The 144,179-nt window shown below is 41.3% G+C and overlaps 2 protein-coding genes and 1 pseudogene across 2 annotated transcripts; all 3 read right to left on the bottom strand.

Annotated features, from left to right (window-relative positions):
* Window positions 1–30,162: 30,162 nt before the first annotated feature.
* On the bottom strand, window positions 30,163–32,165 carry LOC139399618 (ADP-ribosylation factor-like protein 4C). Its single transcript, XM_071144972.1, has one exon. It carries the CDS (start codon window positions 31,510–31,512, stop codon window positions 30,934–30,936), a length of 579 nt encoding a protein of 192 aa, XP_071001073.1. The 5' UTR covers window positions 31,513–32,165; the 3' UTR covers window positions 30,163–30,933.
* A 16,967-nt stretch (window positions 32,166–49,132) lies between these two features.
* Window positions 49,133–111,353, bottom strand: LOC139399603 (SH3 domain-binding protein 4-like). The gene is made up of 5 exons (XM_071144967.1): window positions 111,216–111,353; window positions 71,644–71,867; window positions 69,161–71,547; window positions 51,946–52,134; window positions 49,133–50,475 (listed from the first exon to the last, which is right to left on the bottom strand). Exons 2-5 carry the CDS (start codon window positions 71,762–71,764, stop codon window positions 50,251–50,253), a joined length of 2,922 nt encoding a protein of 973 aa, XP_071001068.1. The 5' UTR covers window positions 71,765–71,867; window positions 111,216–111,353; the 3' UTR covers window positions 49,133–50,250.
* Window positions 111,354–132,935: 21,582 nt separating this feature from the next.
* LOC139385747 (leucine-rich repeat-containing protein 26-like) lies at window positions 132,936–133,663 on the bottom strand (annotated as a pseudogene).
* Window positions 133,664–144,179: the final 10,516 nt, after the last annotated feature.

Genomic DNA, 144,179 nt, shown 5'->3' with positions numbered 1-144,179 from the left:
TTACAGTGAATGATTATGATGTAATGGATTGCATCATGTCCACTCACTGTATATCATTCTTTCTCAAAATGAAGGCAGAGAAGCAGAGTAAAATAAAGGTCTTATTGAAGACAGGTTTGTGTCATCAATGACGTGAGGTCCGTTGTTTAGCTTAGCAAAGACCTGGAAGGGTAAAGAAACCTTCAGAACTTTGGATAACCAATTCACTTACATGTGTTTTGCTTGGAATTAACATGCTATATTTTGGGGATTAAATCATATTTCATGCCATCTTAACTGCCTGTATAATAGATCCTTTACTACAGCACTGATAATATCCAACTTAGACTTGAAGAATATCTTGTACAATAAATATTTGTCTAGCTAGCTGCCTGTTGCTAGCTGGTTGGATGGGCAGCTAGGCAGGATGGAACTGTATAGCTAGCTAGCTAGCTAGCTAGCATTACAGATTGACAAACAAAGCAAAAAGTATTATGCACGCAAGATAAAGCTAGCTTGCAAACTTAACTAGATGGGCTATGAAACGAATGCCTAATTCAGAAATAGTTCGCTAGCTAGATAGTTCGCTGTCTTTGGGTTGCTTGAAAGCTGTAATGTTCAAAATGCTCAACAGCTAGCAGTAGCTTGATCACTCACTTTCGGCCGTGCAGGCCTTCCCAACCATAAAACACATTTAGGTTATTTAAACCTGATCTGTCATCGACGACAACTAGCTGGCCCGGGTCATTGAAATGGACAAAGTGGTGATGCCGTTTTCTCATAAATATTTGGGGATTTATGCTGATGAAGAATGGTACTGCTTCTGCCTTGCCTAATTAGGTATACATAGCATGCATTAATCATGACACTTGACAAATATTCCTCTTTTTGGTTTTGTCTCGTCAATATTGACTAGCTACTAGTAGTAACTTTACTTAGCAGCCATTTTCATGACTGGCTGGCTATCCAACCAGTTAATGTGCACAATATATTTCCAGTTCTAGCCTCCATAAATATACTGCAGTGGAGAAGAAGCAAAGCAAAAACGTTCCCAGCCACACTAGATATGGACCCAGCAAATTTGGCTGTTTTTACAGTTTTTACACAGTTTATGATCCTCCACCAATGCTCTATTGTCAGGAAGAGGGCAAGAGTTGCTTTAGAGGTTACATGCTGAATATCCTGGTGGACACCACTGTAATTTTCTAGATGAAAGGCACACAGCCTTTCCAAATTATGTCCAATCAATTGAATTTACCACAGGTGGACTCCAATATAGCCGAAGAAACATCTCAAGGATAATAGATGGAAACAGGATGCACCTGAGGACAATTTCGAGCCTCATAGCAAAGGGTCTGAATACTTATGTAAATAAGGTATTTCTGTTTTTTATTTTTACTTCATTTGCAAACATTTCTAAAAACCTGTTTTTCCATGATCTTTTATACAGTATTTACTTTATATTTGTATTAATCATTTAAGTTTACACTCAAAGTGTTTTTCCATGATCTTTTATACAGTATTTACTTTATATTTGTATTAATCATTTAAGTTTACACTCAAAGTGTTTTTCCATGATCTTTTATACAGTATTTACTTTATATTTGTATTAATCATTGAAGTTTACACTCAAAGTGTTTTTCCATGATCTTTTATACAGCATTTACTTTATATTTGTATTAATCATTTAAGTTTACACTCAAAGTGTTTTTCCATGATCTTTTATACAGCATTTACTTTATATTTGTATTAATCATTTAAGTTTACACTCAAAGTGTTTTTCCATGATCTTTTATACAGTATTTACTTTATATTTGTATTAATCATTTAAGTTTACACTCAAAGTGTTTTTCCATGATCTTTTATACAGCATTTACTTTATATTTGTATTAATCATTTAAGTTTACACTCAAAGTGTTTTTCCATGATCTTTTATACAGCATTTACTTTATATTTGTATTAATCATTTAAGTTTACACTCAAAGTGTTTTTCCATGATCTTTTATACAGCATTTACTTTATATTTGTATTAATCATTTAAGTTTACACTCAAAGTGTTTTTCCATGATCTTTTATACAGCATTTACTTTATATTTGTATTAATCATTTAAGTTTACACTCAAAGTGTTTTTCCATTCCCAAAATGTTATTTATAAAAAGTTTTTAAATAGTTTTCTATGCACAAAAAATGCCATCCGGCGACCCATCTGGACCCCGACCCACAGTTTATAAACCACTGCTCTATAGGATCACAACAGTGCTCTTTGAACTGGCTGGATGATTAACCAACATGTAGTAAGTCAGCCTGGCTGGGAAGGGGCTTCTATAAACATTATTTAACAGGGTGAGGCTGGACGATGGATCACCAATGCCTCAGGAGAAACCTGACACCACTGTTGCATCACCTCCCCCTTTCCCTCTAGCACAGAGACCTTGTGAGCATTTAGGGATGTTTGCCTGTCTGTAACCCTGACCTCTGTCTATCTGGGATTCTGGGATGGAGATAAGGCAGAACTATAGGCAGTGGTGTAAAGTACTTAAGTCGTTTTTTGGGGGGTATCTTGTTACATTTTGAATGCTTAGCGGGACTAGACAATGGTCCAATGCACACACTTATCAAGAGAACATCCCTGGTCATCCCTACTGCCTCTGATCTGGCGAACTCAATTAGCACAAATGCCTCGTTTGTAAATGATGTCTGAGTGTTGGAGTGTGCCCTTGGCTGTCCGTAAATTAAAAAACAAGAAAATGGTGCCATCTTTTTTGCTTAATACAAGAGATTTGAAATTATTTATACTTGTACTTTTGATACTTAAGTATGTTTTAGCAATTACATTTACTTTTGGTACTTACGTAAGTATATTTATAACCAAATACTTTTTTACTTTTACTCAAGTAGTATTCTACTGCGTGACTTTCACTTGACTTGAGTCATTTTACATTAAGGTATCTTTACTTTTACTCAAGTATGACAATTGGGTACGTTTTACATGAGTAAAATATGTCTCGTGAGTTCTATCTCTCTTCTACATCAGATTTGCTACCTTTCTGTTTACACTATCCTTGGATGTGGTGTGACTAAAGCCACATTCCTGCTTCATGTGTGAGTGCAGCTATTAGCATACCGTAAATACCATAGTATACAGACAAACAAAATAAGGATAGCAATTCAAACTATACAAGAGCTTCTCATCTAAATATTGCACATACTGCAATGATTCACAGATGTGTGGATATTTTAAAAGCCTGTCATTTTCAATTTGGCTAATAGAGCAAAGATGCAGTCTTCTGGTATTACGGTAATGAAGGTAATTCTGGCAGGGACATGTGGTGTGGGAGAGCCTTTGTCCATACACGGCACCACTCAGCGGGGGGTATTTGGTGCAGACATCTACCACACTACCTCCGGAGGTAGTGTTGGAGACATCTCTTAAAGAGAGATTTGAATCTAGATCCGTATATTTACACTACACAAGTATCTCCCCTGGACCTAGTTTGTGTCGTCAAAGTAGTGTAGTGTAAAGAGACCCTAATCCTTTAAAAGCAGACTGAATCAGAGAGCTGCAGTATATGATGTAAGGGATTTTCCTTACACAATCTATCCCTGCAAAAAATCACTTCAGTTTCAGAATGGGTGTGAAGTAATAAACATCTCAAAAACTAAAAGTGTTGTGTTTGGGACAAATCATTTGCTAAACCCTAAACCTCATCTAAATATTGTAACGCATAATGTGGCAATTGAGCAAGTTGAGGGGACAAAATTGCTTGGTGTAATCCTAGATTGTAAACTGACCTGGTCAAAAACATATTGATGCAACGGTAGCTAAAATGAGGAGAGGTCTGTCCTTGATAAAGCACTGCTCTGGTTTCTTGACATCCCAATCAACCAAACAAGTCCTGAAGACCCTTGTTTTATCATACTTGGACTAGTGCCCAGTTATATGTTCAAGTACCACAAAAAAGAACATAGGCAATTTACAGTCGGCCCAGAACAGAGCAGCACGGCTGGCCCTTACGTGTACAGGAAGGGCCAATATCAATAACATGAATGTCAACATCTCCTGGCTCAAAGTACAGGAGAGATTGACCGCATCGCAACGTGTCTTTGTAAGAGGTATTGACATGTTGAAAGCACTGAACTGTCTATCACACAGCTTAGACACCCAGACATATCCCATAAGACATGCCACCAGATGGCTCAACACAGTCCCCCAAGTCCAGAACAGACTCTGGGAAATGTCCAGTGCTACATAGAGCCATGACCACATGGAACAATGCGGACTGTGAAAAGACATTGTAAAAAAGTGTTATGTTTACATTTTGAATAATAATGTCTATTTATTGTTTGATATACTCTGTTTTTGTGTTTTGTTGTGATGTAATTGTTTTAACCCTGTGTGGACCTCAGGAAGAGCAACTTTGTTTTTAACTAGGCAAGTCAGTTAAGAACAAATTCTTATTTTCAATGACAGCCTAGGAACAGTGGGTTAACTGCCTTGTTCAGGGGCAGAACAACAGATTTTTACCTTGTCAGCTCGGGGATTCAATCTTGCAACCTTTCAGTTACTAGTCCAACGCTCTAGCCATTAGGCTACCTGCCGCCCCAAGCTTCTAATGGGGATCGTAATAAATACTATCCCCATTTGAAATATAGCGAAAAGGATAGTTAATCATTAAAGAGTTAAGATTAGGTAGATGTTAAACCTACTATACAAGGCTCACTTTCTAATCCTTCATTGCTCTTTCTCTTTCAAATCTCTTTTCATTAATTAGCTTGGTACGGCTTAGTGAGAGAGATATCCAGACCCAACCACGGCTCCAGGAGAGATCAGCTCTGCCACCGTAATTAAATTCATAATGAGAGTCCAGAAATCAGTCAAGGACACAAGCACTAATGATGTCCCCTCCACCCCTCCACTTTTAGAAATGCTCCACCACAGAGGAATAGGGATATATATCCCTGTCGAATAAGATCTGTTGTGTCAGATGTGCCATTTCATTCAACCTCAACTGAACTATATGCTTACAGCTAGTAAGGGAATGTCCTTTTAAAAGCCTATAGGCCAAGCTTTGCCTTGGTTGGTCATTTGGTATGTCTTATTTACAAAATTTCCTTTTGGCGATTGGACGAATGACAAGTCAAAATGTTGTCTATCACGCCCTTCTTAGAAGGAAAGCAAGTGCAAACTTTCCGGATCCTATGTGGGGGCAGTCCACTCCAAACAGTTTGTACACAGTTGTACTTCTTGGTGTTGGCTTTGCCTGATGACTGAGTGCAGTGGGGCTGATTGGCTCACTAAACTGGAGATGTCACCATGGAGAGAGAGAAAGAGAGACACACCCACAGAGAGAGAAACACAGAGACAGAAGCAGAGAGAGAAACAGTGAGCGAGAGAGAGAGAGAAAGAGAGTGAGAGCGTGAGAGAGAGAGGCAGCATGGCCTTGCGATTGAGAAAGGTGGCCATAGGCTCTCAAGAGAAGACGGACTGTGTGCACGCTGCCCACAAAATGAGGTGGAAACTGAGCAGCACTTCCTAACCTCCTGCTAAGTGTATGACCATATTAGAGACACATATTTCCCTCAAATTACACAGATCCACAAATAACTCCCATATCCTCCTAAGGATCGTACCCTTTTCGAAAAAAAATTGTGTCTAAAATGGCATACCCAAATCTAACTGCCTTTAGCTCAGGATGTGAAGCAAGGATATGCATATTCTTGATTCAATTTGAAAGGAAACACTTTGAAGTTTGTGGAAATGTGAAATTAATGTAGAGAATAATATAGTATTGCAGTTTAGGCGCAATTTAGATTTTGGCCATTAGATGGCAGCAGTGTGTGTGTGTGTAAAGTTTCAGATTGATCCAGTGAAGCATTGAAATACTGCACAGTATTTTGTATCAAGTCTGCCCAAATGTGCCGGATTGGTTAATTGATACATTTTCAAGTACATAACTATAGAGAACATACAAAAATTATATAGGAATACAAAATGTAAGTTTATACAGTCCCAGGAATGTCATACATGATGGATCATTAGCTTATACACTAACTTTCACACATCTAGATGGACGGGCGGGGTGGAGACAGCAGGGGTTCAAACTGTAGAACCCAGTTCCTACATTTGAATATAAAAATTGATTTTATCAAACAAAACTCTGCCACATTTTATCTCTGGGACCCTCAGGATGACAAATCAGAGCAAGATTACTGAATGTAAGTACATTATTTACCTTCAGAGGTGAATGTATCAAACCAGTTGCCGTGATAACAGTGTTTTGTAGTTATGCACTCTCCTCAAACAATAGTGTAATAACCTTGTTTGAACTAGGTATTGAGTTTATTCTTGTTGGAACCAAGTATTGAGTTTATTGGTTATAATTAATTGGAATTATATTTAACAGGTGATTGAATTGCTACTAAATTGTAATGTTAATGCATTTCTTTCTTTTTTAGCTCCAACGTGCGCCAACGGGTTAGTAAGCAAGCTTTAACTCATTTGGACATGGGTTGTGGTTGGGGTTTATTGTTTTTATTTCTTTTGATGTTGTGCTCTGAAAACGTAATAATACACATATTGAAACGTATGTATGTTGCCTTGGTGGAGTCATGTAAAGTTTCAAATCTAATTTAATGCATGCCTATCCTGATACAATAACAGAAACCTATACTCATTTCATCTGAAGTTAATACCCTATTGTCATCACCCTAGATAGTTAACAATAGGAATTCTTATTGGAGATGTCCCTCTCACCTAACATCCAATGCTGTTGAGATACTCTACGTAAGTTAATATTGTGAGAGTCAAATTCGAGCCTGGTGAGAGGATTATAATAGCATGGTATTTTTTCACTCTAATAACTACTGTAAATTGGACAGTGCAGTTAGATTAACGAGAATTTAAGCTCTCTGCCCATATAAGATATGTATACGTCCTGGAAAGTTTGCTGTTACTTACAACGTCATTCTAGTCACAGTAGCGCACGTTAGCGCATGTTAGCATCAACCATCCCGGTATAGGGACCCCGATCCCATAGAGGATATCTATCCCATAAAGTAAATACCACAGTGTGCCATCAAAGCAGCAAAATTTGCACAGCGTTACAATTTTATTTATTTATTTATTTTACCATTATTTAACTAGGTAAGTCAGTTAAGAAAAAATCTTATTTTCAATGACGGCCTAGGAACAGTGGGTTAACTGCCTTGTTCAGGGGTAGAACAGCAGATTTGTACCTTGTCAGCTCGGGGGTTTGAACTTGCAACTTGCAACCTTCCGGTTACTAGTCCAACGCTCTAACCACTAGGCTACCCTGCCGCCCCCACAACCCTGTATATAGACATAATATGACACCACTGTTCATTTTTATTTTTTATTATCTAGTTCACTTGCTTTGGCAATGTTAACATATGTTTCCCATGCTAATAAAGCACTTAAATTGAAATGTGTGTGAGAGAGAGAGCGAGAGAGAGACAGAGAGAGAGAGAGAGAGAGAGATAGAGAGAGCCGCCAGGGCACTGAACTCTATTCACTAGTAATCCGCTGCATTCCGACGGCTGCATAGCCTCTCCTAAACACCCCTACACCCATAGACAGCTGGACTAAGACCAGCTGACTGGTTGCTATGTCAACCTCTTGCACCCTTTCATCCTGAAACAAATCGGGCTGACCACAACAATCCCCCTTTAATCCAATCCTCAGTCTGCCAGTCCAAAGTCATAGACTAAGGGCCCAGACTTTTTAGATAGCCTGTTTTTGAGCTGTGGTTCTGCTCACACCAGTCATTAATTGTATCATTAGACAATTACAATTCCAATTCCAATTCTCCACTTTCTACAACAAGGTAATGACATCTCTACAGACCCAAACAAATTGACAATAAGACAGACTCCTTGCTTTCATTTACATTCTTCCTGCTCTATCCCAAACCTCTCTGTTGGTCTGGTTGCTGGGGAAACAACTCTGCTGATCCACTCGCCAGACAGAGAAAGGAAATCGATAGAAGGCTATATCTAGCATTACTCCTCACTAGTCTTCAGAGGCTGGTTATAGAAGTACTGGAGCACTAACATCAGTCTTGCATTGCCACAATACAATACTATAATGGCTCTATGTTTCCTTGAAAAGACAGACAAATAGAAAAAATTCTCTCTGCATATTTTTTTTTCTTCCCCGCCGAGAAATGATAATGACTTCGTCTTGATCTCCTCATCTCGCACATGGGAGGTGCGACTCTGGTAATCGCACTTACGAACTATTGATATCTCCCCTTTACACGTTGGCTTCTTTTTCCACTCTCCACATCACCACGACAACCGCCTGCTGTCAGCAAAAAAACAAAGACTTAACTAAGATTAGGAAAACACACACTGTGGGAATGGAAACATAACAGCCAGCCAGCGAATTGGGAAAACAAACTAAAGTCCAACATGTACGCTGCTCAAGAAGCCCCCTGCCTGTGCAAATTGTAAAGCGTGTGGATAGGATATAAAACTCCCAGACCATCCGTTTCTCATTCTTGGAAAATCAAAGGCTTCTGTATGAATCAGTGTCTTTCTATAAGAATATAATGGCCCCTTTTAGCTCAATTTGTACCTCAGCATGAGGTCCTGAGCGGGATTTATATGAGAGATATAGAGGAAGACCAATCCTAGTGTAATCATCAATTTTGCATCTGACATACTGGGCATAAATTTCACTCCTCTGGTCCATCAGTGGTCAGACCCCAGAGGGTGAACAAAAAAGCCTTAGGACAGCAGTTCAATTTGGAAGTTTCAAATCCTTGCCAATTGTTATCACAGTACAGCTCAATCTTTCAATCTGGGGCCAATCGGAAATGGTATGCATAGTGCAAAAAGTATATTGTGCCAAAAATAGTGCACTCTGTAGGAAATAGGGCGCCATTTTGGACCGAACCTGGGTGTCCCAGATCCTAGCCGAAGGGTCATCATGACAAGCCTCAAGCTCCTGCCCGCACAGACACTCACATACACTTACTGCACTCTCACACAGTGACTAGCTCTCCAAAGACAACGCTACATTTTCTCAGACCAAACAAAACCCTGAGATGTTTTCATTTGTCTCACCAGCAAGCCAGCCAGCATGACACATCTGTTGGTCCTTCCGTAAACACACTGGCCTGTAAAAGCGTTCCACTCAACTTCTCTACTGCTCTGCCTGGTCTGGTAGTATGGTATTTCTTTGAAAATCAAGGTTTGTCAGGATGAAATTAAAACAGAACACATTTGACATCTTGATATCCATTATGATGCGCATTGTTCCTTGTTGAACCATTCCGTTACAGTACCATAAGAATGTACAATGATTGTTATTTCATTTATATGTAAATAATGTTCACTCATTTCACTACAATGTAGCTCAGGGTTACAAGTAAGAGATTGGACCAGTCAGAGGGGTCAGGGTGTGGTCTCTAGGGGTTAAAGGTTAAAAACACATTCTGGGTTCATTTCACTGCCATTGCATCCCCTTGTCTCTGTCAGAGACGGATGACTTACATGTGACAGTATGTAACATTAATATATTCATAATGGATGTTATTGTGCTGTCTAGTGTGCAATCCCGCTGCCTGCCATCACAAATGGGTTTCCACCATCCAGACAAGTGCTTCCAAAGCAGCCTACATGTGCCTCCAATTCTGTACTGTGATGGACACTCTCCTCCATGCTAGCTTTTACCTCTCCCCCACCCTAGTGTGAAAGGTCGGGGGCTCTGGGCCTGCCACTACAACAACAGATACTTTCAGCTTTTTCACAAATGCTGTTCAAAGTCTACACACACACAAAACCACACCCACGGACTCCTCTGGGACATATATAGAGGGACTCACTCTCATGTTAATCTAATTTCAACTTTGACAAACTAGTTACATTAAATCTACTGATCTGGAACCAGACCTCTCAATAGGAGAGTAAGAGGAAACAAAACATGTAGCAGAATCTACACGACACCATCTAATTTACAAGAAAGGGTAGCGTGAGAGCATCAGAACATTGTTTTCACAGCTGAACCATTTCATTCTATTCCACAGCCATTCCATGGTCTGAATATCATCATCTTTCACACCGGTTTCACTAAACTACATCTCCCACAGAAATGCTACATTCATTATTTTTCACAGTAACAGACTGACAGAGAGCAAAGTCAATTATTTGGGGTTAGTGTCCAAATCCATCCCTCCCTCCCACCCAATCACTCCCCTTCATGGTTTAACCTTGTGTTTAATGGACCTTGTTACAACTCTCCGTCTCTACTCAAGTGCCCCATTAAATGGAGTGTCCAAGTTATTTTGGCACCGACGCCTGTATCTCTGCATTTGATAACCGGAAGAGAAGGGCATGTCACAGCCAATTGTTAAACGACCCTGATTCTGTTCTGCAGCTTTCATGTCTGCTAATGAAAATAACTTGACAACAACCACATTAATCACACTGGTAATGAATCCAAGTTAACATATTTGTTATGTGACTACTTAAAGGAGGATCTTAATTGGATAGATTCAAGCTGCAGATTTGAACTGTTCCAGCTTATCCTGTTTCTTGGTCCATCGATTATTGCGTAGGATTTAAACTCCTCTCCCCATGAACACCTGGGAAGATCTACCACCGGAGAAAACCTCTCACTGAAAAAAGGAAAGCATTTGTTTGTGAATGTAAATATATCAACCTATTGCTATACATTTTAATGTAAAGTAAACAAGAACTCACAGGAAGTTGCAACACCGTGATAACATTAGAATGCTATATATCAACTCAAAGAGTACTCTAACAAACAAGTGAAACAGTTTAGGGTTATTCTTCAAGTTGCCAAGCACTAGCGACCCTCTAAATCTCTAAAGGTTGGTGAGGTTCAGCATGGCCAAATGTTGTTTGTTTACCCAGCTCAAACAGGGCCTCAATGACCTCTCACCTCTGTCCTCTAACCCCTGACCCCTACCCACCCCCGACTGAAAAGCACTTCTCCAGAAGGACTCTGGTCAGGGCTTGTGGAATCCTGCCACATTACTTTTCACCAGCCGGCGCATTCTGAAAGGTGAACCCTGACCTCTCCTCCAATAGGAATGTTCCACCATGTTCCCCACAGAATGAACTGAGTGTGGCATTTAGCACACAGCTCCCAGGGAGGGAGTTCCGGCAGAGACTGCAGCAGACCCCGGCAGAGACAAGGACAAATGAGTTACTCAGAGAAAGTGCAAGGTCACAAGATAGCGACTATAATGAACAGCACTATGTTATGCAACAAGTCAGAATGGACTGAGGGGAGACCAGAGCTCAACTTAAATGATTTGGACAAAGTCTTAAAAACAGTAAAAACATGGTTTAAAAGGTGTTTTTGTGTTTGCAACTTGGCTTTTAACAATAGAAACAAAGTGAGCGAAGATTGCATCCAAAGGGAATGCTGAGATGGTGAAAAGATACACAGTATTCAGTGGTATGTACTGGATCTTTCTTTTTGGAAATGCTGTCGAACCAAAGTGTACTGCAGCCGGAAAATGTCTGTTTCATTTCTTATATTAAAATCACACAGGCTTTGATGCAAACACATCACTTCAAACTCAGCGTACATCATGAGATTATGACAGTTTAGTCTTTGTGGAGCCATTTCAACACACTTTGGTTACACGTGGGGAAATGTTTCAATGTCTGTCGTAAGCTAAATGCTAAACATGCCATTTTTCGATACGAAATAACTGCTCAGCAGAAAATTGACATTGGGAACAAAAATAGTTTCAAATGTGTGATGAACATTTGTGTGAAAAGTGCTATAAGAAACAAAGGGGCAGGGACTGTCCTTACAGAACATTTTCTAGAAGTGGAACAATTGTTTAGCAATGGTTTGTCTATGTAAACGGATTCAACGCACTAAAGTGAGTCTGGCTTAGATTTAAGACTGGAGTGAGGTCAGTGAAGCTCGTTCAGAAATAGCTCTTTCATTCAGTCAGGAGGGAAAATACGTTAGAACAAAGGTTCCTGTTGTAAACCACACACCTGGCAAGGCAACTGATCAAAGCACTAGAGTTCAGGCCCAGGTGTGAGACAATAAGGCAATAAACCTATCAGACTGGACAGATTTACGAACAAACGTGCTGTGTGTTGATGTGTGTGTGTGTGTGTGTGTGTGTGTGTGCCTGCGTGTGTATGTATCATAGTCGGTGAGTAGGTGTACTTTCTGCAGCAGTAGACAGCTTGTCTGCTTGTGAAAGTCAGTGAACCACGCAGAACAGAGAGTGGCTACAGACATGAACCAACCCACTGTGACTGCTGCAGTTCCTGCCAATGGGCTGGACCTCACGTCACCTTGCCTCTGGGTGACCTGCTCCAAACACAATTCGCCACAATGCTCTAAGTCTGTCTGCCGCGTTTCAAACTATGTGGCAGGTTGTTCCACAGGGACATGGATGAAGTCATACTGTACACATCAAAGGGAAATCTGGACATAGGTCATGTACAGTACATAGATGGAGCTGCAGGTCAGAGGAGGAAAGGACATCACTCCATGTTGGGAAGACACAATTGTCAAAGATTGTCAAAGATAAGGCAAACAACATTAATAAGTGTGTAAACACAAGAATATTATAAACCGCTGTATCTTCTTTCAGATAGACTACCGGAGAATCCATACCAATTGAGGCCTCTCCATCTGTGCACACCTTGGCTGTTACGGATGGGAACACAGCTGCCATTCATGACCAGTTATGTTTCACCCAATCTGCTGCTTATCTTGCAGTCACATCTATGTCATTTGAGGAGAGATTAGGGAGAGAGGCGAAAGACAGGGAACGAGATAGTGGTGCAGTGCGTTCCTGAGGTGTATTTGATACACATTCACAGAAAAATTATATGGACAAATGTTTTCTTATTTGAGATGAACTACCATTGTTTCTCTGACAAGTTATACTAAAATGAGGTGCTACTGCAAATCCTTATAAACACCAAATCCCTTTTACAATTAGTGAAGCTAGTAGACTATAGTAGAGTATCAACTAAACTGGCCAAGCATAAGAAAGTTGACCAAATAGGATATGTGTCCATTTCAATGAATTAATAGGTGCTTGCTGCTTGGTGTAGACCATCATGAAAATGGGATTCCTCTATAAAGGCTTTCATTTGAACTGAGACCACTCCACAAGAAAGCTCCATGTCTTTCATTAAGATGTAAAGGACACCATCAGCCCTTAGCAAACTAGAGAAAAATAAACATTTTGTTTTCTTGTAGTAGAAGTAACAGAGGAAAACAGTGATTTTGAAACCAAAAAACACTTGAAAATTCTGTTGGTAAGAAGTGTGGATAAGTCAACAGAGATAACAATAGACAATAGACACTGACTCAACTCCAGCCACTTTAATAATGGGAAATTATGGAAATTGATGCAAAATATATCACTAGCCTCTTTAAACAATGCTACTTAATATAATGTTTACATACCCTTAATTACTCATCTCATATGTATATGTATATACTGTACTCTATATCATCTACTGCATCTTTATGTAATACATGTATCACTAGCCACTTTAAATTATGCCACTTTGTTTACATACCCTACATTACTCATCTCATATGTATATACTGTACTCGATACCACCGACTGCATCTTGCCTATGCCGTTCTGTACCATCACTCATTCATATATCTTTATGTACATATTCTTTATCCCTTTATACTTGTGTGTATAAGGTAGTAGTTTTGGAATTGTTAGGTTAGATTACTCGTTGGTTATTACTGCATTGTCGGAACTAGAAGCACAAGCATTTCGCTACACTCGCATTAACATCTGCTAACTATGTGTATGTGACAAATACATTTGATTTGATTTAGACAATACACATCTGTACTAGTCTGAGGAAGAATGAGGAAGGACTGAAATAAATCAGGAAAGTGAGAGAGCGAGACAGAGTGAGTGGGAGAAGAAGAACGGAAGAAAACAGTGGCAACAAAGAGTCTGCTTCATTTCCATGTGAAAGAAGTTTCCCTGCTTGGCCCAGCAAGACTCATGGAAGGAAATCATTTTTGCCTCAGCTGTTGCTGGGCGCTGACTCAGTGAGAAATGAGGCAGGGCACGACACTACTGGGGTGTGTATCCCCCCAACACACACACACACACACACACACAACTCCAAAATCCCCCTCCTGTTGCACCAACCCAACCATTCATACCCACCCACTCATTCCCCTCTGCCTCCACTGCAGTCATCCTTATCACTACCAACCACCTCATAAGACTGGTCAATACAATTTCAATTCCAATATAAGGCACTCTCAGGCTTTCCCAATAGGAGGTGAATGTGGTACAATAAATTGAGGAAACAGGACACTTCAGATGACAAAGTGTGGCTCGTATTTTCACCCAGCAAAAGCAAGAAGTCCGATTGAAATGTATTAAGCTGCTGAGCTTGTCTACCGGGTGCAGAAAGTGCAGCAGTATGAGCACTTTAACCTGTTCTGTACCCACACATACATATCCGAACACACCAAAACACATTGACAACACAACCATAAAGGATTATCCTCCCCTCTCCTTCTTGTACATTTCATTTGTAGGTTTTCAGTGTGCACTTTAGCTGAGTGACCAGCCTCTGCCCCAGCCGATGACTGATGTTCCCAGTCAGCCATGTTGATCGGCCGCTTCCTTATTCAACGTTTGACAGGGTCCTTTTTGTCACCAGATGAAATGTATTATTCATCCACACATTGGCCCGGAGGGAAGGACAGGAGCAGAATAGATCCTGATTTCCCAGTGTGTGTGTGTGGGATTGAGAGGAGAGTGTTGGTGCTAAGATGGATGTGCTGTAATGCTAGCTTTTGTCCATAGCGTAGTGTTAGCACAAGGTGCTAAGATGAATGGGTTGTAATGCTAGCTTTTGTCCATAGCGTAGTGTTAGCATAAGGTGCTAAGATGAATGGGCTGTAATGCTAGCTTTTGTCCATAGCGTAGTGTTAGCACAAGGTGATAAGATTAATGGGCTGTAATGCTTGCCTGTGTTAGCACATGTCCCAGAAGCCTCTTCTCTCACCATATAAAGAGGCATGATTCCCAGAGCACAGCTTTGTGCACGACTCTCTGACAGACTAAACTGTACACCAGCAGAAAACATCATTCACTCTCCTCACTGAAAACACTGCAGTGGGATCTCCAAGTAGAAGGAGAGTCAAAAACATGGATGTAGTCTAATATGAATGCACACATACGCACACATACATGCACATATAAAAAATGTACTATATTAATCATTGGTCTAAATACTGTAGTATTACTATATTTACATACTATAGCATTCACATAACCTGTAGGTACAGTGCCTTCAGAAAGTATTCAGATGTTGTTATGTTACAGCCTTATTCTAAATTTGATTAAATTCAACAATTTCCTCAGCAATCTACACACAATGCCCCATAATGATTAAGCAAAAACAGGTTTTTATAAAAAATGTAAAATCTATAAAGATAAATAAAAACAGAAATATTTTATTTACATAAGTATTCAGACTCGAAATTGAACTCAGGTGCATCCTGTTTCCATTGATCATTCTTGAGATGTTTCTGCAACTTGATTGGAGTCCACCTGTGGTAAATTCAATTGATTGGACATGATTTGGAAAGGCACACACCTGTCTATATAAGGTCCTACAGTTGTCAGTGCCTGTCAGAGAAAAAAACAAGCCATGAGGTTGAAGGAATTGTCCGTAGAGCTCAGAGACAGGATTGTGTCGAGGCACAGATCTGGGGAATGGTACCAAAAAATGTCTGCAGCATTGAAGGTCCCCAAGAACACAGTGGCCTCCATCATTCTTAAATGGAAGAAGTTTGGAACCAACAAGACTCTTCCTAGACCTGGCCGCTCGGCCAAACAATCGGGGGAGAAGGACCTTGGTCAGGGAGGTGACCAAGAACCCAATGTTCACTCTGACAGAGCTCTAGAGTTCCTCTATGGAGATAGGAGAACCTTCCAGAAGGACAACGATCTCTGCAGCACTGCACCAATCATGCCTTTATGGTAGAGTGGCCAGACGGAAGCCACTCCTCAGTAGAAGGCACATGACAGCCTGCTTGGAGTTTGCCAAAGGGCACCTAAAGACTCTCAGGCCATGAGAAACAAGTTTCTCTGGTCTGATGAACCAAGATTGAACTCGTTGGCCTGAATGCCAAGCTGAACGGCTGGATGACACCTGGCACCATCCCTGAACAGGTAATTCAATGCTTCTGCTCTTTAATATAATCTGTAAGAACACAATATGGTCTACATTTGGCATGTATGTTTCTCCCCCCCCACGCACACGTACACCACACACACAGCATTTCCCACTAATCCTGATGCCAATCGAGAGGATTAAACGGTAGAGTGGGGGTGCCGTAGAGTTTACCCAAGACTTGCAGTCAGGGCTCTGTAAACACTTCATCCTCCCCCTGTGGCTCGGCGTGATTTGTACCTCCAGCCTTGACAGACTAGACTAGATGCCCTTGGCCATGTCTGGGAGTGTGCAGGCTGTAATCCAGTGGAGGCTGCTGGTTTGATACCATTCAATTCACTCCAGCCATTATACTCCGTTCCAGACATTATTATGAGTCGTCCTCCCTTCAGCAGCCTCCACTGCAGTCAGCCATGTTAGAGAGAGAGAGAGAGAGAGAGAGAGAGAGAGAGAGAGAGAGAGAGAGAGAGAGAGAGAGAGAGAGAGAGAGAGAGAGAGAGAGAGAGAGAGAGAGAGAGAGAGAGAGAGAGAGAGAGAGAGAGAGAGAGAGAGCTCACACTTACACTTACTGGCCTGATGCCAAACCACATGACAAACAACATTGGACACTATGGAACACAAAGCATTCACTATATCATCCTGGAATATCCAAGGCCTGAGGTCATCTGCCTTTGGCCTAAAGAGCAGGAATCCGGACTTCACCAAAGAAATCGGTAATTCAGACATTGTCATCCTGCAAGAAACCTGGTATAGAGGAGACGGACCCACTGGTTGCCCTCTAGGTTACAGAGAGATGGTAGTCCCAGCCACCAAACTACCAGGTGTGAAACATGGAAGGGACTCAGGGGGTATGCTAATTTGGTATAGAGCAGACCTAACTCACTCCATTAAATTAACCAAAACAGGAACATTTGGTTAGAAATTCAAAAGGAAATTATCTTAACAGAGAAAAATGTCCTCCTGTGTGCTACCTATATCCCCCCACTAGAATCCCCATACTTTAATGAAGACAGCTTCTCCATCCTGGAGGGGGAAAATAATCATTTCCAGGCCCAGGGACATGTACTAGTCTGTGGTGACCTAAATGCCAGAACCGGACAAGAACCTGACACCCTCAGCACACAGGGGGACAAACACCTGCCTGCAGGTGACATCATTCCCTCCCCCATATGCCCCCCTAGGCACAACTATGACAACATAACCAACAAAAACGGGTCACAACTCCTGCAGCTCTGTCGCACGCTGGGTATGTACATAGTCAATGGAAGGCTTCGAGGGGACTTCTATGGTAGGTACACCTATAGCTCATCTCTTGGCAGTAGTACTGTAGACTACTTTATCACTGACCTCAACCCAGAGTCTCTCAGAGCGTTCACAGTCAGCCCACTGACAACCCTATCAGACCACAGCAAAATCACAGTCTACTTGAATAGAGCAATACTCAATCATGAGGCAACAAAGCCAAAGGAACTGAGTAACATTAACAAATGCTATAGATGAAAGGAATGCAGTTTGGAAACCTACCAAAAAACAATTAGGCAACAACAAATTCAATCCCTTATAGACAATTTCCTGGGTAAAACGTTCCACTGTAATAGTGAAGGTGTAAACCTGGCAGTAGAAAATCTTAACAGTATATTTGACCTCTCAGCTTCCCTATCAAATCTAAAAATCTCAAATAGAAAACCGAAGAAAACAACAACAATGACTAATGGTTTGATGAAGAATGCAAAAATCTATGAAAGAAATTGAGAAACCTGTCCAACCAAAAACATAGAGACCCGAAAAACCTGAGTCTACGCATTCACTATGGTGAATCACTAAAACAATACAGCAATACACTACGGAAAAAGAAAGAACAGCACGTCAGAAATCAGTTCAATATAATTGAAGAATCTATAGACTCTAACCACTTCTGGGAAAATTGGAAAACACGAAACAAACAACAACACAAAGAATTATCTATCCAAAATGGAGATGTATGGGTAAACCACTTCTCCAATCTTTTTGGCTCTATAACAAAGAATAAAGAGCAAAAACATATACATGATCAAATACAAATCTTAGAATCAACTATTAAAGACTTCCAGAACCCACTGGATTCTCCAATTACCTTGAATGAGCTATAGAACAACATACAAATCCTCCAACTCAAAAAGGCATGTGGTGTTGATGGTATCCTTAACCAGTTATGCATTAGGGGGCGCTCTTTTAATTTTTGGATAAAAAAACGTTCCCGTTTTAAACAAGATATTTTGTCACGAAAAGATGCTCGACTATGCATATAATTGACAGCTTTGGAAAGAAAACACTCTGACGTTTCCAAAACTGCAAAGATATTGTCTGTGCCACAGAACTAATGCTACAGGCAAAACCAAGATGAAATTTCATACAGGAAGTACCCCAGATTTTGAATGTGCTGTGTTCCAATGTCTCCTTATATGGCTGTGAATGCGCCAGGAATGAGCCTACACTTTCTGTCATTTCCCCAAGGTGTCTGCAGCATTGTGACGTATTTGTAGGCATATCATTGGAAGATTGACCATAAGAGACTACATTTACCAGGTGCCCGCATGGTGTCCTCCGTCAAAATTATTGCGTAATCTCCAGCTGCGTGCATTTTCCCATTTGGTTCAGAGGAGAAACCAAACTGCCAGGAATGATTTATCATCGAATAGATATGTGAAAAACACCTTGAGGATTGATTCTAAACAACGTTTGACATGTTTCTGTTGATATTATGGAGTTAATTTGGAAAAAAGTTTGGCTTTGTAATGACTGAATTTTCTGGTTTTTTTCTTAGCCAAACGTGATGAACAAAACGGAGCAATTTCTCCTACACAAATAATATTTTTGGAAAAACTGAACATTTGCTATCTAACTGAGTCTCCTCATTGAAAACATCCGAAGAACATCTGTTCTTCAAAGGTAAATTATTTTATTTGAATGCTTTTCTTGTTTTTGTGAAAATGTTGCCTGCTGAATGCTAGGCTTAATGCTATGCTAGCTATCAATACTCTTACACAAATGCTTGTGTAGCTATGGTTGAAAAGCATATTTAGAAAATCTGAGAGGACAGTGTTGTTAACAAAAGGCTAAGCTTGTGAGCCAATATATTTATTTAATTTCATTTGCGATTTTCATGAATAGTTAACGTTGCGTTATGCTAATGAGCTTGAGGCTATGATTACGCTCCCCGATACGGGATTGCTCGAAGCTAGAGGTTAATGAAATTATCAAATATACAGACAACAAATTCCAATTGGCTATACAAAAACTCTTTAACATCATCATCCTTAGCTCTGGCATCTTCCCCAATATTTGGAACCAAAGACTGATCACCCCAATCCACAAAAGTGGAGACAAATTTGACCCCAATAACTACCGTGGGATATGCGTCAACAGTAACCTTGGAAAAATCCTCTGCATTATCATTACCAGCAGACTCGTACATTTCCTCAATGAAAACAATGCACTGAGCAAATGTCAAATTGGCTTTTTACCAAATTACCGTACAACAGACCATGTACAGTGCCTTGCGAAAGTATTCGGCCCCCTTGAACTTTGCGACCTTTTGCCACATTTCAGTCTTCAAACATAAAGATATACAACTGTATTTTTTTGTGAAGAATCAACAACAAGTGAGACACAATCATGAAGTGGAACGACATTTATTGGATATTTCAAACTTTTTTAACAAATCAAAAACTGAAAAATTGGGCGTGCAAAATTATTCAGCCCCTTTACTTTCAGTGCAGCAAACTCTCTCCAGAAGTTCAGTGAGGATCTCTGAATGATCCAATGTTGACCTAAATGACTAATGATGATAAATACAATCCACCTGTGTGTAATCAAGTCTCCGTATAAATGCACCTGCACTGTGATAGTCTCAGAGGTCCGTCAAAAGCGCAGAGAGCATCATGAAGAACAAGGAACACACCAGGCAGGTCCGAGATACTGTTGTGAAGAAGTTTAAAGCCGGATTTGGATACAAAAAGATTTCCCAAGCTTTAAACATCCCAAGGAGCACTGTGCAAGCGATAATATTGAAATGGAAGGAGTATCAGACCACTGCAAATCAACCAAGACCTGGCCGTCCGTCTAAACTTTCAGCTCATACTAGGAGAAGACTGATCAGAGATGCAGCCAAGAGGCCCATGATCACTCTGGATGAACTGCAGAGATCTACAGCTGAGGTGGGAGACTCTGTCCATAGGACAACAATCAGTCGTATATTGCACAAATCTGGCCTTTATGGAAGAGTGGCAAGAAGAAAGCCATTTCTTAAAGATATCCATAAAAAGTGTTGTTTAAAGTTTGCCACAAGCCACCTGGGAGACACACCAAACATGTGGAAGAAGGTGCTCTGGTCAGATGAAACCAAAATTGAACTTTTTGGCAAAGATGCAAAACGTTATGTTTGGCGTAAAAGCAACACAGCTGAACACACCATCCCCACTGTCAAACATGGTGGTGGCAGCATCATGGTTTGGGCCTGCTTTTCTTCAGCAGGGACAGGGAAGATGGTTAAAATTGATGGGAAGATGGATGGAGCCAAATACAGGACCATTCTGGAAGAAAACCTGATGTAGTCTGCAAAAGACCTGAGACTGGGACGGAGATTTGTCTTCCAACAAGACAATGATCCAAAACATAAAGCAAAATCTACAATGGAATGGTTCAAAAATAAACATATCCAGGTGTTAGAATGGCCAAGTCAAAGTCCAGACCTGAATCCAATCGAGAATCTGTGGAAAGAACTGAAAACTGCTGTTCACAAATGCTCTCCATCCAACCTCACTGAGCTCGAGCTGTTTTGCAAGGAGGAATGGGAAAAAAATTCAGTCTCTCAATGTGCAAAACTGATAGAGACATACCCCAAGCGACTTACAGCTGTAATCGCAGCAAAAGGTGGCGCTACAAAGTATTAATTTAAGGGGGCTGAATAATTTTGCACGCCCAATTTTTCAGTTTTTGATTTGTTAAAAAAGTTTGAAATATCCAATAAATGTCGTTCCACTTCATGATTGTGTCCCACTTGTTGTTGATTCTTCACAAAAAAAATATAGTTTTATATCTTTATGTTTGAAGCCTGAAATGTGGCAAAAGGTCGCAAAGTTCAAGGGGGCCGAATACTTTCGCAAGGCACCTTATTCACCCTGCACACCCTAATTGACAACCAAACAAACCAAAACAAAAGCAAAGTCATCTCATGCTTTGTTGATTTAAAAAAAAGCCTTCGACTCAATTTGGCATGAGGGTCTGCTATACAAATTGATGGAAAGTGGTGTTGGGGGTAAAACATACGACATTATAAAATCCATGTACACAAACAACAAGTGTGCGGTTAAAATTGGCAAAAAACACACATTTCTTCCCACAGGGCCGTGGGGTGAGACAGGGATGCAGCTTAAGCCCCACCCTCTTCAACATATATATCAACGAATTGGCGCGGGCAATAGAACAGTCTGCAGCACCCGGCCTCACCCTACTAGAATCTGAAGTCAAATGTCTACTGTTTGCTGATGATCTGGTGCTTCTGTAACCAACCAAGGAGGGCCTACAGCAGCACCTAGATATTCTGCACAGATTCTGCCAGACCTGGGCCCTGACAGTAAATCTCAGTAAGACCAAACAAAAAATGGTCCAGTCGCCAGGACTACAAATACAATTTCCATCTAGACACCATTGCCCTAGAGCACACAAAAAACTATACATACCTTGGCCTAAACATCAGCGTCACAGGTAACTTCCACAAAGCTGTGAACGATCTGAGAGACAGGGCCAGAAGGGCATTCTATGCCATCAAAAGGAACATAAAATTCAAACATGCCAATTAGGATCTGGCTAAAAATACTTGAATCAGTCATAGAGCCCATTGCCCTTTATGGTTGTGAGGTCTGGGGTCTGCTCACCAACCAAGACTTCACAAAATGGGACAAACACCAAATTGAGACTCTGCATGCAGAATTCTGCAAAAATATTCTCAGTGTACAATGTAGAACACCAAATAATGCACGCAGAGCAGAATTAGGCCGATACCCACTAATGATAAAAAATCCAGAAAAGAGACGTTCAATTTTACAACCACCTAAAAGGAAGCGATTCCCAAACCTTCCATAACTAAGCCATCACCTACAGAGAGATGAACCTGGAGAAGAGTCCCCTAAGCAAGCGGGTCCTGGGGCTCTGTTCACAAACACAAACACACCCCACAGAGTCCCATCACAGCAGCACAATTAGACCCAACCAAATCATGAGAAAACAAAAAGATAATTACTTGACACATTGGAATGAATTAACAAAAAAACAGAGCAAGCTAGAATTCTATTTGGCCCTAAACAGAGAGTACACAGTGGCAGAATACCTGACCACTGTGACTGACCCAAATTTAAGGAAAGCTTTGACTATGTACAGACTCAGTGAGCAATACCTTGCTATTGAGAAAGGCCGCCGTAGGCAGACATGGCTCTCAAGAGAAGACAGGCAATGTGCACACTGCACACAAAATGAGGTGGAAACTGAGCTGCACTTCCTAACCTCCTGCCCAATGTATGACCATATTAGAGAGACATATTTCCCTCAGATTACACAGATCCACAAAGAATTTGAAAACAAATCCAATTTTGATAAACTCCCATATCTACTGGGTGAAATTCCACAGTGTGCCATCACAGCAGCAAGATTTGTGACCTGTTTCCACAAGAAAAGGGCAACCAGTGAAGAACAAACACCATTGTAAATACAACCCATATTTATGCTTATTTAATTTCCCTTGTGTACTTTAACCATTTGTACATTGTTACAACACTGTATATATACAGTATATATAATATGACATTTGTAATGTCTTTATTGTTTTGAAACTTCTGTATGTGTAATGTTTACTGTTAATTTTTATTGTTTAGTATATTATCTACCTCATTTGCTTTGGCAATGTTAACACATGTTTCCCATGCCAATAAAGACCCTTGAATTGAATTGAGAGAGAGAGAGAGATGGGGAGGGGGAAAGAGATGGAGAGAGAGAGAGAGAGAGAGAGAGAGAGATGGTGCTGCCTGCATGACCATTCATACCGTGTGACTCAGCAGCTATCTGTCAGACCCGAAAAGGTCATGGACAAATTAACTGGTGAGAAGACTAGTGGTCGCTGGGCCTTGACAGATGATGTTTGCTTAAACACCCGGCTGGCTGTATCCTGGCCACCTCACCCCTTCTCACCCCTCCCCATCCCCCTTTGCTGTGCCTGTTTGCTCCAAATGGTAATTTCACCCAAAGTGTTCTCAGCCTCTGTCAGTTTCGCTGGCTGTTCTGCCTGCACCAGCACATTAGTATTTTAATTGAGGAGGCTATGTGGTTGTGCATGGTGGTGTGTGTGTGAATTCAATCTATCCATTGTCTTTGTCTGCATTCATTACCTGTTACTTGTGTCAACTCAGCAGTTTACAGAATATTACAAACTAATGTTAGTGACTGCCACCAATCTAAACACCATTTAGTCTTCAGTTGGTCAACGGCAAGTTAAAACTACACCAGTCCAGCTCAGTAAAATAACTTAGCATTCAAACATCACACCACATCTAGTTCAACAGATCATTGTCCCTTACCAGTGTCCATACTAATAGTGTGTACTTAACCAGGGGCGGCCCTAGCTTTTTGGGGGTCCTAAGAGAGATTTGGTGGACCCCTTCTTGACGGCAGAGAGATTTGTTGTTTTTTTGTACATTTCCTGCCATTCTCTCCACACACACACACACACACACACACACACACACACACACACACACACACACACACACACACACACACACACACACACACACACACACACACACACACACACACACACACACACACACACACACACACACACACACACACACTCACTTGTGCATGCATACATCATACAGTGTTTATATAGGCTTCTGAACACACTCGCACTGACCTACATATACCATGCAGGGACAACCCAAATAATACTTGTTTTATCACCCCTGCAGGACAAAATGCAGCTGAGAAAACATGCAGTCACAAGAGTCGTTGTGTTGGCACAGTCACATAGCCACATATCTACAGTACACACACACCAGGGATAATGGTTTTCCATGTGCTATCAGACAGGGTCATGGAAAAAAAAAAATCTGAATGAAGTATTGCAATTGAGGAACAAAGGAATGAAGCAATGACGGAATGCTCCCAGCCAGCAGCATACCACCCTGTATCCCACTGCTGGCTTGGCTCTGGAGCTAATAAGCAGGGTTGGTCCTGGTCAGTCCCTGGATGGGAAACCAGATGGTGCTGGAAGTGGTGTTGTAGGGGCAGTAAGGGGCTCTCTTCCCTCTGGTCTAAGGAAAGCCCAATGCCCCAGGGCAGGGAAGGGGACGTAGCCCTGCTTAAGGTGCTGTCATTTGGATGAGATGTTACAGTTTTTTACGATTGCTTACACACTAAAATTGAACTTTTCCCACAATTAGCAAAATCTTACACTCAAGGAGCAAAACACAAGGCTAGATTTGCACAACTGTAAGCACATTGTCAGCTTCACACAATTTGCAAAAAATTACACACAGTGATTTGCAAAACACTGAACACATGATGTCACTTCCTTGCAATTCCAAAGCACTGACTGTCAAATTACCACACCTATGAGCCAATCTGTTAAACACAGCCATCAGGTGCACAAACACATGATTGCTAAATTGTAGACACACCAATCAGGTTAAAGCACTATAACAATGCAGCAGGTAGGTTCACCTGCCTTCAACCAAAATCGAAGGAGTCAGAAGTCAAAGTTTTTCTCTGCATGGCGGTGGAAGGTTTACGATCTCCAGTCCCAGGCTCAGGTACCCCTCATTCACGCCATGGAGGTTGTGACCAAGTCGACGCCGCAGCTGTGCAAGGATGGATTCGACATTCAAGACGGTTCTTCCCGCGTTGTCTTGCTAATGATGATATTGCTTGTGATGTTGATGAAGTTCTCTGGCCAGATCCAGCTAGGCGAAGAGATAATGTATAGTATGTTTACTGTAGTATTTTCTGTACAATATTGTCAGTTCTTTTCAGATTATTTTTTATGTTTGTTGTTGTTGTTATTTACTGTAATTGTAACCTGTACTGGATACAGTATTTTACGTTTGTCTGTTGTTTGCTGAGCTAACAGTGTTATGCACACTACTGTAGTAGCATGAAAACTGGGACATGTTTTGTTGTGATTCTCCATGTTGACAGATTTGGGTATATGGAGAGAAATAAATGATATTTTCCTCAGTCTGCAGCATTGGTCTTGTGTAGTGTTTGTATAGTTGCACTTTCTCTGTGCACTTCATTTACAGTACTCTAATCACTGACAATTAGACTTGCTAAAAGTGTTTTAGGTTAGCAACAGCAGTGTGTAACTGGTTCAAAAAGATTGAAGTCATATGAAATGTGTGTGTTTCGTATGGTAACAAAATATTATTTTTATGAAGTCGTGTATAGTTTTGACAAAAGTGTTCCATTTTCAAATGATCTGAAGTGTTGTGCTACTTTGGAGTAGGGTTGTGCTAATTGTGTGTAGTGGGGGCCCTGTTTTCAAAATTGTGCTTAAACAATTGAAAGAAAATGTAAATGTAAATGACTCTCTGTGGTCATTAAACATCCCATGGCACTCATCGTAAGAGTATGGGTGTTAACCCTGGTGTCCTGGCTAAATATACAACCTGGCCTCTTCCAATCATGTCTACCTAATAATTTCCCCAATTTGCACATATATCCTTTCTTAAATCTCCAGCATGATAGCTAATGGTGAGTGTTGGTGAGTGTTCTGGCATAAAATAGTTGCTGTGCATTATCCAAGTGGGTGCTACACATTAGTGATGAGTTTCACCCCTTACTATGTAAAGTGCTTTGTGCGTTTATGTAGGTGGAAAGGTGCTATATAAAATGCAATCAGTTGTTGCTTATGGTTCATAACAGACAACTGAACCCATGGGAATTATCAACAGTGAAAGATTCAGTGGTATTGATTGCAGGGTGAGTGCAAAAGATTACCCTTAGGAATCTGGAATAACTCAACCGGCATGTTAGCCTTACTTTTTCTTAGAAACGTAACCACATTTCTATGAAGAATAAGAACAACACAGCACGCAAAACAGGAAAAGAAAGACTGTCATGTTGCTGGATGGTTATGCAGTGTGTTAATCCTCCTCACTCCTGTTGAGGCGGTTTCTTTTGCCCTGACACGACGACTCCTATTGCTGTAAGTGGGTAATTAGAGAGCTAGCGGAAGACAACAAAGAAGGGAGGAGGAAGAAAAAGAAACAAAGAAGAAGGGGAGCAGAGTTAGAGGCGAAATTGTGTAGTTGTACTGTGGCTAACAAATATGAAATGTTTCTAATATGGTCACCAACTTAGTTCTTCTGACCCTATCTGAATGTTATACAATTGTACATAACGTCCTTGAAAGAATAATACCGTATCTGCGAAGGGAGTGCTATGTCCTGCACAAACATGCCTGGGTCACATAAGAGAAAATAGCTACTTTATAAGAACACAATGTCACGACAGAAAGGAGTGTACACTGTGTTTGTTTTTGTATTGAACCCTCTCGTCTCCAGCGTCCTCTCCCCTCACTAGATGTTATTGTTGGCCTAACTTTACATCTCCGTCAGCACGATCTTTGCTTCATAAGGTTTATTATACCAGGAGGTTAAGGAGTGTCTTTTACACAAACACCCTAACTATTAACATCCTGGACTTCCCCCTCAGATATCCTTTTAAACATGGGAGTTCAAATTGGGAATGTGCATGGAGTGCATGTGTCTCCAACTGTTAGACGTGTGCAACTAACTAACTGCTTATTAGCCTGATTAACCTTCCCCTTGTATATTTAGACACAAGGTAATAAAACAACCATGTCAAATGTCTCGGGATGTTCTGAACTTCTCCATTCACTATCTCTGGCTTCTTTGCATCCTGTGTAAACTAACATGTGTCCTGTATGTCAGCCACCATATAGGCTATTGAAGGAAAACAAGAACGAGGAAAAAGATAGATAATTTGAAATTGCAAAACGTTCATGATCATCGTCACAGTAGAGTGGGTTGTGAAGCATTGTCTTTGGATTGCAGCATACGGTGTTGTTGTACTGACATATCCCTCTTCCCCCACTACCTCAGCATTACCATCTTTCCTTGTCGAATTGATGAGTAACTTTTAAAATGGATTACCATTCAAATTGAATTTCCATCAAGTTTAGGCCAGGGGCCACCATCCACCTCTAACCCTCTTCTCCAGTATCAGACAAGAGGCTGAGGTGAGCCCCTCACACTCCTCAACAATTATACACAGTTCATTAAATAATAATCCCTTTATTAATAGATGTTTGTTGTTACCGTAGGTATTTTGGTAACCGTCTCCCCGGCAACAGCGAGCTATTGACACAACTGTGCCTCCCAAAATGGTAATGTGGATTTCACAGATTTTTTCTCTCTCCTTTAGTGTGTCAAATGCATGAAGAATAATTATTAGAGCAAAGAAGACTCAAGCTAAGCAAATATGAACAAACTGATACATTTAGCACTTCATTAGCGCCCAGTTGGAGAGCAGGCCCTGTGAAATAGGGAACCATCTGCTATACTGGTGGGGTGGAGTAACTGTACCCTACTGCCTTGCCATTGTCTCTCTTGACCCGTGAAAAGTCTTTGTAACAGTACAACTAAGTTCTTATCAACAGAAACTAGCTTAAAGAAGGGACAAAACAAGCACTTTTGGAGGTCACATTGTTGTCTAGGCTCAAATGTACAGCAGATCCACTTATTGAATTGCAGATTTCTGGAGATATGATATCAGCTAATTTCATTTGATTAACATTTGCATATTCTTGGTATGTTTTGGCAAAAGAATGTCGTTGATTCTCATTGTTTTTCATGAATTGACATAAAAGTGAGAGACAACATAAAACAGAAGGAAACAGCAGTAGTTCATTAGCAGGCATTAAGAGTGAGGAGACAAATGAGTATTGAGTTCGCTCCTGTCACCTCTGACCTTTCCTATCATTAGCACTCACATCTGTTCAATTGAGTGTAAAATCTATCACCTGACAAATAACCTTTGTATATACAATCCATTTATGATGATCAAACTCCGGTAAACCCTCAAAGGCCAAACATTTAGACTAGGATTTAGATGAGGAAATTGATAATAAAATGTGTATAGGGAACAATAGTTACAAAACCATTTTTTGTTATGAAGTTACAACCAAACCAAAGGGTTAACAAAATGGCCAGGTCTCTAAAACCACTGAGGTTTTGCCCATTGCTGTTGTTGCCATAGAACTTGGATGTCCTAAGAAAACCGCCTCTAGCTGTGCTTTAGTGCTTTCACAATGGCTTCCTTTGCTCAGTGTGGTCTCTCTCTTTCTGGGAATACACCAGTTACTATTGAGTCATCTGTCAGAGCCCGTTTACCCAACAGGCAAACATGTGCTGTATCTACAGTGGAGACTAAATAACATCAAAAGGACATGCACACATACTCTCTCCCTCTGCACTTCACGCAAGTTGGGTCAACTTATGGAAAAACACCACACAGCCTTTGAGTGAGGGAATATACTGTAGTAAGAACCGCTGGTTACTATCCCCATCCTCATGAGTCACTATTTTCATAGTGTTAATGGTCAGAATATGGCAGTGCCATGGTCAATACATACATATGGCAATAATGATTGTGTATAGTAGGAACATAGTTACACATAGACGGACTGATCAAACTGTCTTGCCAATATCAGGTAACCATCCCCTCCTGTGACCTGACCTATAGTGCAAATACACTACCAGGGTACAGCTGGCTGGGTCACACACACAAAGTACAGGTACTGTTACCTCTCTGACTCAGGGGGAATGTTCACCAACCTAGGGTCATGGCTTGAAGGGATACAGCATTTGTCCAAAAAACGTCAAACATTTTTGCATTTTATCTAACCCTAACCCTTTTCCTAACCTTAACCTAATTATCCTAACCTGATATGTTAATTATCCAACGCTGTTGTGTAAGTTCTCCTAACCTGCAACAAAATGTCAGATTTGATTGAAGCTGTATCACATCTAGTCAAAACCCCTCCCAAAGAATCTATTTTCTTCTTTCACACTCCAATGGATATCCTAATCACTAACAGAGAGAGGGGATGAGGAGGTGTGTGTGTGTGTGTGTGCATGTGTTTGAGAGAGAGCACATGCACGTGTATGAGTGCCAAAGAGGGAGAAAGACTGCTGTGTGTGTATGTGCGTGCCATAGCTGAGAGTGATTGAGTGAGTGAGAGTGATACAGCTTGCTAGGAAACTCAAGTTCCCAAACTCTGGTACACACAAAGATCGTTACTGCTACCCAACAGGGAATTAAATGACCTCTCCTAACAAGGCCTGTGCACAAATACATATGACAACGCATTGCAGCTCTAAAAATGACACACAAATTAACCCTTGCTTTGCTTGATGTTGGACTGTGAATACAATAGAACGTTGAGACTCATTCAACACCAATGGGTAGGCCTATCCAAAACACCTACATTCTAACACCAACGGGTAGGCCTATCCAAAACACCTACATTCTAACACCAACGGGTAGGCCTATCCAAAACACCTACATTCTAACACCAACTCACAAACCACGATGGGCATGAGCATGTGTTAAATAGAGACATTTTGAGAGATCAAGTGACAACATTGAATAGATTCCCATTAGTTCATTGATAGACTGTGACCGCCCCTCCTGTCTTCCTCTCCTCTCCCTAATACACACCTTTGAAATGTGAGGGTCTCTCAGGGGAGATATAGAGACAAACCAGTCCATGTGTTCAGGCCAACAGTTCACCAGGTTTAAAATACATCTCCTGTTGATCACCGTCATCTTGGCCAGCTGTTGACATTATCCTCTTACTGTAGATTACATTTACATTCCTCTATCACATCATGGAAATAAAAGTAATCAGTCACCATGCATTTTGTATACATTTTAATATTCAAAAAATAATTCAATTTGGGCATTTTGGTACATACACAGCCTGTTTTTTTGCTATACAGTGTAGTACTCTACTATTTTGTTAGGAAATTAAAAGTGCAAAGTGGTGGACCACGTTGCAGACAATGTTATCCTCAGTCCACCACGCATAGTAAACTTCAACGCTCCAAAGCCTTGTTGACCTCTGCATTAATAAACCCATACAGGGACTGAGGTGTGACTTTCATAATACAGATATCTTGGTTTCAGTTTTTTTCTTCTCCATGAATGAACAGGGTCCATTTCAGTGTGACCCACATCCACTTAACGTGCAAAGTAAAACTTGCTGTCCAAAGAAGCATTCCGTCAGAATGTCCATAGTCCATCACAGTATAGGCCTATACTGTATGGGATGCTTCTTCAAAATAACATGTTGAGCTACAGATTTATAGTCCGCAGTAAAAGCAGTAAATGACGGGCCAGCCCGCATTCATGTAATGCTTTTGTTCCTATGATAAAAGTAATATCAAGTTTGTTTTGGTTAACCTTAGTAAATATCTTGCACCAATAGGATCACCCTCTTGCGTGCAAAAGCATCATTCAGCTATAGGATTCACAGCGTCAGCAACTTTTACAACCCAATGAAAGGAAATACAACAATCACCGCAAAGTAAATGTCATCTTAGGGCAACATTGGCATACCCAAACAGCATTTAGATACAGTAATGTTGCGTAGGTTTAGGTTAATGTAGGCTACGACCCATAGGCGGTCGTTATCGTTTCTTCTTTTGCTTTAAAGACTTTCTCCGCTTTACAATCATCTCATATAGTTTGTCCATACCCTCATGGAGTCCCTCGCCAATTATGGCGCAGCAAGGTTGGACGTGGTATGTGGTGGATGGGGTGAGCTCGTGGAGAGCCAGCTGTTTTTCAATGTCCGCGACTGGAAGAGATTTGGGCAGGTCCTGCTTGTTGGCTATCACCAGCAGCGGTGTCCCCTGGTTCTCCGCGAATTTGGTAACTTTATGCAGTTCCGTTTTAGCCTCCTCCAACCGATCGACGTCTACCGAGTCCACCACATAGATGATGCCGTCCGTGCACCGACTGTAGGATTTCCATAGGGGTCGGAGCTTTTCCTGGCCTCCGACGTCCCAGAAGTGACAGCTGATCCCCTTTGCCGTACCATTACTGAGTTTGATTTTCTCAGTGTTGAATCCAATTGTTGGCACGGTGTTTACGAATTCGTTGAATTTCAGACGATAAAGAACAGTCGTTTTGCCAGCTGAATCCAACCCCAGCATCACAATGTGAAGGGATTGGAAAGCAGATATGTTGGAGAAACTGTTGCCCATTTTCAATAGCAGGTGAACGGAACGTCTAGCTTCTCTACAGAACCAATGTGATGACCTAAAACAGCGTTTCAATGTTCAATAGGCTCGTCGATGAATCCACAACAACGATAGCCTATCAACAAACGTAAAGTCAATGTGTTTACAGGCCCGACGTGCGCTTTGGATGGTTCATCCTCGTTTTCCCCTCAGAAGCATTGGGGAACAGTGTCCTCATCTGTAGGACGCAGCGCGGTGTTCATTAGAATTCTTCTCCACACTCCAGTTAATATTCATTTCATTTCGCAACTGTCGAACTCCCCACACTCACCAGACAGCTAAAGGACGATCCTGGTGGGTTACAACAAACACACTCCTTGCTGTCTCTCTCTACTGTTTTCTCCGTGAGCACTGCGCACTTGTCTCCCGTCCCCACGTCTCCTCTATAGGCACGTTGGCTGTCCAAAAAACGAGCCTCCGTTCCGGGATAGAAGAAAGAAAAAAAATCCACCTGCGATTCGTGGATGAGTCCAAATTATCGCGATAAATGGCTACACTGCGTCCATAAACAAAATTACAATTATTGCAGCTATGAATTTGGGTTGATGTTATGAGCTCTATGGTAGGCTACGCGACGGTACATGCGGTCCGACTCCTACCACTGCGGCCGCAGCATACACACTGATGAGAGAGCAGAAAGCAAAACAGCGCAGTAGCCTGCCTACCATAACATACGCTCCACCCATTCGGGCCATGCCAAACAAAGTGCACATGTATTATTATTGTGGCCACATGCACGTTGCTATGGCCACATGTACGTTGTTATGTCGTGCTTATCGACATGCCTATCGAAATCCATATAGCTAGAAATGTATATGCGTAATAAATAGCTTACCCCTTTGCATATTTCTAATTTGATTCGATTCACCAATAGGCCTGTGGATTAAAGGAGTGAGAATATTCCAGATAATGATAACGAAAATGTATACGTGCAAAGCATAGGCCTAGGTTTAAAGCATACGCCTATGCAGCTGTGCAAGCTATTGATCAATTAGAATGCTATTAGTTAATACATTAGTAGGTATTTTAATATTGAGAATGAGCACCTTATTGTAGGTATTGGCTACGAATGACTATTTCGATGTCACTTTATGTGCATAACATTAGTATAACGTAAAAACAACTGAACTGGTTCTAGTAATATGCCTAATATCCTAAATACATGCACAATTAAACGATTAACTATAACTGACCTATATTCAGTAGAGAGCATTTGTATAGGTTTAACCATTTCAGAATTCCCTCCTGAGATTATAGTGCAACATTTTCATAAGGGTAAAGAGGTTTTTTTGATAGAAGTCAATACACGGAGGACGACGCCACCTTCTGTCGAAGCCCAGAAACAAAAAACAGTAAATAAATAGAAGCACGCTTAAGTGCATGGGGACTGGGGACATTTCAATGACACCTCTATCATGTCATGTTTGAATAGGTTCATAAACAAATCCAGTCATGTGATAAGCCTCCCCTAACCTATATGATAGAATAGGTTTATGTTCAGAAAGGGTAAAGCATTTGCCTTGGTGTTGGTTAAACCTCGTTACCTAATCCAAGCTACTAGAGCATTCGTTTACTAACCATGATACAGGAATTTGAGGTGACATAAATTCCAGCAGGGCACTAGCAGGACTGCACCTACCTCATGTGAAAAGCATCCATCCCCTTAGCAACACTCCAAACATGCTGTTCCAGGTTTTGGTTGTCATTCTCAATTCTGCCCCTGAAAAAACACACAGATTATTGAGTGTTATGGGACTGGGTTTACTATTTCAAACCATAGAAATCCAGGTATCCAAATAGTGATTTAGAACTGTGGACAGTGTTGAAAAAGCAAGCGTGAAAGCTGTGTTGTAGAGGTAGAGGATGTCCTATATACAGTGCCTTGCGAAAGTATTCGGCCCCCTTGAACTTTGCGACCTTTTGCCACTTTTCAGGCTTCAAACATAAAGATATAAAACTGTATTTTTTTTGTGAAGAAGCAACAACAAGTGGGACACAATCATGAAGTGGAACGACATTTATTGGATATTTCAAACTCTTTTAACAAATCAAAAACTGAAAAATTGGGCGTGCAAAATTATTCGGCCCCTTTACTTTCAGTGCAGCAAACTCTCTCAAGAAGTTCAGTGAGGATCTCTGAATGATCCAATGTTGACCTAAATGACTAATGATGATAAATACAATCCACCTGTGTGTAATCAAGTCTCCGTATAAATGCACCTGCACTGTGATAGTCTCAGAGGTCCGTTAAAAGCGCAGAGAGCATCATGAAGAACAAGGAACACACCAGGCAGGTCCGAGATACTGTTGTGAAGAAGTTTAAAGCCGGATTTGGATACAAAAAGATTTCCCAAGCTTTAAACATCCCAAGGAGCACTGTGCAAGCGATAATATTGAAATGGAAGGAGTATCAGACCACTGCAAATCAACCAAGACCTGGCCGTCCCTCTAAACGTTCAGCTCATACAAGGAGAAGACTGATCAGAGATGCAGCCAAGAGGCCCATGATCAATCTGGATGAACTGCTGAGATCTACAGCTGAGGTGGGAGACTCTGTCCATAGGACAACAATCAGTCGTATATTGCACAAATCTGGCCTTTATGGAAGAGTGGCAAGAAGAAAGCCATTTCTTAAAGATATCCATAAAAAGTGTAATTTAAAGTTTGCCACAAGCCACCTGGGAGACACACCAAACATGTGGAAGAAGGTGCTCTGGTCAGATGAAACCAAAATTGAACTTTTTGGCAACAATGCAAAACGTTATGTTTGGCGTAAAAGCAACACAGCTAAACACACCATCCCCACTGTCAAACATGGTGGTGGCAGCATCATGGTTTGGGCCTGCTTTTCTTCAGCAGGGACAGGGAAGATGGTTAAAATTGATGGGAAGATGGATGGAGCCAAATACAGGACCATTCTGGAAGAAAACCTGATGGAGTCTGCAAAAGACCTGAGACTGGGACGAAGATTTGTCTTCCAACAAGACAATGATCCAAAACATAAAGCAAAATCTACAATGGAATGGTTCAAAAATAAACATATCCAGGTGTTAGAATGGCCAAGTCAAAGTCCAGACCTGAATCCAATCGAGAATCTGTGGAAAGAACTGAAAACTGCTGTTCACAAATGCTCTCCATCCAACCTCACTGAGCTCCAGCTGTTTTGCAAGGAGGAATGGGAAAAAATGTCAGTCTCTCGATGTGCAAAACTGATAGAGACATACCCCAAGCGACTTACAGCTGTAATCGCAGCAAAAGGTGGCGCTACAAAGTATTAACTTAAGGGGGCTGAATAATTTTGCACGCCCAATTTTTCAGTTTTTGATTTGTTAAAAAAGTTTGAAATATCCAATAAATGTCGTTCCACTTCATGATTGTGTCCCACTTGTTGTTGATTCTTCACAAAATACAGTTTTATATCTGTATGTTTGAAGCCTGAAATGTGGCAAAAGGTCGCAAAGTTCAAGGGGGCCGAATACTTTCGCAAAGCACTGTATATACAGGATTCTTGACATAGCTCCCGCTAATATATCTACTACTGTACATATAATTCCTAGAATTCATCCGGCGAAGATGCGTGTTGATTGCATGTGGATTGCTATTACAGTGCTATTTAATTGGATTTGTTCCGACATTTCTTGATTTCTTGTTGCTCTTTCTGTTTTTTCAATTGATTATTTGTGTACGTGTTTGACATTTTACTGCATTGTTAGGAGTTAGTAACATAACCATTTCGCTGCACATGCTATGACATCTGATAACTGGTGTACTTGACCAATAAACTTCTATTCAATTTTTCACATTTAGAACTGATAGGCTTACAATACATGAAACTGTCAAAAACAGTTGAAAAACATTGGTATCGTCATTCACTCTGACCCCAGAAAACCAACTGTAATACTGTTGTATTCTAGTAGCCTTCCTTCCACAAATACACAGAGATAAGCCCCTTACTTAACAGAACACATGCACACACTGTATCTGATGGCTGCCCCATCCCATATGTTCCTGGTTGGGTCTGAAATTCAAAACATTAGCAGAGGGCATGAAAGGGCATAGGCTATACAAATTAATGCTCCACTTGACCCTAATAAAAACATAAAATAGCCTACTCATATTTCAATTTCAGCAATTGATGTTTGATTTATTTCATTGTGAACATATGGGAATACGGAAGTGATTGTTAATTGCCATTAGCAGAGTTGCTATGAACCCAGATTTATATTAATGTTAAAGGGATCCTCGTTAGCCACTTTATAATTTCATCAGAATTTCTCTGTCCTCCACAGGCCTTGTTTTATAAAATCTAATGAAGTAGCAACAGAGGAGTGCTCACTCTGATTGATGACTGGAGGGGAGGGGGCCTCACTCTCTTTTCTCTCTCTCTCCCTATCTTTTACCTCTTCAGTCCTCACCCTCCATTTCCCTTTCGCCCAGCAGACATGTGTGCACGTGCACACACATACACACACAGTTTTGTACCGCTATCCTTGTGGGAACCAAATAATTGATTCCCATCCACAATTATATTTTTCCTAACCCTAATTCTAACCCTAACCCCTAACCCCAACCTTAATTTGAACCCTAACCCCAACTATAACCCTGAAACTAACCCCTAAGCCTAAAATAGTATTCTTCCTCGTGGGGACTGGCAAAATGTCCACTTTTTTCAGAATATTCCTTGTTTTACTATTCTTGTGAGGATTTCTAAACAAACACACACACATACACGCACACTTTCTTCTCCTCATCCACCTCGCACACACAGGCGCACACACACACACACACACACACATTCCTTTCCTCCTGAAGTCACGAGGAGCTCTTAACAACGAAATCGGACAGCCCTAGTCTCCCTCAACCTATGCAGCCTCTACTCTCACTGTGGTAATGGGCACTGGTTAATATCTCATCTCTCTGGGTCGCCCTCTGCTGACCCTGCCAAATGGAATGGTTCTCTGAGCTCCAGCCTGCACAAGCCTGGCATGATGCTTCAAGCCTGCTAATGGACACACAATCCCCCACAGAGAGGCACGGGGAGGAACAGGTTACCTAGAAGATGGCTCATTATCGTGGGAGTATTTTGGAATGTATTTTCTCTACGTTTCAAGATTTAAAGGCTTTTGTGACGGACTGTAGATGTTTTAGTTCACAACTCATTATCACTGCCTGATCAGGGTGAAATTGTAAGGGTTTTAGCACATTATGCTTCAGGTTTATGGTAGAGATCAGCAATGTGACATTAGGTTGGGTGGTAATAACTTCATACATTTATGATGGCAGTAATGTTTTAGCACTTCATCACTTCACTGAAACTTTAATGCTCAAAGAACAGAACCCAAATACATTTGAATATTTGTCCACTAGATGGCAGACTCTGACACCAAACCCCTGCATCAAATTCTCGCTATCTTCTCCAGAGGTTATTACAATAAACTAAAATCGCACTATTTACACTAGCCAGGATTTGTATTTTCACAGCCACAGCAAAATACACACGCATACACACTCTAAAGTCAACCACCGCGCCATGTAACATCAGTCAAAGTAGCAAAAACACACACTCATGCTAACACTCACACTCCCCCCAGGTACAACTGTTTATCACTATTCCTCGGTGTGCCAGTCACTGCAGAAACATTGCACCACCCCCTCTCTCTCGCACGCACGGACTTACCAACGAGCGCACACACACATACTCCCAGGTGTGTTTCATCCTGCAGCAGGAGTTAGAGGGAGGGAGGGAGGGAGGGAGAGTTTTTTTCAACCTGGAGTCTTAGAGGAGACCCAGCAGATGTGCTGTCAGTAATAATCCATCTCCTTTTAGTTACCTCCGCTCCTCCTGCTTTTGATAAGACCTCTTAAAGATTCATTAAAGTTTCATTTCAAGAACCTGCAATCATTGAGTGCTTTTGGAGTAAATCCTACAATTTCCAATGAGAGTAATAAAAACTAGCATTTTCTTACGTGATTTGTTCATTTCACCAAGCATTTCGTTTTTAGGGTTTTTCTTTGTGTGGGAGTGAGCCTTACCCCAAATATTTGGACTGTGCTTGGACATGTTTTTTGTTAGTTTCGGTCAGCCCAAGTCTTTAGAGTACACCACAAGGTGTGGTTAAATCGTTTTAGTCTACACTCCCGTTACCACATTGACTTGTGCAAATGTCATGCTAAGTTGCAGCTCATCATGTCTAGACATGGTATGGCTGTGACGCAAAGATAAGATATTAAACATTCATGAATTAAATGAACGGAACTAGGTCACATTGAACTGTGTGCCATGATACAAACCAATGGCCAGTGCTGGAAAAACTACCCAATTGTCATGAGGAAAAGCAAAGATACCTTAATAGAAAATGACTCAAGTAAAAGTGAAAGTCATACAGTAAAATACTACTTGAGTAAAAGTAAAAAAGTATTTGGTTTTATATATACTTAAGTATTGGAAGTAAATGTAGGCCTAATTGCTCAAATATACTTAACTATCAAAAGTAAAATTAAAATAATAAATCATTTCAAATTAGAGAACCAGACTGCTCCATTTTTAAAATGTAATTTACGGATATCAAGGGGCACACTCGAACACTCAGACATCCTTTACAAACGAAGCATGTGTGTTTAGTGAGTCAGCCAGATCTGAGGCAGTAGGGATGACCAGGGTGGACTCTTGATAAGTATGTGAATTTGACAATTTCTCTGTCCTGCGAAGAATTCAAATGTAACGAGTGCTTTTGGGTGTCAGGAAAATGTATGGAGTAAAACGTACATTACTTAAGGAATGTAGTGAACTAAAAGTTGTCAAAACTATAAATAGCAAAGTACAAATACTCCAAAAAACTACTTACAGTGAGTAGTACTTTATGGTACGTTTTACTTAAGTACTCCACACCACTGCTACAAGTACCATTTTTGAAGCTCTGGTAACTACTGTACTTCCTCTATAACTAATAAAACACACCAGGTTTTCCACCATCTAGAACCAGTAACAACACCAGCACACCAGGTTTACAACAAGCTATAATTTATGAATAGATGTAGGAGGAAAAGATCATGAGAACATTAATGGCTAGATTTTCGAGGACAAAAAGACGTCATGTTCAGTACTGATAATAGGGTGGCAGGTTTTAGGTCCTGGTAATCTATAGCCAGTTTACGCAGTTCTCTTGTCAGATACACAACACACACACACACACGCACACAACCCCCTGTACAGTGCACCATTTATCTCTAGAAATGTCTACTGATATTCAATAAGGAATACCTGAGACTTCTTTCAACCAATGCTCTTTGAAGACGTTCTCAAGCTGCCATGTTAGCCTATGCACCTTTTAATGTCCATCTTTTTCACCATTCACTACTATTGCTGAGGTTGAAATTAATACAAGTGAGATCCTATCTATAATACACTGAAATGACTTCTGATTGAAATATAATACACTGAAATGACTTCTGAAACTACAGACGTTTAACGTGTAGCCCTCCAGATTCCTTGTAGGCCCCATTTTCACAAGCTTCCTCATTCATAGACAACTACCACCCATGTTTACCCCACCCATTAAACAACACATCATACATTCTTACACATTGAACAAGAGGAACAACAATTCTGCATCTGAATGGATATCCATAAACTTCTGGACATGCTTAGGCTGCTACCTTATCACAGGCACACAGGACCACCCACCCATGCTGACCTTAAAAGAGGTCCATGTTGACATTATTCTGACGCTGAAAATTGCAGATAAAAGCCTGGGTTATGTCATGGTAGATACACCTCGCCATAAGCTGTAATGGGGGATAATGGTAGCAGACATCCCCAGCTTGCATCACTGAAGAGAGCATCCTGACTTCTATTCTCAGGTGGAGCACGAGAGTGCTTTCTGGGGGTTGGGAGAGAGGATGTATGGAGGATAGGAAGATTTAATGAAATCGCACTTTCATGCTTCATGTATCAACAAAAGCATTGAAATGCTTTGATGTAAAGGTGGAGGATGTAGAGTGTGCGCGTGTGTGTACTCACACATTGTGCTCATAGTTTGTGTACTCGCACATTGTACGTTCAACAGAGACAAGGCAGAGGAGGTTAAGATGGGCAAAAAAGCTACCCAATGTATGGCGGTAGTGTATACGTTGTAGAGGGTTGATGTTATGGCATTAGATGATCTGAAAAAGTAGAGCAGACATGACATGGAGAGCCTGTAGGCCTATACACAAAGCCAAACAGCCCATAAAGTGGCTTTTAATAAATGATACTACCTCGCTCTTACAATGAGTGCCATCTGCAAAGCCAATAGGCTGGAGGATGGGAAAACCGGTGAAGGTAGTTGAGTCCCAACTGTGACAGATACAGTTCTCATCTTTCTACAGAGAAAGAGATTACTGATATGGTGAGTTAGGGTTCATGCTTGGGAGGATAGCCACTAGGTTACTGCTGTTGATGTCAAAGCTTGCCCTAGTTCATCAACCTCTCACCAGAATGCACAGAAAAATACAGTAGTAGCTGAAAGGGAAGCTGTGCCAAAGAGACTGGGATGATGGCATGGATTCAGGCTGTGGCCTATTTCCCCACGTTGACATGGTAAATGTTTTACAGGCGGCAGGGCGACAGACAATCAGCTGATTCACCAGGGTCTTGTCAGAGAGGGGCTGCATGGGAATGGAGCTGGCTTCTGTTTGACATGGGCTGGCCTACCAGAGAGCATTCTGGGAAGGTTGTAATATCAATTAAGATCATGGTTTGGATACAGGAGTAGGATGCCATTTGTAACTTTCTGCCCTGCACTTACACACTTCAAGGAGAGTAATATCATCTCAATGCAGAGATAAGAAATTCAAGTTTCCGCAAAGAAAATGACCCTGGTATTCGAAGCCATCAGCCTTTCCAAATGTATGCCAACCAAATCAACATAAGCTGGCCACACATTACACCATTTTAAACTGCGATTTTGAAACAATTTTGGATCCACAAGCAACTCCTAGGATCACTGGTGAATTGTATCGTCGTAGGCTCTGACCAAGATGTCATAGGTCACATAATGTGAGTGGATGAAAGATGTGCAAAAGGGTTTTTGCTCTCTCCTGATCCGCATCTTAGGTCCCGATAGTTTTTCTGACATGCCAACCATTTTCGTAACGTGTGTAGTGAGGGAGCTGCTACAATGCAACTTGTGCTCCTTTGCTCGGCTGCAACCACAGAGTAGAAGGGGTAGAAGGGGACACTTCTTAAAGCCATGGGCAGTCGTATATTGTATAGGTCATTATCAATAAAATGTCACAATATGGTGCAAAGCGTTCGATTTGCCTGCTGGGGGGTAAGGAGACTCCCAGCTACGCTAAAAACCATTGACAACTGCGTGCCGTTTTCAAGGGATTGTTAAATTCATTTGAACTATTTGGTTGTAATATCATCCATCGCCTCTTCAAGAGGATAGTCAGAACTACAAATGTTTGACTATTCCGTGCAAAGTAACTGCATGCTTTCATGATAAATAAACATCAATTGATCATGTAATTTCCGATTGGTGAGGGTAGGCTCACGATATCTCTCAATATTGGCCACCATTAGTTGGATATTTGAGTGATATAAAATAAAAGTGAACTATACCTGACAAATATGAGTGGTTTAGGTTAACTTCCCATCCTTGTGGACTGGTTGCAAAGCAGCAGAAGGGCACATTTGCCGATGTACCCTACTGTTAGCTGATCATGTTTGCTTTGCAAGCTCAGCAGAAACTTTGTACAGTTGGCTAAACATAGTGGTAAGTAAACCAAATGTACTTTTTTCTCCAAACAATGTAGGCTTTCCCAGCGAAGTTACCTAACATCCTCTTTTCAACATTGTTTTTGAGTGTTTAAACACAACTGATGCTGACGGACATGATAGGCAACATTGATTGATGAACCACGTCAAATTGGCTAGCTAGCTAATAACAGATCACGTCAATATGGCTAGCTAACAAGCTAACTTTCAGGGGATAAATTAGATGGCTATGTCCAAATATTGCTTGATTTGCATGTCATCTTGCTTGCCATCTATAGTGGTGATGACAGTAGTCCAACAGACAACTTTACCAGGATGAGGACTTGATGGTGTCAAGCTCTTTCCAAAAGCCTGATCTCTGATGAAACAAGCACACAGGTCAGCAGACTTCAGGATAACACAATTTGAATGTGAGTGCTCCCAAGATTTTGATTGTCGCCTCATGCATGTCTAGCTGTAGCCGTCACTCAAACTGGGGGACATAATAATAGACTCTGCCTCAGGATGCAACAAATTTACAGCTGATTTATTTTACCCTTCCACACAACTGTCTGCAGAGATGGCATTCTAATAGGCATATACTACTCCTCTATTAATGTGAATGTGCTAAGCCATCTCGCAGCCACGGTTTGCTGATTTCATTTACATACCACGTTGCGTATAAATAAATGGAGGGGCAAAAAATGTTGGATGCAGAGTTAATAGCGTCAGTTAATGGTGTCTGTGATGCCAACTAATAATGAACATTCATGCTCTAACAAACCCCATCACCCAATGTTTTGATATTTTAGTTTACTGGTACATTGTTGTTGTTCATTAAAGCCGTTTGTGCACTTTGTATCACAAATGCTAGTAATTGAATACATCAGTCACAGTCACTAGTAATACATCCTATAGTTCTCATTTGCATTCTCAGATTCTGTCGCTAGGGACAGCATTTTGCACCCCATACTTCCCTATCTATTTTCATCTATCCAGCTCTATGAACCCCCTGCTCTCTCTCTCTCTCTCTCCCTCTCTCTCTCTCTCTCTCTCTCTCTCTCTCTCTCTCTCTCTCTCTCTCTCTCTCTCTCTCTCTCTCTCTCTCTCCCCCTCTCTCTCTCTCTCTCTCTCTTCTCTCTCTCAATTCAATTCAAAGGGCTTTATTGGAATGGGAAACACGTATTTACATTGCCAAAGCAAGTGAAATAAACAATAAACAAGCTGGAAGACACAAAACAAAATTAACAAAAACGAATAACATTTAAGAGTAAATATTGCACTCCCTTCTCTCTCTCTTCTCTTCTCTCTATTCCTTTCCCCATCTCTCTCACCAAGCACTCACAAACACACAGACTCTTCAACACAAAGGCTAAGGAGATTTGCTAGTGCATTCTGGGGGTTGCCATGGCATCACTGTTTACTAGGAGCACAATAACTGTGTTTCCTTCAATAGGTGGTCTCTCTAGTCCCCCTGCCTCTAGTAGCAGGGGAGAGAAAAGAAGATTGGTTTTCATGTCCTCTGATTGCATTTCCATTTACAGCAACAATATAATTGTTGTTCGATGGATAACGTCTAAATAGGAAAGAGATAATAATGACAGAGGGAAGCTATCATCAATTGTATTGCTTTAGCTCTTCTCAACTTCATTTCTCTGTTTCATCTCTGTGTATCCCTTCACTGTTAGTCCTTACACTCAATTACCTGCCACCTCAAGCAACATATAGATGATACACCACATTAGACATAGAACACAGAGAGAGAGAAAGATAACTAGAGAAATATAACTAGAGAGAGAGAGATAACTAGAGAGAGTTAGAGTTAGAGTTGGAGAGATAATGAGAGAGAGAGTTAGAGTTAGAGATAGTTAGAGAGATAACGAGAGAGTTAGAGTTAGAGAGATAATGACAGTTAGTTAGAGTTAGAGAGATAACGAGAGAGAGAGTTAGAGAGATAACAAGAGAGAGAGTTAGAGAGATAAGGAGAGAGAGAGAGAGAGAGATAGAGAGAACTAGAGAGAGATAACTAGAGAAAGTTAGAGAGATAAGGACAGTTAGAGAGTTAGAGAGACAACGAGAGAGATAAATAGAGAGAGTTAGAAAGATAATGAGAGAGAGTTAGAGTTAGAGAGATAATGACAGTTAGAGAGAGTTAGAGAGATAACGAGAGAGATAGTTAGAGAGATAACAAGAGAGATAGAGAGAATTAGAGAGGGAGTTAGATAGATACGAGAGAGAGAGTTAGAGAGATAACGAGATAGTTAGAGTTAGAGAGATAACGATAGAGAGTTAGAGAGAGTTAGAGAGATAACAAGAGAGAGAGTTAGAGAGGGAGTTAGAGAAAGTTAGAGAGTGAGTTAGAGAGAGAGTTAGAGAGCTAGTGAGAGAGTTAGAGAGAAAACTAGAGAGAGTTAGAGGGAGTTAGAGAGATAATGAGAGAGAGATGGTTAGAGTTAGAGAGAGTTACAGAGATAACAAGAGAGAGAGTTAGAGTTAGAGAGAGTCAGAGAGATAATGAGAAAGAGTTTGAGTTTGAGAGATAACGAGAGATAACAAGAGAGAGTTAGAGAGATAACGAGAGAGAGAGACTTTGAGAGATAACGAGATAGAGAAAGAGTTAGAGAGAGTTAGAGAGATAACAAGAGAGAGTTAGGTAGAGTTAGAGCTATAACAAGAGAGAGAGAGTTAGAGAGAGAGATACAGAAAGACAATGTCAAAGATAACGGCATAAAGAGAGAGAGAGAGAGAGACACATGACAGTACACATTGATCCCTTACATTCTTCAGGCCTAAGCTGCAAGCCCCATAATAATTCATGAAACAAGACAGGGTCCTCTCTCCTTGGCCTTATGTGGCAGCAATCTACCTCCGTTATCCTGAGATAAAAAGGCAAATGTCACTGCCACACAACACAGCTATTATCCCCTTTCACCAATGTTTGGAGATGATAATTTGCAAGTAATATATTAAATGTAGTCACCATTTTCTATTATACTTCATATTTTTGCCTATTGAGACAAAGTGTAGTTTTCCAGAGAGATCAGGTATGATACCAGGCTTTTTTCATGGCTGGATACCTCTGTCTTGGGATAAATTAAAGGGAAGAGCAGGTAGTAAAGAGAATGTCTCTGTAGGAGAAGGCAGAGAGAGAGAGAGAGAGAGAGAGGGAGAGGGAGGGAGGGAGGGAGCGAGAGGGAGAGAGAGAGAGAGAGAGAGAGAGAAAGAGGGAGAGAGAGAGAGAGGGAGGGAGTGAGAGGGAGAGAGAGAGAGGGAGGGAGTGAGAGAGAGAGAGAGAAAGAGGGAGAGAGAGAGAGAGAGAGAGAGGGAGGGAGGGAGGGAGGGAGCGAGAGGGAGAGAGAGAGAGAGGGAGGGAGTGAGAGGGAGAGAGAGAGAGGGAGGGAGTGAGAGGGAGAGAGAGAAAGAGGGAGAGAGAGAGAGAGAGGGAGAGGGAGGGAGGGAGCGAGAGGGAGAGAGAGAGAGAGAGGGGGGAGGGAGGGAGAAAGAGAGGGAGAGGGAAAGAGAGAGGAAGCAGCCATCTGAACCCGGTCAAATCCAGCCTCTCTCAGACCATTACCCCATATTCACAGATAATGACACAGTGAGAAAATACTCTTTCCCCTCTCTGCTCATCCTAATCATCAGTTTTTCCCATATTTTTTTCCATTGTTACTTAATTGTATCCTATGCCCTATATATCCCTTTTATAATCTGTCTTTAATGAAAAATAAATACTTGAGAGTTTGACTTGAAATGAAGTGATTGTGGTAAACGTGTGTTGGAAAAATAGGCACTGAAGAATCAAGGAAATGTTAATAAAGTCTGATCAGGAAAATATATGAATCGTCTCCACAGGAACATAGTACTTTAACCAAATAGTGTGGCAGTTTGTCTGACTATTGTGTGGGTAGGGTAGAATATAACCTACATTTATTATGCAGTGGAAATTTCAGGAGCATCTCTCACACACTCTCACTGTCCTTACTCCCTGTAGCCAATAACATTAGAGCTGTTTCCTTGGAGACCAACAATTCACCCCTACATCGTATTATGCCATTTCTGTCATCTAAGGACTGAAAAATGGACACTTGACTGGCCTTCGGGTGGAGAGGAGTCAGCTGTGGTGAAACTGACAATGACACGTAGGAATTTGAAGGAATACAAAGCCAAAGCCTTTTCGCATGTCTCTCACCTCTAAACACTCGAAACTGTTGCACAGGTTAGATGGTTAGATGGCCTATCGATTAGACATATTGTTAATCTCTCTTTGAAAGACCAAAGAAAGGGTTAAGCGGGTCCATTGCCATCACACTAAGGCGATGGCAAAAGGGGGGTCTACACAGGGTCTTATGTACACAGGCAGGAGCAGGACAAGGTTTCGAGAAGGAGCGGGAGGTTTCGATCCTGCTCACCTTTTGATACACACCCACACAGAGAGAGAGAGAGAGAGAGAGAGAGAGAGAGAGAGAGAACAAGCAACCTATTGTTCACCTAATGTCAGATTCAATTAAAAATACAAATTCAAGGGGGACCTGTCTGGGAAAATGTCTGGAAAATGTCAGCGGCTGACCCGCTGTAAAATCGATGAGTCTATATCGCTCTGTCTCAATCCACAGCCATTTTAAAGCCGCTGGGAGAAAGAGAAAATATAATCACACTCACCACAGCTGAGTTCTGCTTGCTAACACTGGCTCACCCTATTGTTCAAAGCCAGCCAGTTGGACCTTCATAGACACATTAAAGGAACAGGTTTTATTGGCTTTAGCAATGATCTCTGATTCATATGTCATTTGGATAAGCAGAGAGTGGGTGTGATTGCAATGCCTAAGTAGATCTGTGCCATTATACATAGGTGAAAGGGTGTTTACTTACCTTGTTAGGTTGATTGGGTGAATGATGGTCCGGATTGAATGAGGAGTCAATAACAAGTCTTACCCGTGAAATTCAGCCGCATACACTTAATTGCCAACAGGAGGATCATAGAAAAAACCATTCCACTTCCAAGCCCACTAATCTCGGTCAATAACAAGTGAGTGGCTATCTTAGCCTGCGTCAGATGTCAAACTGAACAAAGACATTCTTCACACTTTGATAATTCCTTGCAAAGATGATGGAAAGGATCAAGTGCATAAGCAATGATTTGAGGGCATGGTGACGCCTTTCTATGTACAATTTTTTTAAAGCGTAAAATGAAATAGTCCCAATACCTTTTTCTGAGACGCCCTCAGCGTGCTCAGTTTTAGAGGATCATCCAGGGGCTGACCTTTATTTGGTTCTCCTGACAGCTGCCAAAATATAACGACAGAATGATAAAAAATAAAAAAATGGACTCAGACAAATTATACTGTGCTTTTCCTTTTATAAAGTAGACTTTCCTCTATGGTCTGGTTTACAGCCTTGAGCCAAATGATGTTGATGTCCAAGGTGGCTGTGTACTCCTGCTCACTGCAAATCATTCATGACTGAGTTAGAAGATTAAGTTGAGTAATCATGTTTTACTTTTTCCATTTGGTGTGCAGACACTATCTTCATTCATTTCTGTGGTTCTTTAGAAGTCTTTGAACACAGTGGGAGTGTGTAAGGAATAGGGATGCGGGGTGAAAATGTCACTGGCAGGCCAATCAATGTCGGATCTTTCTTAACTCTACTTTCACAACCCAACTGTGTTCCTTCTGTTTTTTCCCCTCATAAAATGTGACAAAAGATGTGTTAAGATTAAAACTAGGCTGTCTACAGAGATCAGACGTATTTCTTGGAAATATAGTTGTTGTTCGATGGATAACGTCTAAATAGGAAAGAGATAATAATGACAGAGGGAAGCTATCATCAATTGTATTGCTTTAGCTCTTCTCACCTTCATTTCTCTGTTTCATCTCTGTGTATCCCTTCATCCCACTGTTAGTCCTTACACTCAATTACCTGCCACCTCAAGCAAAATATAGATGACACACCACATTAGAGGCCTAAACTGCAGGCCCCATAAAATCTGCACTTTGATTGGATGTGTTTCCTGTCTGGTCACCACAAAGGGCCACATTTAGATCAGAGCTATGAGAGAAATATACAGAGAGAGAGAGAGAGAGAGAGAGAGAGAGAGAGAGAGAGAGAGAGAGAGAGAGAGAGAGAGCGCTTGAGAGAGAAATATACAGAGAGAGAGAGAGAGAGAGAGAGAGAGAGAAATATACAGAGAGAGAGAGAGAGAGAGCGAGAGAGCGCTCGAGAGAGAAATATACAGAGAGAGAGAGAGAGAGAAATATACAGAGAGAGAGAGAGAGAGAGAGAGAGAGAGAGAGAGAGAGAGAGAGCGCTCGAGAGAGAAATATACAGAGAGAGAGAGAGAAATATACAGAGAAAGAGAGAGAGAGAGAGAGAGAGCGAGAGAGCGCGCGCGCGCAAGAGAGAAATATACAGAGAGAGAGAGAGAGAAATATACAGAGAGAGAGAGAGAGAGAGAAATATACAGAGAGAGAGAGAGAGAGAAATATACAGAGAGAGAGAGAGAGAGAAATATACAGAGAGAGAGAGAGAGAGAAATATACAGAGAGAGAGAGAGAAATTTACAGAGAGAGAGAGAGAAATATACAGGGAGAGAGAGTGAGCGAGAGATAGTACCAGGGATGGAATTAATAAGGGATCACACTTATCCCTCTCAAATGAGGAGAGAGTATATGGGTGTGTGTAAGAAGGAAGGAATTATGTTTTCATCCCTCAGATCTTTAGCGCCCAAGACAGTAATGATCTATGCATTTCCATTACTCCATCAGCTCAGACTAAAAGCTTAACATTTCTGTCCAGAGTCACTGGTTAGACCCAAGACACGTCTAAAACTGAGCAATCTCCATACTAAGCAAAAAAGTGCTATGCTAAACATTAGCATGAGAAGCTAAATCACAGGCAACTGACTAATAACCACTGAACACCAAGTTGGATAAGAGTCATTTCAAAACACTAAGACAAGCTTAAACTTGACTCCCAGTGGCACACCAAGAACTCACATCATTTTATGGATTATCCAAGATTAAATACACATTTAGAAAGTATATACAGAAAGTTGGCTGTGCTATGCGAAGTGGCAAACTGTATTTTCCCTGCCATTGCCCGGGGGAGCTCATTACCCACCCTCAAAGCAGGGTTTTGATGCATGTCTGCCCATATTTTGTCGTAATTAATTCCAGTCCTTTTGGCTTTTTTTTCTCCTCCATTAATCTGTGTATTTAATTAAGGCCCTCCTTGTTTTTATGGTACACGGAGAGATAGAGAGAGAGAGACACCCCTCGGAAACGTTTTGCTGGAGCTGTAAACGGTTTCATGGTTGCTTCAACATCAGACGTATCGAGTGATGGGAATGCTTGGCAAAGCAGAAAGTTAGATAAGCAAACCGGCTGCTGGAGGTCATCCAGACTGAAACTTAAACATCCCCCTTCCTCCTCTTTTCCATACGTGTCTCTATCTCTACCTCTTCCTCTCTTTCATGGGTGTCTATCTATCCCCCTCTCCGGTGTATTTTGACCTCTCTTTCACACCGGCTGTATCACCCAGTTAGCCATTAGACAAAGGGAAGATGGGGTGAGAGATTATCTCCCTGTGTGCCAGTACATTTATTTTGTTCTCAGCAGAACATGCTGTATTCTCTGGGATGTTGTTGGGTGGTCTGCACAAACTGAATCATGATTAGAAACTAAACAGTACCTGTTGCATACCTTTCTTGTCATTTCCTGCCTCTTTAACATGATTTGTGTGCTTGTAAAGTAAAATTAAAATAAAAAACAATTCTAACAAATCTGACCTGAAGACAAAATTTGGATACTGCGGTAATAAATCCAGTTTTTCAGCAATCAGCATTAAAAATTGTGTATAAATATTTACATTTTATTCATATTATTCTCCACAAAAGTATGCAGTCAAAACGGATGCAAAATGTGGATGAACATGAAGCAAGCTATACAGTACTCATCACGGGGCACAACACATACAGTGGTCGAAACATATACATGATCTTTAACATAGAATTAGCATTGCACAACAGTGGTTGGACATTGAATGAGGCCATCTACAGTAGCTATATGTGGAACCATATTAACTGCTGACAAGCTTTGGTACAAAATATCTTTAAAAAAGGAGTAAAAAAAAACAACGGCAGGCATTTAAGGTTCCTTTTAAAAGAACGAGGTGATAGAGAGGCGAGAGAAGAAGCAGAAAGACTATTTGAAATATACACAGTTCTCAAACAAATGAGTTGGAAAAAATAATAAAAAATGGACCACAGCCGGAGGAAACCCTGAACAACAAGAGTGCACGTTCATCTTAACAATTACAGAGCTTTATAAATAAACGTATTCAGCTTGTTTGACACACGTGACAAAGACTAAAGAACATGGACACCATTTCAAAAGTTTATCCTCTTAGTAATGGGTCGAGTCCACAGTCATGAACGGAAGGTGTCAAAGAGTCTTAAAAAAAATGTGGTGCCATATTTAGAGTACAAAAACACATACCATGCCAGGTAGTGACAGTTAAAATAGTATTTGTGAATACTGAGACTGTAGCATTGTGTAGTTTGGCTGGTGGCAATACGAAGGTTGGTGGGTGAGGGGGGCAGTCTAGTGCTCTCGTCCTCCCGGGGGTGAGAGACTGAAGGCAGATTCGGAGGAAGCAGGACTCAGAGGGAGCAGACAGACAGGCAGCTGTTGTGCAGAATCTCCAATACAAAACAGGGAATAAGGTATGTTAGATAGGTAGATATGCAAAAATGATCCAGAAGGGTAGGGTCAGGGGTTGGGTTAGGATGGTGATCGACGTTGGAAGGACAGCAGAAGACGGAGTCTGTAGGTCCAACTTAACAGTATAAAGGGGCTTTCTCTCTTCCTCTTTCTTTTATCTTAATTGATGGGAAAGAAATTGAAAGGGGAGGAGACAAGTTGCAACCTGTGAGGGACGACGATGGTGATGATGAAGGCCAGTTTGGTCTAGATGGCACAGTCGTCCTGAGAGGCGGAGCTGAAGGCGGAGCTCCTGAGCATATCCAAGCAGTTGACGAGGATGAGCGTGCCCGTCAGGTGTTTCCAGCGCTTGGTGATGGGGCTCTTCATCTTGTCTAGGCCCATGTGCAGCTCCTGGATCACGTCCCGGTAGCTGTCCCCGATTTGGGCCGCCCACGTCAGCAGGAAGTCATAGGCTGGCTTCCACATGGCCTACACAGGGAGAGAGTGAAACAGAAAGAGGTGGAGATTGAAGCGACCATATTTAACTGAAAGAAGATCACATGGGACTTCCATGCTGTTTCCTGATGTTTCTATGGTCATAATTATGTTGTTGGCGTATAGCCTAGTGGTTAGAGTGTTGGACTTGTAACCAAAAGGTTGCAAGATCAAATCCCTGAGCTGACAAGGTAAAAAAAAAATAATAATGTGTTGTTCTGTCCCTGAACTAGGCCGTCATTGAAAATAAGAATTTGTTCTTAACTGACTTGCCTAGTTAAATAAAGGGTCAATTTAAAGCAATTGCACATGAGAGAGCTGGCTAAACAGCTCAATGAAAATACAGGCCTAGTCCCGACACATATATGGTTGCTAGCTGGCCTTTCATTCTATAGGTTAGGTTGCCAAAGACTTGACCCAGTCGTAAAGTATTTTTTGTTCTATATCCAGTCGTTCATTCTAAATGTTTCATTGCCATGCTGGCGGGCAATGCTCTTACCCCTTGCTAGCTAGCTAACTATGGCTAGGTCAAACAGCTAGAATAACCGCAAAGTAGCTGCATTTACGTTTGTTGAAGCTGTTTTGGACACATGTATAACAACGAGCTAATGATGCGCGATTTCGCCTCTCGTCGGGACACTGTTCAGAGGAGCTAGCCAGTTACAAAGCTAACGCAATCACTTCAAACTGAAGCTGGCAAGACGGCAAACTAGCTGCATTTCATGTCATTTGACATGTTTTTCTGTTGACATTTATTTGTATATATCCATAAAAAGTATGCTGATTCATGATTTCGACTGGCTGAGAAAAGATGTCTGTCTCTTCCTGACACATTCATTCTCAATAGGACAGTGGAGATCAAATTTCAACATTGAAACAATGTTGCAAATGTCGAGAGACAGAAAACATTGTCTGTACAACCCCGACCGTTGTTGCAAACCAAATGTTAGGCTAGACGCAAGGGGAAATACTGTGTAGATACTTTTTACAGTGTAGATCAAGATAATGAATTGACTGCGCAGGGCTGATGGGACAGTAGCTGCGCAGGGATTTCTCAGATGGAACAGAAAACATTTTTGCGTCATAGGCATACTCGTACTAAACAGATTGTTTTGTATGGTCTCAACCAATCACAATGCTTGTTTCGACCAACCCGTTGTAGAACACACAGTACAGGGAGAGATAAGGTCAGAGGACAATGAGGGGTGGCAATTGAAGACAACATATTGAACAGTGTGACAATAAATTGCATGCTATGTTCTGCCAGTTTAATTTACTATGGTCATGGTTATATGGGTGACATTCACTGTATATCATTCCAAAAGTATAATTAAAAAATGAATAAGCATGTCGCTATCTATAGATCGCAGGTAATATAATTTCAAACAGCTATGTCTAGTGTTCCATTTTTCAATATGGTTGCCAACAATGTTTCAGTAGGATCGTGCCATCCAAACCATTTACCTCATTGTCCACTACTCCATTCTTGTTTCTGTGGGGTGCCTCATATGCATCCATCTGCAGACGGGACACCTTGGCCAACCTCTCAGCCAGCTCCCTCCATCGACCGGCCACCTCCACTGCTGTGGTCAGCAGGACAAAGTCCATCACCAGCCTGGCCACCAGGCCCTGGCAGTCCATCTTCAGCAACGCCTGAGAAGGAAGACAGAGAGACAGACTGGTCAGGATAAAAAATAAACACACTGTACATTCTTATCAATACAATTCCATGAAATGACTGGCTCATAGACAAGGAGATGCTGGTCGGGACAGGATAACATACAAAACCCACATAAACAAACACACAAGAACACAAGCATAAGAGCCCATGAAATTCCATGACTTCCTCCTCTGCATTTTGTTTCTTGGCTATGCTTCACATTGCTCCCAAAACATCCTATTTTCCATCATCTGAAGTCTGTGTCATTTCTTCAGATGTATTCTAGAAGGCCTGACGGGAACTGAGCCGCTAAGCACCACCTCACCAGGAGGGCTACAGCATTCCAAGGCCATGCAGGCTCCAACTCTCTGGCTCCGGCTAGCTAGCAGTTTGATTAACTCAGCGATAGGCAGGGGAGCTGAGCAGGGGACTACGTGCCATTATGGAGCACAGCTAACAGCAGGGAACCAAAACTACACTACTTCAAATGGAGAAAGAGAGACATTTGACTGACTCGTGTGGCTTATATTTCTGTATGTCTAATTTGTTTGGAGTGTCATCCAGACCAATCCTTCAACCTTTAACCCCCCCCCACCACGTCTTGTCAAGTTAGGGTGAAACTAAACTGTGCCTGTGTTGTGCTCATTGAATCTGAAAACACTATGGAATATTTTCAATATAAGCACAACCTCAGGCAAAGAGAATCATAGGGCAGGACTGAAGTGCTGCACACATGGACATTTGCAAAGTCAAATGCAGCCACACAAACAAATGCAAATACATGAACTCACAACAAACCCATGCACACACCAAAGAGCCTTCCCGTAAATGATACTCGGCAACCACAGAATACATGGTTAGACTCAACAGAGCCAGGGAGAATAAATGGGACATTAAAGTGCAGCCAACTAAAGCTCTGATTTGGGCTTTAGTTCCATGGGCAGGAATGCATGGAATGACAGGAAACCGGCAGGGAGGGGGGTTGAGGAGGTGAAGGAATGTGGTGATGCTTGTCTCTCTTACACACCCACCCATACACACACACACACACACAGATCCCCCCCCCCCCCCCCCCCCCCCCCCCCCCCCCCCCCCCACACACGAGGATGAGATAGTGTGCTGGATGCCTGGAGCTCCTGTTAACAGTTAGCCAGGAATGCACCGTTTCGGCCCAGATCACAGTAAAAAAGCAGAGGGGATTTCCACTTCAGCCCAGACTACATTATATAATCAGATTATTTCTGCTAAAGCAACATGGAGTTAATTTCCATTTTAGTAACTATGCAAACATTCTTATGCAGAATGATTTAGAATAAGGACATTGAACGATCCCATCTGTGTGCATTTGTTAGTATGTATTTCCGTACGTGTGTTTCTGTGTGTTTGTGTATGTTGTGGAAGGAAGAGTCCTACTGAAAGATAAGGCTTCAGACAAGCACCTGCTTCCTCTCCGAATAACAGCAACAGGAAATCCCTGCAGAACTCAAGGAGAGTACTGCCCATGTCACCTCCAGCTAGATCCCGACACAGCTAGGAGTCATGCTAACAGACAGACAGACGATGCTCCACATATAAAACAAGTTGACTGTACAAACAACGCACACAGAGAGTAGTTCAGTGCTGACCTACTACACTGTTTGCTTGGGTTGACAAAAGCAAATAATTATTGAGATCTAGGCCCTCTTCTGACCACAAAACGAACAGCCTGTTACTGGTTCATTAAGGAAACAGTCAGGAACAAAACAAACATTCTTATTAGGTTTATATTTGTGTGTTGAACTCCCGCCACACAACTGCGCCATCACATTATAAACACGTCTCTCGTCCTTGTTAGAACTGAGAGATGGATAAATCATTGACAGAGCCAGTAAGCCCATTCTACAATGCTCCGCTCCCATGTGCCTCTTTGTTCGCCTCACACTGTTAATACTGCAAGCTCCAGTCAAATTGAAGGGTAATCTGTGCCTGATCCCTCCCCTTCACTGTGACTTGGTGCTGAACTGTGAAGGCTTTTGCCAAGTATTACCAAAGATTATGAGGGCAAGAGAGGAGATCCAGGAATGACAGGGTTGGATATAGTCGTCAATATGTCCACTGTTGAGGGGTGAGGGGCTGCATGGATGTGGGGTGAGCGTTTATGATCACAGAATATAATGAATATAGCAAAAGGCTTTAAGACTGAATAGGAGATGCAGTGTTACTACTGTAATGACGCCTGACACACTTGACATGTCATAAATTCATGCTGTCAAGAGTTGTATGATAACCACGTCGGCATTGTGACCGGATTCAAGGAAGTTTGAGCTAACTGCCATTTACACAGCTTTAGGCCAAAGACCGTCACAGACAGCTGAAGAGGAATTATAAACGGGGTGTTTTTGAGCCCTGAATGCTGATTGGCTTACAGCTGTGATATATGAGACCATTTACCACGAGTATGACAAAATATCTATTTTTACTGCTCTATTTACATTGGTAACCAGTTTATAATAGCAATAGGGGTTTGTGACATATGGCCAATATACCATGGCTAAGGGCTGTGTCCAAGTACTTTGCATTGTGTTGTGCATAAGAACAGCCCTTAGCTGTGGTATATATACCACAACCCCTCGTGCCTTATTGCTTAATTCCATACTGAGTATACAAAATATGAACAAAACTTGATCCATGACAGACTGACCAGGTGAATCCAGGTGAAAGCTATGGCCCCTTATTGGTGTTGCTATTTAAATCCACTTCAAATCAGTGTAGATTAAGAGGAAATGACAGGTTAAAGAAGGATTTCTAAGCCTTGAGACAGATTGTGTATGTGTGCCATTCAGAGGGCTCCTGAGTGGCACAGCGGTCTAAGGCACTGCATCTCAGTACTAGAGGTGTCACTACAGACCCTGGTTTGATTCCAGGCTGTATCACAACCAGCTGTATTGGGAGTCCCATAGGGCGGCGCACAATTGGCCCAGCGTCGTCCGGGTTTGGCCGGGGTAGGCCGTCATTGTAAATAAGAATTTGTTCTTAACTGACTTGCCTAGTTAAATAAAAAGAGTGTGAATGGGCAAGACAAAATATTTAAGTGCCTTTGAAATGGGTATGGTAGTACGTGCCATGTGCACCCGTTTGAATGGTCCACCACACAAAGGATATCCAGTCAACTTGACACAACTGTGGGAAGCATTGGAGTCAACATGGGCCAGCATCCCTGTGGAACACTTTCGACACCTTGTAGAGTCCATGCCCGACAAATTGAGGCTGTTCTGAGGGTAAAGAGGGAGTGGCGCAACTCAAAATTAGGAAAGTGTTCCCAGTGTTTGGTATACTCAGTGTATATGCTGTGTTTTTATTCTCAAAATGTCACTGAGGCACAAGGGATTGGTGTATTGTGTCTGTGGGTGTGTCCGAGTGTGTGTGTGTCTGCCTGTCTGCATGCAACTGGTTTAGCTAAATGTCACAAAGACATCAATGCAGATATCAGTGCATAGAGACACTGCATCTTCTCAACTCCATAAATCATCTCACTGTCAAAGTGAGAATGCAACTCTGTCAGGCATATTTCTGAAAGGGGCGGTCGGGCGGGGGATCTCTGCGGTATGCGTCTTTACACAGTGTCAATCAGTCTTCGAAGGTATCGTCTTCTATTTGAAAACAAAGTGTATGAAAGCAAGATATCTCAGAGTGAGGATAGCTCAGAGTGATCATTGTCAGGCTGAGAACTGAGGGACTTCATTTGATAAATGTGATGCTTCTTGAAGAATAGCAATCTATTGTCTCTCCAGTCTCCTCCTCGTCATCCTCCCATTCCTTGGTTTTGTCTAAACTTCCATCTTTTCACCCTCTCTTCTATCATCTCGCTCTCCATCTCCATTTATGTCTGAAAGGTTCCCGTGTCGCTCTTCCCATCTTAGCCACTCACTCTAATCTGTATCTCAGTCACAGTCTTGCCCTCTACTTCAGGGGTTCTACTGCAGGGGTCCGCGGCCAGATCTCAAAATAACATTTCATATCTTTTAAGAGTATTTCTACCAACAGACGAAACACATTTTGGCTAAAGTATCCATATAATAATTTGAGGGTGTAATAAAATACAATGTAATATTATTAATCTACTCATATACTCTTAACCTTGGGAAACATGGGACTGGGAGGGTCACATGGGATATTGGTATCCACAGTGCTTCACCAATTATACATTTTTCAACCAGTTATAAGATCATTTTACCTAAATGCACTGTAATTTAAAGCTAGAATCCTTAGTTGCTACATCCATTTTTGGTATGGCATACCATGAAATAGCCCATTTATTCTTGAAGAACATGATTTATAAATGCCTCAGGAGCTTAGTTCAACTGTCCTACCCAATCAGAACCAGAAATATAAGCAGAACCCAAAATATAACCCAATGTTTGTAAACAATGTAAATGTAAACAAACAATATATAGCCTGAAACATTGCTAAAACTATAATTTCGATATTATGGATGGTCCGTCCTTGCATCCATAGTCCTGTCTCTGAATTTGAGAGGGGTTGCATTTCTCCAGGCCCATCCCTCAGCTTTTAACCAAAACAGAGGCGTGTAGAATTAGCTTAAACTGCTAAATGTTAACTCCAATGCCAAGAGTTGGGCCTTTAAAATGTTCCTTCGCAGGGCCCAAGACTTGGTTTGTCCTGCCATGCACTGCCAAAGTCATAGTAAAACTCCTTGTATGCTATTTTTTCTCTCACTGGAGTTATGAGGGGTCCCCGGCCCCCAAAAGTTTGAGAACACCTGACTACTAAGTTCTACTTTTCCCTTTCAACTTGTACTTTCAACGTGTACTTCTCTTACTGTTTTCCTGTTCTGAATACACAAATCCACCTGATCGCCTTTATACCCTCAACCAAACAGTCTGCTGAGCTGAGATGAGAGAATTCTGGGTTCTTTTCGTGACACTCCACCCTCTGTGTGAACCTCGTCCATTCTACCCAGACTGGCAGAAGTCGAAAAACACACAAACAACGTTTCTCCAGAGAGAGACAGATATGTCGTGCTGTCAACTGTACCAGCACAGCAGTTGGCCACACCCTACTGCTGAAGGAAGGAGGAAGGGAGAGTGTTGAGCAGGAAGTGAAGAACAGAAGATGGAGTCTAGGGATGCAGAAAAAAAACAGGGTCTGTGTTAAAAAATGGCAACACAGAGCTAACTGCACATGATCATCCCGATGGCCGCTCCCAAAGTCATCTTCCAGAAATAGATTGTTATTATTACTCCCAAGTGCTATCAACTTCAGGGATCTCTCGCTCTCTCTCTCTCTCCACAAATAATTCAAAGCGTAGGATGAGGATTGGGACTCGGGAGGGTCTGCTACAGAGTTGTGTGCGTGAGTGGGAACTAAATCCCTCTTAGTGCAGGACACAGTGGGGTGCCCACCGCGCAGTTTAGAACCTCCTCCAGATTTTTCCTCTTTTGCCAAATCCTATTTGAGGAATGGGTGCAATGGTGGCTCAGAACCCGCCTTAAAACTAAAGTCAGTATATATACACAAAACAGTACATAGCACACTCACTGGCCTCCAATTCGTGGCCCAACAACACCAGACAGAACAGGCAGCTCCGTAGAGTGTTTCTGCATAGTTGTCTGGTCATAGCTGAGTTGAGGTAGAGGGGCTATGTGAGGGGCAAGGGGAGGTGGTGTGGAATGCAGGCGCCTCTTGGTCCATAACTTGCACTTCTGTTTAGTCTCAACAATGAGACAGGAAACATCTGTGGGGTAATGATCCTCCACAGAGACATGTCTTTGCCCACGTCCATCAGACGCCAAACGCCACGGCCATTTCACACAGACCTCTAGTCCTCAGACTGGGGTTGATACAATCCCACTAGGAGTCTAAAAGACTCAATGCACACAATAAACAACAATATGGTGTTTCTGCTTATTTTAGTCTCTCAGTCAGTGACAGGGCTGGATGTTTGATGTCAGATCAGAGATTCCAAAGCTGGAGCTTGATTGGGTTCTTTCTAGTCGGGATTACATTAAACTGCCGGACAAAACAAAGCAAAAGAGAGTATGTGTCAAGTCAACCTTGGGAATTGTTTAAGTATTATTATTGTGCTGATGATCTTGTCCTGCCCTGAATGTTAATGTTGGGAGACATAGCTGAAGAAGCTTAATGCTGAGGACAATTTACAGTTTTAATTTCATCTAGACTCAAGTGCATTTGGCTGAAATGGTGAAATCAATAGAGCTCACTGACCGCCAAGCGTTAATGTGGTGATTATTGCACACATACTATGCAAGTGGCCATTTTGTAAACACAGGATGCATGTGCAGTTTAAATGCGTCCATAATGTTAGGACACACAGGGGCCTTAAACCTTACAAGGATGAGGGGCATAAGGGACAGGTTAGTAAACTGATTTAGAGGCTTTGTCATTTCCTTCCTATGTGTGAGTCAGTAATATAACAAATTACACAGCGAAAGGAATACAATACATTGTTAAAAGCAGGGCACAAATATGAACTTAGGCTGGGTTACAGCAGGTGCATACATACACACACACATTCACTATGCACACAGCCAGACACACGCAAATGTGTGCAAAAAGCAGTGGCTAGGGCTGTTATGAAGGCAGTGAAATTCCATGTGACCGTTTAATCATGGTAATAAGGCCTCTCCAAGCTCTGATGCTACTGACGGTCATTAGTAACCTACCAAAATTGGTAACTTCATGGTACTCAGCACTCTATTGTCCCTCTAATCACTCTGACATCAATACAAATGTATTTTAAAATCGAATTAAACACTTAATACTGCGCAACATTACAATATGCTATGCAATTGCGCGAGAAAAGTGATGGCCTCTACTAAAAAGAGGAGAATCAGCTTTCTTTAGGCTAGGCCTACTACAGTGCATTCAGAAAGTATTCAGACCCCTTGACTTTGTCCACATTTTGTTACATTACAGACTTGTTCTAAAATTGACAGTGCATGTCAGAGTAAAGACCCAGCAATGAGGTTAAAGGAATTGTCCGTAGGAAGGGTACCAAAACATTTCTGCAGCATTGAAGGTCCCCAAGAACACAGTGACCTCCATCCGCCTTAAATGGAAGAAGTTTGGAACCACCAAGACTCTTCCTAGAGCTGGCCGCCCAGCCAAACTGAACAATCGGGGGAGAAAGGCCTTGGTCAGGGAGGTAACCAAGAACCCGATGGTCACTCTGACATGGCTCCAGAGTTCCTCTGTGGAGATGGGAGAATCTTCCAGATGGACAACCATCTCTGCAGCACTCCACCAATCAGGCCTTTATGGTAGAGAGGCTAGACGGAAGTCACTCATCAGTAAAAAAAAACATGACAGCACGCTTGGAGTTTGCGCAAAGACAACTAAAGACTCTCAGATCATGAGAAACAAAATGATCTGGTCTGATGAAACCAATATTGAACTCTTTGGCCTGAATGCCAAGCGTCACATCTGGAGGACACCTGGCACCATCTCTACGGTAAAGCATGGTGGTGGTAGCATCATTCTGTGGAGATGTTTTTCAGCGGCAGGGACAGGGAGACTAGTCAAGATAGAAGGAAAGATGAATGGAGCAAAGTACAGAGAGATCCTTGATGAAAACCTACTCCAGAGTGCTCAGGACCTCAGACTGGGGCAACAGTTCACCATCCAACAGGACAACGACCCTGAGCACACAGCCAAGACAATGCAGGAGTGGCTTCGGGGCAAGTCTCTGAATGTCCTTGAGTGGCCCAGCCAGAACCCGGAGTTGAACCCAAAGGTGCTTCAACAAAGTACTGAGCAAAGGTTCTGAATATTTATGTATATGCAATTTCAGTTTTTTTGTTTTTATAAACGTAGCTTTTTCATTATGGAGTTTTGTGTGTTGATTGATGAGGGGGAAAAAAAAGTTTTAATCAATTTTAGAATAAGGCTGTAACCTAACAAAACATGGAAAAAGTCAGGGGGTCTGAATACTTTCCGAATGCACTGAATATTTATTTCTCAACTTTCCTAATATTAACCACATTGCTTATATTTACAACAGGAGTATAGTCTACCTGGTTGGCATGAAAATAAACCACAGGGACAAGCATCTCTCATTCGCTATTTAAGTGCAGAGATGACATGTATTTTTTCCCGTTTCGATAATGGTCCGTTCTGAATCAAAATCAAATTTCACACATATGTTATTTAGGATATGAAAAATCAAGATGAAATCAAGAATAGTCTGATTGGTGACAATATTAGCCTATGACTTGTGAATGATATATTATCATGTGTGATGACTTATGATGCCAAGCATGAGAAGCCATGTTTTTTTGTGTGCAACTTTTTCGAATCATCACCATCGTTACGCGCACCAGCATGTCATCAGACTCATTCTGATGAGATGTTCTGTCTCCTAGAGATGAACGTACTTTGGTGTGAAAAGTGCAAATCAATCCCAGAACAACAGCAAAGGACCTTGTGAAGATGCTGGAGGAAACAGGTACAAACGTATCTATAACCACAGTAAAACGAGTCCTATATCGACATAACTTGAAAGTCTGCTCAGCAAGGAAGAAACCACTGCTCCAAAACTGCCATAACAAAGCCAGGCTACGGTTTGCAACTGCACATCGGGACAAAGATCGTACTTTTTGGAGAAATGTCCTCTGGTCTGATGAAAAAAATATATAACTTTTTTGCCATTGTTATGTTTGGAGGAAAAATGGAGAGGCTTGCAAGCCGAAGAACACCATCCCAACCGTGAAGCACAGGGGTGGCAGCATCATGTTTTGGGGGTGCTTTGCAGCAGGAGGGACTGGTGCACTTCACAAAATAGATGGCTTCATGAGGGGGGGAAATTATGTGGATATATTGAAGCTATCTCAAGACATCAATCAGGAAGTTAAAGCTTGGTCGCAAATGGGTCTTCCAAATGGACAATGACCCCAAGCATACTTCCAAAGTTGTGGTAAAATGCCTTAAGGACAACAAAGTCAAAGTATTTGAGTGGCCATTACAAAGCTCTGACTTCAATCCCATAGAAAATTTGTGGGCAGATCTGAAAAAAGCATGTGCCAGAAAGCAGGCCTACAAACCTGACTCAGTTACACAAGCTTTGTCAGGAGGAATGGGCCAAAATTCACCCAACTTATTGTGGGAAGCTTGTGGAAGGCTACCCGAAACGTTTGACCCAAGTTAAACAATTTAAAGGCAATGCTACCAAATACTAATTGAGTGTATGTAAACTTCTGACCCACTGGGAATGTGATGAAAGAAATAAAATCTGAAATAAATAATTCGCTCTACTATTATTCTGACATTTCACATTCTCAAAATTAAGTGGTGATCCTAACTGACCTAAGACAGGAAATTTTTACTAGGATTAAATGTCAGGAAAACTGAGTTTAAATATATTTGACTAAGGTGTACGAAAACTTCCGACTTCAACTGTATGTCACAACCTTTGGTTCCTTCCCCAGGCGTTATTGTTTTTGTTTCAGTTTCATGTCTGTACGTTGTTTTTTGTTTTGTATTATGTTTAATTTATTGATTCAATTATTCACTCCTTAAACTTGCTTCCCGACTCCCAGCAGAATAACGTTACAGAATAATCCCTCACCCAAGGGAAGCATCAGGGAGTGTTTTTTTGTATTTTTTTTGTGGTGGAAGTTATGTCAGGTCCGGAGCTACCGGGGAGTCCTCAGCCGGCTCGTCGGGCTCTCAAGCTTCAACCGGCTCGTCGAATTCTCAAGCCTCGGTCGGATCGTCGAATTCTCAAATACTCCCTCTCTGGCACTCTAGGTCACCAAGCTGCTCGTTATGGTGCACACCTGTCACTCAAGTTACACGCACCAGCATGTCATCAAACTCACCTGGATTACTTCCCTGATTACATTCCCTATATATGCCACTCCCTTTCACTCTCCAGGTGTTATTATTTCTGTTTCAGTTTCATGTCTGTGCGTAGTTCGTGTTTCTTGTTTTGTATTAGGTTTCGTTTATTGATTAAATGATTCACTCCCTGAACTTGCTTCCCGACTCCCAGCGCACCTGTTACAGGCTTGTTCTCCAAAGCCTAGAGGATTGTATGTATGTACCAGGAAGAGAATACTTTCTGGTTGTGGTCGGCTTAATTATCAGGCTCAAAATCTGTTTAGCTTTTTTGTTGTCAAATGTAGATTCGACTGAACTACAATTAGTACTTGATTAACCCAGCTCTGAATTATACATCCATAGCTCAACTCCTACACAATCAGTCATGGGCAAATTAGCTAGATCACAAAAGCATATCAGGGCTGAGTCTTGAATTAAATAAAAATGCAAAATTAACAGAATGTACAAAACATACTTGATCATATGTGGTGATTAGATAACCTCATAGGCATTGCAGGTTTCATTAAAACAAAGTTTCATTCACAAGCTCGCTCCTAGATTTGGATTGAACATGGGCACTACTGTTTTGTGGTTTCGCAGTAGAGTTCAATGTGTTCACCATTACCATATGCAAAATCATTTTCCATTATTTGTTTTGAAATAGAAAGTGTTAATTAATTGTGATTATGTTTCAATAGGCAATTACTACAGGCAATGCAGTTCTACCAACTAAGAAAGGGACAAAAGGGGGAAGTGGAGGGGGCAAATAAGAGGAATCTTTCTCTATTTGGGATGTGTGGATATAGGCCCATGCCTAACACTGCTGATAATTCCTTTCTTCCTGAACAATGAGATAAAAATGTGCATGCCTTCAGATACTCAAGCACAAAGGCTGTCATCTCCCTCTGAGGTGCACACAATATTTGATTTCCTTTGCATCTAAAAATACACTCTTAGCTCTCCGTCAAATGATATGCAAGCGAATCAGGAGGGATTATTTTCAGTGTCAGAGAAAACACTTAATTGCCGAGAGACGTAGGAGACGGTAATTAAATCGACAGCCACATACAAAGCCTCAGAAGACCGCAATTGAAGCCCACCACTATGTAAGTCATCTATTGTTTGGGGGATAAACAGTTGCAAAAAAAGTCAGTACACAAAACTCCTCGAGAAAAACCAGGGTGAACAAGCAGCAACTGTTTTGTTATTGTTGTGCACACAGGAACAGCGGTTACCTACATTGGATTAGCATAACCTAGACATCAATCCTAATCTGTGAAGCTGGATAGGTGGATTGGTGTAGACACACTGGTTGCAAACAGTTATCCACCCGGTATGCGTTGGTTCCCTTGTAGCCTGCCGTGGAATGTGAGGATGTCTTAGCTGGGCTTAAATAACACTAACATCCTCTCAGTGGAAGGAAGTGGATTCTAACTTTATAGTGCCCATTTCAACTCTTGTTGCATAAGTACCAAATAACCTTGTGTGAAGTTGTTTAGATTGCAGTATTTTCCATAAATAAACTAAAAGAGTGTTTGTTGATGTCTTTGGTAGTTATTCATCAGGAGTTGTACATTCTATGCATGCACGGCTGGATGAGTTTGCTCTAAGTATGCCACTTGCTTTGTGAATACTTTTGAATTCTGTAAGGATATCAGTATGACTGGTTGCTGCACCATCGCTTCCAAAGGTCCATCCAATGAAGTGCATCCTATTTGCCAACATGTTCTATGTACATTTGAAAAGGGGAAAACACACCCAATTAATAGTACTGATTCTATCACATCATTACGTAGTGTACACCAAACAACTGAGCCTGAGAAATGGGAAGTGTTGTGGAGGACATGTCTTCTCCACCACGGACTCGTCTTTATATAGTTCTTCTCCTCACTGAAGTTCCCCCATGTCTATAAATGGTTGTAATTGGTGTTTACAACCCGGCGTAAATTATATAGTGTTTATGTTCCATCCTACCTCAGAGCCTGTTCTATTATGATCATGACCTCTAAGAGACTTCAACAAAGAGATGTTATTGAAAAAAAGAAAATCATTATGTTGGCACTGAGAGCAAGTGAGGCTGACGTTGAGTATTCTTTCTCTTTAAGTTTGTGAACGTTCTTACCCAACACACACTGTATCGAACTTGGAATGATATTGGCACGCAGATGACAAAAAAATCAATGATTTCAAATCAACATCACATCTCAGAGGTTGTCAACACTTTGAAACATGAAGGAGAGACTACATATTGAAAAAATGCTCAATTTTGTTCTGTATAGAAACTTATTGCAGGGCCTGCTGCCAATTTTTCCCAAAGCAATACTGGGAAATACTGAATGAAACTGTCTTAAGGACAACATCTTTGCACACAATAATGTGAGAAAGGGAAACAGACAGACAAGGGTTGGGTTTGCAGGAAAGTTTCCAAGTCAGGCCCAAACCAGCTGGTTTCTGGTCTATTGGTGGGTGGGGTGAGGCTACAGTGTTAACGAGTCTTGACACGACAGGGTCAACAATGGGGACAGAGCCGACTGAATAATGCAGATGAGATTACAACAAAAGTTATATCTGGTGTGTGCCCGCTCTTCCGTCTCAGACACTTTTGAGGGGAAACCGTCTCACCTCATATCAATGTCATTGTTACGGCGTGATATGAACTTCACCTATCAAAGAGAATAGAGAGCAAAGTGATACTCTCTGCACTCCCTCAGCAACATGAGGTGAAGAATATTCATCAGATATACTGCTAATCCATACAGTATGACATGCTTCTATGGCTCTATTCTTCAATCATGTTCAGTGTTTCCTCCATGTTCAATGAAAAGTGTCAGGGCTAAATTGCTGACCCCACACCCAAAAATGTTTTATCGGGACGACTAAAACATGATATAAAGGATGTAGAAAAAGATAATGGAGCTACACTATATATTTTTAAAATAAGATCTTTAAGAACTAAAAATCACCAAAATAAAAACTAGACAGTCAGGGAGAATCTAAAATTCAAAAAAATGTCATGGCAGATAAATATTGATTTTTGTTATAACGTTTGAGTCACTCAGAATGCATAAGAACATCGAATAAGCCATGGTAAAATGTGTACAATTGTATGAAATGAGCTTTAAACCTGTAAAATGTTCTCTCCGCCACATTGCAAAATATGTAGAATTACAAGAAAATAAGCAGTTTGTGTCTGCGTCCAAGACGAGGGCTTCTAAAACCACGCCATTGGCCGTGCCCACTACCACGCCCTCCCCGCTAACTTTGCAACTGCTGCTAAAAAACATCCTAGGGGAAACACTGATGCTAAGTCACGTATTATTCTCGACACCAGCGGAGGCTGCTGAGGTGAGGACGGCTCATAATGGAGCGAATGGAATGGTATCAAACACATGGTTTTAATATGTTTGATACCATTCCATCCATTACACTCAATTCCAGCCATTATGATGAGCCATCCTAGCCTCAGCAGTCACTGCTCGACACCATCTACATTGGTCAAAACACTGATTATCACTTCCAAAATCAAACCAAGGACTTTTTCATAAAAAGTGTTTGACAGTATGGTTGTATTCCTGTAGGTTTTGATTTACACATTATGACTAGAAATGAAGAAGCATTATCAACACAGGCTGAGCCATGATTTGCATTCACGAATGCAGCACATACAGTATCTCTAACTCAATGTTTTCGAGACAGAGGTGTGGGTTTGTGCTGTGCCAAAATATTCTGCTGCTCTCCACAACTCCCTAGTCCCCATAAGACCCTGATGCCCACGCAGCACTTATTGACTGCACACTCAACAAAATTAGCCCACTGGACCATAGCCTCAGGCAGCTGTAAGTAGATAAGGAACCAAAGCCACGACTGACCTGAAAAAGACCTAAGCTAGACACACAAGTATAGAGACAGATGCAGGCACAGCGCATACACAAGACCAAACACAAGACACAAATATGCACACTAGAACAAACAGAAGAAACAAATGTGCTAAACACATAACCTCGGTTTCCATCCAATTGGCGACAGATTTTCATGCAAATATTATAAATATGCGCATTTTCCCAACCAGCGAAGCATTTCTATCAAACTGACTGGTTGCGGATAAAAGGCTGTGCGTGATGAAGTGAACATAAAATTACTTTTGTGGTTAAATTCCCATGTACGGAATAACAAATACTAGTTTAAATGGATTTCCATCACATTTTCAACTCTACTGATGGTTTTGTCCCAAAACAATGTGTTATATAGCAAATGTGCCCACTCTGGTCTTGGCACGTGCACTCTAGCCAACAACTTTCAGATACAGTGTGGGTAAAGCCTACGTCTGTGTTTCCCAACTCCAGTCCTCCAGTATTCTCAACAGCACACATTTTTGTTGAAGCCCCAGACAAACTCATCTGATTCAACTCATTGACGGCTTGGTGATTAGTTGACAAGTTGAATCAGGTGTGCTTGCCGAGGGCAACACCAAAAATGTGTGCTGTTGGGGATACTTGAGGGCTAGAGTTGGGAAACACCGGACTACATAATGAGATTATTTGTGGACAAATAGAGCAAGATTTTTTTTATGTCAAATGGCAGCCAAGCATCAATCATCAGAATAAAACGCTCAATATTTATTTGAAAGACTCATCTACCTAATCACCATGCACTTTGTGAAGTTCATCAGAACTTATTTAATCTGTAGACTAATAAACTGCATGCTTTCCCGAGTCGTAGTGGGAGGACCACACAATGTCATTGTGTGACTCCAAATTTACTTTGATATGATGGTTATTTTAGCAATATTTGAGCATAAAAGCGTTACCACTACCATTTCTCGTATAATTAATTTTACCAGCACAAAAATATCCGACCTTGACAAGAGCTTACTGGCAAATTAGTTGTTTCCATCAGGCCTGTCGTGACATTTTTCTTTCAGAAATGTACTTGACTCGCATAAAAAGGTTGGATGGAAACCTGGTTATATATATATAAAAAAAAGAAGTGAATCACACAAAAAAAAGATTGACAGATAGAGACAACCATTTAAGACTGAAGCCCAAACAGATAATATTGAACTAAAATATAATAATTTCAAACATTGCTTAGATTCGTATATGATCACGTCTCTCTATTATGCGTGGGAATACTTGGGAACAAATTTCCAAAATTGAAAATCACTTGATACTAATTTGCTGGTGTTTTTAAAAGTATTTCATGTCCAACAATAATACAAAAAAGTTATGTGTGTGTATTTATATATAATATATACACTACCATTCAAAAGTTTGGGGTCACTTGTAAATGTCCTTGCTTTTGAAAGAAAAACATGTTTTTGTCCATTAAAATAACATCAAATTGATCAGAAATACAGCGTAGACATTATTAATGTTGTAAATGACTATTGTAGCTGGAAACGGCAGATTTTTAATGGAATATGTACATACAGTTGAAGTCGGAAGTTTACATACACATTAGCCAAATACATTTAAACTCAGTTTTTCATAATTCCTGACATTTAATCCTAGTAAAAAAAAATGTGGATATAGATACTTTTGTAGAGATGATCGTACGTTGGTGTGAAAAGTGCAAATCAATCCCAGAACAACAGCAAAGGACCTTGTGAAGATGCTGGAGGAAACAGGTACAAAAAGTGTCTATATCCACATTAAAATGAGTCCTATATCGACATAACCTGAAAGTCCTCTCAGCAAGGAAGAAGCCACTACTCCAAAACCACAAATAAATGCCAGACTACGGTTTGCAACTGCACATGGGGACAGAGATCTTACTTTTTGGAGAAATGTCCACTGGTCTGATGAAAAAAAATTGAACTGTTTGGCCATAATGGCCCTCGTTATGTGTGGAGGAAAAAGGGGGGGGGGCTTGCAAGCTGAAGAACACCATCCCAACTGTGAAGCACGAGGGTGGCAGCATCATGTTGTGGGAGTGCTTTGCTGCAGGAGGGACTGGTGCACTTCACAAAAAAGATGGCTTCATGAGGGGGTAAAATTAAGTGGATATATTGAAGCAACATCTCAAGACATCAGTCAGGAAGTTAAAGCTTGGTTGCAAATGAGTCTTCCAAATGGACAATGACCAAAAGCATACTTCCAAAGTTGTGCAAAATGGCTTAAGGACAACAAAGTCAAGGTATTGGAGTGGCCATCACAAAGCCCTGACCTCAATCCCATAGAAAATTTGTGGGCAGAACTGAAAAAGCATGTGCGAGCAAGCAGGCCTACAAACCTAACTCAGTTACACCAGATCTGTCAGGAGGAAAGGGACAATTTTTGTGGAAGGCTACCCGAAACGTTTGACCCAAGTTAAACAATTTAAAGGCACTGCTACCAAATACTAATTGAGTGTATGTAAACTTCTGACCCACTGGGAATGTGATGTAAGAAATAATTTAAATAAATAATTCTCTGTACTATTATTCTAACATTTCACATTATTAAAATAAAGTGGTGATCCTAACTGATGTAAGACAGGGAATTTTTCTTAGGACTAAATGTCGGGAATTGTGAAAAACTGAGTTTAAATGTATTTGACTAAGGTGTATGTAAACTTCTGACTTCAACTGTATGTACACACACACACACACACACACACACACACACACACACACACACACACACACACACACACACACACACACACACACACACACACACACACAGTACCAGTCAAAAGTTTGAACACCTACTCATTCTGGGATTTTTCTTTATTTGTACTATATTGTAGAATAATAGTGAAGACATCGAAAACTATGAAATAACACATATGGAATCATGTAGTAACCATAAAAAGTGTTAAACAAATCAAAATATATTTTAGATTCTTTAAGGAAAGAAATTCCACAAATTAACAAGGGAAACCTATTCATTGAAATTCATTCCAGGTGACTACCTCATGAAGCTGGTTGAGAGAATGCCAAGAGTGTGCAAAGCTTCATCAAGGCAAAGGTTGGATGCTATATCTTTTTTTGTTTAACACTTTTTTAGTTACTACATGAATAGTAAAACTAAAGAAAAACCCTGGAATGAGTACGTGTCCAAACGTTTGGCTAGTACTGTATATTTTTATATTTTTTTGCTCAGAAAACTTTGGGGTGGAGGGGGGGAATAACACCACTCATGAGCCAAATTTGGCTCGCGGGCCTCCAGTTGGGGAACCCTGCCCTAGGCCATTACTTACAGTCATCAGTTCCTTCTGGAAGGACTTCCTCTCCTTGCCCTCTGCATTGTTGCAGTCCTCCTTCAGCTTCTCCAGAACAGATGCCACCCTCTCAGGCTCACTGTCAGGCTCTGTACGGCAGAAATGTGTCAGTGGTAGGTTGACGTAACCCAGGGCATCAGCAAACGCCCTCCAGCTTCCTACGTTCTCCATCAGTATAGTCCTTACAGAGGCATAGATGTACGTCAGGAACTTGCTGGGCTTAAGTATCTGCTCCAGTAAGAGTGTAGTGGTAAGTTCAGCACCGCTGAAGTATATGGGCTTCACTTTCCCCACCACCAGAACATTTTTTGCATGGACAAGTCCTGTCCTACCATGATAGTAACCAATGTACCATTCCTTAGTCCACAACTGTCCCTTCAGTTTGATTTTCTCCTCGCTCAGAAGTGCAACGTAATCCCCCTTTTTGTACTCCAGTAAGTATTGGTTCTTGGTCTGACGGATGACTGTTTTGATAAATTTACCAAACTTCAGGTTGTGGATTCGTTGGTCATGGAACACAGGGTACTTGTTAGTGATGGCCAGAGGGGACAAAACAATTTTCCCTACTTCCTTCTTCTTCAGGAAGCGCCTCTGCGCAGACGTCCGTGGACCAGTCTTGGGTGGAGGTGTTGGTGTTTGAACGCAGAACTGGGCGAGAATACAGTCCTGGTCATCCTTGACCTGGACCCGCAATGTGAAATCTGAGACATCGTCAGCAGTGCGTGAGGCAATCATATAGACAAGCCGGCTAACCTTTCCCAGTTTGACCTGGAACCCCCTGACCACCCTGGCCTGCTCACTGTCCTTGACCTCATAGTTGGCCATATTGGAGTAAACCCCGACCCGAAGATCCTGTGGTCTAGCCAGGACAAACTGGTGCTTCCCCCAGAGCTGAAGGGCCACTGGAGGAGCAGAGTGGGCCTGCCTCCCCACCTCACTCACCAGTAATGTCTTTGGGGCACAGTCATGGCCGAAGATAGCCACCACAGTCTTAAAGGATGGGTGAATGTGCTTAGGCCCATAGACGCCCAGGGTGACCTTTTTCACCACGTTATCCCAAACTGTGGTGCCTGGAGCAACCGACTGTGCCTGGGCCACAACAGACACATACATGCAGGGTTCAAGGTAATCCAGACAGACCTGGACGGTGTCCCCATACATGTACGCCTGTGGGATTGGAGTGTAGGGGCCCTCCTTGCAGTCACTCCTCACACACATGACCTCTGTCGTCTGTCTGCTCTCCTTCTTCACCACAACTGACACGTTCATCTCAAGGGTGACTGTGGTTTTGGTCTCCATGTTGCTGAGTTTGATCTCCACAACGGGGCTCACAGTGGTGCAGCGGTCATTGTTGAGTTCCAGAGGCGGGTCCAGCAGGGCCTTCATGGAGATCTGCTGGGTGTCTCCAGGGGCCACGTGGCCCTCAGGGATGTGAATGCTGATGCTGGTGTCTGGAAGCTGGACAGCTCCTCCAGAACTGTCTAGACGGCAGACAATGTTGGTCTCTACCGGCTGCGTTTGGCCCCAGCCTGGGTTCTGGCCCAAGGAGTCCAGGTCATGGCAGGACCTGGCTTGCTTGCGGTGATTGAGCCATGCTTCCCGGAAATCCTCTCGGCTCTGGAACTGCTCAGGCGCAGGTGCTTTCAGGCCTCCAAAGAAACTGGAGGATGCCTTTGGGGCGTCATTCTGAGCCTGCAGGATGGAAAGTTCTGAGAGACTATAGGATCGCTTGCTCCTGAAGAATGGGTTGTCCCTGCGTAAGGTCTGGCCCACTCCCAGGCTGGGGCTGATGTGGTTCAGATCAAAGATGTCACTGCCAAAGCCATTGATGTTGACAGTGCTGCTGGTGGAGTTTGGTGGGACAGAGGGTGCTGTGTCAAAAAGAAGAAGATCCACTGACTTACTGTTTTCATTACTGTTCTGATCCAGCGAACCCTGAAGGGCTCCATTGAGGAAAGGGTTGGTGGCGCTACGACTAAGGGGCTGGTGATGGGGGGCAAAGGGATTCCCGTTTTGGGGGGCAGTGGGTTTCAGGAACACCCCGGTCCAATCTTCAAGGAGGTCCAGCTCCTTGGCTCCCTCCTCAACAGAGCAGTCTCCTAGGCTGTCGATCATACCGCTGTCACTGAATGAGGAGTCCCGGTAGTTGATGGGTTGGACGTATGCTGCAGGGATGTAACCCATCTCAGTGCTGTTGTGGGCGTACCACCACTCTCCACCCGATGTGTCCAGCACAAAGAGATGTTCTCCCTTGGAGAACTTGAGGGTGGTAAAGCTGGAGGGACAGTAATCCTTAATTGCAATGACTTCCCTGGCAGTGCCAAAGGAGGCAGTGGCGTCCAGTCTTAAGGCACTGGGAGAAGGCACTGCAAAAAAAAAGAACACCAAAAAAGTCAATCTGTTAACAGGTAATCAATACTACAACAAAATATCTCAAATATGAATCAACTTCATTAGCATACCTTTGACATCTGTGAGGCAGTTAGATTCAGAGACTCCATCACTGAGATCAATGAGTGTCCCCTCTGACTTGCAGCGTGGCAGTGCAATGTTGTTGGTCGCCCTGATTCGATGGGCGGCCATTGTTGGTTCTTTCCCTGCACACACAACCTACGTGCTCAGGCTGCTCTCCTGGGTTCCCTTTCAGCCAATGGCAGAGTTAGTCGTCAACAGCCTTTCATAGTCTCTGGAGATGAAATAGAAAAAAAACAGGATTAACTAAATGGCTTATTTATATCTAATTAGCTTTTAGCGACACTTGACAATCTCATTAAATGGGCCTGAAGCATTCTGATTAGAACAATATATATTGCAACCTGCTCACTAATATAATTAAGAGGCACAAATAATGGATTGCCAAAATGGTGACAGAAAGTAAATATCCCCCAGGTATTTACAAGTTCCACATCCCAGAAGATAGGATTTTGGACGTGGCAATTACAAGAAAACACAAATCCCTAGTGTCTCTGTGTGTGTGGTTGGGGGTGGGTCTGACCATGTAATTTCTGCACACACAAAACACAAATTCCTCTACCTTGAGGTGGGTGGAGAGGACATTCAACGTGAGATTTCAAGGTATGCATTACTATTATTGGAATTTCATGTGAAACCCTATAGACACTGAATTGTATTAACCTCATCTCTATTTGGTCTACAACCTTGACATTATGCATTATGTTATACTATACCAACGGCAGGTCGCCCTGAGAGAATGCAACTGACAGCTTAATAACTTTTTTGCCTCCTCTTGTCTTTGAAATATATCCTGTTGATGTTAGCAGGGCCCTTCATAACGCTATGCTTGAAATAGTAAACCCTTGGGTCCTCCAAATGTTGTTTTAACGTTGAAGCGTTTGTGGGTTTCACTCCACTCAGTTAGTTCTCCTGTACTTTGAAAAAAAAAAATCGAACCATCAAGGAGATATCAGTGAAAGCAATTTCTAGAATATGTACGTTACAAATAGTGTGTAGAGCTAATTTCCATATCCATTCCCTTCCCTTCCCTGTGAAACTTTTTTTTATCCTTGATCATCCTTTGGAGAGGATAGTTCTGCACTGAGGGCCATCAAAAAGGACCTGGAGGAAGAAAGGGGATAGCTAAAGACCCATACGGAAACAGAATGATAAATGAAGTGCATATCCAAAAAGCTCCATTTGAATTCAAGTAAACATTTTAGCCCACAGACTTCAGACGGGAGAGTAGACAGCAGTTTGAGCTGCAGTCTAAAATAATCGGACAAAATAGGCGTGAATCACAACATAACTTTTATTATAGCCTACTTTTTGGCTAAAAACAATGTTTTGGTCAAGACAACCTACATGAAGCCTTATATTTTTTACTGCTTTTAACAAAACAACAGACCAGGTGTTGCTACTCGCTGATCCAGACCTTATCTCAGCTAGTCTCCATTCTCTTTCCGCATATATTTTTGATGACCCAACGGCAACACACATCAGAAAAACAGTCACATCTGCTGCCTCTCCCACACTCAAGGAGAGGTGGTTTGTGTAAAGTGCCAAAACCCCATGCCTAATCTCCTGTGCAGTATGAAGGCAACAACACACAGTGGCTTCTGACAAATGAATAGGCTTGTGGCAAAGTATACAATTTGAACTGTAATATGACTTATAGCAGTGGTCAACAACCTTTTCTTAGTCAAGATCTACCCCTCAGGATTATTTTTTAAACATGACATAGAAGATACAACATTAACCTAATAAAAATAGTTATGTAGGAATGAGGTTTGTGCAGTAGGCCTAATATATTATCACAGCATATTGGCTGTACGCCTGGCCTGAAATATTGTTATTCTCAGACCATATTATATTTCAAAACTTGACCTTTGATTACAAAATAGATCAGTTGGAGTAGCACTTGCGAAGCACAGCAGAGCATGAATTGAAATAATTAGATTTTTTATGTTACTGGTGTACCTGCATCTGATGGACATGGTGCTTTCAAGACAACTGGGACGTCAGTGATCTTCAGGTCGGAAAGTCAGGGGTCTAGAAAGATGTCAGAGTTTCCAACTTGGAACTGGGAGTCCCATAGGGCTGTGCACAAATGGCCCAGCGTCGTTGGGGTTAGGGTTTGGCCGGGGTAGGCCGTCATTGTAAATAAGAATTTGTTCTTAACTGACTTGCCTACTTAAATAAAAGGTTAAATACAAATAAATAAATTAAAACAATAAAACATTTTTAAAAATCCCCAGTTGGATCACGTTTTTTCCCAGTTGTCTTGAACGCATGGAAGTCGGAGATTTCCGAGTCCCCAGTTGTTTTAACACACCATTAGTCTCAGCTGGAAGGAGGGAGAAGCACGTTTTCTGTTTTGTAATAGTGTTGAATAAAAACAGTGTTGACAGTGCTGAATATTTTTTTTTTTTTTTTTTTACATGAACTCTTATAAAAACAGCAGCTCTTTGCTGTATTCTTTGACAGTCTCGCTGTGGTCATGGTTTTAAAAGTTATTAAATCTTACTTAGGCTAGTGTCAAACTTTGCTGTGGCCGGGGTCGTAGAAGCTCTGTAGGCACTGTGATTTGAGCTATCCGATTGGCCAGCGCAGTAGACGCACTTGATTTACAAACAGATCCTCCGGTCCGCCTGGTAGGCGGCGTTCCTCTTTTCAGACAAATTCAATGGTTCAAAATAGAAAATACTTTGCTTACCAGGTGCGCAAGGCTTCTGAATCAAGTGCACCTACTGCCCACAGTGCAACATGAATGATAAAATAAAAGGAGAGCAAGCCTTTATCACAGCTTGATATCACAGTGGCTTTTCCACTGAAATGTTTGGTGATCGACTAGGAATGGTCGACCGGTTGGTGACCACTGGCTTTCAGTTGTGACTATTATAGATGCTCTCTTGACAAAGAGATCATGTACCAATAACACCAAACTCTAAAACCTCTTTGAAAAACCAGACTAAAGAGGTCAAAATGCAGCAGAATACAATAAACAAAACGTACATCTCAACTCTATTGCTCTATTCTTGTAACCAGATGTGGGTCAGTAGAACACAGCACTGTTTCTTGATACACAACAAACTACAATTCATCTATAATTCAGTAACTTCATAGGTTCTGGGGAAGGGGTGTTCATGGAGGAAAGGGCTTATGACACCACTGACATGTTTTTAGTAGAGCATGAGTGATTCTAAGGGTGCTCCGCCAGACACCAGCAAGAGAAAAAAAAGGTATGATGTGAGGAATGCAACATTGCTTCACAAAGTGGTGAAGATGAACTCCTCTGTCCTTAAGACTGCCAACACGAGACATTGATAAAGAGTATGGGGGAATTTGATTGTCAAATGTACAGTGGGGCAAAACAGTATTTAGTCAGCCACCAATTGTGCAAGTTCTCCCACTTAAAAAGATGAGAGGCCTGTAATTTTCATCATAGGTACACTTCAACTATGACAGACAAAATTAGAAAAACAAATCCAGAAAATCACATTGTAGGATTTTTTATGAATTTATTTGCAAATTATGGTGGAAAATAAGTATTTGGTCACCTACAAACAAGCAAGATTTCTGGCTCTCACAGACCTGTAACTTCTTCTTTAAGAGGCTCCTCTGTCCTCCACTCGTTACCTGTATTAATGGAACCTGTTTGAACTTGTTATCAGTATAAAAGACACCTGTCCACAACCTCAAACAGTCACACTCCAAACTCCACTATGGCCAAAACCAAAGAGCTGTCAAAGGACACCAGAAACAAAATTGTAGACCTGCACCAGGCTGGGAAGACTGAATCTGCAATAGGTAAGCAGCTTGGTTTGAAGAAATCAACTGTGGGAGCAATTATTAGGAAATGGAAGACATACAAGACCACTGATAATCTCCGTCGATCTGGGACTCCACGCAAGATCTCACCCGTGGGGTCAAAATGATCACAAGAATGGTGAGCAAAAATCCCAGAACCACACGGGGGTGACCTAGTGAATGACCTGCAGAGAGCTGGGACCAAAGTAACAAAGCCTACCATCAGTAACACACTACGTCGCCAGGGACTCAAATCCTGCAGTGCCAGACGTGTCCCCCTGCTTAAGCCAGTACATGTCCAGGCCCGTCTGAAGTTTGCTAGAGAGCATTTGGATGATCCAGAAGAAGATTGGGAGAATGTCATATGGTCAGATGAAACCAAAATATAACTTTTTGTTAAAAACTCAACTCGTCGTCCTCGACACAATATTTTGCTGCCTGTGCCATGTCCCATAGCAGTCTCTTTCTGATGTAAAGCAGAGGCAAACTGAACAAGTGGTGCAGTTCATGCGACACAGAACACAACGACGCCTCCATGCTGTGCCCTTTTGGCTCTGAGGCACAGTCATGCCTGCAGTAATGAACTGTGGCTTATGAACACCACAGGGGGCAGAGGTAGAGCGGGCAGCTTGGCACCGGGGGCTCCCAGTCGGAGTCGCTATCACTGTGAAAGAAAACATAAAAAAATATTTGTATTGTATGAGCCTTTTATCATCACATAAAATAAACAGATATGTATTGTATAGAGCAGAGGGAACAGTCATTAAGGTGAAGTGCTGTTCTGTTCAACTCCGGCCATTGTTGTGGGCCTGCCCTCCCCTGAACAGCACCCAATGGCTATTTCATATGGAAATGGAGAGGAGTAGCAGGTGCAGTGACCATGTGTGTGTTTGCTGTTCTACTCCATTCCATTTGAATAAAAACATGGAAAATATAATCTGACATGGAAAATATATATATCTGACATGGAATATATATATAATACAGTATATGCACACACACCCACACAAACCAACACACACACACTTCATTGCAAATTAATAAAAAAAATATATATTTTGGGGGGGGGGGCAAAAAAAAAAATATATATATATATATATTTCATAAAACGGCATTAGCACTTACCCGTCCAGAAGTACGTCCTGTCCTTGCAGAAACAGCTCCTCAGTTCCTATTTAAATCATAACACTCAAAGATTCCTCAAACTAAAAATCTGTCTCACTTTCACTTTTTCACTTTCACTTTAGACTTTGACTTTGCTTTTCCTGATTTATTCGCCATGATATCTTCAATGAAATCGTTGAAAATACAACTTTCCGAAATACAGCTGTGCGTAACAAGCCTCACAGCAACTCCTCTGATCGTCAAGACGAGAATGGAGTTCGTTACGCATGCGTTTACAAACAAGGAATGGTGGTCCAACCCAAAACCATTACATACTGGCGTTTACCTCAGCTCATTGGCTATCTACCCAGCTAGATTTCAAGAAGATCAGTGGTCATTGGGCAGAAATACAGTCCATCAGCGAAGCTTCGCTAAAATGATTGAAGCGCAAGAGAGTCATTGCTCGTTGTCTTCAAATCAGTTCACTTCGGTCAATACTCCCCGCAAAAAAACAATGACGTTTGGCTGTGTTGCAAACATCCAGAGGAATGCACTGAAACCAACCATGACTAGATAAATAATGGTTTACCGTGTGTAATTACGTCGAATGCTCCGTAAAAAAATGATAGAGATGGAATTCACGGCACAAACGGGTTAAAAATGTTTCGATTTAAGCTATAAAAATTGATTTTATCAAAGAAAACGGCACTTCATTTGATCACTGGGACCCTCAGGAAGAGAAATAAGAGCAAGATATTAGAATGTAAGTCATAATTTTACCTTCAGATGTGAATGTGTAAAAACTGTCATGGCGGAAAATGTTTCTGTTGTTGATTGCTCTTCTCAAACAAAAGCATGGTATTTGTTCTCGTTAATAGCTATTTTCAATTGGAAAACATAGTTTGATTACCAAGATTCTAATCTTTTGAAGGGTGTAAGACACTTGCATTTTCAAGAATGTTTAAAGTTACGACGTTGTATTTTTAGTTGTCACTCTGAAATTTCCCCTGATGTTGATCTCTGTACAGGGATCGCAGCCATAAGAGGTTAACCTTTCTAGCGTAGGCTAGCGGAACCCCTCGACAACATTCCGCTGAAAAGGCAGTGCGCAAAATTCAAAAATATTTTTTTGAAATATGTAACTTTCACACATTAACAAGTCCAATACAGCAAATGAAAGCTAAACATCTTGTTAATCTACCCATCGTGTCCATTTTCAAAAATGCTTTACAGCGAAAGCACAACATATGATTATGTTAGATCACCGCCAAGTCAAAAAAACACAGCCATTTTTCCAGCCAAAGATAGGAGTCACAAAAAGCAGAAATATAGATAAAATTAATCACTAACCTTTGATGATCTTCATCAGATGACACTCATAGGACATCATGTTACACAATACATGTATGTTTTGCTCGATAATGTGCATATTTATATCCAAAAATCTCAGTTTACATTGGCGCGTTATGTGCAGTAATGTTTTGATTTCAAAACATCCAGTGATTTTGCAGAAATACTCCTAATAAAAATTGATAAAAGATACAAGTGTTATTCACAGAATTAAAGATTGACTTCTCCTTAATGCAACCACTGTGTCAGATTTCCAAAAAACTTTACGGAAAAAGCATAATCTGAGAACGGCGCTCAGAGCCCAATCCAGCCAAATAAATATCTGCCATTTTGGAGTCAACAGAAGTTAGAAATAACACTATAAATATTCACTTACCTTTGATGATCTTCATCAGAAGGCACTCCCATGAATCCCAGTTTGAGAATAAATGACTGATTTGTTCCATAAAGTTCCATAAAGTCCATCATTTATGTCCAAATAGCCACTTGTTGTTAGCGTGTTTAGCCCAGTAATCCATCTTCATGAGGCACGAGCACTTCGTCCAGACAAAAACTCGAAAAGTTCTGTTACAGTTCGTAGAAACAAGTCAAACGATGTATGTAATCAATCTTTAGGATGTTTTTAACATAAAACATCAATACTGTTCCAACCGAAGAATTCCTATGTCTGAAGAAAAGCACTGGAACGAGAGCCAACTCTGTTGGGAGCGCGCGTCACGAAACTGAGACACTCTGCCAGACGACTGACTCAAACAGGTCTCATGAGCCCCTCCTTTATAGTAGAATTCTCAAACCAGTTTCTAAAGACGTTTGACATCTAGTGGAAGCCTTAGGAAGTGCAACTTGACTCCATAGACACTGTGTATTTGGTAGGCCAAGCTTTGAAAAACTACAAACCTCAGATTTCCCACTTCCTGGTTGGATTTTTCTCAGGTTTTCACCTGCCATATGAGTTCTGTTATACTCACAGACATAATTTAAATAGTTTTAGAAACTTCAGAGTGTTTTCTATCCAATACTAATAATAATATGCATATATTAGCATCTGGGACAGAGTAGGAGGCAGATCACTCTGGGCACGCTATTCATCCAAAAGTGAAAATGCTGCCCCCTATCCCAAATAGGTTAACTGACTTACATAGTTAAATAAATTAAAAAATAATACAAATCCCCACAATGGATATCAGAGTAGTGGAGGTATATGCCATATCAATTAATAAGGCTGATGGAACAGATCAAAATCTGCAGCTTAAAATGTTGATAAACTATTATTTCTTTGCATATGCCAGCCGTTTCATGGACAGAGATGGAGATATCCATTAGACATTTTAAAAGAGGGAGATCTAAAGACGCAACAACTATCATGGGTTGCTAATAGGACTAGGATAATGCCTTCGGCTCCTAGACAATGAAAGAAAGATTAAATAAAACCAATAGAACAGGAGAACGCATATGAGGACGCCTTTATAAAATAATTGCCTCACGTTTCTATGGTGGGCAATAGGCTACTTTGAAGCAAGGTAAGACATCCATCATAATATGAAGTAAAACGTAGAGGTTTCAAACAATGAGGGAACAGGAAAAATAAAGTGACACTAATGATAGGCCTAATCCAAAAAACTTTCGCAAGTAAAATGTTAACTAGCTACAAAATGGCCTGCGCTTACCTGGCAGAAACCTGTGCATGAATTTCTGACTTTATCTGTTTCAATAGTAAGCCTACTATTAGCGTACTTGCACAGTTCAGCTTGGGTTGTCCTGACTGTGAAAAACCAATATGGGATAAATAATTGTATGTAATTCAGAGTGCATGTCACCGTTTCTCATACAAAAAGGGTTCAAAAAGGGTTCTTCGGCTAGAAAGGGTTCTACATGGAACCCAAAAGGGTTCTACCTGGAACCAAAAGGGTTCTGCCTGCAATCAACAAGGGTAATTCAAAGGGTTCTCCTATGGGGACAGCCGAAGAACCCTTTAAGGTTCTAGATCACACCTTTTTTTCAATTTTTCACACCGCTCGTCTTTCCTTCGCCAGGTGGGCCGTTGGGAAACATATCCACCTCTCCAGGCAGCACTACTCCACTTTGTCCATTTGCTTTGACACTACCCCTGGGTGGTCTACATCTCTCTGACCTATCCCCTGACTTTGACCAGTGACCACCCTTCAGTACTTACTTAACCTCACAGCAGCAGATCAAGGACAATAGCGGAAAGTGACATGATACCCAATATGTAAATCTAGTTGCAAAAGCAGCACATTAACAAAGCGTTTTGAGAGAGAAAGCTAAATTAGGTTTCAAGATAACGTCACTAACAATGGCATGTCATTTAGAGTCTCACTTCACATCTCAGAAGCCGTTTCTGCTCTGCTTAGCTGCTCAGCCATAATCTCTTCCTCGTTGGTTCACATAATGGGAAGATAACTAGTCAGGGATTTATTCCAGTAGGGTGATTCCTCAAAAACGAGAACAAAAGGCCAAGACTTTTGGTGGGTTTTCACAAAATGTAATACGTAGAAGGCTTTGGAGGAAGGATTGTAGACATATACAGTGATGTCCATGTTGGTCACGGATACCTTCAAAAAAAAATAATGGGCAAATATTGTACAATCCAGGAGTGCAAAGCTCTTAGACACATGCCCAGAAAGACTCACAGCTGTAATCCCTGCCAAAGGTGATTCTAACATGTATTGACTCAGTGTGAAAACTTACAGTTGAAGTAAGAAGTTTACATATACACCTTAGCCAAATACATTTAAACTCAGTTTTCACAATTGCTGACATTTAATCAGAGTAAAAATTCCCTGTAATAGGTCAGTCAGGATCACCACTTTATTTTAAGAATGTGAAATGTCAGAATCATAGTAGGGAGAATGATTTATTTCAAGTTTTATTTCTTTCATCACATTCTCAGTTGGTCAGAAGTTTTCACACACTCAATTAGTATTTGGTAGCATTGCCTTTAAATTGTTAAGCTTGGAACAAATGTTTCGGGTAGCCTTCTACAAGCTTCCCACAATAAGTTGGGTGAATTTTGGCCCATTCCTCCTGACAGAGTTGGAGTAACGGAGTCAGGTTTGTAGGCCTCCTTGCTCGCACATGCTTTTCAGCTCTGCCCACACATTTTCTATAGGATTGAGGTCAGGGCTTTGTGATGGCCACTCTAATACCTTGACTTTGTTGTCCTTAAGCCATTTTGCCACAACTTTGGAAGTATGCTTGGGGTCATTGTCCATTTTGTAGACCCATTTGTGACCAAGCTTTAACTTCCTGACTGATGTCTTGCTTCAATATATCTACATAATTTTCCATCCTCATGAAGCCATTTATTTTGTGAAGTGCATTAGTCTCTCCTGCAACAAAGCACCCCCACAACATGATGCTGCCCCCCCCCGTGCTTCACGGTTGGGATGGTGTTCTTCGGCTTGCAAGCCTCCCCCTTTTTCCTCCACACATAACAGTGGTCATTATGGCCAAACAGTTCTATTTTTGTTTCATCAGACCAGGGGACATTTCTCCAAAAAGTACGATCTTTGTCCCCATGTGCAGTTGCAAACTGTAGTCTGGCTTTTTTTATGGCAGGTTTGGAGTAGTGGCTTCTTCCTTGCTGAGCGGCCTTTCAGGTTATGCCGATATAGGACTCGTTTTACTGTGGATATCAATACTTGTGTACCTGTTTCCTCCAGCAAAGGTCCTTTGCCTTCTCCTTCCTGAGCGGTATGACAGCTGCGTGGTCCCATGGTGTTTATACTTGGGTACTATTTTTTTGTACAGATGAACTAGGTACCTTCAGGCATTTGGAAATTGCTCCCAAGGATGAACCAGACTTGTGGAAATCTCCTATCTATTTTTTTCTGAGGTTTTGGCCGATTTCTTTTGATTTTCCCATGACGTCAAGCAAAGAGGCACTGAGTTTGAAGGTAAGCCTTGAAATACATCCACAGGTACACCTCCAATTGACTCAAATTATGTAAATAATCTTATCAGAAGCTTCTAAAGCCATGACATAATTTTCTGGAATTTTCCAAGCTGTTTAACTTAGTGTATGTTAAGTTCTGACCCACTGGAATTGTGATACAGTGAATTATAAATGAAATAATCTGTCTGTAAGCAATTGTTGGAAAAATGTCTTGTGTCATGCACAAAGTAGATGTCCTAACCGACTTGCCAAAACTATAGTTTGTTAGCAACACATTTGTGGAGTGGTTGAAAAACGAGTTAATGACTCCAGCCTAGGTGTATGTAAACTTCCAACTTCAACTGTATGTGAATGCGTTTTTTCTGTATTTGATTTTCAATATATTTTCTCAAATGTCTAAAAACATGTTTTCACTTTGTCATGATGGGGTATTGTGTGTAGCTGGGTGAGAAAAATAGGGGGTATGAATACTTTCTGAAGGCACTGTATATCCTTCATAAATCATACATGGTATGGCATCAGGACAAGTAAACTAAAGATGGAGTTGGTATTTTTGTCATGAAGTCCATTAAAACTTGCCAAACAGTATCATTAAAGTGAGTGACTCGTCTGTAGCATACTGAATCACATTGTTCAGAGACACCTTAATTTGGCTCCCTAATTTGATATAACGATATAGGTCTACTGATTTAATCAAAGTGTTGACAATGGAGTAGTCAACCGCTGCTTTCTGTGTAGCAAAGCTCATGATTAACACCTGCTTCATTCTTCGATCATACATGTATCGCAGGTTGCTGAGAAAAGGCCTCTTAAAAGGAAGCTAGAAGGCTGTGGAAATCAGCAGACTCTTACATGATTCTTTAAGAAGAATTCTGTGCGTCAGTTGTTAAAACAAGTCTTTTTTTAAATAAATGAAATACAGCTATTCAGAAAGAGAATTGCAAACACTTGTTGACATTCTTTCACTAATGTAACTGACCTCTTCTCTTAACACGTATGGACCCAGAACTTAATTGAGCATCTGTTCTGTTTATTTTAGAGACCCATTTTTGTATTTGAAAAGGTGCCCATCACACAATTTGTTTGATTTGATATGTAACCTTTAAAACATTTTGTCAAATCAAACTATTTACAACTATTTGGACTATTTACAACAATTTTCTGATTTCATAAAATACCTCATTTGAAGAACAAACATAAATGTGGCGATTCATATCATCCAGTAAAATAATTCAATCTCAAGGGACAATACCCCGAAAATACACTGAATTGATACATAAGTCATTTAAATTGTAATCAATACCAAAACAAATGTTTTTATTCAATAATTTAGCTGTGTATTTCTGATGGAATCAAGGCATTAGAATGTCCCAGAGGCATTCGAATGCCCCGGGGATCCTGGCTAGCTACTTGTTCTATTTGGCTGGCTACTCCATATGCTTGTGGAAAACACTGGTATACATACGGGTTGAAAATGGCAGATTTTGTAATTGATAAGCGCCTAAATTGGAACCCAGTGGCTGTACAGTAACATGCTATACACGAGGTTAGAGCTCAGGTTCTCCAGTTCTATGCTCTGTATTGGTTTTCATTGACAGCCATTATGAACTTGAGCGCCGCTCACGACAAGAAGATGCCGCCATCCCTCCCGCTAATTATGCAAATGTTTGGTTGTCTGAGTGAGGGAAATGCTGTAAATCAAGAGGAGTCAGTACGTTCTGAAAGATGAGACATTGAGGATTATAATAAATACCGCATTGATGTCATACAAGCAAACCACACACCCATGAGTCCAAAATGTGCACTTTACATTTCCATATTTGAAAACTCATGTAATTTACAGCATCAATGTTTATGATTGCTTGTTTGATCCACAGTTAGAAGGATGACATGCGTTATAACCTGGGTTGTCCTGAACAAAATGAGCCCAGGTTTATTGTATTGTGAAGAAAATTTGCTGTGGACCACACGCTTGAAAGCATTCATGACTCCCCATTCAATGCGTACCAAAATTTGAATCGGTTTGTCTGAAGTGCCTTTTAAAAGCCTGACACTGTAAGATTGTATTTTATAACTTAGATAGACATGTTGACAATAGAATACGCTTTCAAATGTCCCAGATTGCGATTTATAATGGAACGTTTTTGGATAGCGTAAATAACAACAGTAATTGTGTGATGGTGGGGAGACAGGGCTCTGTTCCAAATAAAAAACTACAAGTGTGCTGCTTCAGTTCAGTACTCGTTTATGATTGGCTTGAAGGGCATTCTAGAGTGTGCATTATTTCCCTATAGCGCACGGTATATCAGCACGGTGGAATTCAATAGCTTTAGTTCATTCTTACATGTTTGAGCTGCTTTGAAAGCAAAAGTCGACATTATTGGCATTGTTGAATTCAATTTTCATAATAGCAAGCTAGGACTGATGGTTTGGTTAGCTAAACTAGCAAGTCTATTTGTTCGGTTACAAAGGCAACTACTGTATATCTAGTAAACTTGCTAGCTACTTGAGTGGGATGTTGAGCACATTTCTACTTTTATTTTTATTTTTTTTACCCCTTTTTCTCCCCAATTTCGTGGTATCCAATTGTTGTCTCATCGCTACAACTCCCGTATGGGCTCGGGAAGGTTGAAAGTCATGCGTCCTCCGATACACAACCCAACCAAACCGCACTGCTTCTTAACACAGCACGCATCCAACCCGGAAGCCAACCGCACCAATGCGCCGGAGGAAACACTGTGCACTTGGTTAGCGCACACTGCGCCCAGCCCGCCACAGGAGTTGCTGGTGCGCGATGAGACAAGGACACCCCTACCGACCTAACCCGGGCGACGCTAGGCCAATTGTGCGTCGCCCCACGGACCTCCCGGTCGCGGCCGGTTACGACAGAGCCTGGGCGCGAACCCAGGAACTCTGATGGCACAGCTGGCGCTGCAGTACAGCGCCCTTAACCACTGCGCCACCCGGGAGGCCCTCATTTCTACTTTTCTAATGGATAATGTGTTAAATTATAGACATGTTATTAAAGGGATAAACTCGGGTCTCTATGCGATCTCAGTAAAATAATGCAACTCCATGGAAGGTTAGTTCCACTCCGCTAGCAGTTCGTGGAACACACCTTCCACGTCGTTCATTATTTCCCATAGAATGCATAGCCCCTCATTGATTATCCTTTACAAATACATATATACAATGTCTTCAGAAAATATTCAGACCCCTTGACATTTTCCACATTTTGTTACGTTACAGCCTTACTCTAAAATGTATTAAATTACACACAATGCCCCATAATGACAAAGAGAAAATTAGTAATTAGAAATGTTAGCAAATGCATTCAATATATAAACAGAAACACCTTATTTACATAAGTATTCAGGCCCTTTGCTATGAGACTTGAAATTGAGCTCAGGTGCATCCTGTTTCCATCGATCATCCTTGAGATGTTTCTACAACTTGATTGGAGTCCACCTGTGGTAAATTCAATTGATTGGACATGATTTGGAAAGGCACACGCCTGTCTATATAAGGTCCCACCGTTGACAGTGCATATCAGAGCTAAAAACCAAGCCATGAGGCAAAGGAATTGTCCTTTGAGTTCCAAGACAGAATTGTGTCGAGGCACAGATCTTGGGAAGAAAATGTCTGCAGCATTGAAGGTCCCCAAGAACACAGTAGCCTCCATCATTCTTAAATGGAAGAAGCTTGGAACCATGACTTCCTAGAGCTGGCCGCCCGGCCAAACTGAGCAATCGGGGGAGAAGGGCCTTGGTCAGGGAGGTGAAAATGGGAGAATCTTCCAGAAGGACAATCATTTCTGCAGCACTCCACCAATCAGGCCTTTATGGTGGAGTGGCCAGACGGACGCCATTCCTCAGTAAAAGGCACATGACAGCCAGCTTGGAGTATGCCAAAAGGCTCCTAAAGACTCTCAGACCATGAGAAACAAGATTCTCTAGTCTGATGAAACCAAGATTGAACTCTTTGGCCTGAATGCCAAGCGTCACGTCTGGAGGAAACCTAGCACCATCCCTAAGGTGAAGCATGGGGGTGGCAGCATCATTCTGTGGAGATGTTTTTCAGTGGCAGGAACTGGGAGAGTAGTCAGGATAGAAGGAAAGATTAATGGAGCAAAGTACAGAGGGATCTTTGATGAAAACCTGCTCCAGAGTGCTCAGGACCTCAGACTGGAGCAACGGTTCACCATCCAACAGGACAACGACCCTAAGCACACAGCCAAGACAATGCAGGACTGGCTTCGGGACAAGTCTCTGAACGTCCTTGAGTGGCCAGCCAGAGCAAGGAATTGGATCCAATCAAACATCTCTGGAAAGACCTGAAAATATGCGTTGCAGCGACGCTCCCCATCAAACCTGACAGAGCTTGAGAGGATCTGCAGAGAAGAATGGGAGAACCTCCACAAATACAGGTGTGCCAAGATTGTAGCATCATACCGAAGAAGGCTGTAATCACTGCAAACGGTGCTTAAATATATTACTGAGTAAAGAGTCTGAATACTTATGTAAATGTGTTATTTCATTTTTATTTTTTATCTATTAGAAAACATTTCTAAAAACCTGTTTTTGCTTTGTCATTATTGTGTATAGATTGATGAGGGGAAAAAAACAAATGAATCAACTTTAGAGTAAGGCTGTAATGTACCAAAATGTGTAAAAAGTCAAGGGGTCTGAATACTTTCTGAAGGCACTGTATATTAAAGTTCCAGAGTGGGATATCTGCTACTTTTAGAGTTATGATCCAATTTGTAAGCATTGTCAACAGAGTTAAATGTATTCAAAATGATCAACCTCTGCTGGTGATTTGCAGGATGTGCAATGATGCAAGTAAAAGGAGGGCTGTGATTGGGTACATTGCCTATAATGCCAATTTCTCTGTTTAAAGTAACTGGCAGAGATCCCACACTGGAACTTATACTATGTTCAACAATATATTGAAACATTTGGCAAATTAAAATGGTTTATTTTCAATATTCATATTTTTTCATATTCATAAATAAATGTAAGAATGTTTTTATTGAAATAAAAATATGACTCATATTATAGAGCAAGGTTTAAAGAGTCATATGACCCCATATTTTGCTTTGTAGCACCTACAGATGAAACATTATGGAGTCTTAAAGGAGGCCTTGGTAAGACAAATGTCAAATGTTCCAACTTCAATTCATTATTTCTCAATTAAGCTTTATGATACAAATGTCAGATAGATGTCAACTATCCTTCCCCCAAAGGACCCTTCTAATCGATGAGATTCCATGCAAATCCCACAAAAATGTGTCTAGTTTTGTGAGGAATCAAACAAACGCAGATGCTTTAGCAAGATATTACAGATTCATCAGTAGGGCTGTGATGATACCAGTATCACAATATTTTTTCCATGGCAAAATTGAAAACACGAAGCAGAGCAAACTTTTTTGTAAAATGTAGTGTGCTTAAGCTTGGAAAATAGATACATGTGAATCTGGATGACAACCTAAAGATATTTGTTTCCAGCATTAGGTTGCGCAAGGGGGTTGAAGGGGAAGAAACACTGTCTTGCTATCGCCGAAAATATCTCTCAAAAACAGTGGAAGAAGCCAATGTAAACCAAACAAAAAGCAAAGATTTTTTGCCACTGCTGATGGTGCCATTAGACTAATGAATGACAAGGGGGTGTGAGGTTTGCATTCATGAGGTTTCTTCATCAGTCTTTAAAAACGGGTTAAACCAAATCAGTCAACCTACAGGTGGTACCTTTAGTTAAACCCTGATAAGTACCATTACTGCAGGCCATCTATTTCTAAACCTCACCTGCCAAATTAATTACATCATTAAAGTCACATAAAGAAACAATGAACAACATAATTATTTATGAGTGACAAACTGCCATAATATTATGGGTGGTTGGGTTGGTTAGTCTACGTGGCTGCAGGTTATATGAATCAGATGGTCCCTTGTGTGCTGCCCTAATTTGACTCGTACTTTTACCCATACCTCCTGTCAGCATTCTCAACTTCAGAGAGGCAGTGAGAGAGAGAGAGAGAGGCAGCGAGAGAGAGAGGTAGCGAGAGAGAAAGAGAGAAGCAGAGAGAGAAAAAGAGAGAGAGAGAGAGCGTGAGGCAGCAAGAGAGGCAGAGCGAGAGACAGGCAAAGAGAGAGAGAGAGAGGCAGAGAGGGAGAGAGAGACAGAGAGGCAGAGAGAGAAAGAGAGATGCAGAGAGAGGGTGAGAGAGAGACAGAGCGAGGCAGAGAGAAAGATAGGGTGCAATCAGCAGAGGATAGGCTGATTTTAGTGCAACTTGCCCACAAACGCAGGCCCTGGCATAGACACACCACAGCATGAATATAAACACTACATCTGTTATAAATTTAACCTCTGCTGCTCCAAGGAGCCTACCATCACCATGCGTTGGTGGCAGGTAACTCAACTGCAGCACCAGGCAGTGTATGCGGATTAGCCTATCACATTCTGAAACAGTGCTGAGGCCATGACAGAACAACCAAAATGCCCTTTCTCTTAAATCCCTACAGGGGAAATGCACTATGAGTCTATCATCCACACCACTCCTTATATCCAGTGATTTGGTTCCTACTGTGTTCAGGCCCCCCAGGGGAGGGCTGGTGCAAATGGTTTTATTACAGACTACGCCTGTCTTTTACATCCAGGTCAGATGCATGTGCTCATAATCCTCATCAAAGGTGTAACATGTCATTAAATACATCATGCAAAAACACAAAAGCAATCAATATGTTCACTGAAATGTAAATGAATGGGCTTTGGTAATTAAATACAGTTAATCGGCTTGGGCGGTATTGAGATTTTCATACCGTTCTTCTGCCATCTCGGTATCACTGACATCGCACACAAGGATGCGCTAAAAACACACAAGAAAAATCCTATTGGGCCTCTATTACTAAAATGCTAATAAGATTAGCACAAGTAATAGCAAAATCCCAAAGATACTGTTAGCTAAATGCTAACAAGCGAAAACTAACATGAAATAATTGCTAAGAGAGGCAAATCCAGCTCCTAAAGTTATACAAGCATATCTAGTAGCTACGAATGTCATTTTTGGTGAGTGTGGACATTTACAAGCAAAAGTGAATGAGAGAAATTGTACAAATGAACAAAGTTTTGATGCATGCTTTTCTGAAGAAAGAGCCATATGTGTACACCGAGAAGAGGGGAGCAGAGGGGAGAAGAACGGAGGAAAAAAACTCTAGTAGGAAGGCAGGGGAAAATGGCAGCTGTGCCTTTAACAGAGCTCTCTGACTTCTAAAACATGGCAGAAAGCAGTTGTAAGATATCTGACGGCAAACATTTAGTTGTAAATTGCATACAAGTGTAACTTCATTATCTCCACACTACAGAAACTCTCCAATAGAACGCTATGGACTCACCAGCTCATGCTTCTCTTATTGTGCTCTTTAAAATGAACACGTGACTGGCTCAACTGTTTCTGGCACTATAGTAAGCTTAATAATGTAAAATATTTGTGACAGGTGAAATTAAGAACGCAATCTGCTTTATTGCTCCGCCCAACAGTAGTACAGTATATCTGTCCTACCATGCAAGTGCAAGAAAAGAAGAGACAGGCTGCATAATTAAAATAATCCCAGAATGTGTGCTTCTTGAATTGGTACTTAATTCTCCACTCTACTGCAAAATCTAGGCTACTCTCTGTTATCAGACAATCTGCCGAACTTGAAAATTGAAAAAGGGCTCTACAGTTTTCTTTGCTTTGGTGTGAAGTTGAGAATTAGTGTGGAACTCAAGTGGACCAACTGAAATAGGGAAGGGAGGTGACCTTTCTTTCAAGTTTCAAAGGGAAAGAATTAAGGGAAAGAAGTAAAACAATGCCTACAAAGGACATTGTGTATTGTGTAATAGCTCCAACAATCAAAACAATGAGAACCTTATCAGCCATCTACATCAAAACCACTGTCATTTGCTAACTGCCTCTACTTTTTCAAGATAATGTATTCAGCTATAAAGATATTCTCAATATATCATCATCCTCCACACAAGATATGGACTCAGACACCAAGGTGATGCGATTAATGTTCAATGTAGAGTCGTCCCTCTGTAGGAGAGTACGGGCATTGTGTTGTCTCCCTATAGACAGTGGCATTGCATTCCTGACTGACTGTGCACATTGTACTCCAGATCTGATTAAAGAATGAAGTTGATAAATTTACTAGCATGATTAATTACATTGAAATGTTTACTCACACCAGATGGACCGAGCAGTCCTATGATGAGTTTTCACTGGTGTGTACCGCGTTTGTAAAATCAGATGTTGGAACCGGTTCAGGGAAAAGAACCGAAAACCTGAAAATAATGTAATTTGATGGGGAACAGAATCAGAACCGCAAACGAAAGTGATCTTTAATGTTGCGAAACAGAAACATTATTTTAAAATCATGGGAACCGGTTAGTAATGTGCTCTTACGTTCCCAACATTTTTTCCCCGTACCACAAAAAAATAAACGCCTGTTCTACTGTGTGCCTGCGTGCCAGAAGATCTTTGCAAGCGTGTGTGCCAGGGTTTCCTAAGGAAAATGTATCACCAGACATGTGACCGGGAAGATTTAAATTTACCAGACATTTGAGAAATTTACCGGACATCCATATGCATTCAGATCCGATCTGGTGCTGCCAGCGCCATCAACAAACGAGGGATATTGGCCAAATGAGCCACATTTACGTGTCCATAAAAACAGCATAAAACAAATTACAAAAACACTTGTATTTGATGTGTAGGATATGTAAAACTTTATAGCCTATTTTATGTTTTGTTTTTTACTTTCCTAAAGCAATAATTTCCCACCCCTCGGTTCAGCTGTCAGATTTGAGGCATTGCATGCATAGGGCCTATAGGCTTAGGTGTCCACTGTGTGCATCACTAATATTAGTATTAGTGCATCACTAATATATATATGTGACAAGTTACTTGGCAGTGCGTACCGGTGCTCGACCAGTCGGCAAAAGCCAATATCACAGAAGATCACAGAAGAAGGCAAGTACAGCTTAAATAAGCAAAATAAATGACAGTCCACCATTACTTTAAGAGATGAAGGTCAGTAATATCCAGAAAAATTTCAGGAGTCGCAAAAACCATCGAGCGCTATGATGAAACTGGCTCTTATGAGGACTGCCACAGGAAATGAAGAGTTACCTCTGCTGCATAGGATAAGTTGATTAGAGTTACCAGCCTCAGAAATGGCAGCCCAAATAAATTCTTCACAGAGTTCAAGTAACAGACACATCTCAACATCTACTGTTCAGAGGAGACTGTGGTGAATCAAGCCTTCATGCTCGAATTGCTGCAAAGAAATCACTAATTTAATTTAGCCAACAATTTTTTTTCAATTTAGCATATTTAAAGAACTAGTTTCGATAAATAAATAGGCTTACAGTAATAACAATGACATACAATAATAATGTTAAAACAAATTATCATTCAACCTTAATAGCGCGTTGCACAGTATCCTGCATTTGGCCGCGCCAAAGTTCTTCTCATCTTAGTCCACTACTATATTAAAACTTGTCCACATGGAGTACATTTCTCTTGTAGGCTTTTAATTATTATTTTTTACATTTTACCCCCCTTTTTCTCCCCAATTTCGTGGTATCCAATTGTTTAGTAATTACTATCTTGTCTCATCGCTACAACTCCCGTACGGGCTCGGGAGAGACGAAGGTTGAAAGCCATGCGTCCTCCGAAACACATCCCAACCAAGCCGCACTGCTTCTTAACACAGCGCGCCTCCAACCCGGAAGCCAGCCGCACCAATGTGTCGGAGGAAACACCGTGCACCTGGCTACCTTGGTTAGCGCGCACTGTGCCCGGCCCACCACAGGAGTCGCTGGTGCGCGATGAGACAAGGATATCCCTACCGTCCCAAAAAAATAATGGTTCTGTTCAGAACAAAACAATGGGAAATGAATTTAGGTTCCAAACCGTTTGTAATAAATATGTCATACAGAATATTTGGTTATGTGCCGATGTTATTCATTTCAACTCTAGGCTTGAGATACTGCTGACCTGTTTTGGCAATAAAAGTGCACATCAGACATGTGTGGAACAATGCTGGCTTGCAGATGAAGTTGCCTGACATCACTTGTCATCACAGCTGTAAAAATGAGTGAGCAATGAGCAAAAATTTCAAAATGCTAGTTTGAATATCATGAAAATAGATTATGAATTCCTTTCTGTTGTACTGCAGATCACTTTGAGTAATGACACTGTTCCACACAAGAGGAAGGCTAACTGTCTGTAAGACTGGGAAACATTCTCAGAACATTAATCAGTCTGTGTACATGAAAAAACAGAGGACGAACACTGACAGTTATCGTCATTACAGTTGTAGTAAATCTGTGTTCACGGCCTAAGATGCACAGACAGTACATGCTAGCACCCTGTGTGAGAGCAGGACTTTGATAGCTGAGAGATTTGGGTTCATGTTCCCTTTGGCGCACAGTACAGAGGAACTGAGGAGGTTCTTGCCTCTGTGTTTGAGGGTTGTTCGTGAAAAGGAAGTGCCTGAGGAGCAGCAATAAGGAGGAAATGCCTTTCTGATGAGTGGCAACAAGATCCCCCATGCCTCCCTCCCATCCCTCCAATACCTTAATTTCAACTGTGACTCAGCTTGACTTGTTCTTGACTTGTGCATTGTACTCAGTTATTGTGATTAAAAAGAGAAATTCAAGCACTTTCAAATCAAATCCAATTTTATTTGTCACATACACATGGTTAGCAGATGTTAATGCGAGTGTAGCGAAATGCTTGTGCTTCTAGTTCCGACAATGCAGTAATAACCAACGAGTAATCTAACCTAACAATTTCACAACAACTACCTTATACACACAAGTGTAAAGGGATGAAGAATATGTACATAAAGATATGAATTAGTGATGGTACAGAACGGCATAGGCAAGATGCAGTAGATGGTATCGAGTACAGTATATACATATGAGATGAGAATTGTAGGGTATGTAAACATATAAAAGTGGCATTGTTTAAAGTGGCTAGTGATACATGTATTACATAAAGATGGCAAGATGCAGTAGATTGTATAGAGTACAGTATATACATATGAGATGAATAATGTAGGGTATGTAAACATTGTATTAAGTGCAATTGTTTAAAGTGGCTAGTGATATATTTTTTACATACATTTTTACATTATTAAAGTGGCTGGAGTTGAGTCAGTATGTTGGCAGCAGCCACTCAATGTAGTGGTGGCTGTTTAACAGTCCGATGGCCTTGAAATATAAGCTTTTTTTCCAGTCTCTCGGTCCCTGCTTTGATGCACCTGTACTAACCTCGCCTTCTGGATGATAGCGGGGTGAACAGGCAGTGGCTCAGGTGGTTGTTGTCCTTGATGATCTTTATGGCCTTCCTATGACATCGGGTGGTGTAGGTGTCCTGGAGGGCAGGTAGTTTGCCCCCGGTGATGCGTTGTGCAGACCTTACGGTTGTGGGCGGAGCAGTTGCCGTACCAGGCAGTGATACAGCCCGCCAGGATGCTCTCGATTGTGCATCTGTAAAAGTTTGAGTGCTTTTGGTGATAAGCCGAATATCTTCAGCCTCCTGAGGCTGCCGCGCCTTCTTCACCACGCTGTCTGTGTGGGTAGACCAAAACAGTTTGTTCGTGATGTGTACGCCGAGGAACTTAAAACGTACTACCCTCTCCACTACTGTCCCATCGATGTGGATAGGGTGGTGCTCCCTCTGCTGTTTCCTGAAGTCCACAACAATCTCCTTAGTTTTGTTGACGTTGAGTGTGAGGTTGTTTTCCTGACACCACACTCCGAGGGCCCTCTCCTCCTCCCTCTAGGCCGTCTCGTCGTTGTTGGTAATCAAGCCTACCACTGTAGTATCGTCTGCAAACTTGATGATTGAGTTGGAGGCGTGCATGGCCATGCAGTCATCGGTGAACAGGGAGTACAGGAGAGGGCTCAGAACGCACCCTTGTGGGGCCCCAGTGTTGAGGATCAGCGGGGTAGAGATGTTGTTACCTACCCTCACCACCTGGGGGCGGCCCATCAGGAAGTCTTAAGTCTTAAGTCTTAATGACGAGTTTGGAGGGTACTATGGTGTTAAATGCTGAGCTGTAGTCAATGAACAGCATTCTCACATCGGTATTCCTCTTGTCCAGATGGGTTAGGGCAGTGTGCAGTGTGATTGTGTCATCTGTGGACCTGTTGGGGCGGTAAGCAAATTGGAGTGGGTCTAGGGTGTCAGGTAGGGTGGAGGTGATATGGTCCTTGACTAGTCTCTCAAAGCACTTCATGATGACGGAAGTGAGTGCTACGGGGCGATAGTCATTTAGCTCAGTTACCTTAGCTTTCTTGGGAACAGGAACAATGGTGGCCCTCTTGAAGCACGTGGGAACAGCAGACTGGGATAAGGATTGATTGAACATGTCCGTAAACACACCAGCCGGCTGGTCTGTGCATGCTCTGGGCTTGCAGCCTTGCGAGGGTTAACACGTTTAAATGTTTTACTATCATCGGCTGCAGTGAAGGAGAGTCCGCAGGTTTTGGTAGCGGGCCATGTCAGTGGTACTGTATTGTCCTCAAAGCGAGCAAAGAAGTTGTTTAGTCTGTCTGGGAGCAAGACATCCTGGTCCGCGACGGGGCTGGTTTTCTTTTTGTAATCCGTGATTAATTGTAGAACCTGCCACATACCTCTTGTGTCTGAGCCGTTGAATTGCGACTCTACTTTGTCTCAAAACCAATGGAATATGGCAATTAAATGGATACAGTACTATAAACTAAATTCACGGGAATATGATGGAATTTATTTTTGTAAACCATTTTACTACCTTTGAGGCCTGAATACCTGTGGTTACCACTGAGCCTCAAATGTACTAAAAGCATGCACTAAATAATAGGTGTAAACGTTTCAGTATGTGTCTAGACTCCTCTGTGTCGTAAGTTTTATAACCAGCCCGTGGTCCTTATAGTCTGCAGAAAAATAGAGCTCTAACATAATACAGACATACACTCTTCATGGTACCATGTGGGGCTATATTGACCATTGGCAAGTCTTTAAAAGATAATGTCATCCAAGACATGTTGATGAGAACCATAACAGACAGACCTCACTGTCTACATTGGCTGATTTTGTCTGCGAGCTCTGACAGCTTCAGTATCTGGATTCTTCAGTGACATCAACTCAGTCTTAAATGGTAGAGAAATAGGGGGTAACTAGCCTCCTAGGGTAACTGCCCCCTCCCCACCCCCTCTCTGTAATTCACATTAAGACCACAAGATGGGGAGGCAGGGTAGCCTAGTGGTTAGAGTGTTGGACAAGTTCAAACCCCCGAGCTGACAAGGTACAAATCTGTCATTCGGCCCCTGAACAGGCAGTTAATCCACTGTTCCTAGGCCGTCATTGAAAATAAGATTTTGTTCTTAACTGACTTGCCTAGTTAAATAAAGGTAAAATAAAAAAAGATGTGACCAAATTGATTTCCCAAAACTTTCCCACTGCTCTTGCTCAACATTTTTTTTGTTCTGTGTCACCACAAATTGTGTCGATACTTCAACAAAACGATTTTGTGGCAAGTTGATCAATTTCTGGGACATTTTCAAAATGTTGTAGATATAGTCCAATGACGTTGTTTCTATAATTGTTTTTTTTTAAATATACAAGTGGGAAGGCCTAAACATAAATAATCCACCTGTTTAGAGAGAGAGGGTAACTGGCCCCTGGGGGTTAGTTACCCTTTTATGGTTATGAATGTGTTTCTACCTGTCATTTAGACAATGCCTAGCCCAGTTAAGCTAGTTTATGCTAACTTGCTAGCTAGCAACTTCACTAGCAGTAAATGCTAGCCAGCTAACTAGTTAGCATAAGCTTCTAGAAGTGCTAGCTAGCAACCTTACCACCAGATTGTCTGGTGTTTACATAAAAAAATATAACGTAACTTAATAGCAATTGTAAATGTTTCCACTAGTGACTGATAGCTTTACAGTTAATGTTACTTTATAGCATTTTAGTTATTTGCATATCATGTTATGTCATATAGCTGGATAGATAGCTACATTTTTAAGAGAGAGCTTTTCAATTGGCATCTCTCAAAGGTGGGGACTGGATTAGGCATGAGCAGTGCAGGAGGTGGGCTCATGAGTTGTACTCCAATTTTACTGGGGATAGCTTTATTTGTGACCTATGTACAAATTAGAATTGTGCAATAGCAGAGCCCAAGAGAATTGTCACAATGTTACACTGAATTCATTAGTTAAGTTATTTTTATCAAATGTTATATTCCAATGTTATTTCATACTATTTGTTATATTCAATTCCAATTCTATATTCTAATGAATATTTTTTTTTGGGGGGGGGGGGGGGAACTAAAAACAACCATTGAAAACCTTTTGCTCCTGAATGTAATTTTAAAAGACTACTGGGAGTTACCTCGGTGCTTTAAAAAAAACACCCTTTTCTAAAAAACAGAATTTAATGAAATAACTAAAAAAGTGTAGCCATTTATTTCCCTTTAGATTTTATTCACCTAAGCATGACCTTCATCCACATAGAGGTCGACCGATTAGGATTTTTCAACGCCGATACCGATACCGATTATTGGAGGACAAAAAAAGCCGATACCGATTAAATCGGACGATTTTTAAAATGTATTTGTAATAATAACAATTACAACAATACTGAATGAACACTTATTTTAACTTAATATAATACATCAATAAAATACATTTAGCCTCAAATAAATAATGAAACACGTTCAATTTGGTTTAAATAATGCAAAAACAAAGTGTTGGAGAAGAAAGTAAAAGTGCAATATGTGCCATGTAAGAAAGCTAACGTTTTAAGTTCCTCGCTCAGAACATGAGAACATATGAAAGCTAGTGGTTCCTTTTAACATAAGCTTTCAATATTCCCAGATAAGAAGTTTTAGGTTGTAGTTATTATAGGACTATTTCTCTCTATACCGTTTGTATTTCATATACCTTTGACTATTGGATGTTCTTATAGGCACTTTAGTATTGCCAGTGTAACAGTATAGCTTGTGTACCTCTCCTCGCTCCTACCTGGGCTCGAACTAGGAACACAACGACAACAGCCACCCTCGAAGCAGCGTTACCCATGCAGAGCAAGGGGAACAACTACTCCAAGTCTCAGAGCGAGTGACGTTTGAAACGATATTAGCGCCCACCCCGCTAACTAGCTAGCCATTTCACATCACATCGTTACACCAGCCTAATCTCGGGAGTTGATATGCTTGAAGTCATAAACAGCAGAGCTGCTGGCAAAACGCACAAAAGTGCTGTTTGAATGAATGCTTATGAGCCTGCTGGTGCCTACCATCGCTCAGTCAGACTGCTCTATCAAATCGTAGACTTAATTATAACATAATAACACACAGAAATGCAAGCCTTAGGTCATTAATGTGGTCGAATACGGAAACTATCATCTCGAAAACAAGACGTTTATTCTTTCAGTGAAATACGGAACCGTTCCGTATTTTATCTAACGGGTGGCATCCATCAGTCTAAATATTCCTGTGACATTGCACAACCTTCAATGTTAGGTCATAATTATGTAAAATTCTGGCAAATTAGTTAGCAATGAGCCAGGCGGCCCAAACAGTTGCATATACCCTGACTATGCGTCCAATGAACGCAAGAGAAGTGACACAATTTCACCTGGTTAATATTGCCTGCTAACCTGAATTTCTTTTAGCTAAATTTGCAGGTTTAAAAATATATACTTCTGTGTATTGATTTTAAGAAAGGCATTGGTGTTTATGGTTAGGTACACATTGGAGCAACGACAGTCCTTTTTCACGAATGCGCACTGCATCGATTATATGCAACGCAGGACACGGTAGATAAACTAGTAGTATCATCAACCATCTGTAGTTATAACTATTTATTATGATTGATTAAATTTAATGCTAGCTAGCAACTTACCTTGGCTTCCTACTGCATTCGCGTAACATGCAGGCACCTCGTGAGGCAAGTGGTTCGAGCATTGGACTAGTTAACCGTAAGGTTGCAAGATTGAATCCCTGAGCTGACAAGGTAAAAATCTGTTGTTCTGCCCCTGAACAAGGCAGTTAACCCACCGTTCCTAGGCCGTCATTGAAATTAAGAATGTGTTCTTAACTGACTTGCCTAGTTAAATAAAGATTAAATAAAGGTGTAAAAAAAATATTTAAAAATAAATAAATATCGGCAAAATCGGCATCCAAAATTACCGATTTCCGATTGTTATGAAAACTTGAAATCGTCCCTAATTAATCGGTCATTCCGATTAATTGGTCGACCTCTACTGATCCACATAGCATTTTTTTTGTGTCAGCAATTAGACATTGTTCTTAGAGGGGGCTAGTTACCCCTTAGTACCCTACTGAGATAATCTTACAGACAGTGAAGAGATTTCACTTGGTTGATAAACATTTGACTAATAGCCAAACATCTATCTGCATGCAAACACCTGTCTTGCAAATCAGACATGGTAATAAAATTTACTTCCAACATTTTACAAAAAATGCATTAAAACTATGATGTGGTTGTGTATCACATTGCAGATTCTAAAACTGGCATTATTCCTTAAATGGTTGTGGAAAACTGAGGGAAAATATGTTTCCTGCTAGCTTTGGCTATCCCTCTCCACTTCATTAAATCCACTTGCAAGCTTTGAATATAAACACATTATTGTACATTTGTGCAAGGGAAGAAGAGAAAAGGAATGGCAAGAATGTCTGGATTCAAAGAGATACCATGCCTTAATCATGTAAAGAGGAGAAGACGGGGAAAACATATTTTTTTCAATAACAAGGTCAGGGTTAGAGGGTGTGTTCCCACTGTCATTTCAGGCAATTTAATCAGACATTTCAGTGGACTTCTCATCACAACGCCAGTCTTGCCATGCATGGAGTATGACAAATGGTACAGAAACATTGGAATGAAAGGTAAAATGTACCCTCTGGTTTCTCTTCCTAATCTCACTTTCAACAACCTGCTCTGCATGTTCCAGGTTGATAACACTCTGGTTGTGCACAAAGACCCAGAATTTCAGAGGCTATACAAATAAAGCAGAGAGAAAAGTTCTCCAGTTAATATAGTTTATGGAGATGGGCATTCAAAATATTGGAACAAATAAAAAACAGAAGCTACAGGGAAGGTTGGTCTGCTCCCTCTTCGGCAATCAATGTTGATTAAAACGGTTCAACACTTGGGAGAACATGCCCACTTAAAACCCACAATACAGAATGAGCCAACCTAACTTCTAGCATGAGTCACACCTGGTAATAATTGGCTATGATCCAATGAGTCAGAGAGTGCCAGGCTGCCCTGGGGCCAACGCAGCTGCACTGTCTCATGCCAATTGTGCCAGTGTGCCCTCTATGTTGTAATGCATGCATGTAACTAACCAACTGGACTCTCGGTTCAGCACTATCGTAAACCAAGAGACTGTGGCATGTTCTCACTGTGGGAGCATCTTATCTGGAATCACATGCACATTCATTCACACAATGAACTCATTTAAATCCAGTTGTCACTCAAGAGCGAGCTAACAGAAGGAAAAATAAGTAATGCTTGGGCAGAGAGTTTGGCATTAAACAGATGACCTGAACAGAACATCAGAAAGTAGGCTGAAGATGGGAGATGGAGATAAATTCCATCCATCAGAAATTAAATGGTATCACCAAATTACAATTTCAAATGTCACACAGAACAAACGTCCTCATCTACTCATTATTGGTTGCACTATGTTGCCATTGATATCGTGTATCAATCAGTGGCGGTCAGTGCCATTTAAGATTAGGGAGGACGATTTTGTTAATGAGCATGGCCTTATTTCCATTACAGTCTTTCATATTCCCAGTGGCGTGTATTCATGGATGCCAAGGGAAGCCAGGCTATCCCAAATAATTGACCAAGCAAAAATAAACATATAAAATAATGTATCTTTCGTCTCTCTGGGTTTCATAATTTTCCTTAAATTCCCAGAGGCTGAATGTACGTCACCAGAGAAAGCATCCAAGCGAGTGAAACAGAACCCCTCTGTCTCTGTAGGCCATCTATGTGATGCTGTCTGGTCCAAAAGTGTATGACATTTTTGCCGACCTTAGCATTGAATGCAAGGGAAGCCAGCAAGCACCTGGCCTCTCTTGTTAAAAAAAAGTATAAAACAAATAGCCAATCAGCGTTGAGCTAAACTGAGTGAAATCAACTGTGAATGGTCCTGGCGCACCAAAAAAAGTGTCAAGGGAATCCAGTTTGGATTTGGCATCACTCCTATCAAATCGCATTGAGAACATACGTCATTGACAGAAACAACTTGAATTGTTGCATCTCATTGTGTTGTTGTCCTCCGGTGGCTAGCTAGCTAACTAAAATTGTCCCTTTCCTAAATTAGCCATGAATGGAGATGGGGATTTGGACTTGTGGTTTTACTTAATTCTCCGTACTGGCCAATGATTATAGTGGCGATTCTGATCCAACCATTAATTCATATATTGTGCCCCTGTCCTAAGAGGATGGAAGTTCAATATGTAGCTAGATGTAGAAAGGAAGTTAGGCTAGTGAGCAAGCATTTTAGCCAGGTAGGCTAGGACAAAACAAAAGCATGTACTCTATGACAGAGTGATAGACCTTTTCATCAAAATGAAAGAGGATGGCATTGGCATTTCTCTACAAGTGGGGTGAGTCAACATGTTTTTTCTACTTGCTTGAATGTGCACACATATACTGTAAATCAGAACCATGGAGAGCCACATCAGATTTAGCTTATGTTGATTGGACTAAATAGCTTTTGGTACATCACTGTGTTAGACAAAGCATTGGTGATTTGATGATGTTGAAATGTTGAAGTTGAAATGGTGCTGGAATAATTGAAACAGTTCCTATTTTCTTTCAAATCAAATCAAAGTTTATTTGTCACATGCAGTGAAATGCTTACTTACAGGCTCTAACCAATAGTGCAAAAAAGGTATTTGGTAAACAATAGGTAGGTAAAGAAATAAAACAACAGTAAAAAGACACTATATACAGTAGCGAGGCTATAAAAGTAGCGAGGTTACATACAGACACCGGTTAGTCAGGCTGATTGATGTAGTATGTACTTGTAGATATGGTTAAAGTGACCATGTATATACAGTGCCTTGCGAAAGTATTCGGCCCCCTTGAACTTTGCGACCTTTTGCCACATTTCAGGCTTCAAACATAAAGATATAAAACTGTATTTTTTTGTGAAGAATCAACAACAAGTGGGACACAATCATGAAGTGGAACGACATTTATTGGATATTTCAAACTTTTTTAACAAATCAAAAACTGAAAAATTGGGCGTGCAAAATTATTCAGCCCCCTTAAGTTAATACTTTGTAGCGCCACCTTTTGCTGCGATTACAGCTGTAAGTCGCTTGGGGTATGTCTCTATCAGTTTTGCACATCGAGAGACTGAAATTTTTTCCCATTCCTCCTTGCAAAACAGCTCGAGCTCAGTGAGGTTGGATGGAGAGCATTTGTGAACAGCAGTTTTCAGTTCTTTCCACAGATTCTCGATTGGATTCAGGTCTGGACTTTGACTTGGCCATTCTAACACCTGGATATGTTTATTTTTGAACCATTCCATTGTAGATTTTGCTTTATGTTTTGGATCATTGTCTTGTTGGAAGACAAATCTCCGTCCCAGTCTCAGGTCTTTTGCAGACTCCATCAGGTTTTCTTCCAGAATGGTCCTGTATTTGGCTCCATCCATATTCCCATCAATTTTAACCATCTTCCCTGTCCCTGCTGAAGAAAAGCAGGCCCAAACCATGATGCTGCCACCACCATGTTTGACAGTGGGGATGGTGTGTTCAGCGGTGTTGCTTTTACGCCAAACATAACGTTTTGCATTGTTGCCAAAAAGTTCAATTTTGGTTTCATCTGACCAGAGCACCTTCTTCCACATGTTTGGTGTGTCTCCCAGGTGGCATGTGGCAAACTTTAAACAACACTTTTTATATCTTTAAGAAATGGCTTTCTTCTTGCCACTCTTCCATAAAGGCCAGATTTGTGCAATATACGACTGATTGTTGTCCTATGGACAGAGTCTCCCACCTCAGCTGTAGATCTCTGCAGTTCATCCAGAGTGATCATGGGCCTCTTGGCTGCATCTCTGATCAGTCTTCTCCTTGTATGAGCTGAAAGTTTAGAGGGACGGCCAGGTCTTGGTAGATTTGCAGTGGTCTGATACTCCTTCCATTTCAATATTATCGCTTGCACAGTGCTCCTTGGGATGTTTAAAGCTTGGGAAATCTTTTTGTATCCAAATCCGGCTTTAAACTTCTTCACAACAGTATCTCGGACCTGCCTGGTGTGTTCCTTGTTTTTCATGATGCTCTCTGCGCTTTTAACGGACCTCTGAGACTATCACAGTGCAGGTGCATTTATACGGAGACTTGATTACACACAAGTGGATTGTATTTATCATCATTAGTCATTTAGGTCAACATTGGATCATTCAGAGATCCTCACTGAACTTCTGGAGAGAGTTTGTTGCACTGAAAGTAAAGGGGCTGAATAATTTTGCACGCCCAATTTTTCAGTTTTTGATTTGTTAAAAAAGTTTGAAATATCCAATAAATGTCGTTCCACTTCATGATTGTGTCCCACTTGTTGTTGATTCTTCACAAAAAAATACAGTTTTATATCTTTATGTTTGAAGCCTGAAATGTGGCAAAAGGTCGCAAAGTTCAAGGGGGCTGAATACTTTCGCAAGGCACTGTATGATGAACAGAGAGTAGCAGTAAAGTAAAAGAGGAGTTGGCGGGTGGTGGGACACAATGCAGATAGCCCGGTTAGCCACCGTGCGGGGGCACTGGCTGGTCGGCCCAATTGAGGTAGTATGTACATGAATGTATAGTTAGTGACTATGCATATATGATAAACAGAAAGTAGCAGCAGCGTAAAAAGAGAGGTTGGGGGGGGGGGGACACAATGCAAATAGTCCGGGTAGGCATAGGGTAGACTCCTGTTCAGGAGTCTTATAGCTTGGGGGTAAAAACTGTTGAGAAGCATTTTTGTGCTAGACTTGGTACTCCGGTACCGCTTGCCATGTGGTAGCAGAGAGAACAGTCTATGACTGGCATGGCTGGGGTCTTTGACAATTTTTAGGGCCTTCCTCTGACACCGCCTGGTGTACAGGTCCTGGATGGCAGGCAGCCAAGCTCCAGTGATGTACTGGGCCATACGCACTACCCTCTGTAGTGCCTTGCGGTCAGAGGCCGAGCAGTTGCCTACCAGGCAGTGATGCAACCAGTCAGGATGCTCTCGATGTTGCAGCTGTAGAACCTTTGAGGATCTCAGGACCCATGTCAAATCTTCTTAGTTTCCTGAGGGGGAATAGGCTTTGTCGTGCCCTCTTTACGACTGTCTTGGTGTGTTCGGACCATTCTAGTTTGTTGTTGATGTGGACACCAAGGAACTTGAAGCTCTCAACCTGCTCCACTACAGCCCCGTCAATGAGAATGGGGGCGTGCTCTGTCCTCCTTTTCCTATTGTTCACAATAATCTCCTTAGTCTTGGTTACATTGAGGGATAGGTTGTTATTCTGGCACCACCTGGCCAGGTCTCTGACTTCCTCCCTATAGGCTGTCTCGTCGTTGTCGGTGATCAGGCCTACCACTGTTGTGTCATCTGCAAACTTAATGATGGTGTTGGAGTCGTGCCTGGCCATGCAGTCGTGGGTGAACAGGGAGTACAGGAGGGGACTGAGCATGCACCCCTGGGGAGCTCCAGTGTTGAGGATCAGCGTGGCAGATGTGTTGCCTACCTACCCTCACCACCTGGGGGCGGCCCGTCAGGAAGTCCAGGATCCAGTTGCTGAGGGAAGTGTTTAGTCCCAGGATCCTTAGCTTCATGATGAGCTTTGAGGGTACTACGGTGTTGAACGCTGAGCTGTAGTCAATGAATAGCATTTTCACGTAAGTGTTCCTTTTGTCCAGGTGGGAAAGGGCAGTGTGGAGTGAAATAAAGATTGCACCATCAGTGACTCTGTTTGGGCGGTATGCAAATTGGAGTGGGTGTAGGATTTTTTGTTGTTATTCTGTCTCTCACTGTTCAAATAAAATACTGAGGTAGCCATTTTTCCAATCACTTCTTATGAGAAAACAATTGCCTAGACGGATATATTATCGAACATATATGTTAAAAACACCTTGAGGATGGATCCTAAACAACGTTTGCCGTGTTTCTGTCGATATTAATGAGCAAATTTTGAAAAAAGTTTGGCGTTATAGTTGAAGTATTTTTCTGTCGATTTCTCAGCCAAAACTGATGAACAAACGGGACCTTTTTCGCCTACAAAAATATTATTTTTGGAAAAAAGGAACATTTGCTATCTAACTGGGAGTCTCCTGAGTGAAAGCATCTGAAGTTCTTCAAAGGTAAATGATTTAATTTGGTTGCTTTTCTTATTTTCGTGAAAATGTTGCCTGCTGCCAGCAGAGCCTAGCATAGCATTATGCCATGATAAACTTACACAAATGCTTGTCTAGCATTGGCTGTAACGCATATTTTGAAAATCTGAGATGACAGTGTTGTTAACAAAAGGCTAAGCTTGTGTTTGAATATATTTATGCGATTTTCATGAATAGGAAAAGTTGCGTTATGGTAATGCGCTTGAGGCTATGATTACGCTCCCGGATACGGGATTGTTAGTCGCTAGAGGTTAATCAGTATCGGCTTTTTGGATTTAAGAAAAACTTTCAAACGAAAGAAAAGTTACTTGCCGGGAAAAATATAATTTGTCTTAACCAGCAACAAATTAACGCAATATATGTCACAAAAGGTCTAAATACATAACAGTCATGACATATTATGACTGTCATAATGTGTTATGACACTGGGTGTCAAGTAAAGTGTTACCAACATAGTAATTTAGCAGATTATAGTCATGTTTTTCCAGCAGTGAGTGCATACATTTTCGTACTGGTCACCTGTGGGACTTGAACACACAACCCTGGCATTATAAGGGCTCTGCTCTAAGAACTGAGTCACACAGGACCCGTTGCACAAAGTTTTAAGTTATTTATCTATAAATGGTCATTTGAAGAAACAGCTATGCAGACTAGTTTTGTAGAGATTTTGCTCCAATTATAAAGCTTGAAGGCGACTGACATTATGATGGGAAAAGGCAAGCATTTTAGATTATATGCTGTTCCGCAGGCCTGGCAGATGAATTATGCACACTGATTGTTATTCTCCAAGGTGTCCCTCTAATGCAGATATGTGAAAGTAAACAAATAGAACAGAGGACAGACATGACAGCAGTCATCCATGGCTACAGTTTTTGTTTTACTGTTCGTACTGTGCGTCTATTTGCATCAATGGTCCACAGAATTCAGGTTGGTCTCAGACTATATGTGACATAGTTACGAAAACCTGGGACACTCAAATGTGTATAATATGTTATGTTTGGTATGGTTATATAAGACAGAAGGTTACTTAAGGCAAAAAAACAAATGATGGTGGTTGGTGGGGGTGGATAGGTGGGTGTTTACTACTTTTTAGCTACTTTACAACTACATAGCATGTTAGCTAACCCTTCCAATAACCTTAACCCAACTCCTAACCCCTATCTCCTAGCCTAGCTAACATTAGCCACTTAGGTAATATTATCCACAACGAATTGGAATTTGTAACATATCATATGAATTGTAATTCGTAACACATCACATGAAATGAATGATGAACAACCACAAATGAATACATACCATACCAAATGTAACACATACTCATTTGAGTGTCCCGTATTTTTGTTTACCATGTTACGCTTACCCTAGAACAATAATGGACTAAAGGAGCCTAACGCTACTCCTTATAGTCCAAGAACCATACATGTTCTGTTTAGAAGCGAATTGGCTCTGGCAGCCAAAACAGCCAAATACTCCATCTAAACGTGAATCGATTCTCAATTGCGGTACGGTTCTAGAAACATAAAGCCCTCTACTTTCATCCCCTCAGCAGCCTCCGCTGCTGTGCACTGTTTTAACCCGTTTGTAACACAGATGCAGCGGCAATATTTTTCAGTGACAACACGTTTGTGGCGGCAGTCTTCCATATGCACACAGGTGTTAGGAGACGCAGATAGCTAATTTGCACAGATAGTCAACTCTGTCTTCCGTCTGTTTTCCAATAACAAGCGCCGTAACATGGAAATATGGCTGTGTGGGAACCCTATAAAAAGGTGTGTAGTAATTTAACCTTTTTTCATTTTTAATTATTTCTTGCTGATATGGAAGATAAATTCCTTACGTTTCCAAAACCATACCGACAGTGTCAGGGCTCTTAAAACTCCCCCGGCCGACCAGAAGACACTATCGTCAATAGTCACTAAAGGTTATTAGCATCTACGAATGGGCAACATCTACCCCAGTTTGCAGAATCACACCATACCTTGTTTAGAAGCACAGTAAGAGCCAATTTATGCTTGATTCGAAATGTGGTCGGAGGCACCATATGGATATTTGAAGCAAGGCACGGCCAAATTGAGCTCTGTAACACATGGCTGTGAGCCTCTCAAATGTTATAACAATGCGGAGGGCTCCATATAGCTCCGCAGTGAAATTATTGTAGGTGAGGGCGGGAGGTCCTGTATGAACACAAACTAATTTCCATGACAACTTCCTTCACAACAGCTCTGCGCTGCTCGGCGAAGGTCAAGAAGTATGAATGCCCTGACTCCTGCAGAGGTCATATCACCGTAAATGCGATCAATGCGACGTCCGATTGAACATGTAGCACCTTTAATTGTAGCCTTGCTCAGTGAAGAGAGAGCAAAAGACAAGAGGTGCAAAGTGCTTAAGTAAAAAAAAACTTGAAAGTACTACTTAAGTAGTTTACTATTTATATTTGTGACAATTTTTACTTTTACTTCACTACATTCCTAAAGAAAATATTATACTTTTCACTACATATATTTTCCCTGACACCCAAAAGTACTTATTACATTTTGAATGCTTAGCAGGACAGGAAAATTGACTAATTCACACACTTACAGTGCATTCAGAAAGTATTCAGACCCCTTGACCTGATCATCAAGGACAACAACCACCCGAGCCACTGCCTGTTCACCTTGCTATCATCCAGAAGGCGAGGTCAGTACAGGTGCATCAAAGCTGGGACTGAGAGACTGAAAAACAGCTCCTATCTCAAGGCCATTAGACTGTTAAACAGCCATGAGGCTGATGCCAACATATAGACTCAAATCTCTGGCCCCTTTAATAAATGGATTTAATAAAGGTATCACAAGTCACTAGTAAATAACGGCACTTTAATTTTGTTTACATATCCTACATTACTCACCTCATATGTATATAGTGTATTCTATACCATCTACTGCATCTTGCCTATGCTGCACGGCCATCACTCATCCATATATTTATATGTACATATTCTTATTCATCCCTTTACATTTGTGTGTATAAGGTTGTCGTCGTGAATTTGTTAGATTACTTCACTGTCAGAACTAGAAGCATAAGCATTTCGCTACACTCGCATTAACATCTGCTAACCATGTGTATGTGACCAATAAAATTTGATTTGACCAAGAACCCGATGGTCAATCCGACAGAGCTCCAGAGTTCCTCTGTGGAGAAAGACAATCATCCCTGCATTGTCCAGAAAGACAACCATCTCTGCAGCACTCCACCAATCAGGCATCCACCAATCAGTAAAAGGCACATGACTGCCCGCTTGGAGTTTGCCACAATCAAATCAAATTGTATTTGTCACATGCACCGAATACAATAGGTGTAGACCTTACCGTGAAATGCTTACTTACAAGCACTTAACCATCAATGCAGTTAAGAAAATAGTTAAGAAATTATTAACTAAATAAACTAAAGTAAAAAATAATACCACAATAAAATAACATCAATGAGGATATATACAGGAACCAAGTCAATGTGCAGGGGTACATGTTAGTCGAGGTAATTTGTACATGTAGGTAGGGGTAAAGTGACTATGCATAGATAATAAACAGTGAGTAACAGCAATGTTAAAACAAATTGGGAGAGGGGGGGGGTCAATTCAAATAGTCCGGGTGGCCATTTCATTCATTGTTCAGCAGTCTTATGGCTTGGGGGTAGAAGCTGTTAAAGAGCCTTTTGGACCTAGACTTGCCGCTTGCCCCAATGAGTAGCACCGTACGATCGGATGCCGAGCAGTTGCCATTCCAGGCGGTGATGCAACCAGTCACAATGTTCTTGATTGTGCAGCTATAGAAATGTTTGAGTATCCGAGGACCAATGTCAAATCCTTTCAGTCTCGAGGAGGAAAAGGCATTGTCGTGCCCTTTTCACGATTTTCTTGGTGTGTTAGGACCATGATAGTTTGTTCGTTTGTTGATGATGTGGACACCAAGGAACTTGAAACTCTCGACCCGCTTCACTACAGCCACAACGATGTGAATGAGGGCATGTTTGGTCCTCCTTTTCCTGTAGTCCACGATCATCTCCTTTGTCTTGCTCACGTTGAGGGAGAAGTTGTTGTCCTGGCACCACACTGCCACTCCCCCATATAGGCTGTCTCATCGTTGTCAGCAAACTTAATGATGGTATTGGAGTCGTGCTTGGTCACGCAGTCGTGGGTGAACAGGGAGTACAGGAGGGGACTAAGTACGCATCCCTGAGGGGACCCTGTGTTGAGCATCAACGTGGCAAATGTGTTGTTGCCTACCCTTACCACCTGGGGGCGGCCAGTCAGGAAGTTCCGGATCCAGTTGCAGAGGGAGGTGTTTAGTCCCAGGGTCCTTAGCTTAGTGATGAGCTTTGTGGGAACTATGGTGTTGAACCATAACTAAAAGTATTCAAACCACAAAGAAATAGCCAGTGAATGGTAAAGAACAGCCAAATAATTCAATAATATTAGCCATGGTTGCCAATGAACAAAGTGTTAATAAGATAAATTCATTTAAAAAGATTAAAAGCTGTAGTCAATGAACAGCAATCTCACATAGGTGTTCCTTTCGTCCAGGGGGGGAAAGGCAGTGTGGAGTGCAGTAGAGATTGCGTAGACAAAAAGCACATGAAGGACCCTCAGACCATGAGAAACAAGAGTTTGGTCTGATGAAACCAAGATTGAACTCTTTGGCCTGAATGCCAATTGTCACCTGGCACCATCCCTATTGTGAAGCATGGTGGTGGCAGCATCATGCTGTGGGGATGTTTTTCAGCAGCAGGGACTGCGAGACGAGTCAAGATCGAGGGAAAGATGAACGGAGCGAAGTACAGAGAGATCCTTGATGAAAACCTGCTCCAGAACGCTCAGGTCCTCAGACTGGGGCGAAGGTTCTCCTTCCAACAGGACAACGACCCTAAACACACAGCTAAAACAACACAGGTGGCTTTGGGACAAGTCTCTGAAGGTCCTTGAGTGGCCCAGCCAGAGCCTGGACTTGAACCCGATCTAACATCTCTGGAGAGAGCTGAAAATAGCTGTGCAGCGACGCTCCTTATCCAACCTGACAGAGCTTGAGAGGATCTGCAGAGGTGTGCCAATTGCTGCCAAAGGTGCTTCCACAACGTCCAGAGTAAATGGTCTGAATACTTATGTAAATGTGGTATTTATGTTTATTATTTTTAAACATTTGCATACATAAAAAAAAAATGTAACGTTTTGCTTTGTCATTATGAGGTATTATGTGTAGATTGATGAGGGGGGGAAAGTATTTAATACATTTTAGAATAAGGCTGTAACGTAACAAAATGTGGAAAAGGTCAAGGGGTCTGAATACTTTCCGAAAGGACTATATCAAGAGAACATCCCTGGTCATCCCTACTGCCTCTGGCGGACTCACTAAACACAAGCTTATTTTTAAATTATGTCTGAGAGTTGGAGTGTGCCCCTGGCTATCCGTAAATATTAATAAATATATTGTTATATTGTGCCACCTGTTTAGCTTAATATAAGGAATTGGAAACGATGTATACTTCTACTTTTAATACTTAAGTATATTCAAAACAAAATACTTTTAGACTTTTACTCAAGTAGCATTTTACTGGGTTACTTTTACTTGAGTAATTTTCTATTAATTAAGGTATCTTTACTTTTACTCAAGTATGACAATTGGGTACTTTTTCCACCACTGACAAAAGAGCATAGAGGAACGAACAGATAAATAGGCTTACTGTTTAAAAAGGTTGTGAGATATCCCTCTTAGCATCCAATGCATAAATTACCATTCTGACCAATGAAGCTTTCTCTGCTATCAAGGTTTTAGAATAGAACGGAGTTACTCACAAAGGAAAATTGAATGCAATTTGGGAAAACTTAACATGAAGAGCAGAAAGCGCACCATATCCACCCAACATAAATTAAATTGACATATTGGGTGAGTTTACAATTTACATATTGGGTGAGTTTACAATTTACATATTGGGTGAGTTGGATTGTTTGAAACCATGGCGATTGTCAACGAATGTCACGCATGCGAGCCCAGTGCCGTTATACCAACTTTATATGGCGGGGAGAGACTTGATTAAGCTACATCAATGTTGCACTCATAAAACATTGCAAATTGTGTTCAATGGATGATGCTGAGTGGAGTCAATTCTACTCAAGAAGGCAAAACTGGTTTTCTTACTGATGGGAGCTAAACTTGAGAGGTGGCAGACATACATTGTATTAGTAACGTAAAGATGCGTGTCGTGGTACAAAAAAACAAAAAGCAACAATGTAGCTAGAGCTAGTCATAAATTGTTACAAATTAGGACCGCAAAGACAGAAAAGCCCACCCACCTTTGCGCAGTAAAGTGGCTGCTCTCTGAGTAACGCCGCGTTCATGTGATAGTCGGAGCTAGATAACTCGGACATATCTGACTTGATAACTGGATGAACGCGGCACGTGTATAACTACAAACAGTTAGCAAGTCTCAAATAACCGAGTTTTCTAGTTCCGACTACCTATGAACGCGGCATTATCCCTCACCGAACACAGCTCCTAAAAATGTCCCAGCATTAAAAACGACAACAATTCCCATTGATAGAGCATTACAACTATATGGTCCATAATCTGAATGTATCTAAAGTTATTCATAAAATGTGGTAATAACCTTAATCAAATTGTACATTCAAGACAGTCGGAAAGTCGGTGCACTAGAAATATGTCCGAGTTTCAAACATAGAATTTCGAGTTGGATGACCGTTCAATACGATTTTTCCCAATCGGTATCGTTTTTTCCAGAGTTCTCTGTTGTCTTGAGCACATTGAAGTCAGAGAATTTCCAGTTCCGTGTTGTTTTGAACGCGGCATAACTACGGGAACGCACCTAGATGACGCAAACAGTTTTGTCGACGTGAGCACTTCTGTTTGGGTGAGAGAATAGGTTTAACATTTTTAAACAATGGAATAATAACTTTCAAATCTTAGCTCACCTTGTAAAAGTCCTGTGAATAAGTCCATTGAAATAAATGCATAAAATGGGCGTAGTTTTGCGTGCTCCGACTATCCAGTTGTAGCCTAGTGTGAGTCCACAGTCTTTGGCGAATGACTTCGCGATGGGAAGAGAGAGCGAGAGCAGGACCCAGGTGACGTCATGGCGAGAGGGAGGGGCGAGGATCTGAGGAGTTTCATATTGAAACGATGTCATTAGGAGTCAGATAACTTTTCACTGTCTTGGCTTTAGTGTAAAGAAGAAATATGATAATAGGCTGGCCTACTATTCTCATTCTCACCATACTACAATCTTGCTTCAAAATACCACATAACAGATACGTAAGGTCAATACGCAGAGTTCTCAAACTGATGTGAAAAGCAAATGTGTGAAATCAAATCAAATGTTATTTGTTACATACGTCGAATAGAACAGTTATAGACCTTACCGTGAAATGATTATTTACAATGAAAACGATTTACTAAAGTAAAAAATAGAAGAGCAATAATAAAATAACAATAATGAAGCTAAATACATGGTGGGGTACAGGTTAGCCAATGTAATATCTACAGTACCAGTCAAAAGTTTGGAAACACCTACAATACTGATTCAAGGGTTTTTTCTTTATTTTGACTATTTTCTACATTGTAGAATAATAGTGAAGACATCAAACTATTAAAAAATACATATGGAATCACTTAGTAACCAAAGAAGTGTGAAAAAAATCTAAATAGATTTTAGATTCTTCAAATTAGACACCTTTACCTTGATGACAACTTTGCACAATTGTGGCATTCTCTTAACCAGCTTCACCTGGAATGCTTTTCCTACAGTCTTGAAGGAGTTCCCACATATGCTGAGCACTTGTTTGTTTGGATGCTTGTCCTTCACTCTGCTGTCAAACTCATCCCAAACCACTCTATTTATTGGTCAAACAGCACTTACTCAGCCTGGATCTGTGTTGGGTCATTGTCCTGTTGAAAAACAAATGATAGTCCCACTAAGAGCAAACCAGATGGGATAGCGTATTGCTGCAGAATGCCTTGAATTCTAAATAAATCATAGACAGTGTCACCAGCAAACCAGCCCCACACCATCACATCTCCTCCTCCATGCTTCACGGTGGGAATCACACATGCAGAGATAATCTGTTGACCTACTCTGAGTCTCAAAAAGGACAGATTTCCACTGGTCTAATGTCCATTGCTCCTGTTTCTTTGCTCAAGCATGTCTCTTCTTATTATTGGTGTTGTTTAGTAGTGGTTTCTTTGCAGAAATCTGACCATAAAGGCCTGATTCACCCAGTATTCTCTGAACAAATCAAATCAAATACAATTTTATTTGTCACAGGCGCCAAATACAACAGGTACAACAGGTACACCTTACAGTGAAATGCTTACTTACAAGCCCTTAACCAACAATGCAGTTAAGAAAAATACCCCAAAAAATTAAGTAAATAAAAAAGTAACAAATAGTTAAAGAGCACCAGTAAAATAACAATAGCGAGGCTATATACAGGAGGTACCGGAGCATCGGCTCTCAGACCAACAGGCTCCTAGACAGCTTCTACCCTCAAGTCATAAGACTGCAAATAGCCAGACTGCTAAATAGTCTATTAATGGTACTCTATCTGTCTGCACTGACTCGATCTTGCACTGACCCTACGCACAGTCAGTAGACAATGTATACACACCATATACACAATCATTCACATACACTACATTGACACTCCCACACACATTCACACGCATACAACACACACGCATACCGACACAACACAAACACACATTCATGCACATTACACATGCACACTCACACACTTTTACACTCATCATTTTCTGCTGCTACTCTGTTCTTTATTTTACTCTTATTATTATCTTTCCTGATGCACAGCCACTTTACCCTGCCTTCATGTACATACAGTATCTACTTCAAATATTATGTAGCTCTGCACCAGTGGTGTAAAGTACTTAAGTAAAAAATAGTTTAAAGTACTACTTAAGTAGTTTTTGGGGGTATCTGTACTTTACTTTACTATTTCTCTTTTTGACAACTTTTACTTTTACTCCACTACATTCCTAAATAAAATAATGTACTTTTTACTCCATACATTTTCCCTGACACCCAAACGTACTCGTTATATTTTGAATGCTTAACAGGACAGGAAAATGGTCCAACTCACACACTTATCAAGAGAACATCCCTGCTCATCCCTACTACCTCTGATACCTCTAAATACAATTCCTTTATAAATTATGTCTGATTGTTGGAGTGTGCCCCTGACGATCCGTAAATTTTTAAAACAAGAAAATCGTGCCATCTGGTTTGCCATATTTAAGGAATGTTTTATGATTTATACTTTCACGTTTGATACTTAAGTATATTTTAGAAATGACATTTACTTTTGATGCTTAAGTATATTTAAAATCAAATACTTTTAGACTTTTACTCAAGTAAAATTTTACTGGGTGACTTTCACTTTTACTTGAGTAATGAGTAAGTGTCAGAAGGTGGGTGTAGCTGGTGCATGAAGTCAGGCACATGAGAGCAGAATGAGTGAGCAACGTACATTACTCAAAATAAAGGCACAAGGTAACAATATACTTGACCAACAATAAACGGTAATCAATTACGCACAGGTGAAAACAGCACCCGTCGAAAACCAGCCATAACGTACCAAATGAACATTAGAAACAATCACGCACAAAAACATGGGGGAAACAGAGGGTTAAATACATGAACATGTAATTGAGGAATGAAACCAGGTGTGTAGAAAACAAAGACAAAACAAATGGAAAATGAAAGGTGGATCAGCGATGGCTAGAAGACCGGTGACATCGACCACCAAACGTCGCCCGAACAAGGAGAGGGAATGACTTCGGCGGAAGTCGTGACAGTAAGTTATCTTTCCTTTTACTCAAGTATGACAATTGGGTACTTTTTACACAACTGCTCTGCACATTGATGTGGTACTTGTCCTCCCTATACATAGCTCCATTCTTGTTTATTTTATTCATGTGTTACTATTTTATTTTTATGATTAATTTAAAACTCTGCATCGCTGGGAAGGGCTCGTAAGCAATCATTTCACAGTAAAGTCTACACCAGTTGTATTTGGCGCATGTGACAAATACAATTTGATTTCACTTGTGTATATATGAAAAAGTACATTAAGAGCGTCTACTAAATGACAAAAATGTCAATGTAAACTTATGTGACTTTACAACATAATTGAAAGTAATTTCATCAGATAACACGCACACACTAAAATGTATATATTTGTTCGCAATGTAGGCTGTGCTTGTGCTTAATGTATTGCTCAGGGGAGGACTGCCCCCTAATGTATTGCTCAGGGGAGGACTGTCCCCTCTCATTGAAGCCACGGAAGTTCAAGGCCGACCACGGAAGTTCAAGGCCGACTGCAGTACTGCAGGCATTGTTAGGAGAAAACAGCTTCCCCATTACAGTGAATGGAAAAATGGCAATTTTCGTGGTCACTTTTTTTTAAAGACACTCATGGTACCAACAATTGCTTCTAATGAACCAGATGTATGTCCTTGAACCGATTATTTTAATATTGCATTCAGAAGACGTTATACGGATAATTTAGTTGCTAATGCAAACATCAGTAACCTGGTCGGCCTTCAACTTGAGTTACTCATTGAGCGGGGGCAGAACTGAGCTAGCCTTACAACGTCACTTCCTGGAGTAGCTCGAAGTTTGCATGTTATCTCTTCATGAATCGCCATCTTAGCCGTCTTCATTTGGCTTCAAGGTGCTATTGAGTCTTCACATAGGAATGAATGGTGTCGCGTGATCAATGGCTTTGTCCATTCACAGATACAGTCATTGGTATTGCAATCCATTGGTCTTCTGGGTTTACAGTCTAAACGTTAATACACCTCACTTGCGATACATTCTTGGAAACATTTGGAACTTATCTTTCATATTGGACAGAAATAATGTTTATATACAATATGTGTCCATTTTGTCCATTACTTTCTTGTGGATAGAACACATGGTTCAAGAGAAAATAGCCTAATTAATGAAAAAGCATCTAATCAACAATGAAATGATTTCCCCAAACTTCTTCCAACTATTTACTTTTTTCAAAATATTGACAACAATGACATATTGACATGGTAAAATAAGTAAAAGTGCATAAAAAAATATATAAGGATATTTCCTTCTCAAACCCTCATAATAAGCATCAATGGTATCCACCAAGTTTAAGGTTTATTTTAAGGATAATGTTTTACAACTATGCCATTCAATTTTTTTTATTTTAAAATCATCTTATTTGATTTGATATATTTTACATGTATAGAGGAGTCTAGTGCCCAGAAGCCCGTTTTAGCGTCGGTAGGGCCATTGAGGACTTTCACCATTTTGAAGTAGTTAACTGGGTGGGATTTCCTATCGGTTAAGGAAGGATCACATAATTCTATCCAGGGTCAAAGTTAGAGAGGCAGCGAGGAAGTGTGAATGTGGAAGAAAGTGCGCTTGTATGAAATGAGAAGCTCCTTCTCCACTCGTGCATCATCAGGAAAATTACGTTTACAGGAGTGGATCACAAAATAAATGTGTAAAGTGATAAAAACACATTAAGTTAGTTGTGCACAGCATTTTATAGATAAAACAAGTAGCATGTTGTTTATAAGTGTGTGCATGGTTTTCTCCTCCGACAATACAGCTGATTCAAAGGAGGTGTGGCAGATATCAAAGCGACCGAGGTAGGATACAATTGTACTTCTTTGCCAAAAGGAGGATATCGAGGAGGGTAGGACTTTCGTTTGCCTACTAACAAATTGACACACACCTCGACCACTCAACCACTTATCGGTTTCCAGGTCACGGAGGAGAGAGGACGGAGGATGGACTTTTACCCAAACGAGAAATCAGCCAAAGGGTTATACTTGTGAGCAAATATTCCACAACTGCAGGTGGCAGTAAATTGCCAACCTTGGCTTTATACCTGTTCAAACAACACACTCCAGGTGGCAGTATGCACCCTTTCAGTTTGTTGACAAACCCATATATGTTGTAGAAGAATACAATTGACTACTTCAAAATTGAGATGGCCTCAATAGTGCTGCTTGTGCGCTCATAGACACCATAATGGGACAGATACAATGTTGCGATCTATACACATCCCTATGGATAAGGCCACACAGAGGGCCAGAGATAACTACAGACACCTGTGTCATGTGATATAATTCCCCCCAAAACTTGAAAGTTACCAAAAATCTGGTAGTTTGCTGGTAAACCTCAAACGTAGGCCTACCCTCCCTTTGCAACCCTAACCTGTGTGTAACGGAATAAGGACTTATAACAGAAAAATACTGTCAGCTGCAACTGTGTTAAAACAGGGGACTGTATATTTGCATTTCTAAAATTATTTTGATGTGATATGAAAGTAGATCGGTTTATGTTACTAGAACCGTCCGTATTGCAATGAGAATTGATTCATTTTTACATGGAGTATTTGGTTGTTTTGGCTGCCAGTGCCAGTTTACCTCTAGTCTTTGGACATTAATAAACGAATAAGTTATTTTGTCAGTAAATCCTTCCCTAGAGTCTTATGAACTTGTGGATACCATTTTTATGTCTCTGTGTCCAGTATGATGGAAGTTAGAGGTAGTTTCGCGAGCCGATGTAACTAGCGTTAGCGCTAGCATGGTACAAATACTGGAAGTCTTCAGGTGGCTGTACCAAAATACTTACAGTCTTTGCAAATTTCCATCAAACTGGACGCAGAGACATGAACATAGTATACAAGAGTTCATCTGACTCCCTTTAGCAGTATATCTTGGGCTAGGCAGGCACAGGAGGAAAGATGATTTCCAGACTGACGACTGCATTGATGTGTTTAAGACAAAATAAAAACGTATTTACAAGAAAATAAACTTCTGTGTACTTGTAGCAAAATATATTGGCCCAGCCCAAACTTCAAATTACGCACCATACACATCTGCTCGCCTCCTTCACTGTCGAACTCAACTAAAATACCCTCCTTACCACCAGGAATCCTGGGCTATTGGAATATGCTACTGCATCTACGTGTATAATACTTGATGCGGATAGAGTTCAATGTAGTCATGGCTCTATGTAGCACTGTGGGTTTCCCAGAGACTGTTTGAACAGACAGTTTGGTGCTTTCAATATGTCAATACCTCTCACAAACACAAGTTGTGGTGCAGTAAATCTCTCCTCTACTTTGAGCCAGGATAGATTGACATGCATGTTTTTGATATTCGCCCTCTGTGTACGGGCCAGCCGTGCTGCTCTGTTCTGGGCCAACGCGCATCACACTTACATCAGTACACTCATAACAACCTAAGCATAATTGATTAAACTTCTATTAGATCAAATAAGCCTCACGTATTGAAATAGCAATACATTTTTATCTTAAATAAATTCAACACTCTCTCATTGGCCCCCATACAAATGCTCGGCATTTGCTTAATCATTAATGAGGCGAAGATCACAAAGAGAACTTTCAAGACAGCAAGGTTGGTAGACGGAATGGAGAAGCTAGCTAGATATAACGAGAGGACTAGAAGGATGACGGTTTGGATGAATATGGAAGGTGGATGGACAAACTTGAATTTGAGAAGTGTTGAGCAAATATAGTGAATAGGAGTGGAAGGCGGTAATAAAGGAAAATGGAACAAAAGGAGTAAAGTTGTTAATGGAATCTGAGGATATACGGTGTTGCAATTGTGCTGGAAATCACATTCCCAATTCCCCTGAGAGCCCATTTAGGGTAATGAAGTTTGAAGTGGTAAGGGTCAGGGACATACAGCAGGTCTCCTACACAGAGGCACGAGAAGTAGCTGAAGGAGCGAGTGGAGCTGAAGATATTGCAGTGGATGCCCCACAGCCTGTGGAAGTTCAGAGTGTCGTTAAACAGTTGAAGGAAATTGATATGCACAGGAAAGTACAATTGCGTGTTTACTTGCCAAGCTTGTACGTGTGTGGTTCTGTGCATGCATCAGGTGATAGAAATCCGAATGCACTACCAGTGCTTTGAAAAGTTGATTTAATTATACTTTCCTGTGTATATATTGTCTCACATCACAGGAGGTTGGCTGCATCTTAATTGGGGAAAATGGGCTCGTGGCAATGACTGGAGCGGAACTGAATGGTAAAAAATGGTTCAAAAAAATACATCAAACATTCCATTTGCTCCGTTCTGCGTAATTCTTATGAGCTGTCCTCCCCTCAGCATCCTCATGTGTCTCACATTCCTACCTGCAAAATTACCCACCTCACCGACTACTGGTAAAGTTAAAATATAAATATTTTTCAACATTCTGGCCTATAGAGGTCGTGATAGGAAACTTTCCTGATTTAAAAAAAAACCCTTCTACATCATTAATAAATGACAGTTTGAATAAGGAAAGTTTCCTCTCATGACATCTACAGACCATACTGTTGAATAAAATTATATTTTAACTTTACCAGTTTGGAGGTTACCCCCAGATTAGCTCTAGGGCTGCTACACGTCTCCTACTCCTTGTGCAAATATTTCTGCCAGTTACTTTAAACCTTAATCAGCAAGAGTATTACGTTTCTCATGTACAATGTGCTCAATCTTCCATCTCCCCTCATTGTTACCTTGGTGAATTCTGTTTGCTTGGCTCCCCAAATGCTACTCCATGCCCACAGATGTTAGTTTCTTGTCCTCATTGAGTCTGAACAGAAAGGAAGAGGCGAAGCGAGAGGTTTTACTCGGCCCAAAATCTGTCTACCACAAATAAGCCCACAAAGTGAGGAATTTGTGTATGGAGGTCGATGAGAGTGTCAAATTTGGTCAACAAAAAATGTAATTTCTAATTTGCTACGTGGGGCTTATTTGATCAAATAGAATTTCGTAATGATTCAAAATCAAACCAAATCAAATGTTATTCGTCACATGGGACGAATACAACAGGTGTAGTAGACCTTACAGTGAAATGCTTACTTACGAGCCCCTAACCAACAGTACAGATAAGAATAAGAGATACAAGTAACAAGTAATTAAAGAACAGCAGTAAAAAATTATAAATAAAATAACAATGCCTGTACAGAGTCAATGTGCAGGGGCATCGGTTAGTTGAGGTAGTATGTACATGTAGGTAGAGTTAATTAAAGTGACTATACGTAGATGACAACAGAGAGTGGCAGTGGTGTGGAGAGGAGGGGGGCAATGTAAATAGTCTGGGTAGCCATTTGACTAGATGTTCAGGAGTCTGATGGCTTGGGGTAGAAGCTGTTTAGAAGCCTCTTGGACCTAGACTTTTCGCTCCGGTACAGCTTGCCGTGTGGTAGCAAAGAGAACACTCTATGACTATAGGGTGGCTGGAGTCTTTGACAATTTTTAGGGCTTTCCTCTGACACCGCCTTGTATAGAGGTCTTGGATGGCAGGAAGCTTGGCCCCAGTGATGTACTGGGCCGTTTGCACTACCCTCTGTAGTGCCTTACGGTCGGAGGTCGAGCAGTTGCCATTCTAGGCAGTGATGCAACCAGTCAGGAGACTCTCAATGGTGCAGCTGTAGAACTCTTTCAGGATCTGAGGACCAATGCCAAATCTTTTCAGGCTCTTGAGGGGGAATCGGTTTTGTCGTGCCCGCTTCACGACTGTCATGGTGTGCTCGGACCATGTTAGTTTGTTGGTGATGTGGACACCAAGGAACTTGAAGCTCTCAACCTCCTCCACTGCAGCCCCGTCGATGAGAATGGGGGCGTGCTCTGTCCTCTTTTTCCTGTAGTCCACAATCACCTCCTTTGTCTTGATCACGTTGAGGGAGAGGTTGTTGTCTTGGCAACTCATGGCCAGGTCTCTGACCTCCTCCCTATAGGGTGTCTCGTTGTTGTCGGTGACCAGGCCTACCACTGGTTGTGTCATAGGAAAATTTAACGATGGGGTTAAATTTGCAGATGACACAACAGGTTACAGGTTAGGTTGTTACGAATGTACTGATGTAAATGGCATTCCGGCAATTTCAAAAAAACAAACTTGAGTGCCTTTTGTCATAAAATGATATTGCCAGTGAGGGCTTCCTAAGTTATGCATAGATGCTAACTCCCTTTAGTGCCTATTGACAATGTATCTTCTGGCCCGGGGGAAGAGCCCCGACGTTCATTCTGAACGTTGAAATACATCGCTTGCGGTACCGTTTTGAAAACATAAGGATCATATCTTTCATAACAGTGAGATGTAATTTTCAGAAAACTAAAGGTTAAATTACTACACACCTTTATATGGTTAGGGTTAGAGTTCCCACACGGCCATATCGCCATGTCACAGTGCTTGTTTACGGAAGACGGAGGTCGCTACATGTGCTAATTAGCTATCTTGTTTGCTCCAACACCTGTGTGTAAGTGTAACTGGCGAGAAATTGTAGTTCGTCAACTGGAGACACACACAGCACATGGATCTGTGCAAAACTCCTACAGTAAGTGTACATTTTGGATTTGAAAGATTCTTTCTCGATATGAAATATAAGGGGCATATCAGCATATGCAAGTAATGGTTTTTGATGTTTCTTCATGTTAAAACAGTGGCGGAATGAATAGTTCACACGCTGCTAACTGTGAGCAAAGCTAACTGTTGAAAACCCTACAGAGAAGGGTTTTCGGGAGCTATGGGGCTTCCACAAATTTAAAGTAGTCAACTGGGAGGGGATTCCTATGAGTTGGGAGCAGTCAGTCAATGAAGAAGAAGAAAATGTAGTACTTTAAAATGGAAATAGCCTCAATGGCGCTGCACACGCTGTCACAGACGTTATAATGGCACAGATACAAAGATGAGTTCAATGTCTATCTCTATGGCCCTTTCACTTGCGTATCTGCCCTCTCATTGGCTAGAATGGTCCCACCTGATCTCGCCTCCTCCCACTTGCCTTCCATCTTTGAGGACATGCATTTCCATTATTAGAGCAGTCACTTGACTATCTTGTCAATATAATAGACCATCTTTGGTGTGGATCTGAGTACCTCCCCAACTATTTCTAGAACGCATGCATATTCTAACCATTCTGATTGGTACCAGATGGTGTGAGCCAGAGACAGAAAACATGTGGGTAAAGCAGCGTTTTGAAAATATATCTCATAATAATGGCTGGAACGGGCACATGGAATGGTATCAAACACCGGGAAACCATGTGTTTTATATATTTTTTACCATTCCATTAACCCCGCTCCAATCATTGCCACGAGCCCGTTCTCCCCCAATTAAGGTGCCACCAACCTCCTGTGTTTGATACTCTGATTGGTTTGAGATGATTTGATCGCAGATGACTTGGTTTTGTTCAACACCCCTCATTTTGACATCACCACAAACTACTTCATAGACGGAAGTCTCAGACTGAAGTGTGTAGCGAACATTAGGTCAGGGGAAGAATTCCGTTTGAGTTGTTAGGCAAGCATTCTTTACTAGGTCTGTTTTTGTCACCATAAGGTGTCATATCTAATTACAGTAATAAAGGCATTGCTAATTGGATACACTCATATGAGTCTTTGCACAATGCTCCTGAACTATCATTCATAATTAAAGGTTTCATTAAGGTGAAAATGGTTCTATAGAATACTGTAAATATTCTGAATGATTTTCTATCATTATTTGATTTCATTGCTCGAATAAATAATTAATTCTATTTAGATCATTTGGTTCAGAAGCTTTTGAAAAACGTGCCTGGTGTAGCCTTCACCAGAGTTCACGTTCAGCCCTAGACATTTTCCAGAAATTGCATGAATAGCATAATATGATTTCAACAAGATTGCACACAAGCTTATGAATCCTAATTATATTGTGTGGTGTCTCATATCAAACCGCACAGTGGGCGTATTGTATTGCAGTGTTCTATTGACTTAAGTTTGTAACACATGAAATCATATTGGATAAAAATAATTTCATATCGTACCATGTCATGATGCCTTGTATCTTGCCATTTCATATGCTCATTTCAGAAGATCTCCTGGGATCTCCTGGTAAGAAGCAAAAGCCCTCGCACAGAAGGTAGTGTGGTGGAGATCGACCCATGGTGGATGCCCTACGTTCCCAAAGGGGGCCAAGAAAATTAAGTCAGGTCAGTCATTTCAGAAGTTTCAAATCATTCTCATAAAAAAATACAAAGTGAGGCACCAACTGATTTATGTGTTCTGTATTATCATTATTAACTCCTTAAATCAGTTGTCTCGGGTTGATAGATGATAAGTAATGGGTGTGTTGAGTAATTGGCTTTGGGAGACAGTGTCTCAATTTAGAGAGTGGGGCCTGGCTGCCAATTCGATTCTACATCATGAGTGATAGAGCTGTTACATAACCATACAATAGTTGCAGGTCAGCAGCAATAAGGCAATGAAGCAAGATGACACTGTGCTCACAGAACAGAGAGAAAGACACGGGATGCAGCCTGTGTAAAGTCTGAGGCATATAAATATCATTATTTCATTTTTTTGGAGGGCCCAATTCAATCCAAATTCAATTCAATCAAAACGTTTCTGGTTGGGGCAAGACGACTGTCTTCCTTGAGAGAGTGTGTGTTATTCAAGTTGATATCCCGTTGACTTTAGTCTTGTTTCACAGAGTAAATGTTGCATTTCAGATGAAACTAATAGAAGTTGTGTGATTAATTAGGTATAAAGCCATGATACAGATTTAGTCAAGTGTAAGCAACTGGAATGAAGGCCTCATGACTAACAAAGTTGTAAGCAATGTCTATTATAAATGTAATACATATTTACTGCTGTCTTGTGATCCTTGCAAGAAGGTGGGACTGTTCAGGGGCAACGTGTGTTGGGCACATATTTAGAATTACGCAATGTAGTGAGGAGCACATGCTGTGTCATGTTTCCTATGCGTGACAGTGGGTTGTGGTGTTTGCTCATGTTGGAGCATTGACTGGGTGTGTCATCACCATGCATGTCTAAGTCTTTGACTTGTAGCTGTTTACAGTATCGGTTATTATCATCCAAGCGAGCTTTTACAGGTGAATGTGTTTTTGGTGTAAAATTGGTAAACTGTTGCAAGACAGTCAAGCTAATCTATTCACAACAGCATTTCAGGCCTTTCAGAGTTTGAGGACATTTAGAAAGGTGAGAATGTGTTTTGCCAGACAGGAAAATGTTTACCTTCAAAACAACCATAAACATGGCCCTCTAAAAAAAATATTACATTTGGCACAATCCAAGAGGGTCAACTACTGCACTACCTCTGAAAGAAAAGGTGGAAGCAGCAACACAAAGAACAGGAACACCAATTTCTTCACAGCCATTGATAAGCAACACACATTATGCATTCCTCCACTTCCTGGTTTACTCAAATTGAATTAGGTCATTTAAAAGGTATTGTAGATATTGTAAAATATATCTAGCCACACACACACACACACACACACACACACACACACACACACACACACACACACACACACACACACACACACACACACACACACACACACACACACACACACACACACACACACACACACACACACACAGTGTAAAACTTTCTACAACCTCCAAAGGCTTCTGTATGTGTCCTCTCTCCTGAGTAGTCTGCGGGACAGTCGACATGCTTTAACTCAGATGATTTTGGGCGAGTTTTAAAAATGGTAATAAAAGCAGTTCATGCTTTGCAATGAAAAGAAAATGTCTGCATTGGGTGAAATTCTGAAAAACAACATTAAATATTGAATGAGGAAACCCAAGTCTTTGCATGCCCCCCTATGGAGCAAGCAGAGAGTCAACACACTTAGGAGTCCTGATCATTCACTTCTCCTCACACAGTATCGAGTTTAAGAAATGCAAATGTTTCTCTGAGACGTCCCTCATGCAGCTATTGGATATTTGCCAACGCTTTAATATCATCTCCAAATTAACTTATCAAACACCTAGATCTCTTTTGACTATGTTTCCATGGCGAGTAATGGCAAACTCCACACACCCACCCCTCAAACACACCTCCTTTTCTCATCCCCAAACTAATCAGTATTCTGGATTGAACATCAGGACTTGGTTTAGTTGAGAGGCACTCCTCACCAGCATCACCCAAAATGTATGTAGTTCTGTCCTTGAGCTGTTCTTGTCTAATGATGTTCTGTATTATGTCATTCTGTATTATGTTTCATTTTTTTGTGTGGACCCCAGGAAGAGTAGCTGCTGCTTTTGCAACAACTAATGGGGATCCTAGTAAAATACCCCCAAAATAATAATAATGTTGCAACATCCACACACAAATACAAAGCGTGACAGAGAAGGTCTCTCATCAGTCTCTGGCTCCCCATACTCTTCTCCACTGCAATTTCAATAAAATAGGTCCAAGATGATAACATGGGATATCATGAATATAAAAAGGCATAAACACATTCAAATGATATTCAGTGTTGGACAGAAAAAGGATGGAGAGCCATCAAACCTCACCTTGGGGAGTTTGAGAAAAATAATGGTTTCATTCCATAAACATCTCATCAGCCACAGAGACGGAGAAAATATACAAACAATAACCTATGTTTAAGGACAGCAAAATCCGCAGAAGAGACAATTCGTTTGTTTTCCATTACATGTAGAAAATATAAAGATAATAGACTTCTTCAGTTTTAACTGAAAAGTGTGTACATTTTAGAAGAGTTTCAGTCAGCTGCTTTTGTTAATCCTCTTGGATCTAAAGTGTGTAATATACTTCAATGAACAATGTGGTATTGTCACAGATATGGTATGTAATGGAGGTATTACTGTAAAATACCACAAAGGACAGTGAGGACAAAAGTGTTTAACACATTTTTATGTTGCGCATAAACAACACTTTCATATAGGAATGGTATACTTTATCTTGATGCATGACATAATACATTTCAAGGAAATACTGATGGATGATAACTTTGCAAGTGGAAGCATCATCGGATCAGTGTTTACCCTTGATAGTTCAATCTCATCTTGCAGTAAAAGCAGATGTATACATTTGACATTGTCTGTATCCATCCCTCGACACCAGTCTCATAACAGTCTGTTCATTTTGTGGATATAGCTTAAGACACTCAACTGTGAGAGGTGATATAAGACATCTCTGCGCTCTCAGCAAGGCCAAAATAATTGAAATTCTTATCACAGGCCTATCAGAAGTGCGTCATGTCTCTCAGGAAATAGGAGTTCAAGCACTCTCAAGGGAGATGGAAAGAGCTCAAACTCCTCACGATTCCAGGAGTCTCACAGGTCCGGGATCTGTTCAGGGACCTCTACTACAAGGAAACACATGCAAATACATGCACACACGTACAGTACTCCTTGTAGAATAGAAACCTATTGATGTATTATTTCTATACAGAAGATGAGTCGATTCTTATTTCCTCCATCCTCCATTCCACTAAAAACACTTAGTTTACCCTGAAGAGTTTTAGCCTGGGTGATAAAAGCGAAAGAGCTAATGACATCCGCAATCATCTGCAAACAGATTGGCTCTTATGCGCATCCAATTATTATGATCCTGGCTGTGGTGGGCCCTTCTTCTCCCTCTCAGACTCTGATGGAGTTAGTCACGGCCATCAGCCCAACAAAGGAGACATATTTGAGTGTCATCAAAATGAGACAGGCACTCTATCCAAACCACTGAGAAGCCTGATAAGTGAGCGGCATTAGGACTATTTGCTGAGCGCTTTAAAAGAAAAAGGTTAGAGATATGTGGGAAGTCCTGCTAGTAGATTGTGATTATAGATCAAGCATGGTCTTTAATTAATTCATTTTTTATTTAACCTTTATTTAACTAGGCAAGTCAGTTAAGAACAAATTCTTATTTACAATGACGACCTACCAAAAGGCAAAAGGCCTCCTGCAGGGATGGGGCTGGGATTAGAAATAAAAATATGGGACAAAACACACATCACGACAAGAGAGACACCACAACACTACATAAAGAGAGACCTAAGACTACAACATAGCATGGAAGCAACACAAGACGACACAGCATGGTAGCAACACCACATGACAACAACATGGTAGCAACACAACATGGCAGCAGCACAACATGGTAGCAGCACGACACATGGTACAAATATTATTGGGCACAGACAACAGCACAAAGGCAAGAAGGTAGAGAAAACAATTCATCACGCAAAGCAGCCACAAATGTTCGTAAGAGTGTCCATGATTGAGTCTTTGAATTAAGAGATTTTGAGTGTTTTTTTGCAGCTCGTTCCAGTCGCTAGCTGCAGCGAACTGAAAAAAGGAACGACCCAGGGATGTGTGTGTGACTGGCATGTGTTGTATGTGGAGGATGAGGGCTGCATTAGGTATCTCAGATAAGGGGAGTGAGGCCTAAGAGGGTTTTATAAATAAGCATTCACCTGTGGGTCTTGCGACGGGTATACAGAGATGTCCAGTTTACAGAGGAGTATAGAGTGCAGTGATGTATCCTATAAGGAGCATTGGTGGCAAATCTGTGGGTCTCTACACTGGTAGAATATTTAGTTAGGTTTCTTGGGCCAAATGTTAACCTTCTGATTTACAAATCAATGCACTATTAAAAGACATCCTGAGAAGGCTTATTGGGAGAAAAGAGTACATATTATTTACAGACCTCATCTTCAAGGTAATAAACAACAGTAAATATACAATACAAACAAAAATGAATACACACCTGATGTTTGGGTCATGTAAAATTACATCAATAGGAATACAATAGCAAACAATAATATAATTCTCAGTCACTGTACACAAGGGCATTCAATCTTAACTCCACTCCTCAATGCTCTCTCTGGCCCGCTGTGGAAGAAATGGCCTTTCAGGCTAATCATGTTAGCCCAGTGAAGCTGAACAGGCTGTGACAACTACCTCCTCGGCTGTTGCTACGGACTCGGGAGCCAAGGGGCTAACTGAGTCGATATTCAGCCTATGGCTTGATGTCAGTTACACTCAGGCTGCATGTGGCTTCGGGGGTGTGACATTTATTTTTGACAATGCCTGACAATAGAAGGTCCTAGACCCAGGCGGAGAACCCGTCTTGGTGAGAAGTAAAATCGTTTGGAACGCTTTGAACCACTTGTCTTCATCCTCCCCTTTCTTCTGTTTGTCTGACAAGTTCAAAGGGAATAGACCACCGTGTAGAAGTCAAAAGAGAGACTCACCAGTCACCAAAATGTTTTGCACAGATCTAAAGGTTACTGTGGGACAGGTGGCCGATTAGATTGTCATGGAACCAATCCTTAAGGCACCTCTAGACATTCAGGGAAGATAAAGAGCAAGAAAACAGTCTGGTTTATGGAGATGAAAGAAGTTTTAACACTCAAACCTCTGACTCAAGTCTTTGAGCATTTGAACCTTGTTCTGCATTGTAACATAATTTGAAAGTAGTTTATTCCAACAACGTGTTTGTCCAATGTCTTGGTACAAACCATTGTGCTGAATCTTAGCTTTCCCAGCCAGGCAGAACACAACAACAATAACAACAACAACAGAGCTATCCCACCGTGCATGGTGACAGTGACAGCTTAGTGTAATTAAAGTGTCAGATTGGTGTCCAAGATACAGGATTTAGAAAGAGGGATCCCACAGCCAGACGCAGACCATGAGGATGAGAGAAGAATGGGAAAAGAGTGATTGAAGTGCCATACTGGTGGCTTGGGAGTGGACAAAGCAGGAAGAAAACGACATTATACTATACTTCACAGCCTAGGAATGTCATGCTGTTAATCTCAATGCAAACAATAGGCTGTGTAGGATGAAGTACGAGAGTACATGACCATTTAAAGTACACTTTTCTTCAGGTGTCATTTGAATCTACGGAAGGGTGTGTGCGTGTGTGCATGCCAAAATAACTATCTTTCACTCCAGTCTAGTTGAGCAGAGATGTTTGTGGTGCTCTTCAGGTCAATCAATAGGCCTGCTCGATAGGGGCCACGCCACTTCTGTCTATTGGGTTGGCATTTCCCTCCTCGTATCCATCTTCTGAGTTAGTGCCATGCTTGCTGGCTGCAGTTGAGGTAAATGCCCTGAGAGAATTATTGGTCCTAATTGCAATGAGCTTGGCTAGGCTTCAGAGGGTGTTGATTTGATTTATTTATTTATTTTTATTTCACCTTTATTTAACCAGGTAGGCTAGTTGAGAACAAGTTGTCATTTACAACTGCAACCTAGCAAAGAGCAGTGCGACACAAACAACAACACAGAGTTAAACATGGAATAAACAAACATACAGTCAATAACACAATAGAAAAAAAGCAAAAATAAATAACAGTATGGGGATGAGGTAGTTGGATGGGCTATTTACAGATGGGCTATGTATAGGTGCAGTGATCTGTGAGCTGCTCTGACAGCTGGTGATTAAAGTTAGTGAGGGAGATATGAGTCTCCAGCTTCAGTGATTTTTGCAATTTGTTCCAGTCATTGGCAGCAGAGAACTGGAAGGAAAAGCGGTCAAAGGAGGAATTGGCTTTGGGGGTGACCAGTGAAATATCCCTGCTGGAGTGCGTGCTACTATGGTGCTGGTATGGTGACCAGTGAGCTGAGATAAGGCGGGGCTTTACCTAGCAAAGATTTATAGATGACCTGGAGCCAGTGCGTTTGGCAAAGAATATGAAGCGAGGGCCAGCCAATAAGAGCATACAGGTCGCAGCGGTGGATAGTATATGGGGCTTTGGTGACAAAACAGATGGCACTGTGATAGACTGCATCCAATTTGCTGAGTAGAGTGTTGGAGGCTATTTTGTAAATTACATTGCCGAAATCAAGGATCGGCGGATAGTCAGCTTTACGAGGGTATGTTTGGCAGCATGAGTGAAGGATGCTTTGTTGCCAAATAGGAAGCCGATTCTAGATTTAATTTTGGATTAGAAATGCTTAATGTGAGTCTGGAAGGAGAGTTTACAGTCTAACCAGCCACCTAGGTATTTGTAGTTGTCCACATATTCTAAGTCAGAACCGTCCAGAGTCGTGATGCTGGACGGGCGGGCAGGTGCGGGCAGCGATCGGTTGAAGAGCATGCATTTAGTTTTACTTGCATTTAAGAGCAGTTGGAGGCCACGGAAGGAGAGTTGTATGGCATTGAAGCTCGTCTGGAGGTTAGTTAACACAATGTCTAAAGAAGGGCTAGAAGTATACAGAATGGTGCCATCTGCGTAGAGGTGGATCAGATAATCACCAGCAGCAAGAGTGACATCATTGATGTACACAGAGAAAAGAGTCGGCCCGAGAATTGAACCCTGTGGCACCCCCATAGAGACTGCCAGAGGTCCGGACAACAGGCCCTCTGATTTGACACACTGAACTCTGTCTGAGAAGTAGTTGGTGAACCAGGCGAGGCAGTCATTTGAGAAACCAAGGCTGTTGAGTCTGCCGATAAGAATGTGTTGATTGACAGAGTCAAAAGCCTTGGTCAGGTCGATGAATACAGCTGCACAGTATTGTCTCTTATCGATGGCGGTTATGATATCGTTTAGGACCTTGAGCGTGGCTGAGGTGCACCCATGACCAGCTCGGGAACCAGATTGCATAGCGGAGAAGGTACGGTGGGATTCTAAATGGTCGGTGATCTGTTTGTTAACTTGGCTTTCGAAGACCTTAGAAAGGTAGGGTAGGATAGATATAGGTCTGTAGCAGTTTGGGTCTAGAGTGTCTCCCCCTTTGAAGAGGGGGATGACCGCTGCAGCTTTCCAATCTTTGGGGATCTCAGACGATACGAAAGAGAGGTTGAACAGGCTAGTAATAGGAGTTGCAACAATTTCGGCAGATACTGTAATTTTAGAAAGAGAGGGCCCAGATTGTCTAGCCCTGCTGATTTGTAGGGGTTCAGATTTTACAGCTCTTTCAGAACATCAGCTATTCTGGATTTGGGTGAAGGAGAAATGGGGGAGGCTTGGGCAAGTTGCTGTGGGGGGTGCAGGCCTGTTGACCAGGGTAGGGGTGGCCAGGTGGAAAGCATGGCCAGCCGTAGAAAAATGCTTATTGAAATTACATTTTTTTGTGGATTTATGGGTGGTAACAGTTTTTCCTAGCCTCAGTGCAGTGGGCAGCTGGGAGGAGGTGCTCTTATTCTCCATGGACTTTACAGTGTCCCAGAACGTTTTGGAGTTTGTGCTGCAGGATGCAAATTTCTGTTTGGAAAAGCTAGCCTTTGCTTTCCTATCTGCCTGTGTATTTTGGTTCCTAACTTCCCTGAAAAGTTGCATATCGCGGTGCTAATGCCGTACGCCACAGGATGTTTTTGTGCTGGTCAAGGATAGTCAGGTCTGGAGTGAGCCATATCTGTTCCTGGTTCTAAATTTTTTGAATGGGGCATGCTTACTGATGCTTTCTACTCACCATTTGATTCTAATCCCTGGGACGTTGTTGTGGTGGATTCTGCTGAATGGGACACTTGTCCATTTAACTAATGCAGGAGTGAGGGGCCTTTTATAGCCAGATAAATCTAATTGAATGGCCTAACTGGACTTAATATTTGTATTTTATTTTACCTTTATTTAACTAGGCAAGTCAGTTAAGAACAAATTCTTATTTTCAATGACGGCCTAGGAACAGTGGGTTAACTGCCTTGTTCAGGGGTAGAACGACAGATTTTTTTGTCAGCTCGGGGATTCGATCATGCAACCTTTCGGTTGCTAGTCCAACACTCTAACTACTAGGCTACCTAAGGGAAAAATCTAAAGGCTCATTAGTATGGTCTTGTGGTTGTCTGTTGGCCCTCATGTATTATTCTCATGTGTGACTTCTCTCGTTCTTCTAGCTATTGCTGTACCTCAGAGTAAGACGGTATACCAGGTGACTTTATTACATTGTGGATTTTCTTGTCCTTTCTAGGTGTCGCCACAGTTTGTATATCGTATTCTCTCTCAATATCTCAGACAGAAACTGGCATTTTGCAATAGGAAATGGAACACACTAACTGCTTGTTTTTCAACCTCCATGCACAACCACAAAAGGTGTATCTATCTATCTGAGTCATCTCAAATATCACACAGTCTCACAATTGATATTCTTTGGATAAATAGTCTTCTTTTGAATAAGCAACCCACGAATGCATTTGAGTTACTTTGCATGATTGCCAATCATTTAGCAGTTGCATGGAATGAAACACACAGAAAGCCTTCAGTGATGCATTTTGAAGTATTATGCACAAGTAATTTGTTAGACAAATTCAGATACATTGATGGGGTTTCTCAGTGAATTCCCTTGTGTTTGCTTCAATCATAATCTTAGAGACAACATTCAAACTGGCGTGTCTGTCCATTTAACATCCTTTCTCAGACATCGTACTTCCCTGATCAGTCATCCTTACTCCCCTGATCAGTCATCCTTACTTCCCTTATGTCAGTTGGGAGACAAGGACAGTCTGAGCTGAATGGCCTTTAGGGTCTTATCTGAGTGTTGTTGTTGTGTCTGTTGTGAATGGGGAATCATGTTGGTAATGTGCCCACTACAGTGGTTTAACCCTTGGTTGTTTGTTTTACAGGTCTTGACAAAAAGATGGATAATGGTCCAACTCTGAAATCACTTGATCTGGATCATCCCGTAATTACAAGGTAGTAGCAACAGAATAATCAAGGATGTAAAAACAACAAGCTCCTGGTATACAGGTATTACGTTTATGCCTCTCACAACTTAAGCTCTACTACACTCTAGTGGCAATTTTGGATGGTACACTATGTATAGAAGCCTCAGTTTGACCACCTTTACTGCCCTCTAGTGTTAGAACATCAAATTAAACAAACTGGATCAAGTTGTTGAACTGGCAAGCAAATAGTTCTGTTCATGATATTGCCATACACAAAATACATTAGTTATTTTTGTGAGATAGATACGGGTGCTTTCTCAGTTGTTGACATGATTAAGATTCCATGCAGGCCTAATTCAAATGCAAATTGTAACCTATCCCCATAATTATAATAGTTATAATCAGACTGTGCTGCCTCAAAACCAGAAGAACGAATCATGCAATCATCCGTGGATTAATGAAAGCACTTTTACCTCATTCTGAGAGGTAGCCTAATGTAGAGCTGTGAAACATGCTGGATGCGAGCCAAACCAGGACACGGTAACAGCGATATGGTCCATGATGATAAAATGTGTTGGCTGAAGTGGAGCAAGATAAATAATTCAGATACTAGTACCAGACTAACACCATTCTAATCAGAATGCCATTAAAACAACTGCTGGTTTGAAGTGTGTGATATAAAGCATTATGCATTGATTAATAATGCGTTATACATGGTTGGTTCATAGAAAGGATTCCAAAGACACGTATTTTCCATGCATCTCATTCTTACTCTTTTTAATCATGACGGAGTTCCCTGCCAAAGCAACTCCAAAGACAGACTGTAGCGCCTAAAGGATATCTGTATCGACATTGTAATTTTGCAGTGAAAACAATTATCACAAACAAATGCATGATTGTGTTTTGTTAAGCACCAACAGCAATGTGCTTTACAACTGTCCTCTTCCCCCATTGTACGTTCAATGATTGCTATACAAAATGACAGCCATATGGCATATGGTGGTTTGGTTATCCCACCCCTATTGGTGGTAATGTCAACTTCAAGGAAAAGTAGTCACTTGTCAAAACAAACCTTTCATTATATGGTTAATGGAAGTGCTATTTCATATTCTGCACTTTAAAACAAAGAAGACATCTCTTTAAGAATAATTACTATTATCTGATAAAATCTGTTTGTGATCAATAAAGTTAATCAGCTCACACTGTTCGTTGCGATAAACCTTTCATTGTGTTCTCATGGGAAGTAGACAGCCCTAATTGTCATTGTCACAGTAGGTGTCTAGCCCCACACTTTCCCCCCAGTCCTTGGCCACACTATTCTTCTTGTTCCTCTACACCGTGATAATGGCAGCTACCATGGTGATCACCACGGTGACGTTAAAATGAGCACCATCACCGTCTCCCCGACACACAGCTCATCATCCACCTCTCCCATGGACCTGCCTTTTAGCTCAACGGGATCGCTGCACTTCAGCTCCTGTAGTCATCCAGGAAGACCCTGTGGATGATGCACATATTCCTGAACACCCTCTGCAGTTTGCAGTCACAGTGCCAGGGGTTCCCCTCTAGCAGGACGTGGAAGCTGGGAGTGTGGATGATCAGCAGGGTCCTGTAGCCCAGGGTGCCCAGGTGGTTGTGTGCCAGGTCCAGCAGGTTTAGGGAAGACATAGGGGAGAAGACCCATGGCTCAGTGGAACTGATCAGGTTTCCCCGAAGGCACAGCACCATTAGGGAGCGCAGCGTCGTGAAGCGGCCCGAAGAAGCGGCCCGTGAAGCGGCCCAGGGAAGTAAGAGGTTTTCCCTCCAGGTTGAGCTGGCGCAGGTCTGTCAGGTAACCTAGGGCTCGGGGCTTTACTATGGAAATGAGGTTGCTGCTCAGGTTCAACTTCTGGAGGCTGTCCAGGCTCTTGAAGGTCCCGCTCTCCAGGACTGTGAGACGATTGTGATCCAGCAGGAGCTCTGTAAGGGAGCCATGTAGCATCCGTCTGCACAGAGCCCAAACTGCCAATAGTTGAACAACACGGAGCAGACAGACCAGACAGCTGACCTGATCCGTCTGTCAGGCTGGAAGGGGTAGTTTTACATCCCTCCTCCCCTCCCCTCCACCCCTCTACCTCCCCTCCACTCCCCTCTAGTGCACCTGTTGACAGGTGAGGGCCACTCTGGCAGTGTGAATAATGCACGCAGAGGCAGGAAAAGAGATGACCTCCTGCCCATGCCTGGTCACGGTCACACACAGCACCCAGGGATATGGAAGTCATGGCAGCTGAGAGAAAGGAGGAAGCCTTGGCACCTCATCAATAAACAACACTTACGATACTAACCAGGAGTTACAGTACACCCAGGTCTATAGTAGACTAGGCAATGATAGAAACAGGAGCCGTCTGTTATCTCCAGCTACAACCGTCATTAAAGGGCAGTTGAAACAATAACGAAATTGTTACCCCGCCACATTTTTGGTAAACAGCAGAGTGATGAAGCTGTTAGCGAAATCACAGACTAGCTGTTCCCATAGACTTCCAGTCATTGAGCCAACAACTATCCATTGAACAGCAGCTCTCCATACATCTCTTCTCCAAATCAGTGGATCGGACAGGGAACAGAAACAAATGGCTGAATGTTCATCTTGGTGGTTGGATCATGTCTGGTTGTTTCACTCTTTTTTTAAATGTCCTTGTTACGTTGTTGTTGCGTGCTTGCATGCCGAGACCACGCACCTTTAAGTTTCTCCTCTCACCTTTAAGTACACCATATTGCTTAATTGCTGGACTGTTCTTACAAGAGAAGTTTCAATCATACCATTACATTCAGAAGTAATCATTTCTCATCTGATAGAACACATGTAAAGACTCATGTAAAGACTCTCATCTGATAAAACACATGTAAAGGAGTTCCACCTTTGATCATCATCTCACACATCTCAGAAATGTTCACAAGTTGTTCACTGTGTTCACAAGAGACAGACTGACACACTTGTTCTGTTTTAACTCTGTACATATCTACAAAAGTATGTGGACACCCCTTCAAATTAGTGTATTTGACTATTTCAACCACACCCGTTGCTGACAGGTGTATAAAATAAAGAACACAGCCATGCAATCTCCATACACAAACGTTGGCAGTAAAATGGCCTTACTGAAGAGCTCAGTGATTTTCAACGTGGTACGGTCATAGAATGCCAACTTTCCAACAAGTCAGTTTGTCAAATGTCGCCCCTGCTAAAGCTCCCCTGATCAACTGTAAGTGCTGTTATTGTGAAGTGGAAACATCTAGGAGCAACAACGGCTCAGCCGGGAAGTGGTAGGCCACACAAGCTCAAAGAACGGAACCGGCGAGTGCTGAAACGCGGGACGCGTAAAAATCGTCTGTCATCGGTTGCAACACTCACTACCGAGTTCCAAACTGCCTCTGGAAGCAGAAGTCAGCAGAAGAACTGTTCGTCGGGAGCTTCATGAAATGACTGAGCAGCCGCACATAAGCCTAAGATCACCAGGCGCAATGCCAAGCATTGGCTGGAGTGGGGTAAAGCACACTGCCATTGGACTCTGGAGGAGTGGAAACGCATTCTCTGGAGTGAAGAATCACGCTTCACCATCTGACAGTCCGATGGACGAATCTAGGTTTGGCGGATGCCAGGAAAACGCTATCGGCTCAAACGCATAGAGGATAATAATGGTCTGGGGCTGTTTTTCATGTTTCGGGCTAGGCTCATTAGTTCCAGTGAAGGGAAATCTTAACGCTACAGCATACAATGACATTCTAGACAATCCTGTGCTGGGGAAGGCCCTTTCCTGTTTCAGCATGACAATGCCACCGTGCACAAAGCAAGGTCCATACAGAAATGGTGTGTCGAGATCGGTGTGGAAGAACTTGACTGGCCTGCACAGAACCCTGACCTCAACCACATCAAACATCTTTGGGGTGAATTGGAACACCAACTGCGAGCCAGGCCTAATCGTCGAACATCAGTACCCGACCTCGATAATGCTTTTGTGGCTGAATGGAAGCAAGTCACCGCAGCAAAGTTCCAACATCTAGTGGAAAGCCTTCCCAGAAGAGTGGAGGCTATTAAAGCAGTAAAGGGGGGACCAACTCCACATGGATGATTTTGGAATGAGATGTTTGACAATCAGGTGTCCACATACAGGTGTCCACAAATAATCAAAGAGAAATGACAGTCCATCATTACTTTAAGACATGAAGGTCAGTCAATAGGAAAAATTTCAAGAACTTTGAAAGTTTCTTCAAGTACAGTCGCAAAAACCAAATAGCGCTATGATGAAACTGGCTCTCATGAGGACCACCACTGGAAAGGAAGACACAGAGTTACCTCAGAATACATTCTTCACAGAGTTTAAGTAAAATACATATCTCAACATAAACTGTTCAGATGAGACTGCGTGAATCAGGCCTTCATGGTTGAAATGCTGCAATGAAACCACTACTAAAGGACACCAATAATAAGAAGAGACTTTCTTGGGCCAAGAAACATGAGCAATGGACATTAGAACAGTGGAAATCTGTCCTTTGGTGTGTTGAGTCCAAATTTGAGATTTTTGGTTCCAGCCGCCTTGTCTTTGTGAAATGCAGAGTAGGTGAACGGAAGATCTCTACATGTGTGGTTCCCACCTTGAAGCATAGAGGAGGAGGTGTGATGGTGTGGGGATGCTTTGCTGGTGACACTGTCAGTGATTTATTTAGTATTCAAGGCACACTTAAGCGTGGCTACCACAGCATTCTACAGTGATACACCATCCAATCTGGTTTGCTCCTAATGGGACTATCATTTCTTGTTCATTAGGAAAATTACCCAACACACCTCCAGGCTGTGTAAGGGCTATTTGATAATGAAGGAGAGTGTTGGAGTGCTGCATCAGAAGACCTGACTTCAAACCCAATTGAGATGGTTTGGGATGAGTTGGACTGCAGAGTGAAGGAAAAACAGCCAACAAGTGCTCAGCATGTTGGAACTCCTTCAAGACTGTTTGAATAGCATTCCAGGTGAAACTGGTTGAGAGAATGCCAAGAGTGTGCAAAGCTGTCATCAAGGCAAAGGGTGGCTACTTTAAAGAATGTAAAACCGAAAGTATATTTTGATTTGTTTATCACTTTTTTGCTTACTGCATGATTCCATATGTGTTGTTAGAAAATAGTAAAAAAAATAAAAAAAAAACCTTGAATGAGTAGGTGTATCCAAAATTTTGGCTGGTTCTGTATATACTGGTGATAAATTAATATAGGGGAAACACTGGATAAACTATTATTCCACTCCTTATTGACTAGACCTTATTCTATTCCGTCTCATTCAAAAGTCACAGGCTTGCTGTGTAAACCCAACAAGGATCAGTAGGATGCTACTACCGGCCTGGAGGTGTGGAGTCTGGAGTCTGCTGCTCCTCTGCTCATTAAAGATGTTTTGAGCTGCAGCCCCTCAGCTAAACCCAGCCCAGCTATCAAGAGGAGGAAACATGATTAGAAAAGAGGTTCATTACTCAATTGCTGTGAGCTGGGGCACAACACCATGTGAGCATGTAAGTTCTATCAAACAAGGAACTGTCAGTGAGCGCATGCATTCTACCCAGGAAACTGCTACCTGTGTGATAAACAAGGATAAGGTGTAATTACACATTATTTAATCATGGACATGTAACCCCTCTATCAAATTTCATTTGATGTCTTTTTTTTCAGACTGAAGGATTTTGTACTGGTTTACTGAGTGGGTCTCAATAAGAGACAAATACAGCAGGTGGCAGCATTGTAGCATGTGGTAGCACTTGATTTGCAGAGATCAATGAGACAATGACAAAGCTAGTACAGATAAGCTATGGAAGACGTTACTATGTCAATACATATAGTACTTTTTGGAGGCATGTCAACTGTATATTGTCTAGATATGCAGCCATTGTCAATGGTAGAGGATGTCTGCTTCAAATCCCTAATGACATACAGTTGAAGTCGGAGGTTTACATTCACTTAGGTTGGAGTCATTAATTAATTAGTTTTTCAACCACTCCACACATTTCTTTTTAACAAACTATAGTTTTGGCTAGTCAGTTAGGACATCTACTTTGTGCACGACACAAGTAATGTTTCCAACAATTGTTTACAGACAGATTATTTAACTTATAAGTCACTGTATCACAATTCCGTTGGGTCAGAAGTTTACATACACTAAGATGACTGTACCTTTAAACAGCTTGGAAATTTTCAGAAAATGATGTCATGGCTTTAGAAGCTTCTGATAGGCTAATTGACATAATTTCTGTCAATTGGAGGTGTACCTGTGGATGTATTTCAAGGCCTACCTTCAAACTCAGTGCCTCTTTGGGGGCCAAAATTCACCCAACTTATTGTGGGAAGCTTGTGGAAGGCTACCCGAAACGTTTGACCCAAGTTAAACAATTTGAAGACAGCGCTACCAAATACTAATTGAGTGTATGTAAACTTCTGAACCACTGGGAATGTGACGAAATAAATAAAAGCTGAAATAAATAATTCTCTCTGCTATTATTCTGACATTTCACATTCTTAAAAAAAAGTGGTGATCCTACTGACCTAAGACAGGGAATGTTTACTAGGATTAAATGTCAGGAATTGTGAAAAACTGAGTTTTAATTTGGCTAAGGTGTATGTAAACCTCTGACTTCAACTGTAGCTCTATTCAAATAGTACTTCTGAGTAGCACCAGTACGCAAAGCACTGCCCCCTCCTAAATGATTTGTTTTGAGAAAGAGAATAACTGTTTGTTTCAGAACAACCTATGATCCATGTACAGCAGTAGTTCTTCAGAAACAATAGGTACTCCTATATATTGTTAAGCACGAGCCAGATGCACTAACAAAGGCTATTTATTATTAGTTTGTTATAAAACCAATATAAAACAACTACTCTTACAACTGATGCCATCTTGTATTATGCAAACAGAAAACAGTATTGTTTTAATTCAATTTAATTCAAACTATTGCCACTGTCAAGGTTTAAATGGAAAAAGCATAGACTGTAAACTCGACAACCTGTTTTTTTTCCGTTTTTGTGGTCTGACATGGGGATAGTGCTCTCTGTCATCTCCTTTGGCAGGTCATATAATAGCCTTATTGATAATCTGTCAGCACCGGCCCTTTGATCCTAGGCTCATATGATGTGTGAGTGATAAGGCCCTACTGGTCCTATGTCAGTATTCCTGTATACTATGACATGCATCACATTATGTGGCAGGTTGGGTTTCAGTTAGCTTCTAGTTCCAAATAGACCTGTATTGTGTAAAATAGCTGTTCCGGGCACCTTGAACTAAAAGCTAGGTTTTTGTTTTCATACTCAGAGAAACAACTGTGTCAAGAATCATACAGTAGCCTACATAGAACAAAATGTTTGGGAGTAAAATTGACATCAATAATATTACATTAGTCGACCCTCACCAACACATTCAAATTAGTGAGGTAGCTGCAAGACAAGGCCAGACAACATCAATAAAACCTGAGATATGGGCAAAGTGGTATACATACAACACTTTAATCAGTTGATTATTAAAGATGATAATTGCAAGGTGAACTGTGGGCAGAGGCTACAGCTGCTTCTTGGCATTCATTTAGCGATTTTCAAAGCTATAAGCACAGATACTTTAGCTTTTACTTTCAGTAAAAATAACACAGAAAAAAATAGCCATTGTGATCCTTTCTGACAGATATTATCTACCTTACAAAGTTTTATCAAATCCAGTTATTTACCATTAAAGTCTACTTTTCACAAAATCTATGATTTTGCATCATTGCAGCACCCTGTGTCATTGCAAGTGAAACAGGCCCATAATTGATTCAGAATTACAACACGTTTCGCTCTGTCTGTGCATTAGTTACTGACTGTGTGGAGGAAAAGATCCCTCTTGGTGGAGAGGGGAGTATATTCACCCAGCTCCGCTCTGCTCTGACTGCACTGGAGCCCGGGCAGGTTTGGGTATACTGTCTGTAGTCTGTGGGGAGGGATGATGATCGTGGCAGTTCTTTTGTGTAAAACACAGAATCGAAGAGAGAATGAGCTCTCCATAGAGTGATGGAGTCTCATACCGGGATACAATGATTGTAGTCTCTCTTTGTCTGTTCAGACAGGAATCCGAGGCATTGGGACATTTTTCATCCCATTGCACATTTCAAAGGATGACTAATCAATATGATGTCTGGTCCTTTTTGGCAAGTGATGAGAATGGGAATGGATTTAGAGATACTTCATAATTCTACTGTTGGAGGAAAGAAGGTTAAGGTGCTGCTCATTATAGGAAATGATCCAGAATGTTTCAGGTTTGTTTACATGAACGGTGTTTGCCCTGAGAATAATCTTGAACATATTTCATCCTTTCAGACGTACAGTGCCTTCGGAAGTATTCAGACCCCTTGACTTTTTCCACGGTTTATTACATTACAGCATTATTCTAAAATGGAATAAATGAATAAAAATCCTCATCAATTAACATACGATAAGAAAGTTTTACGCGGTAAGTGCTTCTGCACTCGCCTGTCCTGTTTTGTTTCTGTTTTGTACCAATTCCCCAGTGAGCTTGTGTGGTCTACCACTTCCCGGCCGAGCCATTGTTGCTCCTAGATGTTTCACAATAGCAGCACTTACAGTTGATCAGGGGAGCTCTAGCAGGGCAGAAATTTGACGAAATGACTTGTTGGAAAGGTGGCATCCTATGACGGTGCCACGTTGAAAGTCACTGAGCTCTTCAGTAAGGGCATTCTACTGTCAAACATTGTCTATGGAGATTGCACGGCTGTGTGCTCGATTTTATACACCAGTCAGCAACTGGTGTGGTTGAAATAGTCAAATTCACCAATTTGAAGGGGTGTCCACATACCTTTGTATATATATATATACAGTGCATTCGGAAAGTATTCAGACCCCTTCCCTTTTTCCACATTTTGTTACGTTACAGCCTTATTCTAAAATGGATGAAATAAAACATATTCTACATCAATCTACACACCATACCCCATAATGACAAAGTTTTCAGAATTATTAGCAAATTTGGGAGCAGGACCAGACGGAAACCACTCCTCAGCAAAAGGCACATGACAGCCCTCTTGGAGTTTGCCAAAAGGCACCTAAAGACTCTCAGACCATGAGAAACAAGATTCTCTGGTCTGATGAAACCAAGATTGAACTCTTTGGCCTCAATGCCAAGCGTCACATCTAGAGGAAACCTTGCACCATCCCTACGGTGAAGCATGGTCGTGGCAGCATCATGCTGTGGGGATGTTTTTCAGAGGCAGGAACTGGGAGACTAGTCAGGATCAAGGCAAATATGAATGAAGCAAAGTACAGACAGATCCTTGATGAAAACCTGCTCCAGAGTGCTCACGACCTCAGACTGGGGGCGAAGGTTCACCTTCCAACAGGACACCGACCCTAAGCACCAAGCCAAACAATGCAGGAGTTGCTTCGGGACAAATCTATGAATGTCCTTGAGTGGCCCAGCCAGAGCCTGGACTTGAACCCAATCTAAAATTTTGGAGAGATCTGAAGCAATGCTCCCCATCCAACCTGACAGAGCTTGAGAGGATCTGCAGAAAATAATGGGAGAAACACCTCAAGTACAGGTGTGCCAAGCTTGTAGCGTCATTCCCAAGAAGACTCGAGGCTGTAATTGCGACGAAAGGTGCTTCAACAATGTACAGAGTAAAGGGTCTGAATACTTATGTATATGTGATATTTCAGTTTTTTATTTTGAATAAATTAGCAAAAATGTTTTTTGCTTTGTCATTGTATTTTTTTGTGTGTAGATTGATGAGGAAAATAGAATAGAATAGAATAAGGCTGTAACCTAACAAAATGTGAAAAAATGTGAAAAAAAGTCAAGGGGTTGAACACTTTCCGAAGGCACTGTAGATGTGCATGTGATCTAGATTTAAGTTTCAAGAAAGCCTCTTTAGTCAGACTTGCAAGTCTTAAACAATCCCTCCTTGATAATTTGATGTTAATTATGCACAGTTCAATCTTTAAACAGGGTTCATTTGCATTCCTAAAGTCTTGATCAATCTGGATATGACAAGGATGAAAATGAATGGACATTTTCCTTATTATCTTGTGACTGATATGAATGATCGCATTGGGCAAATGTAATTTCCCAGTTATTTCCTTATCTTTTTTACCTTGTGTCTCACCCTCTTATATTAGTTCTCCTTATGCTGCAGGAGCAATAGCAGCATGAGATGAATGACGATAAAGCATCTCTTTCTTCTGATAATTGGGGCTGTGGGTGGATTTTTCATTTCCGCTCATCTGAGCTCTTAAACGAGGAACGATCTAACGCTGACTCCTCATTTGTTCTCAAGGACTTTAGAGGGACGTTTAAAAAAGTGCTTGCCTATTGAACGGCCCTCTGAAATACAGAGCCCTCTCGCATAGATAGAGAACAAAGCGTAGGCTGCTTCCTATGGAACATGAGTACTAAGCTCCATGACTGACAACGTACAGCACTTCTTTCAGCTCCCAAGCATCCCCTCCCAGCTCGTTTTCGCCCTTCCCATGTTAGGCGTGAAATTATAATGCTGCCGCTATCATTAGACATGGGAAGAATGACGTGTGAGATTTGGGACTTTGTGCTGATGTGATTGAGGTAGAATATGGTAGTGTGCATATTTTTCACATACAGTATGTGTTTCACTTATTATGCAGTAAAGTGTATTTTTGCAACGTGTGATGTCAACTTTTGAAGTATGAGTCCCTTAGTGAGTTAGGATATCTATTTAACCTATTCTCTTATTAATTAAATGATGTATTTCACTTATTAAGTAAACGTGTGAGGTGGGATTTCCATAGTACGTTACGATAACTTTATTTAAAATTCTAATTTATAATGATAAATACAATGCCAGAAAGTAGTATGAGAAATGTCAATCTGCTGAGTGGCACTGTGATATCTATAATGGATCAATTTGGCCCATTGCCATTCTATGATATCAAATAACTGAACGAAAAGAATGCAGTAGCATATATTGTGCTATCTTACATATCTTACATTATTTGACCTTCTCACTGATTTCCTGAGGAGGTTAGTGTGTCAATAAAAATGGCATGGATTGATGAGAAATATGTAAGGAGGTGTGATATCCATCATTCTAAACATATACATTGTTTGTCCTGCTTATTTTGACAAATGAGAGAAAGTAAACAATGTCAAACATTGATGGATTTGACATTACAAAGATGTCAAAAAGTATGTGTAGGAGAGATCAATATAGCAATAAGGAACAATAGATCGTGATACACTGTGTGCATTTAACCATAGCTGAAAGTTTAGTTTATCAAAGAAGAAAAACATATTTAATTCTCAATTTGTTTGTCTCATATTGTCTCAGCAAACTTTTATTTAATCAATAAAACATTAATTCAGTGTTCAAACTGACCTTTTCTGTCATTTTGAGGAGACCAGAGCAATGCATCATACAGTACATTTAGTTTATAAACTCAACTGCGTTTATTTTGTTTTATTTTCAGCAAACTTAACATGTGTAAATACTTGTATGAACATAACAAGATTCAACAACTGAGACATAAACTGAACAAGTTCCACAGACATGTGACTAACAGAAATGGAATAATGTGTCCCTGAACAAAGGGGGGGGGGGTCAAAATCCAAAATAACAGTATCTGGTGTGGCCACCAGCTGCATTAACTACTGCAGTGCATCTCCTCCTCATGGACTGCACCAGATTTGCCAGTTCTTGCTGTGAGATGTTACCCCACTCTTTCACCAAGGCACCTGCAGGTTCACGGACATTTATGGGGGGAATGGCCCTAGCCCTCACTTTTCGATCCAACAAGTCCCAGACGTGCTCAATGGGATTGAGATCCAGGCTCTTTGCTGGCCATGGCATAATACTGACATTTCTGTCCTGCAGGAAATCACGCACAGAACGAGCAGTATGGCTGGTGGTATTGTCATGCTGGAGGGTCATGTCAGGATGAGCCTGCAGAAAGGGTACCACATGAGGGAGGAGGATGTCTTCCCTGTAACGCACCGCATTGAGATTGCCTGCAATGACAACAAGCTCAGTCTGATGATGCTGTGACACATCGCCCCAGACCATGACGGTTCCTCCACCTCCAAATCGATCCCGCTCCAGATTACAGGCCTCAGTGTAATGCTCATTCCTTCAATGATAAATGCGAATCCAACCATCACCCATGGTGAGACAAACCCACGACTCGTCAGTGATGGTTTGTGCCCATAGGCGACGTTGTTGCCAGTGATGTCTGATGAGGATTTGCCTTACAACAGGCCTACAAACCCTCAGTCCAGCCTCTCTCAGCCTATTCTCTACCTGGCACATCCAGAAGAGGACTGGCCACCCCTCATAGCATGGTTCCTCTCTAGGTTTCTTCCTAGGTCCTAGCCACCATGCTTCTACACCTGCATTGCTTGCTGTTTGGGGTTTTAGGCTGGGTTTCTGTACAGCACTTTGTACCAATTATTTATGGAGATGTAGCCATGTAAATCATGT

Source organism: Oncorhynchus clarkii, chromosome 3 (assembly GCF_045791955.1).
Source record: "Oncorhynchus clarkii lewisi isolate Uvic-CL-2024 chromosome 3, UVic_Ocla_1.0, whole genome shotgun sequence".
NCBI classification, from domain to species: Eukaryota; Metazoa; Chordata; class Actinopteri; order Salmoniformes; family Salmonidae; genus Oncorhynchus; species Oncorhynchus clarkii.
Note: the sequence above shows the minus strand (reverse complement) of the source record. Positions and strands in the feature narration are given on the sequence as shown.

Excerpts from the sequence above, each read along its gene's own strand:
- LOC139399618 (XM_071144972.1), bottom strand. The coding sequence starts at position 31,512 with ATGGGCAACAGTTTCTCCAACATATCTGCTTTCCAATCCCTTCACATT.
- LOC139399603 (XM_071144967.1), bottom strand. The coding sequence starts at position 71,764 with ATGGCCGCCCATCGAATCAGGGCGACCAACAACATTGCACTGCCACGC. Across the intron at positions 71,548-71,643 it reads CTGCCTCACAGATGTCAAAG|TGCCTTCTCCCAGTGCCTTA; the intron begins GTATGCTAATGA and ends TTTTTTTTGCAG. Across the intron at positions 50,476-51,945 it reads ATGGAGTAGTGGACAATGAG|GCCATGTGGAAGCCAGCCTA; the intron begins GTAAATGGTTTG and ends CTCCCTGTGTAG.